General features: G+C 42.0%; 1 long non-coding RNA gene across 8 annotated transcripts; it reads right to left on the reverse strand.

The window, feature by feature from the left end:
- Window positions 1-10,728: 10,728 nt before the first annotated feature.
- LOC119251683 (uncharacterized) lies at window positions 10,729-121,212 on the reverse strand. Of its 8 annotated transcripts, none has more exons than XR_008553000.1 (6): window positions 118,148-120,663; window positions 114,320-114,874; window positions 102,405-102,532; window positions 83,039-83,137; window positions 33,287-33,378; window positions 10,729-11,848 (listed from the first exon to the last, which is right to left on the reverse strand). It is a non-coding gene; the product is annotated as an uncharacterized LOC119251683 (long non-coding RNA). The 8 variants fall into 8 exon arrangements; XR_008553001.1 differs by lacking the exons at window positions 10,729-11,848; window positions 33,287-33,378 and adding exons at window positions 80,467-81,187; window positions 121,142-121,212 and having other exon boundaries at window positions 118,148-118,372; XR_008553002.1 differs by lacking the exon at window positions 33,287-33,378 and having other exon boundaries at window positions 118,148-120,661.
- Between the last annotated feature and the right edge of the window lie 1,106 nt (window positions 121,213-122,318).

The following is a 122,318-nucleotide window of genomic DNA, read 5'->3' on the forward strand; positions in this document are numbered from 1 at the left end:
GGATTATCCATAAAGTCCAAATGTATCTCTATCTACTTGTGGAGTAATGACAGTTGTCTCAATAAATAGCATTTATTGAGAGCTTACTATTAATATTAGATACTATCAGATATTAGCATCGATGGCTACTATTCTAAACTTAGTATATTATCACTTTGAATTCTCACCACCATACAAGATACTATTCAGGCCAATTTGCAGATGAGAAACTGAGACTTAGAAGGTTAAGTAAGGTCACTTAGTAAATAAGTGACAAAGCTGGCATTCAGACATGGCAGTCTGAAGCCAGCACCCAACATTCTGGCTTTTGGTGTCTGTAGAGCAGCAGAACAGACATTTAAAATCAAAACTGTCTTAAAACAAATGCTGGCAATGATGTGGAGAGAAGGGAACTCTCGCACACTGCTGGTGGGAGCACAAACTGGTCCAATAACTATGAAAAGCTGTGTGGAAGTTCCTCAAACTACTAAAAATGGAGCTACCATATGACCCAGCAATTCCACTCTTAGGAATCTAGCCAGAAGACACATAAACATTAATTTGAAAGGAAAACCGCACACCTATGTTCATTGCAACACTATTTACAGTAGCTAAGATAGGATAACAACCCAAATGCCCAAAAGCAGATGATTGGGTCAAGAAAATATGGTATATATTCATGATGGAATACTATTCAGCAATGAAAAAGATAAACTCGTGCCATTTGCAGGAACTTGGGTGGAGCTGAAAGGGATCATGCTCAATGAAAAAGCGAGAAGAAAAAAAGAAAAATATCAGATGATTTCACTTATAGAAGGGATATAGAGAAACCAAACAGAGTCAAAAGAGACAAAACTTGTAGACAAATATAGAGCTAAGGCTTAAAGCAGGGGAGGGGGAGAAAAGGGATCAAAATGGGTGGGACGAACAGAAAGGACTAGGGGGAGGGTTCACAGGTGATGTGTTAGTAAGATACTTACTGGTCTACACCTGAGGGGGGAAATCAAATACTGTACAAAAATGAACAACAACATAAAATTTTCTTTAAAGTAATAAAAGGAAAAAAAGAAAAGATTAAAAAAATCGAGGCTGCCTTAAAAATTTGGGACCCATGTCTCAGGCAGTTTCCAATAGGTGTGCAAAAAACAGGGACAAAAGGTCCCTTGTGCAAGCATAGGAAAGGCAATGTGGGGGGCTAAGAGGACAGCTGATAGGCTAACACTGTCTATCACTGCTCCCTCCGGCCCTCAATTGCCATGCCCCCCAATACACACACACACATACACACACACACACTCTTACACTTCTGATGTCCACTGAATTCAAAGCAACCCCCTTTCTGTTCTGCCCCCTTTGGGCTGCTCTGAAACTTCAAGTTTGGCTTGCATTGCTCTTGGAAATTAGGATTCTTTTCTTTTTTGATTCCACAGTTCTCTGGTGTTGCCATCCTTACTGCAGACAGATTGTGGTTTGGAGCTTCTGCTGTCCCTGCCCTCTTTCGTCTGAAACTGCAAGCAGGGACAGAGATGGATTCATTAGATAGTAAAAAACCAACAGCCGAGATTCCTTGTTTCTGTAAAACCCCAGCCTCAGGGTACCACTGAGGACTGGTTTCCAGAAGGCAGGAAAAGCAGCATTCAGAGGCTTTTGGAAAGTGGGGCTGTGGGTGGGTGTGGAGTGAAGCTGGGGGGTGGTGTGGTGGAGAAGTGAGGACAGGGGACTGGACAGCTGCCCTAGGTCAGCTCCTCTGCAAGGAACTGAGGTAAAGTGGCCCAGGGAACCGCACTGGCTTGCACTAAATTTTTTTTCCTTCACCAAATTCAAATGACTCATTGAATTTTCAAAACCGAGACTCACAGTTGAGAAGCACTACAGCAAAATCAGGATGACTGTTCCTCTCAATAGCACTTTTGCTAACCTCTTTTTATTCCATCCAAATGATAGGATCTGTGGTCATCTCAGCTGCCCACTCATCACTTGTGGTTTTATGCTAACTTCAGATTTGTGGGATAATTTTAGATCTAGATTGTCCTGAGTTCATGAATTTAAAGACCGTCAGTAAATGCTTTACTTCTAGTCCAGGCCAGAAAGAAAGTAAAATAAGACCTGTACAAAATAAAAGTAAATGACAAGATAGAATTTAAGAAACAATATTTTAATTTCTCTAATTCACCTCCCTTCACTTTTTCTTGCTTCTTCCTCTCCTTTCTAACCCTTCCTTTTTTTTTTTTTTTTCCTTTTCTTTCATTCCTGTTGGCAATGATTATTGCCAACCTGTAGAGAAATGAGTTGTCTCAGGAGCATTAAATATTATGGCTCTGATAACAGCAGAAGATGAACAGGGAATTGGGTCATAATTTTATACAGCTGAGAAAGAATTCCATTGAGAGCTAGATAATATTAGAACAGAGGAATCCTGAGGTGATAATGGGAATTGTGCTCAGGTGACCTTGAACGCCCAAAGAGTGTCTAGCAAAGAAAAACTGAAGTTGATGACTGCCTTTTGTGTGGCAAAAAGGGGAAAGAGTATTCATTTATTTACTGCACCAAAAATTGCTCTGTCCCTGATCAGCCACTGGGCAGAGTGTTGGAGTACAGGTCACCCCAGCACTGAATTTTTGGGGATTCCACACCCTGCTTCTATACAAAATGAGTGAGAATTTGAAAAGCATTATGGAAAACAAGAACCAAATGATTCTTCTGCTCACCTGAGAAACCATTCCTCTCTTCTGAAACTTGAGCTAATTGATCTTATTCTGGCTTAGGAAGTTTTGGTAACTGTGGTATGGAACCGGAAGACATACTTTAGGTTTGTACACAGAATCAGTGTATAGAAAGGGAGTCCAGTGGAAATATATCCAAATGAGCTGGAATCTCTGACATAATACCTACATTTTGTTCAGTTCATATTTACCATGTAGCTACACCGGCTACATATTGTAGCAAATAAGAACTGGGGCTACTTTTTAAGGAATCATCAGTGTCTTCTGGTCCCAAGTAAAGGTGTAAGACTGGGCCTACCTGGTGGCACAAGGGGTTAAGCACTGCACTACGAAGCAATCCGCAGCCACTGCAGCATGAGTTCAATCTCTGGCCAGGGAGCTACCCACATGGCACAGCCAACCTCTCCTGTCTCACCCGCTGCTCCCCTCAGCAGTGTACTTCAGTCAATCTGCCTGTTCTGTTCCCCAGTCTGTCTCTGGTGAATCCTCTCACCCCCCATACCTCTGGCCTGTACCCCAGTTCTTGTGTAAAGGTGTAAGACTGTCATGTGACATGGGAGATGGACAAGGGACCTGCACCCGAAGAGTGAACGAAACGATCTTCGTATATGTCCGTGTTTGTAATTGGAACCAATTCAAGGCCGAACCTCTATTTTGTTTCTTGACTAGTGGCAGGTAACCTTAAAAAAAGAATCAGATAATTAATGGAGGTAAAATAATACAAAATTAACAATCACAGGGACCACTTTAAGGGAAACTTCCTCCCCAGGCGCCTTGATTTGTGGATTCTGCAGCTGTTTTCCCATTGCCAAAAGGTAATTAAGAGGTGATAATGATATGTATGCTCCCTTATCAAAGTCATTAACACATTATTATTGTTGGAGGAGGCTAGCAATGGCATGGTCGAGGAGATGCTGCTTTAGGCAAAAAGTCTTTATTAGTCTACCAGGGATTTCTGCTGTGATGGAGAAATTACAGTTTGGGGATGAATTAGCAGGTTACATTTTCTGTGACTCTTGAGAGTGTTTCCCCCAAACCTTGCAGGTTTCTGAGAACCCCCAGGGCCATTCTGACTCTCAGTTTGACCTACGAATTTCCTCCTTTACAAGCTATTTTCTTGGAGTCAGGGATGGTATATCTTGTAGCCACTAAATTACACATCTCTTGCACGTGAATATTTGGCTCAAATCCCATCTCTTCATGGTGCTTTCTCTGAATTTATGGTCGGATAAAGACACGACAAATTCTCCAACACCAGTTGGTTGTCTTACTTTGGTTGGCAAGTGCTGCTGTGCACAAATACTCAGATTGTGATCCAAAAGTTGTAATTCATCTCTTAAATGTCTTGGAGAGAACACGGGAGTGTCTACTTATGTAACTTTTTCACTCTTGAAAAAATTGAAGAGTCAGAGGAACTCAGCTTGATCCTGAAATCTTCCAGGCTTTGTTTGGTTAGAAAATAGTCTGATTTTTCTCAAATGTGTTTAATCTGTATTTTTTTCTTACATTTTTAAAAGGGCAGGTTTATTATCAAAAGAAAAAGAAAAGGCCAGGCACCTGCGTTGTCACAGGCGGGCAAGAGAGCTGTGTGTATGATTCTCGAAGGCAGAAATGTATCTCATTTGTTAACCATAAGCCTCCTTGGAGGTAGAGTTATGGCAGTTTAATATTTTTTAATAACTGCATATTACCAAATGACCACATGCATTTAAAAACATCAAATATTACTAAAGGGCTTTTTAACAGAGAGGAAAAAAAACTCATAGCAATACTCCTAGCCCACCCTTTTTACCACCAGTCCCTGAAAGTAGCTATTTTAAATTGATTTTGCAATTTCTTTTGTCATTTACCACCATTTTTCTAAGCCCTATATCTAACCCCCTGGATCATTATTTAGTGACTTGTTATAGTTGAGGAGAACTTAAGTCTCCTATCCCACAATATTGCTTCCTCTTGTTCCCCTTTTGGTTAAATCAATATTCAGGGTTTATATTATTATAACTATGTAAATAATGTTCTCTACTGAGCTAACACTACACTATAATTACCTTTCCTTTCTTGTACAACTTTTGTTTTTCTTGGAGTTAATAATTGCCTTGCTTTTTCATCAGCCTGGCTTGGTATATCTCTATCCTAAGTTCTGCCACGACTTCCAACAATCTCTCCAGAACTTTCCACCCAATGATATAGAGCAAATAATCAGTAAAGACCTCCTCCCTAGGACTCTTTTCTACCTTTTCCTAAGTTGGGCTGATTTTTCTTTTGGTCCACTATACCACTGTTATCCCAGGGTCATCATCTTGCTGATTCTCTTCACTTCTTATGTTGAAGTCTTTCCTTTCCCGTTCCCATGTTTTCCTCTTCTTGCTTTATTCCCTCATTTTGGTGGAGGCACACCCTTCCTGAGAAAGGGTGCATGTGAGGTGAATTCACCAAGAACTTTCCTGCCTGAAAATATCTTTATTCTACCCATGCATTTATTTGGTAATTTAGCTGAGAATTGAGTTCTAAGTTAAAAATAACCCTGACTCTGAATTTAAAGACATTGCACCATTATCTTCAAGCTTCCATACTTTCTGTTTGCAAATTCAGTGTCATTCTGATTCCCTATGATTTTTTCTCTGAAGTTCTGAAATTTCAAAATGATACTCCCTGGTTGAGGGTCTCTTCTTACTTATTGTGTGGGTATTCAGTGTTCCCTTGAATTGAAAGACCCATCTCTTTTGGGTTTATGATATTTCCCAATTCCCCAATTTCTCCCATGAACCTCTTATTGGTCAAGCATTGACTTTTCTTGTCAAAGTAATGCTTACTTTGTCAACTTTCTGGAAGATATACTTTCTGGAAGAATGCTTTCTTTGTTCTACTTTCTGGAAGATTTTATCTACTTTATCTCCTAAACCTTCTATTGATTTTTTTTATAAAAATATCACAGCACATAATTTTAATTTCCATGGAATTTTTCATCCTCCAGGATTGTTCCATTTATTTATATATACATATATATATATAAAAATGTATATTGTTCCATTCATATACACACACACACATATAGCAACAATATATATTGTTCCATTCTTTTATCTATGACATCTATTCTTGGTGCTGTTTCTTAAATGTTATGTTTTTTTAACTTACCTGTGGAAATTTATCGTACTTTATTTGAAGTATTGTCTCTCTTTCCTCTGATTTCCTTGTTTTCTGTTTGCTTGTTTTAGCTTTGTTTTCCATGTTGGAGGCTGTCCCTGAAAGTTTGTGATCCTTGGCTGTGAGTGGGTCACGTGTGTGTGTGTGTTTGTGTGTGTTTGTGTGTGTGTGTGTGTGTCAGTCATAGACTGAAGGATTCACTACAGAATGTTGGGGCAGTGAGTCAACATTTTTACTAGTACCCTGAATTCTACAGGTGTTTTTCTTAAAACCCCTTAATTTCTCAATAGAAGGGTCTTCCCAGAAGGGAATTATAAGCCTGATTGTGGCCTTCTGGGCAATAGATGGAAGAGGGAGAAGGCTTGGAGAGATCTATGATCAGACTTTTGCTAATAGCCTCTGTCTCTCGGGTTCCTGATCCTGACCCTGTCTGGTTCAGTTTTATTGAGAGGGTAAGTTACCTGCCTCTGGGAGGTGGAAAGTGCTGATGATAAATGGACACACAGATCTAACAGTGCCTTAGGCTGACTTTCAGTTCACCCTGCATCTCATGCCTATACCTTTTGAAGGCCCCAGACCTCAGGTGCTGAGCCTTTCCAGAGTTTTCAAGAATGACGAGCTTGTTCCTTATTGGTTGATCTCTCTGGGTGCATAGGACCAGCCTTTTCTGTTTTGCTTAAGCTGTTGTTATTCCTCAATAACTTTGATATGGCAAGCATTTGTTAATGTTTTTGCCCACTGTTATCTTACTCATTTTTGTAGATTTATATACTTTTGTGTTTTATTAACACTTGGGTAGGTTTCCAGAGGGAATGGATATACATTGAATATGTACATTGAATATATGCATATTTAATGTCTCACCATTATGTGGATATGAATTTAGTAATTTGATGATTACTTAGGGGTTATAACTTATTTCCTTGTTTCTTTTTAATTAAACCCAAAATTGCTTAAAATCTTTATTGCCAATGTGGTAACTATGTCACATTTGAGAATTTTATTTTTTTAATTTTATTTTATATATTCTTTACATCATTTTTCATTTTTGCACAATATATGCATTTTCATCTTGGTTATATTCCCCATACAATTCCCACCCGCCTTATTTTGACCCTAATCCCTCCTCAAAAATCAAAATCAACAAGCAACTATAAATCAGAGACACACTACAGTGGGGGGGTATCTATAGCTTATTTTTAAGTGGCATTGGACTTTAACATAGCGATAAATAAAGAGTAGGAATTTATATAGTACATTAACACTTCATTTATTTCTGTCTTGATACCACAAAGACTGGGACTTACCTTATATGTAAGAAGTTGGATGTGCTAACCAGAGTCAGCTTTGTCTTATTCAGTTTTGTGATGACCATTCTATGAATTTGCATGACTTTTGCAAATAAACTTAAGAACAACAAAAAATAATAGAGCTGCAGTGTTCTTCTTTCCTTCAATAAACACTTTAATGACTATCTATTAAGTGCAATGAATTTCCATATGAACTGGAGATACCATAATGCATGAAAACAGAGTACTTAGCCTGGAGAGCTTCACAGACTAGGAGAGAGAAAGACTTCCAAGAGGACAGAAAAATATTAGGCAATGGTTGTCATCTTAGTTTAGAAATCTGCATCCAACACAGTGGGTATACACTATGAACCGGAAAGGTGATAAAAATTCCTAGATCATTTTTTTCTTGAGGCTCTGGCTGGTGTGAAGGTTGGAAATGGGTCTAGATAGTTATATGCATCTTTCTGTCCATCCATCCACCCATCCATCCATCTGTCCATCAAGAGGTGGGGAGAGGGCCTTGACATATCCGTGTAATCTTGGAGGCCAGGTTGAAGGTCATTCATTTCAGGGAGGTCCTGTGGCACAATATAAAGAGTATGGTGGAAAAAAAAAAAAGTGTGGTGTTTGAAGGCAGAGGTGGAGGTGAATTCCATGGATAACTATGTGACTTTAGTCAAGTCACTTGATCTCACCACCATCAAATAGCCTATTATGTCAGACTAAGACACTGATACCTAACCCACAGATTTGTTGTATTAAGTTAATCAAAGCAGGTCAAGGGTCAAGGGCAGTTCTTGACGGGAAACAGGTACAGAAAAAATGGTAGTTTATTTTTCCTTCCTTCACCTCCAGGCCGTGAACCTCTCAGAAGCAGAAACCATGTGCAATTCTGTGAAACCCAACCCTCAGCACAATGCTGGGCATGAAGTTGGCACTGAAAGTTGGTGGCTGAAAGATTGAATAAATAAAAGAATGTTTGGATTCCTTGAGTTGAGGTATTTTCTTACTACATGAATCATTATTTACCACTTTCTTCCTTTAGACTACTACTTCCTTTACTGTTTGCTGACACTAATAAACCACCATTCTTTTCTGAGCTCCTGGATTACTTGTTCTGTGGTGCTGTAAATAGAGCTAAGGAACACTAACATTATATTTAAACACCCAAATAACCCTTCCAACCCACCCTGCTTTTTTACCTTGTGGCACAGAATACAAAGAACACCTGAAATAAAAAAAAAAAAGGTGTCTGAAGCTGCAGAGTTTAGTTTAAAAGACCATTTTGGCAATCATTTCCTTTGGCAATCCCACAGATAAGAGTGTATTTGGCCTTGAGGGTCTTCAGGACAGTCAAAGTCTAGAGGAGGGGTCCTCTGTTTTTTCTTCCACCCACAGAGCTGGGCTGAAACTTTTTCCAGTTGTATCTTCCATTTATGATTCCATTTGAGAAGGTGGAGCATCGTCTGGCTAGACCATCCCTCATCATTTTCTAGCTTGGACAATTACATTCGATCAGGACTTTTTGTAAAAACAATGGCAGTATAACAGAACATTCCAAGTCTCAGTGCCTATGTGTTCCTTATTGTAGCAATTTGGGTGGTGACTATGGGGCCTAAGTCCCCTTTATATCCTTTCAAAACACCCTAGCTGCTATAATCAGCTTCACACACCTTAGCAAATTTTTATGCAGTTATGATTTTGTCCAGTTATGGTGGAAGTCCTTTGTGTGCTAAGACCAACACTAACCCACTCCCCCAACCCCACCCCACACACCATGTCTAGCACACGCCTTGCCCTGAGGGGACCTACTGGCCAAATGCCTTTGTCTCTTAGTGTTTCTGTCCTCCACTGAAACACCTTTGTAAATCAAACTCCCCTAGGAAGACCTCTCTAAGTTTACATTTTTTTAATTCTCTAGTATTCCTGCTGGTCATGTGTTCCCTTCACCCCAAGAGGCATCTCATCCACCACCAGGGACCTAATTGTGACTTCTAGGCTAATGCACATATGTTTCCCCTTCGTAGGAAATTCATCAGTATGTCTTTATGGCACACATCAGCTTTCTACTCTTCTGGAACTGATTTGAGGCTGCCTGGTATTTATTTACTTACCGCAGTATAATTCCCTTGACTTTAAACTCTCTCTCTTTGTCTGATCAATCTAAATATCTTCATCAATATCTTATATTTATCCGTGTACCCCCATCCCTTGACATACATAGATGCCTAGTGAATGTTTGATGATTTACCTTGATTCCCTATCTGGGCTTTGCATTAAATAAAGTCAGGTCAGAAGCACAGAGCTTTGATATGAAGATCATGCCAATCCATAGGAAGGAAGAGATTCAGCGTGTTATGCAGATATCACAGGTTTTCAGACAAAATACATTTAAAATAAAATATTAGGATACAAATACACAACATTTTAAAGTGGATTTTTATGAGGGAAATCATCAGGCCATTGCATTATAATCAGCTCAACCAGAGCATCTAAATTAGCTCACAGTTGGGTTTTTGAGGCATTTGGTGCTAAGATTATTAAAAACAAAACAAAACAAAACAAAAAAACCCTGTGCAGGCTTATAGGCCTAGAACAGAAGTTAAATCATCTTCTTCAGACAGTCTTATATAAACTCCTCATTTCTAAGAAATTTCAGACTTGTTTTTTGAAACACAGGCTAGATAATGAGGTTGTCCAGGTTCACATTATCATCAGTCCACCATGGCAAAGCCATGGGATGCGTCACTGGGTGCTGTCAAGCCCCACCTCCATGAGACAGAGGAATGTGTTACCAGGTCAAAGGCAAGGTTGGCTGCTAAGCTCTTTCACTTCCACAGAAACTTCTAGTGAATCTCTTGCCTATAATCATTTACTATGAAGCAAAAGTGTTTTTTTTTTAAAGATTTATTTATTTATGCATACAAGATCTGGGGTGCAGGCCAGAGATGTGGGATAGGGGGGTGATGAGAGGATTCACCAGAGACAGAGTGGGGAACAGAACAGGCAGATCGACTGAAATACACTCCTGAGGGGAGCAGTGGGCGAGACAGAAGTCCCCTGTGCCATGTGGGTAGCTCCCTGGCCGGGGATCAAACTCAGGCTGCAGTGGCTGTGGATAGCTTCACAGTGCTGCATCTTAACCCTTTGTGCCATCAGAGAGGGACAGCAGTAGTGTTTTATAGCCCAAATATCCCAACTCTGAGGGGTCTCCCTGAAGCCTCCAATCTGACCTCTATTTAGAACAGATCTTAAAACCACTCAATGTGGTGCTTTTTCTCCACTCAACATTTGGAAAGAGGGTGTGAAATTGACAGTGCCATTCACACTGTGAATATTTTCAAACAGTAGCTTACAATTTTGAAGCAAGCCTACTAGTCGGCAGGAATTTCTGCTCATGGTCCTTGGGATACAGAATTAGATAAAGCGGGTTGCGTGTCTGTGTTTTGAGTTTTGAAACATTCGAGTTTCCGGGCCACATTATCACAGGCTTCACTGCATTTTCAAACAACGCCCCTATAATAAATGACTTCTCCATGAATCACTGTAAGGCTTACCTGGATCATGCTCGCCTTGTTTTGCGCTCAGTAATCTGTTGCTTACATTTACAAGCCTTCTGGAGACTGTTTCTCATCTGGCTCATTAGAGTAGAACAGTTTTTCATGAAGAATTGGGTTGCTGAAGTGATGGTAATTCTTCTTCCGAAAATCTTGGCCTGGGAGTCAATTTACAAATGTATACTTTTGGCTGCGTTACTCTGGCTTGCTCTATTTATGACGGTGGGTTTTGCTTGACTTCTCAGGTCTATACACAAACATTCACATGCCTCGGTGCTTTTTATTAAACTGGTGTTTATATCCGCTAAGCCTCCCCTTAGATCCTATAATATTTAATTTAGTGAGAGAATAGAGAAACAACAGAACTTTACATGTGGCATTGAAATAGAAGTTTATTAAGAATCTCACCTTCTAGTGGTATTTCTCAAAGCAGGCCTACCTGACAGTAACCATAGCAGATGGTTCACTAAAAAAAAAAAAACAAAACGATAGACTTATAGATTGGCTGAACCAAGTTAGCAAGACTCCAGCCCTCTGCTTCTTGGAGACACATGCTGACTGTAAGCAGACATAATTAAAAGATTAAAGAGACATTTGGAGACGTGAAGCTGGTCACTTTTTAATCAGGGAGATTGATTTTCCAATCCCAACGTGAAGGAGGAACGTTAAATAATTTATGGGGTCGAAATCAGTGGCTTGTCACAACTTGGCTAAAAGAATAAAGGCTAGGGAGGGAGAGAGACTTAATTTTTCTTTTCTTCTCTAAGTGCTTTATGGGAAGGAGCATAAAATGGAGGGAGCCATGATTGGGTTGTTATGGATGAGATGTTTCCCAGCCTCCGTATCTCTGCTGGAAGAATGAAGATTAGTTCAGTTCCCTCCTGCCCGCCTACGTCTTTTCCCTCTGGCCGGAGGTCTGGACATATTCTCTTCACTACTCAGCAACATTTCTCTTTTATCCTGCAGATACCAGTCAGGTTCCAATCGAGTTAAAACCAGAGTCTCCTGCGCAGGGATCGTGACTGCAGGACTCTGGGGCTTCATTAGCTGAGAGGGTGCATTCCAGGGGCACACAGTATTGGAAACTTCACAGTACAAGTCAGAATAGAGGAGGGCTCCGGGGTGGCGCTCTGTCGGGGCACTTCTGGTCCTGAGAAGGAAAAGAATTTTCCATTATTGCTGTAGGTTCCAGTAGCTGTGTGCAAGAAGATATAAAATGTCTGTCTAGAAGCCTTGGTGCACAGGGAAAAGAATGATGGATGGATTGACCGGTAATCAAAAATTACTGGAAAGCCTGCAGGGAGCAAATGCCCACAGAGATGATATTTTTTAAGGTGATGGTGGATTTCATTTCAGGGAGGACTCACTGCAGTTCCTTCCACACCCAGGTTGGCCAAATTGGAGGGTATCAGGTAATGGATCATCACCCTGGGTCCCTCGAAAGCATGATCTACTACAACAGTCCCCACCACACACACACACCCACTTTCCCAAATGAATTTTCAAGACTATATCAAATTAGTTTCAGAAAAAAGCAGTAGCCTTGGTGACATCTCCAGGCTGGGTCTGCCCTCACCCATGGTCTCTCTGCTGCGCTGAAAGTCTGAAGTAACTTTGCCACAGCGGAGGGTGGAATGAAGAAATCCTCATATTCCCCAAATAAACTAGCAAGTAATTGTTTCCTGTAGATGCCACTAAAGTACATCATCAAGAAACGGAAATGAAGCCGTGTGGTACTAGTCTTTCTCCTCACTAATGTTGCTTAGCACAAGCCCCTCCTTTTTCATCCATGTTGTCACAAACGGCAAGAGTTCATCTTTTTGTGTGGATCAAAACCAAAGCAATAACAAATCGTAGAAACCAATGGGTAAATCTGAGGGGGGAGCAATGTGTGAAGGGGCCCAGTGGCTGGGGCGGAAGGCAGTGGGTGTCCTCGTGGTGTGTATGGTGTGGTGACAGACATCTGAGGGGGTATGAGCCTGTACCTCTGACTCACATACAGTGTTATAAAACAATATCACCTCAATTAAAAAAAAATTAAAGGGAAGTGAGTGGTGGCAAGATGCCCCCTCTGCCTGCTCTTCGTCATCTGCCCTTGCTCTGAGAGGAGGAAGAGGAATGGAGAAGAAGGTGGGTAGATGAGGCCTAAGGCGTGCATGGTGTGCCTGAGGTGTGCGTGCTGTGCCTGAGGCGAGGGAGGGGGCACTACTGTCAAGAGAAGGGTAAGAAATATAGAACATACCCTGAGAGAAGCTGGCCTTCCTGTCAGCCATCAGTTTGACCGGTTCAATTAGGAGCTGGGAACAAAGGCATTTTTTTGCCACTCAACAAGATAACATCAATTGAGTGATTTAGTTATAGGAAATGTTCTCCCAGAGAACTTACTGATTAGAGCTATCACTGTAACAGCAATCCAGAGTCTCTCTGAAGATGAATTGGCTAAGATTCCTACCCTTCTCCTTCTGGTTACTGAGCTGGTGGTAAATGGATTAAATATAGGGATGGAAAAATGACCTTCCAAATAGTAGACCCATCAAATAATGTGACAAAAAATTGAATTTCTGACAATGACCACTCAGGAGTCACTTTTTGCATTTACGTTTGGATTCATGTATTCTTTTTTTATTTTTTTAAGATTTATTCATTCATGCATATGAGAGCTGCGTATAGGCCAGAGATGTGGGGGGGGGGTGAGAGGATTCACCAGAGACAAAGCGGGGAGCAGAACAGGCAGACTGACGAAGTACACTGCTGAGGGGAGCAGCGGGCGAGACAGGAGAGGTCTGTGCCATGTGGGTTGCTCCCTGGCTGGCCGGGGATAGAACTTGTGCTGCAGAAGCTGCGGCTAGCTTCATAGTGCAGTGCTTAATCCCTTGCGCCACCAGGGAGGCCCTCCATGTATTCTTGTTCCTGTCCAAGGCATAACTAGAAATTACTGTATTATAGTTCTGTCAGTTCTATAACTGGCTATAGTTATATCTGTATATATATTTATTTCTATAACTTGCCTATGACCTTAAAGTAGGTTTCTCAACTTCCGCATACTTGATTTGGGCTGGATAATTGTTTTTTGGGGGGGAAGCTTTCCTGTGCATCGTAGGCTATTAAGTAGCATCTCTAGCCTGTACCCACACATTGTCAGTTAGCAACCCCTTCTCCTCAGTTATGACAACCCAGAATGTCTGCAGATAGTGCCAATAATATCCTCCCACCCTGAAGAGTATGAGCAAAATTGTCCATAGTTGAACATCATTGTCCTAAAGAAACTTATACTTTGTATTGAAGTAGCAGACCAATTACAAATCAGGTTGAATCTGCCCTGTCTTTTCAAACTTCCCTGTAAATCAATAATAAGAATGTATTAGGCATGTGCTTTTGGGTTTGAGCCACACCAAATCATTCTCTCATAATTGTCACCTACTGTTTGCACCAGTGTTGCAATGCAGTCTCAGCACACAAAGTATTACATTATTGCTTCTATTTCTTCTTCTTTTCCTCTTTTTTTGTTTTTAGTGCCCCCTTCGAGACCTCTTGACCACCAGCTGACTTAAATATGACTCCTCTTTGAAGAATGTTTTTTCAGAAGGTGGTGTAAAGAAATGATTCACTGGTGGAGCAGTTAGGCAGTGGAGCTCAGGTGGTTTGGGAGAGACTTCTGCATAGTCTCCACAGCCCTTAAATCATACCAGGCAGAGGCCACCAAATCCCTGTATTTGTATGCTTGGCTCTGTCAGCGCAGATCATGTTATTAGTATCCATTAACAACTGGCACTAATAGTCAGAGTTTGGGGTAGCTTTGCTGGGAAACAGATCTGATTCTCAAGAGAAGATCTTGTCTTAAAGGGAATGGAAACATTTTGCCCCAGGAAAGGAATAAACGCAATCAGTGGTTCTTACAAAGCTCTTTGCCCAAGTAATTTTGGTCAGGTTAAGTGTGTCAGCAAATTGAACAAAGTGTTACCATCATGGATTATGAAATGCAGTCTCACTGTAATAAGGTTACCAGTAAATGTGGGAGTTTTGGGTCAATAACAGGGAATTTGGGTGAACACGAGCCAAAGACAAATTAGTAAAACCAACCAACCAACAACAACCTGTAGAGTAATCATAAAGACCGTGCCACTTGAGAGCTTCACAAGAATAAGCAGTAACAATTCTGTCTTCACTGGGATAGTGTTACCAGCTGAACGTTTGACCCTTAGGTATGTTAGAGGGGACACTGCCCAAAGACCCCTGACCCGTTGGAGGAGGGGATGCTTATTTAGGACCATGGAGAACTAGGTCTCTCTGAAGTCCAATTCCTATTTAAAAAGCAGTGCCTCCAATAGCAAAAGTTAGTCTTTCAACCTGCAGGCTGCAAGAGTGAACAAGAGATGATTGTGTTGGTTAAAAGAGCTCATACTGTATATTCTGAAAAGATTCCTTGAAATACTAGAAATACAAGTGTTTCTTCAGAATAATATAATGAAGCAAGATGAGATAAATGTGTAGGCTGTTCATTCCATGCCCCTGGTTTTCTTAAACTGGGATACAGTTCTTGTTAAGGTCCCAATTTCCCTGAAATCTGGGGAATAGAGGAGGCAGTGTAATGAGTGATCTGGATGGATGACTGTCAGGCCTCTCCATTGTAAACCCGCTCCTGTCTATCTTTGGAGACACACCATCTTTCCTGTCTGTACATATGCGTCGACTCTCTCTCCTGAACCATTTTGAGATGTCTGGTGAAATCTGAATTTGGCAGAGAAATGCAGAGTTTCCAAGCTCTGTAATGACTGCCTCCCTCCCCACAGAATGGATCAAATGATCTGCTTAACCTAAGACTGAGGACTGTCTGTTAAGCAAAAAACTGTGAAGCTATCCACAGCCTCTGTAGCATGATTTCCATGCCTGGCCAGGGAGCTACCCCCATGGCACAGCAGACCTCTCCTGTCTCACCCACTGCTCCCCTTAGCAGTGTATTTCAGTCAGTCTGCCTGTTCTGCTCCCCACTCTGTCTCTGGTGAATCCTCTTACCCCCGCACCTCTGGCCTACACCCCAGATCGTGTATGCATTAATAAATAAATCTTTAAAAAAAAAAAACAAGTACACTAATTCAAAGGGACTCTTGCACTCCCTTGTTTACTGTAGCACTGTTTACAATAGCCAAATTATGGACACTATCTAAGTGCCCAGAAACATAGGCATAGAAGTGGATCCATTAGGAAGTGGATCAGGATGATGTAGTCTATATACACCATGGAATACTCAGAAATCAAAAAAGATAAACTCATGCCATTTGTGGCAATGTAGATGGAACTAGAAGGGCTTATGCTAAGTTATATTTGTAGGAAACTGTCCATGATTCTCTACATCTGGGTTAAATGTCTCTCCCTCAGCTTTATGTGTGTCCTCACATTACATTCATGGGTGATTTTAAAAAACTCCATAAAGAGCTAGAGTAAGTTTATCATTTTTGTTGATGAAGTCTCAGTGGTTACAAAGGGGTCAGCACATTTTTCACCCTCAAATATTTGTTAAATTGACTACTCCCCCAAACACACACACAACAGGATTATAGTAAGTTAAAATCCATAAAGTAGAAGTAACCATTTTAAGCTTACCCAAAAAATCATATAGTATGAGACCATTTTCTGTGTCAATGACTTAGAATGTCAGGCCTCCCTGGTGGCACAGTGGTTGAGCGCTGGGTTGCTAAGCTGCCCGTAGCCTCTGCAGCACCAGTTCGATCCCCAGCCACCGGGCGAGGGTTCCACATGGCGTGCAGACCTCTCCTGCTGCCCGCTGCTCCCCTCAGCAGTGTACTTCATCAGTCTGCCTGTTCTGTTCCCCACTCTGGCTCTGGTGAATTCTCTTACCCTTCTGCGCTTCTTACTGTACCCAGTGCTTGTATAAATAAATAATTCTAAAAAAAAGAAAAAAGACTTAGAATGTCTTTATTATAGGAAGACTTTTTCCAGTCCTTCCAGCGTGTGAGATTTATCCTTTATCCTTTATCAGAGATTTATCCTTTATTTATCCTTTATCTTTTTTCTTATTCCTTGCAAGCAAACACCGCCAATGATATGAAAAGGCCAATGATATGAATTATGAAGAACTTTTTCCAGGTTGTCACTAGCGTTTCCCCAGAAGACCTTTCTTGCACAGTGGCCAGTGCTTCAAGCCATCAAGTCTCCCCTCAACTGGCTTTCTTGCCGCCCTCACACTTTACCATCTCCTCTCCCTCCCCCCCTTTTTTTTAAAGATTTATGCATATAAGAACTGGGGTACAGGCCAGATGTGCAGGAGGGTGAGAGGATTCACCAGAGACAGAGTGGGGAACAGAACAGGCAGACTGACGAAATACACTGCTGAGGGGAGCAGTAGGCGAGTCAGGAGAGGTCTACTGTGCCATGTGGGTAGCTCCCAGGCCGGAGATTGAACTCGGTGCTGCAGAGGCTACGGAAGCTTCATAGGTTGCGTCTTAACCCCTTGCACCACCAGGGAGGCCCTCCCAACCCTTCTTGATGCTGGCTGGGATGAAAGTTTTGGTGATAAAAGACAAAAGCTGAGGGGGACTAATGAAGTCCATAAAATCATGAAAGATAAGGAGAATCTGTGTAAGAACTTGTTCCCCCAATCTCAGAATCTTTTTGAAGCTTAAAAGAGGTAGTTTAAGGGAAAAATAAAGAAGCCTATTTTATGTAGTAGATTGGATACACACAGAACTTGTTACCCTGGTGAAAATATAAATAGCTTTAGGGTTTAGACAAGCGTACAGACAATAAATCAATAGCAGGCTGTTGAGAGGAAGCTGGGCAGAGGAGTTAACATCTGAGGCGGATTACTATTCTCTCACACACAAATGCCCCCTCATTGGGGCGGGCATGGGGGGACTGGCCCAAGCGGGCCCATGGTGACATGTTAACTGAACCCTCAATTGATCTGCTAGGCTGTCTCTTCCTCTGAAATCTTTCCAAAATGGCAGTCAGTTTCAGATTTCCAGAGGCTACTTTTATAAACTGTGAGTGAACTTGCCCTTGGGTTAGGCATTAAAATATTCCTGACTTTTGGCTACTTCAGAACTTGGGGGTTAAAGTGTAACTAAGGGAAAGAAAGACATGGAAATCAATACATGATTTCCCCTGTTATCAACAGTGGATTCTAATTTTATCTTGGAGGAGGCAAAAGTAAAGTTTGGGGATTACTCTAGCTTTTCAATAGTCTACCCAATTACCAGGGAACATCTGAGAATTAGCTGATTTGGTTCAAAACTTTATATTTGATTATATTTGCAGAAATGATACTTCCATTTTAGGCCTTGACTTTAGCTCATTTTTTTGCTTTTGAATTTGGTGGTAGTTTATAATTTGTGGGAGAGAGCAATATGAGCTTGAGTCTAACAGACATAAGACAATGTACTGTAACATCCCCACGCAACTCTGAAACTGACTGGGTCCCAAGATTTTGCATTACTCACTGTCCACGGCATAGCAAAGTTTCTCTAAAACAAATAAATGAGCAAGAACCAAATAACCAGTAGTGTTTCCATCTAGCTGGCTAGATGGATGGGCCAAAGAAAACAACAGCCAATGTCATGGAGATATTTTCTGCAAAAGCTATCGACCTCTGAAATGGACACTAAGAAAAACTCAGATGAGTTTTGACTTCTGAAATTGAGGGTGTGCTTCTCTTTTTTTAATTCAGTGAAATCTAGAGTAAAAGTGAAAATAGCATTAAGGGTTCAGGCGCAATACAGAGATTATTGATTTGGGAACCAAAGGCATTCAGGGGGCCTCCCCCGGTGGCACAGAGTTTGAGCGCTGGGCTGTGAAGCTGCCCACAGCCTTTGCAGCGCCAGTTCGATCCCCAGCCGCCGGGCGAGGGTCCCACATGGCGCGACAGACCTCTCCTGCTGCACCCGCTGCTCCCCTCAGTGGTGTATTTCATCGTTCTGCCTGTTCTGCTCCCCGCTCTGGCTCTGGTGAATTCTCTCACCTCCCGCGCTTCTGACTGTATCCAGTGCTTGTATAAATAAATAAATAATTTTTTTTTAAAAAAAAAAAAGGACATTCAGCCAGTTAATAATTTTAAACAAGGTCTATATCTTTCCGAGAATGGCTGAAACCCAGTCAGCTCTTTCCAACAGCATTGTAGTTCGTTCTTCTAAACGACACGGTTTGGCATACAGAATGAGTTTCATTTTCTTAGAGGAAAATAGAATAAAAAGAAAGTAATGTTACATAGTGTAACCTTCCCTTAACCAGTTTCAATGGTGAGGAAGGCGTATCTATTTAAGGAAGACATGTTGAGTCTGGGGTAGGACATCATTTGAGGAGAGACAACAGATCTGAACACAAGTGGTTTTGATTTGTGTGCTTTCCAGAAGGAAGTAACTAATCAACTGACTTGTATTTATTTAGGATGTACTTCAGGCCTCTCTATGTGCTCCCTATTCTTAGGTCTGCAGGAATTTACGTTATGCGCATCCCTCACTGTCATCATCGCCACCACCATCATCATCAACACAAGCCCCAAGAAATTGAAGTCTAGCTCAGACACTTTGAATTTGTTATTTTGTTAAATTGCACCTCCCCTGCAAAGGAGATACTATTTTTTAAAGATTATTTTATTTACAGGTTTATTTTATTTATTTATGCATATAAGAGCTGGTGTGCAGGCCAGAGGTGTGGGGGGATGGGATGAGAGGATTCACCAGAGACAGAGTGGGGAACAGAACAGGCAGACTGACTAAAATACACTGCTGAGGGGAGCAGCAGGTGAGACAGGAGAGGTCTGCTGTGCTCCCTGTGGGTCATCTCCCTGGCAGGGGATCGAACTTGTGCAGCAATGGCTGGCGATGGCTTGATAGCACTGAGACTTTAACCTCTGCATCAGCAGGGAGGCCCAGGAGATACTATTTTGCCCATTTTACAAGTGGGAAAACTCACATTCGAGGAGATTAAGAATCTTGCCCAAAGTCTTGTCTCAGTGGCAGAGCCAAGAGGAAAACTCAGGTATGACAACATACCTTTATTACTATCACACTTGAGTCTATGTACATAAGTGTATACACAGTGTTTGTGTGATACACAGACTATTATGCTCTGGGAAGTTCTAGGGATTTCTGGGCGATTCCATAATTGAAGACCAAGACAGATCTTCAACATGTGCCCTGTACATCAAAATTGTTTAGTTAACAGCAATTCAAATCAGATGGTTAGAGTCGCAGATAAGTGTCACAGCCCAAACAGTCAGCATGACCACTTCTTTAAAATTAAAACCAAGGCTTCTACATTTGCTTTCTTTTAGGTTTTTGGTTGTTGTTGAGATAAAATTGGCTTACAATACTGTATGTGATTCAGAGGCACAGGATCACACCTCCTCATCATGTCACCACACCACACCCACAGCAAAACACCCATAGTCCACCACGCTAGCCCATTGGGCCCTCTTCCCACTGCCTTCCCCCATCCACAGTAGCCACAATTACACAGTCAGATTTATAGGGTTTGTTATTGAAAACATCTACATTTTCGATATCTGTAAATCTTATTAAAATATTCTGAGTTAAAAAAAAACTATATTAAACCTTGTTGCTTTTAGTTCTCAATTATTTTGAGGAAGTATTAGTTCAAAGCAAAGCTGAAATTGTCTTTTTCCAAAACAACTTAGATGCTTTCTGCAACTATTTCCTTATATATTATCTGCGTGTGTGACAGCTATATTAAGTCATTTGGAAAATCACCTTTGGAGCTTTGAAGTTATTTTAAATGTTCACATATATACATGACTATGGTAAGATTTTGGTTCATCCAAAGGTATATCCTCGCAAACAAAGTACAGCTAAAATTATTTTGTTTTTATCTTGACTAGTATTTGGGAGATCTAAATTTTTTGAGAGATATAATTCACATACTATTAAATTCACCCTTTAAAAGTGTGTAAGTTAGTGGTTTTTATTATATTGACAAAGTTGTGTAGCCATAACATTTTCACTATCCCCAAAAGAAACTTTAAGCTGTTGTTAAAAGTCACTCCCCCTAACACCTCCCCTCAACCTTTGGAACCACTAATCTATAGTCTGTCTATTCCAGACATTTCAATGAAATGAATTATATAATATTTGACCTTTTCACATATTTTTTTTAAGTTTCACTCATGTATCAGTAGTGAATTCCTTTTTACAGCTGTATAATATTCCATGGTGTGGATTTCTAACTTTTTGTATATTCATTAGTTGTATTTTGTTTTAACTTTCTCATTCTTATGAGTAATATTTCACTGAGCACTCTTAAAAGGTTTTGTGCATAATGCTTTCATTTATCTTGGGTATATACCTAGGAATGAATTCATTGGGTGATACAGTAACTTGGTTTAACTTTTGAAGAATTGCCAAGCTGGTTCCTTCAGCAACTGAAACTATTTTTTATATTTCCACCAGTAAGGTGTAAGTTTCTAATTTCCCCACATCCTCCCTAATCGTGTTGTCTTTTTCAAAATACATAGGCATCCTACTGGATAAGGTAGTGCCAAATGCTGATTTTGATTTGCAAATCCTTAATAACTAATAACTGATATTGAGTATCTTTACATGTGCTAATTGGCCATTGTATATCTTCTTTGGAGAAATATCTATTCAGATCTTTTTATTTATTTATTTATTTATTTTAAATAATAAATTTTATTTTTATATTCCCCCATACAATTGCAAACCCCCCATTCTGACCCCAATCCCTCCCCTCCCAGTCCCCACCCCCCAAAAAGTGTCTCTGGTTCATAGTTTTTTGTTGATTTTGATTTTCACTTTCTTATAGTTATTCATTTTCCTGGTCCCTTATTTAAGTTTTCTAGATTCCTGCTATGAGTGAGACCATCCGGTATTTTTCTTTTTCTTTCTGGCTTATATCGCTGAGCATGATCCCTTCCAGTGCCATCCATGTTGCTGCAAATTGCATGTGTTTATCTTTTTTGAATGCAGAGTAATATTCCATGGTATATATGTACCACATCTTCTTGATCCAGTCATCTATTTTTGGGCATTTGGGCTGTTTCCAAAGCTTAGCTATTGTAAACAGTGCTGCTATAAACATAGGGGTGCAGGTGCTCTTTGGAATTGATGTTTCTGTGTCCTTTGGGTAAATACCTAGGAGTGGAATTGCTGGATCCTATGGAAGCTCTATGTTTAGTAGGTCCAGAAATCTCCACACAGCTCTCCATAGTGGTTGGACCAGTTTGCACTCCCACCAACAGTGTAGAAGAGTTCCTTTTTCTCCATAACCTCGCCAACATTTGCTGTTGCTAGTTTTTTTAATATGTGCCATTCTCACTGGTGTAAGATGGTATCTCATGTAAATTAGCTTGTTTTTTCTTTTAATTGCTGAATTTTAAGAGTTCTTTATATGTTCTGGATAGTAGACCCTTACCAGCTATATGATTTGCAAATAAGTTCTCCTATTCTGTGGATTATTTATTCACTTTTTTTTCTTGTCCATTGAAGCATAAAAGATTTTAACTTTTGATAAAATCCAATGTACTTACTTTTTCTTTTGTATTTGTGCCTTTTCTGTCATGCGTAAGAAACCACTACCTAATCTCTGCTCAAAAAAAATCTATATGTTTTGAATTTTATCGTTTGCTCTTATATTTAGGTATTTAATCCACTATTGTCTATGGTGTGAGGTCAGGTTCTAACTCATTTTGGTTTTTATTACTAAAATTCAATGTTGTGGCAGAATAACAGAGGGATTAAAAATTCAGCCTCTGGGTCTAACTGCTGGAGTCTAAAATCCCTTTTCTTCAGTTACTAGTTGTATGATCTTAAATTACCTAACTTCTCTATGCCTCACCTTTTTCATATGTAAATGGGGTTAGAGTAGGAGCTACCACATTAATGTGCATGAAAATTCAAATCATAGAACAATCACAAGACTTTGAGTCTGTGTATTTGAAGTGCTGACACATAGCACACACTGATTATTGGTTATTATCATTTCTGGCTCCAAAGAATGTTCCTTACTTTGGGAACCATTTCATCATTTCCCCTAGATGTATGTTTCCATTGGTAGGTTGGCTTACCTGCCCCAGTGTCTTAGCAAGAACAAGATTTAACAGATGTTAGTATCTCTTGAATGTTCCAGGAGAGTTGGGTGTGGGCTGAGTTTACTGTCATAGCTAACCATGTAAAGAAGCAAAGTACTCGGGGAAAAGGCATTTCAAATATTTTCTAGAACATCACTCAAATAATAAGACTAAAGCAAGACACATACATTCATTCGCTAGTGCTATTGCATCAAAGTACCATAAACTGGAGGTTTTCAACAACAAGTTTTTTTTTTTAATTTATTTTTATTTGTTTATGCAATCAAGAACTGGGGTATAGGCCAGAGGTGCTGGGGTGAGAGGGTTCACCAGAGACAGAGTGGGGAGCAGAACAGGAGGACTGACTGAAATACACTGCTGAGGGGAGCAGTGGGCAAGACAGGAGAGGTTTGCTGCGTCATGAGTCATAGCAACCTGTCCAGGGATCGAACTCATGCCGCAATGGCTGATGATGGGTTAATAGCACTGAGACTTTAACCCTGTGCCACCAGGGAGGCCCAACAACAAAATCTTTTTTCATAGTTGTGGAGCCTTGAAACTTGTCTTAAAATATCCTCTTGTGTGTTTTTTGATGATCCTGCTACCTACCCTCCCGACCCCACTGGGGACCAGCATGATTTGATGTCTTAGAAGATTACACACAAAATTCCTATTCTAGGCCTCCCCTGGTGGCGCAGGCAGTTGAGCGCAGTGCTATGAAGCTGTCCACAGCCTCTGCAGTGCAGGTTCGATCCCTGCCAGCCAACGAGGGTTCCACATGGCTTGGCAGAACTCTCCTGCCTCACCCGCTGCTCCCTTAAGCAGTGTCTTGGTCTGTTTGACTGTTCTGTTCCCCGCTCTGTCTCTGGTAAATCCTCTCACCCTCCTGCACATCTGGCCTATACCCCAGTTCTTGTATAAATAAATCTTTAAAAAAAAGTCCTATTCCTAATAATATAAGAATAGGACTTATTAATATAAATATATTAATATTTTAATAATAATATATTAAAATATTACGTGTCCATCCAGTCATGGACTTCTTACCCAGGTAGCTCCACTGAACTATGAGCTCTGTGTATTTGACTTCTAATAGAAGGAAGCTCTGCAGCTCAACCCTGTTCATTCAAAAGAAGGCAGTTCTTGATTTCACTTCCATCTCCCTGCCAAGAAAATGTTACTCTGCTGCCAGTAGCTCCCTGCAGAATGAAGCCTCATGTTCCCCAGCCTGATGTGACCTGTGACCTGTCCAGAGGGGGGGGCCGTGGACATGGGTAGGAACCGGTTACTTCCAGGAGGAACCGGTTACTTCTTCGAAGGGCGTAGAAGTGAGGGCAACAACTCATTCCAAACCTGATGCATTTATTGTGAACATCAGACATTTGCAGTGAGTCAGTGAAGGAAATGCTTTGGAGAGGGACACGTTTCTCTTAGCTCTAATTATTCCATGTTGGCAGCTAACTTGCCTTCAGCGCGCGTCAGTCCTACTGAGATGAAAGGTCCTTAATTTGGGCAGTTTGTAGGAAATATTTACCAGGAAACTTTCAGTTCCCATAACAAGAAACTCCCAGGTAATTTAGAATTACTTGCCTTTTAATGTGAACTTGGTATTCTTAAAAAGAAAGACCAGGGTTAGTGCTTCCTGAGATTCGGCTTCAACTCATTAATACACGGTCGATAACTTAGCTAGGGGAGCAGGCTGGGGGTAAGAAGTGTCGCCTAAGGGAGACTTTTGTCAAATGGATAATTCCAAAAAGTCATTCCTTCGGAGCTTGGAGCCATTAACTCCTCTGGTAACCAACTGTGAGAGTTATGTTTGAGCATGTCTTGAAAATTACTTTAAAAAAGGCATAGACAAGAGGCTGCTGACTTAGCTGCCAGTTTATTTACACATCTTAAACAAAAAGCTGCATATACTTGTTTTAAGATCCACTGGCACTCCCCAGCCATCTGACAGAGACCATCTCAGCTCCTGCTATGGTGTGTGCATGTCAGGCTCAAAAGCTGTTACAGACCCTAAAGTAACTCACTTATTTTTAATTCAGGAAGAGTAATGTTCAAATGCTGCTGTTTACTTAGTTATTTGAGGGGGTCAATGACAAGGAAGCTCTTAGGAGAAGCTTAGTATCTAGTACCTTATTCAAAACGTGGCAGCTCAGGGGGACTCCCTGGTGGCACAGGGGTTAAGTGCTGTCACCCCTATGGCTAGAGTTTGATCCCTGGCCAGGGAGATACCCACAGGGCACAGCAGGCCTCTCCTGACTCGCCCGCTGCTCCCCTCAGCAGTGTATTTCAGTAGATCCACCTGTTCTGCTCCCCACTCTGTCGCTGGTGAATCCTCTCACTCCCCACACCTCTGGCCTACACCCCAGTTCTTATATGCATAAATAAATCTTTTTTTTTAAAGGTTTGGTATTGAAAGGACCATAATTTTAGTGATTGGAGACATTCAATTATCTATCACATGGATAATGGAGGTTCCTGTATTTAAAATTGTGTGACGACCTATTTCATTCCTATCCAGAGGATGCTTCCAACAACATGTCTTCAGTATTGAGTAAACAAAGATAATTTTAGTATGACACTTTGACAAGTGATAGATCTGGGTCTCCGAATCTGGATCACCAAGCAAATCACTTAACCTCTCGGTGCTTCTCTTTTGTCCTCTGTACCACAGCTTAACAACACCTCCCTCAGAGAGCTGGAGAGTCAGGCGAGAAAGGGTAGCTAAGCTCTTAATCTGGGAAATGGTACATAGTAGGTGCTCAACAAATGATAGTGGTTCCTACTTTAATATTCTATTTTATCTCATTATTTACCGAGATCACAGATCAGGAGGCAGGACTGCAATGTCCATGGACTGAAATCGAATGAGAAGGGTCATTTGTCATGAAGTGGGATTTGATGCCTCAGAGGGAGGGTTTATATTCAGGATGATGCTGAGGAGAGGGAAATGATAAAAGGTTGTGCTGTGACCCAAACACTGACTGCCCCACACGTTTCTGTAAAGTGCAAAATCACAGTACCATTGATAGGATTAGATTTCCTGTGGAAGCTGGCATGCAAGGAAGATTGGCAGAAATCTGGTCTGGAGCACAGGGTGGAGACAAAAAGTCAGAAGGAAGCAGAGACAGAGAAATCTATGAGTAAATCTAAGATCTGAAAGTCACAGAGTATTAAATCCTTTAATCACCTACAAGTGAATGAATGAATAAGCCCGTGTTGTTTTAAGATATGATTTGTCTACTGATATAAAATGATAACACCCTCCTCAGCCAGTGTCATTGCTTTCAATGTTTCTCAATTCATTGTTGCTCAGTGGCCAATTTTCCTTCCTATCAAATATTCCCTTGGTCTTGTTTTGGTAAGTAGTTTTTCATCCATATAATTTATCTTTGTGAAACTTTCTTCCATACAGTGTGCGTAACTTCACCTATTGCTTCCTTTATATTTCTGACTCCTTCCAATCATGTGTAAGCCAACTGGGAAGAGATTGCTTAATGGAGAAGTTCACCCTCACCAGCAGACACTTCAAGACCATTCAGAGTCTTCCTCTCAGCCATTTTTTTCCCAGAATCATGTACCATCGTTCCTTCCAACAATTTGCCTCAAATCAAGGCCCATAAGAAATATGCTGTCCCCTTGAGTTCCCACATTTCCTGTTTCATCTTCCTGGGGTAATGCTACGTATCCCTGTCTCCACCTCTCCTCTCACTTCCTACCCAGTTCAAACACACAAAGCTGGGGGTCTCCCTTGAGCGCAGTGCTGTGAAGCTGTCCGCATCCTCTGCAGTACAGGTTTGTTCCCTGCCTGCCTCATGGCAGCCCACATGGCGCGGCAGACCTCTCCTGTCTTGCCCGCTGCTCCCCTCAGCGGTGAATTTCGTCAGTCTGCCTGTTCTGTTCCCCACTCTGTATCTGGTAAGTCCTCTCACCCCCCGCACATCTGGCCTGTACCCCAGTTCTTGTATAAATAAAATACATATTTAAAAAAAAAACAAAAACACAAAATTGGTGTTTCCAAATCCCACTCATAAATCACCATCTCTGCCCTCCCAAGATGCACATGAACCATGAAGACGGTGATTTAGGGACCTTGGATGTCTTTTATATTTTCTTCATGCCACTTGTTTCCCGTTGACATTTTCTTCGAATGCCATCATACACCTCATTGACAATATTTTCAGTTGTGCCCCTAACTCTCTGCATGGTAAGTCTACAGCTATCCCCTCCCCAGAGCCTTGCTCACTGCCTGACATACAGGAACAGCTCAACACAGGCTTTAATGAAGGGGTAAGTGAATAAATGAAAGTAAATAGTAATAGGGAAAATCCAAAACATCAAATAATCCAAAAATAATCTATATGTGAGTTAGGAATGTATTTTATACACACATTCAGAGAACTTCAAACACAAAACTTCAAACACAGCAACGAAGCCAGCCTGTGCAGATCCCTGTTGGGTGGGGTGGCCTGGGAAAAAGGTGGGAATCCTAACAGGAAGGGAGGAACCTCTCACCAGCCAACTACCCTTCCCCAGCCTCAGTGGCTTATCTGGAAATCAGAGAGACTCCAAATGGCTTAGTGCTCAAGGGTAAAGGGCTGGGTAATTAATAAATGATTATAATGCCTTTGGAAATGGAAATGCCATGTAAGTGCTAGATTATAATAATACAAAAAATAATCATGTCCCATTATCTTCTTTAAACATGTAAATGGCATACTCTTTAATCTAAAGTGGGTTCAAGAAACAGCAGTAAGTTTACGGGGAGGTGCACCAAATGATCGTGCAAACCCATGCCGAGTTCTAAATGCAATTATAGCGCTGACCATCAGCCCTGAAAACAAATTACAGTAGCTAATGACAGGGAACAGTAATTAGAATGTTTTTAGAAAATGACTTAGAAACAAAATTGTCAACAAAGACCACTCAAATGGAGCTGTAAACAGCTTAAATCACAGAATAATGCAGTGACCGATGCCCCAAGTGGCATGAAGAAAATGTAAAACACTTGCAGGGGCCCAAATCACTGTCTTCCGGGGTTTATGTGCATTGTTTTTAACCTCAGTCTTTCTGGGTCATTCTAAACGTGGTGGAGAGCCAAGTGTCCTTGAACACTCTGCTGTTGAGTACGTCTTATCCTGGTTCACTCATATATTCTGGGTTAAGTCTCCCTTATTCCTCTCCTTTGCATTTTTTGTTATCTTTGGCATTCGTTTTTGAAAAAACATGAGCCTCCCTTGGAACAAATCCACTAACGCAAACAACCTTAAAACTTTCCAAACAGCCCCGACTGTTGCGATCTGCAGGCAGCCCAGATACTGTGGAAGGCATCTCCCGGGGCTCACCGAGTTTTGGAGATCCTGGCTGAAGTTTCTTGTTTTGGAGATCCTGGCTGAAGAGTTTCTTGTTGCTATACTAGAAACTGACATTTGCATATCCCAATTTTAACTCTCCAGAGACTGGTGCAGCTCAAGTCTGTGATAAGCAAGTTGGGGGATGAAGGGTAGATAGAAAAATGCCTGGGAGGGGGAGGGCATGGAAAAGGAGACCAAAAAGTATTGCAAGCCTTGAGATTGGGGGAAAAAATGTTCTTAGTGCTTTATCAGTAACAGAGCAAAATGAGGGAAATTTGAGGAGAGAATGGCTTCAACAAATTGCCACATTTTTTTCAGGAACTTTCAAGAATAACTAGCCACTTACTGCCTATGATGGAAGAGTGAGCAGTTCCTTGAAAGTGTGTGTGTGTGTGTGTGTGTGTGTGTGTGTGCACGCGCACGCAAAACAAGCACCAAAAATATATTTTAAAAAGAAAGCATATTAAGTGGAAATCTTTCTAGTATATTCTCCATGCTTCTCTGACCAGACAGCATCCCATGCAGAATAAGCATGTTGCTTATTGAGAGCTCCAATGTCATTATCAGAGCCAACTGCCATAGAAAACGCTGAAATGTAGTTATGCTTGGCACCCAATATTAAATCGTTTTCTCCACCTCTGGACTTTACTGTCAGGCTGGCAGATGTCACTTTTTGCAACCCAGCCACTTTCCAATTTCCTTCTTCTCACGTGCTGTGACCATAAATTCTAACTAGTTGAGCCTAACAGGCTCTTACTAAAAGCCTGTGAGTAAAGGGTGTGGCCAAGGACATTCATTTTGCTGTGGGAATCCCTTTACTCTTTATTTTTTACCTGTTTTTTGACCACCTTCCATAACTGACCACATAAAGAAGTTGACTGTAAGAAAGCATTTATGAAATTAACAAAAGGGCAGTTTTTAGCACAGAATTTAGGCATCTCATATTTATTTATTTATTTTTAAGATTTATTTATTTATCCAAGAACTGAGGTACAGGCAAGATGCGCGGGAGGGTGAGAGGATTCACCAGAGACAGAGCAGGGAACAGAACAAGCAGACTGACGAAATACACTGCTGAGGGGAGCAGTGGGCGAGACAGGAGAGGTCTGCTGTGCCATGTGGGACCCTTGCCAGCCGGTTGGGATGAAACTGGCGCTGCAGAGGCTGCGGACAGCTTCACAGCACTGTGCTCAACCACCTCTAAATATGAGGCCCTCATATTTAGATGAGATACTGAGACAATGCCTAGCTTTATTTCAGTACTCTAGATTTTAATTTTATATTTTCAGGATGATACAATATGTTAAAATCATATGTATACTTAATTAACAGAATTTGTAAGTCTGGTGCTGATAGGTTAAACCCAATTCTATTATAGAGAATTTGTTCTACAGTGAAAAGATACAATGAAATAAGTCTGTGGTCCTGTTACCCAACACCTGCCATCCTTTGCACTTAGGTATATTTTTCCTATAATGCTTTTACCCACGGTTATACTTCTATCTTCTACATAAGTCACAGCCTATTTATATAGTACTGGATCATTAACTATTTTCCATGTTGCTTTCTATCTTTGTGACTACAGAATACTCTGTGTAGTTACATAATACTTACCTAGTTCTTTATTATTTATATAGAATTCATAATTAGATAATTCCATAAAAACATCCCCAATTCTTTCCTTGAGATAGTCATATATTATTTTATGGGGACTAATGCACCCCTTCTGAAATTAGCTTAGATGGTTTCCACTACCCTAGAGAGCTTAGATTAATTTCAAATTTTTACTTTAGAATAACCCTCAATGACCATCTTCCTGAACATATCTTTTGTTTGCTTGATTGATTGTCTTGGGATTATTTCTTTAAGAGTCCCAGAAGAGGAATTACAAGGAAAAAGTCTGACAGTTTAGAAGCAAGTCATAGGAAAGAAGTATTGCAATGGTTATTGCTAGCCATACACAGCGACTGAGAGCAACCACTAAACCAGCTGGCAGGAATCCCAGAGAAAAGTACTGGGCTAGGGAAACACATTTCACAGCAATGTTAGTGAGATGCACCGTGGTTCAACGTATGATGGTAACAGGGCTTTGCAAAGTCTTAGGCATGATAATACAAAAGGTATACATAAAATCTCTGTTTAAGTATGGCAGGTATGTGGGGGAGTCTGTACTGTGACAGCAGTATACCTGTGTTCAGGTGCACTCTTGGGAAGGAAAAAGGAAAAGAACAGATCTGATACAATGCTTTGAAAAGTAGCATTCATGAAGGATTTAAAGTAAATTAGCCTTTTTCTTTCTGGCTTATTTCACTGAGCATGATCCCTTCCAGCTCCATCCATGTTGCTACAAATTCCATGAGTTTATCTTTTTTGATAGCTGAGTAATACCGGGTGGTCTCACTCAGCAAGAATTTAGAAGACCTAAATAAGGGAAGAGGAAAAAGACTAATAATAATAAAGTAAAAATCAAAATCAACTAGCAACTATAAACCAAAGACATGCTACGGGGGGTGGGTAGAGAAGGGAGTAGGATCAAAACAAGGGAGGTGGTAATTGTATGGGGACTATAACCAAGATGAAAATGCATACATTGTGCAAAAATGAAAAATGATTTAAAAATCTATATAAAATAAAATAAAAATAAAGTAAATTAGCCTTAAAGCCAATTAGCGATTGCCTCATACTTCTATGTTAAATGTTATGAGAATATGTTGGGATGATATAGGAAAGGTTATTATTTCACATAACAAAAATCCATGATAATAATAATACTTCAAGAAATAACATTAAGAATTAGTCCCAGTATTATTCTGTGCTCTTAACATCTATTAACTCATTTACCCCTTTATATAAACTTTCTGATGTGTCCCCAACTTGACACAAGGCAGGTAAGGCATAGAGAGTTTAGCCATTTGCTAAAGGTTACAGAAACATTAGGTGAAAGATCCAGAATTGTCCCACTCCAGACCCTACTCTTTTAACTATCTGTAGGACTTTCTCAAATAATTCATTCTGTGGCTTCCTAACTTTATAAATTATGGAAGACACCAGTTTGATACGCTAATTGACTTACAGTTGGTGGACATTCTGATTGGTTGGTGCCTGTAGTGTGCTGGAGTTAAATATTTGATACATCACCCTGTTGCATCAGCAACACCACATTGTCAAAGAAATGGGAGTCTTGCTTTACAATGCAGGGCGCTACTCAAGAACCAAGCTCCTTGAGCTTGGTTTATTTATAGAATAATAATACAGTATCAATTATGCAGGATAGGAGGACAAAGAAAAAAGGCTAGGCGAAACTGAATAAATGTGCATATGTCTCCAGAATTTGGGGTAGGGTGTTGGGCAGAAGGTGAGTCTGCTACCTCTGCTTGATGACTCAGTATTGAGATGGAAACCATACCCCAGACCCCCTACTCATGGTTCCAATCTTATGGACAAGGCCTTCTGCTGACCAGTCTCTGGGATAGCAGTGTCATGCGCCAGTCAATGGCCCTCTGGGTGTTCCAGGTCATACTTCATGATGCATACCCATTGTTCCAGGATGATCAAGCATCCTGCTATTGTTAAATTTGAAAGGAGCCTTGTAACTAATTGACTGGTCTGGACTGACCTTGTATTTGAATGCAGAAATGCATGTAACCAAGATGGTGGCCGAGTAGGCCCTTTAAGTCTGCAGACCCATATCACCCCTGTATGGAGTATTTGTACTTTGCTGACAGTATCTTCTTTCATGGTTCAAGGAAGTTCATTAATTTGAAAGATCACGTGTAGCTATGATGCTGCCTATCAAAGAGGAGTTAAACATTTTATTTACGAATTTTTTTTAATTCCTTCTTTAAAAGTATAACCTACAGGGCCTCCCCTGGTGGCGCAGCGGTTGAGCGCTGGGCTGTGAAGCTGCCCACAGCCTCTGCAGCGCCGGTTCAATCCCCGGCCACCAGCGAGGGTCCCACATGGCGCGCAGGCCTCTCCTGCCGCATCCGCTGCTCCCCTCAGCAGTGTACTTAGTCTGTCTGTTCTGTTCCCCGCTCTGGCTCTGGTGAATTCTCTCACCCTCCCGCGCTTCTGACTGTACCCAGTGCTTGTATAAGTAAATAAATAAATCTTTAAAAAAAAGTATAACCTACACACACACATTTTAATGTTCAGGTTGATGAATTTCTACAACACCCAGTTAATCACCATATTGCTCAATATTGAAGCCCCCCCACTAAGATTCCTATCGTTTTTCCTGATGAATTCCTCCACTTATCTCCTACTTTCTTAAATATGTCAATCAGAGTTACTTTAATTCCTGTCTGAAAATTCCAGTATCTTCATCACCTTCATGTATACATCTGTTACCTGTTTCTTCTTTCAGTGTGAGGTCATCTAACCCATTTGTTCATTTAATTGGTAAAATTTTTATTAAATGTCAGACATTGTGTAAGAAAAAGTGTAAATCTCTGGCTGATGATATTTTCATCCAAAGAGGAGTTCACTATTTTCTGGAAGGCAGATAGGATATTTTCAGATCAACTTGACCTGTGTAAGTCTTAGGGTTTGTCTGGTTTTTATGCTTGATCCTCACTCCCAAAATAAGTCCTTTGGGTTCTGAACTGTACCAAGATCCTTCCATCTTAGACTCCAAACTTCAACTTCGACCTACTCATCCCCTCCAAACCCTAATTCTTCCGAGTCCAGTGAGATTGTTCCTTCCCAGCTGTCATTTTTTGCTCCAGCTTTACTCCCCACACCATCAGTTGGTGGAAGTAGAAGCAAATATGGTTCTTCTTTCAATATGTGTCCTATTCTTCCAGGATTTGGGTTTCAAGTCTTGTCTGCCTTCGTTGTTCTTTTATGCCTTTCAGTAGTTGACTTAAATATCTAATTCAGCTTTCATAAGGAAAGGAAAATTTACCCAGAATGCTCCCAGAAGAATTTTAGTTCCCAAGGTCAGAAATTGCCTAAAAAGTCAATGACATGGGGAATGAGACCATCATATAGAGTTAATGATGGGCACATGGGGTGATGGACACCTGAGCAAAATGGAGACTCTGCCAGAATAAAAAGATGGGGAGGCCAAAGATTACAGATTATTTATAAAATTGTTTTCCTAATAAGGACAATCCCATGTTTGCATTGTATGAGGCTCTCCAAAATCTTAATCTTCTCCAGGTAGACTCACCTCTGATCTCTTGCTGCCTCGATTCCCTCATTTTTACAAGCTTCTCTGGACATGTTTTCTCTCTCACTTGGTAATCCCATTCCAAAGTGTACCTAAAATCGAGATAAATGAGGCTTCCATATATGAAGCATTTGATTTAAAATGTAATTTTCTCATGTAAAACCAAAATAACATTGAAATTGCCAGAAGGTGTTTAAAAATTTCTATTGGAAGCTTGTAATATAGAAATCTATGTAAATTATTTACAATTAGTTACATATACACTCTTCTTAAAAAATACTTGACCCCCCAAAAAAAAATACTTGGCCATTATAGGCTATTTGGAAAATTATAAAAATTAACAAAAAGGAAAAAAATTAACCTCAGTTTTACCATCCAGAAATATGCATGGTTAATCTTTGGAGACTGTCCATCTGATATTTTTAACATGGTAGGCATTGCAGACTCTTTGCTTTAATATTAACTTTTTCCTTTCTATGCATATAGAAACTATAGTATTAGATTTTTTGAAGATTAGGGCTTTTTGCTTAATGAAAACAATATAAATGTGATAATTCCTCAACACTGTTTTGACAGTGTTCTTTTCATTGAAATCATATGACCATTTATCCTGGAGGTTTTGAAGAAAAAAATAAATTTTATGAGAGTCAGGTCACAATGAAAACAAACAAAGAATTCAAGAATAATCTGTCGAGTTTCACACTGTCATACTTACAACCCCACAGCAAACTTTGAGATTAAATTGTGACATTTCCAGACTGAGAATCCAGAGCCCTAAACTCTCCTCCTGTTTTATTTCACTCATGTTTGCAGAATGCTGGTGGTCTTGTAAGACTCCAAAAAGAGAGAGGAAATGGTCAACATCAGGAAAAATCTTGGAGTAGGAAAACAAAATTTCCTTTCATCTACCAGAAAATAGAGCTGTTCAACCAAGATTAGTCTTTTCTTGTACCAGATAATTTATTAGGGTGTAAAAAGAAAATATTAAAACTTTGTCTTTATTTAAAAATTATATTTTTGTATGTAATAATAGACACATTAATATAATAGCACATCATATATTTCCTAAATAAGTATATGTCTACTGAGGGTTAACTAAACTTTTGTGTATATTTACACAAAAAATAGAAAATATTTGCTTAACTTTTTTTAAAACACTTCATGATAGGAGTTTGCAATCAAAACATTCAGAGGTCACTGCTTATCTTCCTTCAAAATCACTTCTTCGCTGGAGTCCTACAAACAATTTTAAATGGTGAAGAATCCTATCACTGGAAGATGCACTATTTAAAATTACTTTGTATATGTATCTTTTTTTAAAGATTATTTATGCATACAAGAGCTGGGGTGCAGGCCAGAGATGGGGGGTGAGAGGATTCACCAGAGACAGAGTGGGGAGCAGAACAGGCAGACTGACAAATGCACTGCTGAGGGGAGCAGTGGATGAGACAGGAGAGGTGTGCTGCACCATGTGGGTAGCTCCCTGGCAGACCGGGGGATCGAACTCGTTGCAGAGGCCGAGGATCACTTCATAGTGCTGTGCCTCACCCCTTGCACCACCAGGGAGGCCCACTTTGTATATGTATCTTTTGCACAACTGAAGTAAGTACTGAAGGGAATCGAAGAAGAAGGACCTTTTGGCCCAAACCCTGCCCCGTGCTCACCAGAGATTCATTCACTCCTTCAGCATTTACTAATGAGGGCACTAGGCGTGGTGTACAGAGGAGGAAACAGAACCATCAAGCGACAGTCCAGATGATAATCTATCGTTCAAGGAAAAGGGAGGCACGGTGTGGGAATCAGGGAGATGGTTTCTAAGTGAAAGAGATTTCCATAGGCAGGGAGTGCACAGCTTTCCTGGACAAGGAACAGAACAGCCACACCAGCACTGGCATGTTGGAGCAAACAAATAATCCAAAGAGGCGGGACCCCAGGGTATTTTGAGTGTGCCCAGGAAGGGCTGGAGATGAAACTGGACCTGGATATTTTGCAGAAGAATCTGAGCCTCAGCCCTGTAGGAGGGTTACTCCCACCTCAGTTTTTTTTAAGAAGTGGGGTACAGGCCAGAGTCACGGCAGGGGGTGGGTGAGAAGATTCACAAGAGACAGCAGGGAGCAGAACAGGCAGATGTACTGAAACACACTGCTGAGGGGAGAAGCGGGCGAGACAGGAGAGGTCTGTCTTGCCATGTGGGTTGCTCCCCGGGGCCGGCCGGGGATCGAACTCATGCTGCAAAGGCCTGTGGACAGCCTCACAGTGCTGCACTCAACACCCTGCGCCACCAGGGAAGCCCCCCATCTTAATTTTTATCCATGAAGAAACCGAGGCTCAGAGAAGCTTAGTCCATGATGGAAGCAGAGCGCAGAGCTGGCCTCAACTTCAATATTGTTTGACTTTTAGTTTTGAAACTCTTAAAAACCAAACCCCAAAACGCAGCATAAAATGTTTTTCTGCATTATTGGTTCACTGGCATGTGGGTTTAGTGGAGGCAAGTTAAATGCCTCCTAAGAGTTAACAATTGTATTAGCGGTCCTTTTAAGACAATACGTTTGGAAACTGGCTGTAGTGGTCACAACGGCAGTCATTTAAGTGTTAACGAGAGAGACTGAATTCCGTGTGCTTCATATTCCAGCTTCTGAAAGTATGCCTGGGCCACAGCAGGTGCTCAATAAATGCAAAGGAAATAATAGTGATTTTTCTATTTTCATTTTAGAGTAACAAAGTCAATGGACTTCAGATTCAAATTCTGTCAAGGAAATTGATTAGAGAAGCATGCATGTAAGGACACTTGAAATGAATTTACGTCCTCTCGTTATGGATTTGGAATTTTATTTCTGAAAACTGGAATCTATGCATTTCCATCTGACAGCTCCTTAACTGTAGTGTGAAACAGAGCATAGTAGTGAAAAAGCACATAGGAGTTCGGAATTAGACAGAGGTAAAATCTTGGTTCTATGCTTTATTTAACCATGGATAAGACCTTATTTAATCTTGGATAATTGTTATAAGTTTCATTTTTCTCATTTGTAGCATAGGGATATTAAGTACTTTGCAGCATTTTGGAAGGTTTACAGAGGTTTCTATAGGTGAAGTCCCAGTCACATAGTAGGCATTCAAGTAAATTGCTGCTATTCTTATTTTCTATTTTAATTTTTTAAACTTTGTTATATTTCTGACAATTTCATGCACTTTCAAGCTCATGCGATCTGTGAATGCATTCTATAGCCATATAATTTTCTCGACCTTTGTACATTAAAATTAAGTAGAGAATGATCCTGTAGATATGGGTAACTTCACTCAGCTGTTTCGTATCTGCAAAAATATCACTGTTTATTTAATAACTGATGTCAGAATAGGGCTAAAGCAACCTCCAGAATAGTAATGAAATTGGGTTTAAACAAATCTCCCTGCTTATATTTAATTCTCTCCACTTTCTGATAGAATGAGCAGTTTTATTAGAAAATAATCAGAGCATGGATCTTTTTTTTCTATACCTTCTCTACCTACCTAGTCTCTCTTAATCTCAATGATTCCTGTTGAGTTGGGCCCTTAACAGATAACAATGAATTTTAAGCACAGTATTTACTGCATTCTTCTTTCTGTGGGGAAATTGATTTGATGGGAACAATAGATTCGGCATCCTAACCTGGAGCAATGTGGAAGATTTACAGAAAAAAATAGATAACTCGGCAAAGTAAACAATGTCTTTAGAGAACTTATCATTCCCCTTCCAGAAAAGGCTAGCAGAGTCATTCTTCTGCTGTGTATCTTATTTTGGTAGAGACATAAATCTCTCAGTTATCAAATCAGTTGAGAACTCTGCCGTGCAACTTTATAAAACACACTGCTCAGTGCTTTACCAAGTTTCCATGTGCTCGAACATCCTCCACATTCTCCATTCCCTCAGGAATTTTTCATGGGAAGCTTGGGACGTGTGAGTTAATAGGGTTCATGATCCGCATTCTGTTTTTCCTCCAGGCAGGTCTCCTAAGAGTATTAATTTACGCATCCCATATCAATAGAGACTTTAATGCAAAAAAAAAAATCAAATTATTGTCAACATAATTTTTGTCACTTATTAGTACAGTCTCAGTGGTCGAGTCCCTCTGCACCTGAGAAGTTTGCTTGTGATCAGCTCAAACTTCTTTCCAGCTCTCCCGCTGAAATGCTGTGCTCTGGAAATTCTGCGTGCAAATCACAACCTGTAGGGGAACATTACCTCTTAACCTCCAACTCCCTCTTCAACAAAGACAAGTTTCATCCTGCTTGGTAGTAGACATTAGTTAAATTCGAATAGTCCCACCCTTTTTTTTTTTTTTTTACTTTATATCAACACAATTTCCCTAAATTGCAATAGGAAAAAAAAAAAAAAATGGAAGTAGCTCCTTATTTTGTGGCAAGAGTCCAAAGGTGTTTTTAAAGGACCCCTTGAAGTTTCCTGGGCCTTAAACAGTCTCCATGGAGGAAGAGCAGAGTGGGAGGATCCTAGTGCCTCTTAGACCTCTTTCCTGCTGCAATGGGACTGGCAAGCCTAGGTCAAGTGTGGGCTCTGCAGAGCTCTAGTGAGGACACTGAGTTGAACCCCAGGGAGTGAAGCTTGTCAGGTGATTGAGAGTAGGTCCAGACACAAAGTGAATGGTGGGGCCTCCCTGGTGGCCCAGAGGTTAAAGTCTCAGTGCTATCAGGCTATATCACCAGCCGTGGCCACATGAGTTCGATCCCCAGGCAGTGAGCTACCCACATGGTGTAGCAGACCTCTCCTGTCTCACCCACTGCTTCTCTCCATAATGGATTTCAGTAGATCTGCCTGTTCTCCCCACTCTGTCTCTGGTGAATCCTCTTACCCCACCTCCCCCACCTGTAGCCTAGATCCCAGGTCTTGTATTCATAAACATATAAAATAAATCTGTAAGAAAAAAAGTGCCATGGTGGTTGCCAGGGAATGGAGGGAGAGACAATGGGCCTTAGTGGAAACAGGTAGGAGTCACAGTGTTACAGAATGAAAAGTTACAGAAATGGATGGTGGGGCTGTTTGTGCAACATTATGAGAAATACCACTGAGCTAGACACATACTAAGGCTAATGTGGTCATTTTTATGGCATGTATATTTTATTACAATAAACAAAATGGGGATAGTAAGTCCAGAAACATCACCCCACTTTTCAAGGAAATATGCAACTTGAGAGGCCAAACAGCACTAGTTTAAGTTTCCTGTCTGCTGTGGTCATGTCTCCTCGGACACCATGGTCAAGCACTCAACTGAAGGGTCATTTGAAGGTCAAAGGGCTACTGAGGGCCTCCAAGTCCCACTGCTGCTCCTTGAGATTCATTGAATAATGTGGTTCCTTTGGATCTTCCAGTCTCTGTTTTGTTCAATTTGCAAACTTCTCTCTCTTCAGGGAACTTTCATGGTAGGTGTTTTTTATTTATTTATTTATTTATTTATTTATTTATTTATTTATTTATTTATTTTTTAACTGAGGGAGAAAGTGCTCCAATGCTATAAAATTTCAAGGTCCCCAAATTCCAAACATGGGGTCCAACACGTCTTCTTCCTGATGATCCTCTCCTTGCAAAACATTGCAGTGGGGTAGGGGGAGGTTTAGAGTCAAAGGACAAATTCCTTCCCTCCCAAGATAAAAAACCTCATGCAATTCGATCATTCACTCCTCTCTGCACCACACCCTTCCATGGTTTCACATTGTGGTAAAAATCCCAGGTAATGAAAATGGTAAACGAACTGGAGTTTGATAAAAAATAGTCTCAGGTCTCTGCGATCTAGACTTTTTTTTTTAAGATTTCATTTTTTTTTTAATATACAACAACCCGGCACAGGCAAGATGTGCGGGAGGGTGAGAGAACTCAGCAGAGACAGAGTGGGGAACAGAACAGGCAGACTGACGAAATACACTGCTGAGGGGAGCAGTGGGTGAGTCAGGAGAGGTCTGAGCACCATGTGGGACCCTCCCCGGAGGCCGGGGATCGAACTGGCACTGCAGGGGCTGCGGACAGCTTCACAGCACTGCGCTTAACTGCCTGCGCCACCAGGGAGGCCCAGTGATCTAGACTTTTGTCCCCTCGTGGATCCCAGGCTTTCTCCCTCCGTCTTACTCCATTGCAGCCTCAATCAAAGACAAGATCCTGCCTCAAGTCTTTGCACACTCTGCCCTCTGCCTGGAGTGCTCACTGCACATATGAACACAGCTTCCAGGCCACCTCCCCTGGCCAGCCTAGCTAAAACTGCATGTGGCTTTTCCTGCCCTCTTCCTGTCTTCCTTCTCTGCTTGCTTTTTTATCCTTAGCACACTCGTACCTGTTACTGTGTTGTGTTGCTTGAAATTTATCTTATTATCTGTCTATGTTCTTTTTGTTTTTTGTTTTTTTTTAAGATTTATTTATTTATTTATACAAGCACTGGGTACAGTCAGAAGCACAGGAGGGTGAGAGAATTCACCAGAGCCAGAGCGGGGAACAGAACAGGCAGACTGACAAAGTACACCGCTGAGGGGAGCAGCGGGAGGCAGGAGAGGTCTGCGCGCCATGTGGGACCCTCACCTGGCGGCCGGGGATCGAACCAGTGCTGCAGAGGCTGCGGGCAAATTCACAGCCTAGCGCTCAACCGTTGCACCACTGTCTGTGTTCTTAAAACATGAGCCAGGTGATGGCAGGACCGTACATCCTGTTTGTTCATACCTGTATCTTTGGCCCTTGGGAATATTAGGTGCTCAATAAAAATCTTGACTAAGTGAGTGCTTGAAAGGAAAACAGACTGTGGGTAGACCAGGGCCACTTACTGTCCTTCCAGAATGCCCTCAGCTAAAGACACCCAGCTCGACCTTTCCCATCTGATCCTCCATGATGACACTGCTAGAGATGCTCAAAGGTTTTGCCCCTGAAAACTTGAAATCAGCTCTTTCCATTGGTCACTGACCTGGCTGGGATGTGATGGGCATCCTTCGTTCTGTTTTCATAAATGGAACATCTCAAGCCTCATCCTCCCATGCATACAAATCTGAATATCAAAATTATTAGAACTTTCAGCATCTACTGCCTATAACTGCAGGCCCACCACCGGTATCTATCCCTCGACACATTCCTGTTCACATTCTTCCATGCAAGTTCACATTCTTCCACGCAAGTTTTGCCAAGACACCTGCCCCCCATCCCAGCTGCCTGCAACCTTGTGAAAAAGGTGCTACCGTGCTATAGGGCATCTTCTTTTCTCTGCACTGAATCTGCTCTGTAGGCTCTCGAGGGTGAGGGGAGCAGGACAAGCATCTCTGTTTCTGCTCCAGATGTCAGTGCACACAGCTGCTTCTGGGTCTACATTTTCAGATTTCGTGATTTACAGGCAACCCTTTAAACTGGTGAGGGGATAGACAATGTGCCTCCTCTCTTCACTACCCTTCTTTCTCTTCTCCTTCCACGTGTTCCCACAGAATAATACCCCTGTACTCCTGCACCCAACATAGATGTCCCCCCCAAACGAGGGGTTGGGTGTATATAGTTCAAGAGTTGTCTCCCAGGCTCCAGAAGTTTCCAGTCTCTGACCCCTCAGGATACCTTGTAACATCTTCATTCTATTGAGAGGGTTCCTCCCTGTGCCCAGCCTCGCTCTGTTTCTGACTTAAGTTCACCCACCAGGAAGCAAATGTTGCTCTCCCCTGCAGTTCTCTCAAGGGTTTCTGGAAAATCTGTTGCAGATTTCTATGCACAAACCCACTATCTCTTTATTCATAAGCTCATTGAATGAAGCCCCAACCTATGGGATTAGGACCACTTGTTTCTTCGAAAACTGGCATTCTTGCCCATCACAATTAAGAGTTTCCTGCTAGGCAAAACCATCTCCTCCAGCCCTGCTTACAGGGTATCTGCCTTTACTTTAAGATCTGGCTTTGGGGCCCTTCGTATTCCCTCTCTGCCTTTACGCTCTCTTCCTGCACCACACAAAACCTCCCTCATTGTGTGATACGCTGCAGGCCCGGGACTTGAAAAATATGGCCTTCAACAAAGTCATGCATATCCTTCAAGAGGGAATATGCTGTTTTCAGCATCTTTTTTTTTTTTTCAAGATTTATTTATACAAGAGCCGGGGTACAGATGCATGGGAGGGTGAGAGGATTTACCAGAGACAGAGCAAGGAACAGAACAAGCAGACTGATGAAATACACCGCTGAGGGGAGCAGCGGGCGATACAGGAGAGGTCTGCTGCGCCATGTGGTCGGCCGGGATAGAACCCGCGCTGCAGAGGCTGCAGACAGCTTCACAGCGCTGCAGTCAACCACCTGTGCCACCAGGGGAGTGTTTTCAGCATCTTTTAATGATTTCACTGAAGCTCAAAGATATCAGTTAAGAGACAGCCGTGGAAGTCATGTCGGACAGTGGTCCCACACCTCTAACATGAGAAGTGAGGTGCATATCGCTGCTCCCAGACCCCACCCCTCTCTGCCTGTGCCCACCGCACGCTGTGCCTGCTGAGTCTCCTCTGCACTGTGGCCGACACGTGCCCTACTTTGCCTTAGCTCTAGGACAAACAGAAGTTTGCTCAAGGGCCCAACATGTGCTTCTCTCTTAACATGGCTCAAAGCAGAAAAAACATTGAGGATCAACTGTTCTCAGAGGAAGAAAAAAAAATATCCAGTGCTTTGTCACTGCCAGGAAAAGTGGCACTAAACTTTCACCCAGAATTATATAGTATCTTTTTCTAAAGGCTGTTTTTAAACACCCCGGCTGGGTCTCACATGGCAATAAGGCTGTCTGTCAGAGCGGACTGCAGACCACTTCTAAATTTCTTATCCAGGAACCTGCAGGCTGTCAGCCAATTCCAGCTGAAGTTTTGGTAGATAGGGGCCTGGCCTGCTGTCTTTCAGGCTCAGTTGGAAGTCCACAACTTTTAGAAATAACTGCTTCTTGTGGGAAGGGTGTTTTAAGGTTACTGCCTTGAGAATCTGTTTTTCCAGAAAATGTGAACTGTTTTTATTATCAAATGTCTTTTGGCCTTGTGACCTGAAACAAAGTATCACAAAGGTTTGAATAGCATAAACTTGAAAACAAAAAACCTGCCTACCCCAGCATTTTAATAAGTGAAAATGTCAATTTGTAGTTAAGGCTCAAATGTTCAATCGCCTAAGTGGCTGACACTGATTCTACTTGGAATAACTGCCCATTTTTTCTATCCTGGAATAAATGCAATGCCATTATGTCTTGGTGACAACAGAAATAAGCTTTGGCCAGGTCTGTGCATAGTTTGGGGATGAAGAAAATACATTTTGAAAGGCAATGGGCATTGCTGATTATAGATTTTTATTGGGAACAGATGTGGGACTATGGTTTTCGGTGGTAGACAAACTGTTATTGAAACAAGCAGCTGACTAAGAACATAATAACTTCTTTTTTTAGGAAAGAGAAATATTAACAAATTGAATGCATAATCTTCTTTGTTCCAGGAGTCCCTCAATCATCAAAACAAACTAAGATATTTTTGTATGCATGTGGTGACTAGTACACAAATGGGGGCAACCATTTTTGTTACCCTATCTGCAGGCTGAAGTTGAGGTTTTGAAACCAAGTATAAAACCTTCTTTTGTGCTGTGCTGAAGTTTCAGGCCTTTCCAGTTTAAATTTGCTTATGGCTTCTCCCTTCTAACAGTTTCGTCCTCTTTGGGTATACAGCAATGTTAATGCCAAGTCATACGCTGTGTGGTCATTTTTGTATTTCAGGGCCTTCAAGGATAACATAAGCATTTGGATAACATGCTGCCCAGTTTGGGGTAGGTCAGCTAAGGAAGAGACTTTAGACACAGTAGATCGTTTTCATCTCTTTCTGACATTCCTTTTGTCCCCAGTGATGAACGGAGGCCCCTCCATTTAAGGACACTCCCCCGACATTTCTAATGACAATTCTAATCACAAACCACTGGCCAGAACATAGCCACGTGGCCTCATCTAATTTCAAACGCCTCTGGAGAGTGAAGAGTTATTTTGAGTGGCCATGTGCCAAATTAAAGAAATAAGGGTCAACTTTATAGAAAAAGGGTAAATGGATACTTGTTATAACTACAACCGGGCACCACGGGTTTGTGCCAATTTACACTCCTATCAACAGGAGGTGAGAGATCCATTTCTTCACAGTTTCATTTAAAGTTGATATTGTCAGATACTTTGAACTCTGCCAATCTGATACTCATTAATTAAAAAAACTTTTGTATCCCTATCCTACTTCCATTCCATGCCCTTCATGACAACCATTCTAACCTTTAATATAGCTTGATTTATGTTATTCATACATTTAAAAAAATTCCTCAATTCACAAAATTGTTGCATTATATATATTTTTTCACTAGACACAGTATTTATATGTCTGTTCATGTTGCTACGTGTACACCTCTTCTGTCACTTTTAACAGCTATGTAATATTCCATGATATTTGCCCACATGTCTTATATGTCCTTCCTCCTAGTGATGGACATTCAGGTTGCCTCTAACTCTCTCACTCCAAGTGCCTGGCTGATGTGTATGATCATCCACCTTTACAGATGAGAAAACTGAGGTTCTGAGAAGGTAAGAATTTGCTCTAGGTCTCATTGCTAATGAACTCTACTGCCTGAGGTTCATAGGCTTTAGGAAGAAGGAAAAAGTGTCAGGAAGAGCCACTTGTCAGTAAAAAGGGTAAAATGTCTGTGGCATGAGGTCAGAGAGTCCATGTAAACACTCCTGCTTGAAATATCTCCTCCATTCAGCTCCACTGATGCCTCAAAGTGAAAAGCAGAGACTCTTTTCTTTGACTTAAAGATTCCTCTCTTATCAGAATCTAAATAGATTATAAACTTCATTAGTTACTTATGCATTGTGGTTAAGAGTTTTCAGCCCCTTTCTGGAGGTACAGGAGGATTAGGTGAGCAGTACAGCTACTGAGAGGTTTGAGGGTGCTGTATTCAGCCGTGAGTATATGAAGCGTGGCTTCAGTGGCAGCCAAGTTACCCAAGTGGTTCTCTGACCTGTGCCTGAGCATCACCTGGAACTTCCTTCAGGCCCTTACCCCAGGCTTAGTGAATCAGTGGAGGAGGAACCAGTTTTTTAATGAGCTCTCCAGGTAATTCAGATGCCCACCTGTGTTTGGGAGCCACAGGGCTAGTGGCTTTTAGGAAGTCCAGGGTTGAGAGTTAAGCAGGGCTAAAGCTCAGCAGAGCCACTGAGGACCCAGGCTCCTCCCCTCTTCTGCTCTGACTGCTCTGGCATAGGACTTTCTTCTTCAAAATCAGTCTAGATGCAACCTCTGCATTCCAGGTAGGAAAGAAGGGTGAATAAGAATGGTGGACCAGTGTTGAGAAAAAAATCTTCCCAATCATCCTCTACTTATGTCTCCTTGATGGTACATCTCACACAGCCATGCCAAGTGCTGCAGTCTGGCACAAGTGAGTGTGTGTTCACTTTGCACACTGCCCTCTCCTCAAGCAGCGATTTTATTATAAACAAGGTGGGGAGCCTCTGCAGCACCGGTTCAATCCCCGGCTGCCGGCAAGTGTCCCACATGGCACACAGACCTCTCCTGCCGCGCCCGCTGCTCCCCTCAGCAGTGTACTTCGTCAGTCTGCCTGTTCTGCTCCCCACTCTGGCTCTGGTGAATTTTCTCACCCTCCCGTGCTTCTGACTGTACCCAGTGCTTGTATAAATAAACGAATTTAAAAAAAAAAAAAAAGGTGCAGGCAGGACACCCCGGAGATTGGTGTTTGTACAGGCAGATCAACAGGTCCAACATTTTGCACTTAAAAGCAGAGAAGTGGGAGCCCAATATAGCAGGAAATGGTGACAAAAGGACTTGGTCTTCATGATTGTTCTGGAGGCTGGTCTTAGTCTGGAGAGGAGAGATCGCCACTCCTGACAAGCCAGGCACTTGTGAAAGAGTGCTGTCTCACCTGGCTTGGGCCATCTGTCGTTGGCATTTGTGGTCAGCAAATCCTTTTGTCCTTGGAGAAGGAAAGAACTTCCATAACTCACAGAACTAAATCTGAAACACTAGCTCAGCCCTGAGAATGCCTTCTCTGCTGCAAAAGCCACAGAAGCGATTAGCACAGGGACAGAAACAGGTTAAGACGGGCTTGTTGTGATCAGTTTGTTTACATGAGCTCCCTGCAGCCCGGGAGTAAGGATCATCATTTATTTTTGCCTCTCGGCCTTGAGCTGCTTTTTTTCCCTTGAGGATCTGCGCCTGTTGACTTACTCTCTAGCTCACGGAGTTTTTCACTTACTTTCTAGGTGTAGTTGGGAATAGGCCCTGAATTGGAAGGAAAATAAACATCTTTATCTTAGTCCTCCAAGAGCCACCTTCAGAAAAAGAGAAAGTTGGGCCTGCCCAGTCCCCAGCAGGAGGAGGTGACTAGGAGAGCAAGTTTGCCAGGCAGGCCTGGGTCGAGTCAGCTTCCTCCAGCCTCTGCCTGGAAGGGGCAGGACAAGGCCTGCAGCTCCCGGAGACCTTCCATGGATCTGGGCTGCTAGGGAAGGGCTGTGCCCATCCACACTACAGGGGGGCCCGAAGCAAGTGCCAAACAAGCAGCTGCACAGCCCAGGGACTTTGAGCTGTTTGCAGCTCTCCTCTTTGTGCCCCTGCCAACTCACACACACCTGGGATTTCACCAGCTGCCTGCCCACTGCAGCCCTTTCCACCTGTGACCTAATCCTCATTCCACCTGCTCCTCTTTCAGGCCCGCGAGCCCCATCCCCACCTTGCCTAAATAAGGCCTGGGGAGGTTTAAACAAGACCTATGTTACTCATGCCTGAAACAGCCAGCTCCCACTAATTTCATGGCAAATTATGAGGGATTAAGGTTTATGGCAAAAGAACGGCCCCGGCTGACAATTAATCAACGTGGTCATTTGGGGATGCAATTAAATTGGACCCGAGACCTCGGCTCTTAAATGGAATCAAATTCTCTCTTCAGCAGGGTGTGTGGATTGGACTGAGAATTCAAACAGACTGTCCTCATCCTCCTCCTTTGCATATAGATGGGGGTTTGTAATTTTAAAACACAGCAAGGGGTGAGGCAGGAACTTCAGTTTGGGTTTTTTTAAGTGAATACAGGCCTCCCATTCCCGCTCAGCAGGGTTATTTTGTCCTTTGGTCTAAGAAGTCTCTCAGGTGCTGGAGCAGTAAATCTGAAAATACCAGATCTGTGTCTTGAGGGAGTCAAAAATCTAGGAAAAGATATGGAAATGCTCTTAATATGAATGTCACTAGCTAGCACTAGAAATTTTAAAAGTGATAGAACTGATTCTGATTGGGGAGGGCCATAACTTTTCAGAGGAGGTGACTTGAGCTGAGGTTTGAAGGCAGAATGGCAGTTTTGTGCTTTCTCTGTACACAGACACTGGGAAGCGACCAGGGCTCAGGATCTTTGCTTTAATCGTGTCTGACACTGTTTTTGCTCCATGACTGCGCGACTATAGTCCAAGGCTGAAAACGGTAATCACCTTTGGAAACTGCCAACAAACATGAATAACTCTTCTGGGGCCAACTTTTCTCAAGGAAGTAATAAATGTACTCTTGTGGCTAATGGCAGTAAGCATGAAAGTCTTTCTGGCACCCTCTCTGCCTTGTGACTTTGGACATGAAGCATAATATATCAATTCATTGCCTGCACAAACGTGGTTTCTTTGCGATGGTGGGAATCAATCAACAAATGAGTTGTAAGCACTTGCTATGTGCTTGGTACTATTCACCGCCACTTCTCTGAGTCACAAAAGTGCAGAAAAGTTGGAAAAATGGGCAATAGAAAGCATGCTCATTGCAAATGTAAGTAAAGAAATAGCCTTGTCACAGGAAAACACAGTTATCATTTTTAGAAATCAGTGGCGTGACCACTGAACTTTGTCTGCAGTTTGCAAATTTCAGATTCTATAACTTTTCTGATAACTTTAACCACCACTCTACCCCACTCTGGTCTCCAGTGACTAGAGATCATTCAATGGTTGACTGGCAGACCTCCGTGCTGCACACCCATCTTTCTGGTTCTCTTTTGGGGTGCACAAAGCATTGTATTTCTCTAGCTCCTGCATTTAGGCACGGCCCTATGTCTTGCTTTTACCAATGGAATGTGAGTACAAGAGGCATTTTATATCTCGGTCAAAGCATTAAGTAATATGTGCTTTACCACTCAACCCTCTTTTCTAGTACAGCATCACGGAACTCTTGTTCCACAAAGAGGTGTCTTACTGAGTCATACTTAGGAGGACAGCTCCCCCAAGAATCATGCGGAACTGCAGTGAGGGGGGAAATACCTTTTGAGTTTCTTTGAAAACCACTGAATTTTAGGGCTTTCTTGTTATTGCGGAGTAACCTCACCTATCCGAACTAATGCAGTAAATAATTAATCATTATTAACTGTTAACACATAAGAGACTGGAGGAAAATAGAAGACACACACACACACACATACATGCACCCTAGTTAGGACTGACACACAAAAGCTATCACAAGGTATTTCTATGCATGCTAAGGCCCTTTGCAGTCAGGCCAGCAGCATACATACCACATAAACTGTCTCATTTCAATTCTCACAACAGCACTAGGTGACAGATATTACTACCCACATCCCACAGATGAGATGCTCAAGAATCAGAGTTCAAGTAAGTTGGGTCAAGATCACATACGGCTGGCAGGTGTGATACCCATGCCCAGGATGCTTCTTTAGGTTGTTCTATCCTGAGGATATTATTTTGTATATATTACATAGAATCAAAACTCACATGGACCATGTAATTAGCTTCCCTTTTATTTCCTTGGTCTCTATTCTGAATCAAATGTCTGATGGATGTCTGTTTCAAAGAAACTTGATAGGACAGTGTACACAGAATTTGGAAAATTCTATCTGACTTCTAGAAAAAAGCAAGGCCAAAAATTGGATAAGGCCATCATTACGTATTAAAAACAAGCATTTTTTTCATTATTTCATAGTATATAGATTCAACACAAAAACAAATTTCAAATGCTCTAAAAAGATTGTCCACTCTGTTTTTCTAGAACAAAGCAAGTATTTATCAGTCCTCTTAACTTCAATGACTTCGAATAAACTTCACGGTTTTAAGTACTAATTTATTTTGTCACTATCCCTGACTATAGATAAACTGCCCAAGTTTTGCGAATGACAGTACAGTCTGTCCTTGGGTTATACACAGACTGAAGCTCAGTGAGGACAGAACCATGGGGTCTTCATGCAAATTGGGTGGCTGGCAGGCAGGAAGCCATTAAACAAATAAGTGAAGTTATGAACTGATGCCCACTGACAATGGTTCGATAATAAAGACATAATAATGTGGTCTTCCCAAAGTGCAAAAAATAACTGGCTTTAGCCAATCATGTGAAAGAGTATGTCTAAGATCAGCTTGTGCAATCATAGCTATGTTGCATAGGTTTAAAATTATGCCTCCCTGTACCTTCAAATTGAAAACCTTAGGTTTTCCTGTTTTATGCACACCAGTTTAATATTTTACCATTCCTAACATATTCCCTTGCTAAAGGAAGAAATTTAAATTGAGGGCTTTGGGGGAATTTTGAAGGGGATAGGCCTGCATTAGGACTTTGCTGTACCAGTGGAGAAAAAAAAGCTTAAGTAAATGAGGAGTGGACATGCACTGCAAAGCGTTTTGCTGAAGTAACAAGAGGCACTATGAGGAAGCACATATTCCTCTTCGAAGTGTAATCACCTAGCTCAACAACTCCCAGCAGGCAACAGGACGGTTGGAACTGGCTACTGCCTTCAAAAATAAACAGTTTCTTGCAAGTCTGATTTCTATGCATATATTATTCCATGATGAAGGTAAAAGACCCCAGGGATTTCATCAAATACATACACCAATGTGGTAGATATTATAAAGATGTAAGCTACAGTAGACACATACATGTATGCTATGAGACTGTGTCTCTAGGAATCTACAATTTGCTTTAAACAGGGCTGCTTTCTTTTGCATATGATATATATATGCAAATGAAATATATGCACAAAAATGTGAATATATTGTATCCACACTTACTGCCTAAGTGTGTAGTTTTAGGGGGAGGTTTAAATAAGTACTTTGTCACTAGAATCATACTTGTGGGATGATAGTCAGGGATATGCATATGTAACCAGCTTGTGAGTCCCTTGCAGAGTCCACATCAGACTAGTTTAAAACAATTCTAACCGCACTTGGCCTTGCGTTAAATAGGCGTCCTGTGACTGAGTGGCAAGGAAGCTAAGTATACCCTTGTATCCTGTAATCGTGCTAAGTTTTTAACTGTGCAAACTCTGCAATGAGTAAGTCGTGGCTCCTCCTACTCCCCACCTCTCCATCAGAATGGTACATTTGTTAAAAATTGCTAAATCTACACTGACCCATCATAATCGCCCAAACGCCATAGGTTTCTTTCAGGTTCACTTCTTAGTGTTGTACATTTGATGGGCTTGGACTTTTACTTTTTGATAATGGAAACTTACTAATTTTGCTTTTAGGATTCATTGGATAGGATTCTGGATTTTTTAAAAAAAAATGCTTCATTAAATTTTTTTTAAATTTCAAAATAATCACAAAAATTGAAACTCTAGTACAAAGACATTTTCTATACTAAACCATCTGGGGGTAAAAGCTGCCCTGCTGCCCCATCACCCCCAAATAATTTAGTATAGATTTGTTCCTACTCTCAGGATGAACATGACCATCGTACAATCATCAACATTACAAAATTAGTGTGTGTGTGTGTGTGTGTGTGTGTGTGTGTGTGTGTAGAGAAACTGTGGTATAGGCCAGAGGTCCAGGGGTTGAGAGGATTCACCAGAAACAGAGAGGGGAGCAGAACAGGTGGATTTATTGAAATGAACTGCTAAGGGGAACAGCTGGAGAGAGAGGAGAGGCCTGCTTTGCTGCTATGTGTGATTAGCTCCCTGCCTGGATCAAACTCAAGCCCTCAGGCCGTAGCAGTGATGGGTGATAGCCTGAGACTTAACCTCTAGGCCACCAGGGAAGCCCAACATAATGGAATTAATGTTGCTACATTGCGGCCTTCTAAGTTGCAGTCTATTCAAAGAGTGTCCTACTGTCCCGGTGATATCTCAGCTTTCATAGCAAAGGGACCCAGTCTCCATTCACGCACATTATTTAGTTACCCTTTAGCATAATTTTTCTTCTGTTGGAAAGATTCTCAGTCTTCCCTTGATTTTGATGAACCTGACACACCTTTATTTTTTTTTTTTTTAATTTTTTTTTTTTTTTTTTTAAATAGAGGCATGCTTTATTTATTTATTTGTTTGTTTGTTTTGTTTATACAAGCACTGGGTACAGTCAGAAGCGCGGGAGGGTGAGAGAATTCACCAGAGCCAGAGCAGGGAGCAGAGCAGGCAGAAGGACTGAAGTACACTGCTGAGGGGAGCAGCGGGCGGCAGGAGAGGTCTGCACGCCATGTGGGACCCTCCTCTGGTGGCCGGGGAGCAGCCGGGGATCGAACCGGCGCCGCAGAGGCTGCGGGCAGCTTCGCAACCCAGCGCCTAACCGCTGTGCCACCGGGGAGGCCCCTGACACACCTTTAAAGTGCAGCATGGATGGAGCTGGAAGGGATCATGCTCAGCAAAATAAGCCAGAAAGAAAAAGAAAAATACCGGATGGTCTCACTCATAGCAGGAATTTAGAAAACCTAAATAAGGGACCAGGAAAAAGACTAATTATAATAAAGAAAAAATCAAAATCCACAAGCAACTATAAACCAGAGACACACTATGGGGCGGGGGTGTAGGGGGAGAGGAGGGATTAGGGTCAAAATAAGGGGGGTGGGAATTGTAGGGGGACTACAACCAAGATGAAAATGCATACATTGTGCAAAAATGAAAAATGATGAATTATATAAAATAGAATTTAGATAAGAATTATATAAAATAAAATTTAAAAAATAAAGTGTATAGGGCAGTTACTTTCTAGAATATCCATCTATTTGGATTTATAAACTACTCATGATTAGATTCAGATTATGATCTCTAGCAGGAATAACACAGAGGTGGTCTTCGTTGTCTGTGCCCTGTCACCCATTTCAGTTTATCTCTTTTGAGGTAGTCTTCAGTTGGATTGCTTAAAATAATGTTTGCCAGGCTTCTCTGCTGCAGAGTTACTGTTTTTTCCATTTCTAATGAAATTTTTTGGGGTGGTATTGTGAAACTATGTAAATGGTATCCATACGTCATCAGATTTTTATTTTGCTTATTTAGTAATATGTAAAAATTCAGTTTCCTATTTTATTTGGTCAGTTAAATCTATTTATATAATTATCTTAATACACAAAGTATTTCCCCTTTGGCTAACAGGGATCGATTCAAGCTCACTTCTGGGTGTTTTTGACAGACGCCATCAGTCTTTGAGTATTAGTTTCTGGGCTCATGTTATGTTGCCGGCCGCAACTCAGGAATTTGCCATTTCTCCAAGAAACCTTGATTCCCTTCAGTGGAGAGAGGGCTCTCTGGACCCCACAGGCTCACTCAACTGGTAGGGTTGCTCCCAGGTACCCCCTCAGTGGACAGAGCAGGGAATACACCTGCAGATACACACGTTGCATGTACATGTGTATCCATACTTGTGTCTATCTTCAGAAAGCCATTAGTTCACACCAGTTTCTCCACAGAAGAATTATTTTACCATGCTTCACTTTATTGTGCCTCACAGATACTACACTTTTTCACATATTGGAGGTCTGTGATGACTCAGCTTCAAGCCAGTCTATCGGCACCATTTTCCCAACAGCCCATGCTCACTTCCTGTCTCTGTGTCACATCTTGGAAATTCTAACATTATTTCAAAATTTCTCATTATTGTATCCATTGTGGTGACCTGTGGCCATTGGTGATCTTTGGTGTTACTGTTGTGATGGTTTAGAGGTGCCACAATCCACACCCCCAGAAGGGAGCAACCTTAACCCATAATGTTGATGTTCTGATTGCTCTATCATGTGGTCCCTCCCTCATCTCTCTCCCTCTCCTGGGGTCTCCCTATTCTCTGAGACAAAACAGTACTGAAATCAGGTCAGTTATTGACCCTGCAGTGGCCTCTAAATGTTCAAGTAAAAGGAAGAGCTGTGTACCTTTCACTTTAATTCAAAAGCTAAAAGTGATGAAGCTTGGTGAGGAAGGTGTGTTGAAAACCGATAGCTGAAAGGTAGGCTTCTTGGACCAGTCAGCCAAGTTGTGAATGCACAGGGAAAGTTCTTGAAGAAAATTAAAAGTGCTACTCCAGGGAACACACGAGTAATAAAAAATCTCAGTCTTATGGGTGATACAGAAGTTTTTATATAGATCAAGCCAGCCACAACATTGCCTTAAGCTGAGAGGCAAAGAAGTTCCAGAAGAAAAACTGGATGCCAGCAGAGGTTGGTTTGTGAGGTTTTAAGATGTCTCCATGACATCAAAATGCAAGATGAAGCAGCAAATGCTAAGATAAACATTGATGCAATTTATCTAGAAGTTCTAGCTAAAATTATTGACCAAAGTGGCTACACTGAACAACAGATTTTCAATGTAGATAAAATAGCTTCTAGTTGAAGAAGGTGCCATCCAGGACTTGCATAGCTGGAGAGGACAAGTCAATGCCTGGTTTTAAAGTTTCAAAGGACAGGCTGAGTCTCTTCTCAGGGTATAATGCACCTGGTGACTTTAAGTTGAAGTCAATGCTCATTTACCATTCCCAAACCCCTGGAGATATTAAGACATATGCTAAATCCACACTGCCTGTGTTCTAGGAATTTAACAAAGCCCAGAAGATAGCTCATCTGCTTACAACATGAATATTTTAAGCCCAGCATTAAGACTTACTGCTAAAAATAATTCTTTTCAAAGTATTACTGCTCATTGACAAGGCATCTGGTCACCCAAGAGCTCTGATGGAGATGAGCAAGTAGATGAATGTTACTTTCATGCTGCTAACACAACATCCATTCTGCAGCCCTTGAATCCAGGCATCATTTCTATTTTCTAGTCTTAATATTTAAGAAATACATTTTGTTAGGCTATAGCTGCAAGAGGTAGTGATTCCACTGAAGTCAACTGAAAACTTTCTGGAAAGGATTCAGCATTCTAGATGCTATTTAGAACATTTGTAATTCATGGAAAGAGAGCAAAACATCAGCGTTAGCAGGAATTTGGAAGAAGTCAGTTCTAACCCTCATGGATGATTTTAAGCATTCAAGAGGAAGGCACTGTGAGGGAAACAGCAAGAGAACTAGGATTAGAAATGGAGCCTGACAATGGGACTGAATGGCTCCAACCTCGTGCTAAAGAAGAGTTGCTGCTACATGGATGGCGCTGGAAGGGATCATGCTCAGCGAAATAAGCCAAAAAGAAAAAGAAAAATACCGGATGGTCTCACTCATAGCAGGAATCTAGAAAACTTAAATAAGGGATCAGGAAAATGAATAACTATAAGAAAGTGAAAATCAAAATCAACAAAAAACTATGAACCAGAGACACTTTTTGGGGGGTGGGGGCCGGGAGGGGAGGGATTGGGGTCAGAATGGGGCATGTGCAGTTGTATGGGGGAATATAAAAATAAAATTTATTATTTAATAAAAAAAATAAATAAATAAAAATAAATTAAAAAAAAAAAAAGAAGAGTTGCTGCTTATGGATGAGCCAAAAAAAAAAAAAAGGTTTCTTGGGATAAAATACACCCCTGGTGACAATGCTGTGAGCACTGTTGAAATGAATGAAAACAAAGGATTTAAAATATCATATACACTAAGTCGATAAAGTTGTGACAGGGTTGGAAAGGACTGACTCCAATTTTGAAAGAAGTTCTGCTATGGTTAAAATGCTCTCAAACAGCATTGCATGCTACAGAGAAAGCATTCATGAAATGAAGAATCAATGTTTCAGAACTGTTGTCGTCTTCTTCACTGTTGTCTTCTTCTAAAAAATTGCCACGGCTGCCCCAGCCTGCAGCAACCACACCCTGACAGAAGCATCAGCAGCCACCCACATGGAGGCAAGACCCATACCTGAAAAATTTAACTACTCACAGAAGGCTCACATAATCGTTAGCAATCTTTAGCAATAAAGCATTTTTAATTACAGTGTGTACAATTTTTTAAATATATGCTATTGTGCACTTAACAGGCTATAGAATAGTGCACACCTAAATTTTATGTGCGCAGGGAAACCAACAAATTCATATGACTCACTTTATTATGACATTCGCTTTATTGCAGCGGTCCAGAACCAAACCCAAAATATCCCCGAGGTGTGCCTGTATTTGCACTCCAACCCCACAGGTTCATTCTAGTTTTCTCCTGTTATGTATTTGTCATATTACCTCCCTTGTCTGGTAGTGAGAAACACAGTACTATGGACTGAACTGTGTCCTTTCCAAAGTCACATGTCAAGCTCTAATCCCCACTGTGCAGGGATTGAGATGGAGACTTTGGGAAATAATAGGTCTCCATGAGGTCACAAAGATGGGATCTCGTGATGGATTTAGTGCCTTTCTAGAAAGAGGAAGACACACCAGAGCGCTCTGCCACATGAGAAGCCAGGAGGAGACCCCTCATTTCCCCACCATGCTGGCACCCTGATCTCACACTTCCAACTTCTAGAACTGTGGAAGAAACCTAGTTCTGTTGTTTCGGTCACCCAGTCTATGGTGTTTTGTTAAGGCAGCCCACATGGACTAATACATGGTTTCCATTATTCTTGGCATGTATTTATTTGATCAGTCTCCCTCATTTGAGCTCTGATCTTCCAGGCTAGCTGCACCTCCACAGGCACCCGCTCTGGTGTCTGATATCCCCCCATTCTGGGACAACATTGTCTCTACACTTCTGATTTCCTCTGCTTCATCTTATGACTTTGGGACTGAATTGTTTAGTAAGAGAAGGAAATGGTTTTGTTTACTTTCCTAGGCTATCACTTGATCATTTGGAGAGCAGTGCATTTATTGTCTGAAATGCTCATTATAATCATAAATTTGTAAAAGGCATTTAAAGCCAGTTTAACTTAACCCTCTTATTTTATTGAGCACCTATTTAATTTCTAGGGAGAAGTTTTCTTATTCTGACTAAAGAGAAATTGAGTCATTTAGCAAAAAGCTTTGGCATTAATGGAACTGTGATTTTAGAGAAGTTTCTGGAATCAGACCACTTTATAGAAACATTTTTGTTTTTTGGTGTTTTTTTGCTTTTTTGCTTTTTTTGTAACAGAAGCTCTATGATTCCCTGAAATTATGCTACATAACATTTTTAAAGTAACCATAGCTATTAATATAGAATATAGTTTCTCCATCTCATTCAAAATATGTCTCCTGCCTCTCCTTTGGATTTAGTGTAGAGGGACCTGGAAGAGCATATGAGCCACTATATAACTTAATGATTTCTTTTGTGAAGAAGCTGAAACAGGAAGGCATGATTACCTTATTCTTTTTTATATTTAAAGATTTATTTATTTATTTATACAAGCACTGGGTACAGTCAGAAGCACGGGAGGGTGAGAGAATTCACCAGAGCCAGTGCAGGGAACAGAACAGGCAGACTAACGAAACGCACTGCTGAGGGGAGCAGTGGGTATGGCAGAAGAGGTCTGCGTGCCATGTGGGACCCTCACCGGTGGCCGGGGATCGAACCGGCGCTGCAGAGGCTGTGGGCAGCTTTGCAGCCCAGCACGCAACCGCTGTGCCACCAGGGGAGGCCCAGATTATTACCTTATTCTTCAGACTAATATTGAGCTAAGAAAAACAATATTACTATTATTTCCCACCCAACCCCCCAATAAAATGCACACACCAGGACATGTGGTTTAACAACTGTAAATGCATTTAGAGAGACAGTGGAACAAGACCTCTACAATGGAGCCTGCAGGAAAGTCTAGGCCTCACAGTGCCCACACATACCCCTCTTGCTGGGGGGGTTATGTAGGACTCGTCTATAGGGAAGACTATCGACAAATATGTGACTTTATTTTTTTTTTAAAGATTTATTTATACAAGAATCAGGGAACAAGCCAGATGTGCGGGAGGTTGAGAGGATTCACCAGAGACAGAGCAGGGAACAGAACAAGCAGACTGATGAAATACACTGCTGAGGGGAGCAGCGAGCGAGACAGGAGAGGTCTGCGGTGCCATGTGGGATTCTTACTGGCCTGCCAGGATCAAACCCGTGCTGCAGAGGCTGCGGACAGCTTCACAGTGCTGTGTTCAACCGCCTGTGCCACCAGGGAGGCCCCAAATATGTGACTTTAAAGACGGAGCAGATGAAGGGTTAGTGTCACAGAGGCAAACCCAGGATAAATAGAGAAAAACAACAGAGCAAACCATGCCTTCATGAGTCTAATTTGATTGGGGCAGGAACTGATAAAAGTGCATTGGGAGAACAGAGTCCGCCTGGAGAAGTTAAAGGGTCTTAGGTTTATTTAGCTACAGAAAATCTTTTAGATTATGCTTTACAGAGAAGATTGAGGTCAACTGCCCAGAATAGAAAATGCAACAGTAATGACTTAAAGGAATAGAGTGGATTTTTCTTAGTACAAGTTTGGATGTTAGTGGTTATTGGCAATGGTTCAACAGCTCAAAAATGTAGGACCAGTGTCTCTGGGTCTCTTGGGGTTTCCCTCATGTTTTCAAGATGGAGACTGTAGCTCCAGGCCTCACATCTGCATTTAAGATGGGAAGATAGGGCAAGTGGTGTCACCAGACATATTTGTCATATTTGATCAAGAAAATGTAAGCTTACATGCAGAACCCTCTCCCAGCAGAACATTAGCCTGAGTTTTCCTGTCACCACTCCTAGTTACAAAGGAAGCTGGACAAGTGAGTAGTTAACTTTCCCAGCTTCTAATGGAACGGGGGAAATGTGGTTAGAAACTGGGTCTATCATTCTTTTTGTCTGCTACAAGAGGACTGCACAATGATTTTCCATTTATCACTTAGAAAACAAAGTTTCAGTTGGACATAGGAAAAAATTTCTTACCCTCAGGTTAGGTTATTGAGGCAGACAGTGATGCCTTTATCCTTACAGATCTGCAAGTTGAGAAATACTCATTATTACGAGTCTTCAAAGATTTAAACATTGTTTGCTGAAGCCTGGACATTGGACCAGATGATTTCATAAGGTCTAGGATTATTTGACTCACTGTATCAAAGTTGTACATTCTTTATCTTTGTGAAATGCAGAAAAAAAAAAATTACAGGTTGACCAACCCCTCTGGCAGGCCCTCCTCCCCCTCGAACCACTTCACTGGAAAACAATCTGAGGCACTTTGCTTCTAGAGGATCTAAGGGTTATGTTGTTTCTCTTACTCCCAATGGGTTTCAGGTCTATCAGAGAACAAAACAAAACAGAGCTGGATAAATGAGGTATAAGTAAAAGATCAGGAAATCAAGATTTGTTTAGTTTCCCAAAATGCATTTGGATAAAGCCAAAAACTGATCCCAGACTCTATTAGGTACTTGTGGAGCAATTACTTAAATATCATGTGGGCATTTTACAGTAGAGTCACACAATGTCTCTAGACATAATATTATACCAGATTATGTGTCATGCTTATTTTTTTAAGTAAGCACATGTGTAAGTCACTTGGCAACTGTGTTGGAGTCCAGGGTTGCCTTCTGCTTCATCTTGCTCTATAGTCTCACTACACCAGGTTCCGTAATGGCAGGAACTAACCTTTTCCAGACAATCCTCCATGCCCTGGAGCAGAGTAGACAATGTCCCATTGTGAACTTACACAAGATTTGCAAATATGATGCAATTTTGGTGCACCAGTGGACTGAACTTCACAAACCTACCCCGGACTCTGGCCAGCCTATACTTGTCAGCCAGAAAGCATGAGGAAGACGGGTAAATTCCCTTTCTTAACAATGATTAAAGATGATCTAAAAAGACACTTTCTTCCCCACCAGTCTTTTAAGCAACCAGAACAAAAATTGGGATGGGTTTCACAATAACCAAACAAATCATCTCTTTCATACACATTTATTTGTATTACATTACTAGACGTGTTTAGGGAAACTTACTAACTTCTAGTTCTTCAGTCTTGATAGTCAAATGCTCTTGTTTTCACCATGCACCAGGCTCTTTGGAATGTGCCCGTAAGTTATCTCAAATTCATTTCATCCTTCACATGTTTATTTAGCAGCTACTTTTGAGTCAGTGTTCTAACTGTTGCAACAAGAAGGAGAGTAACGAGCTTCTCAAGGTCACACAGCTAGGCCATGGCAAAGTGGGTGGATGTCCTGGTCCATAGTCCATGCTTCTTAACCCCAGTGTCTTTTGCTGTCTGCCTTCTAGTAACTGGTTAAATCATAAAGGCCCATGATTGTAAATGCCAGAATATTTTCTTGAGAATTCATAATTATTTACAGTGACTCTGCCAACATGGTTAATGTCCACAGTATGAGAAGGACCCTGGCTTTGTCAAAGGTGCTAGAGAAGTTCACTGTCTTCCCTTCCCAAGCTGCTCATCTTCATAATTTCGTTTAAGTAGTGGGAAGTGCTGATTCATGCTCCATTCACTCTCCTGGCAGGTGAGCCTTGGCTTGGCAGTTGGAAGGATCTGGTAGTCATAGGCTCGAGGAAAAAACCCTCTCTCTGCTGTCTGGAGCAGTTTCTGACCTCTTTGCCCACCATCTGTGTTACCTGAAGCTGTGTAAATTCTGTATGTTCCAAGTTCAGGGTGGTAAGAAACATAAGATAACATGAGAGCAGATGTTATTGGTCAGTAATATGTAAAGAGCCACAGTCATCCTCACACACACAGCAGAAGGGGCCCAAAACTAAGGCCAGAATAAAAAAACACTGGGGCGCCACTTTACCAAACATCATTTAATTATAAGACTCCAAAAGGAATAATGAAATTAAGTGTTTTCTGTCACAGCCCTTTCTTACTGGTATCTGGGGCATGAAATTCTGAGGCGCGTCTGTTCTTAAGCACAGGCACAGCTGTGGTTCAGAGTGGATCCTTCTTGACTGGCTGCTCTTCACAAAACCAAGTGGGACAACTCAGCAGCCAAGCTCTCTAGAAGGGTAGCTTTCACCTCTTGTTTTATTCCTTTGGTTTTTTGTTTTTTTTTAAGATTTATTTGTTTTGTTTATACAAGCACTGGGTACAGTCAGAAGCGCAGGAGAGTGAGAGAATTCACCAGAGCCAGAGCAGGGAGCAGAACAGGCAGACTGATGAAATACACTGCTGAGGGGAGCAGTGGGCGCAGCAGGAGAGGTCTGCGCACCATGTGGAACCCTTGCCGGCGGCCAGGGATCGAACTGGCGCTGCAGAGGCTGCGGGCAGCTTTGCAGCCCAGCGCTCAACTGCTGCACCACCAGGAGAGGCCCAACTATCACCTCTTCTGAATGGAAGGTTTGTGGTGTAGTGGAGCAAAGCAGAGGGAAGACGGCTGGTTCCATTTGCTTGGCAAACCCTCAATCGGGCCATGTGGAGGTGGGCAAGATTCTCAAAGGTAGGTTTGGAAGTGTCTTGAGGCCTGAAGAGGCAGGAGGAAGAGAACCAGATGATTGTGTTGGCCCCAAGCCCTCTCTAAAAATGGATGCTGAGAACTCTCTGATCTCCAACCCAAGGCTCATCTACACAAAGTCCATTCTTAACACCCCTCCCCAAGTCCCTCTCTACACTAAACCAGCTCATTTGTCTCCAGGTTTCAGCCTGCCAGTTCTAACCTTCTTGCAACCCTTATGTGGAGAGAACAGTCCTTAGACAAAAGCACACGTTGTCCTCTAGAGATGGCTATAGAAAGATGGAGCCCTGTAATTCAAAGAGAAACTGCTAGGAAGGAGTTAGACGAATCGGGCCTGGGAGCCTGCATTCACAAGCATCTTAGGCAATGATCATTATCTTCCTGAGCTTCACCTTCCATGTCTGTCAAGTGGGTATTATCCCAATTTGTTCCATATAAATTATAATGTTCATGTTCTATTTATTTATTTAACAAGCACTTACAGTCATGTTTACACTGCTGAGGGGAGCTATGTGGGACCCTTCTGGTGGCCGGGGAGCAGCCGGGGATTGAACAGAGGTCGCAGGCAGCTTCCCAACCCAGCGCTCAACACAGGGGAGGCCCTCGTTCCATATAAATTAAATGTTTGTGGCTATGTTTGAAAACACTCTACAAATTTTATTTATTTTTATATTAATTTTTTTTACATCATTGTTCATTTTTGAACAATATTTGCTTCCCCCACCCCCTCAGGTGTAGTCCCCATAGAGTTTCCTTCCCCAATGCACCCGGCACCATCACCTCAGTCCCCTGTGCTCCTCCCTCCCTCTGGTCCTCTCCCTCCTCCTCCCCTGCAGGATGTTTCAGATTTATAATTGTTCGGTTTTGCTTTGTTGCTTTGTACTGTTATTTTTTTTTTACACTGATGTCTTATTTGGTTCCCCTATATTCCTGCCATAAGTGAAACCATCTGATATTTTTCTTTTTCCTTCTGGCTTATTTCACTGAGCATAATTCCTTCTAGCTCCATCCACATTGCTGCAAATGGCATGAGTTTATCTTTTTTGACTGCTGCATAATATTCCATTGTGTATCTATGCCACATCCTCTTGATCCAGTCATCTATTTTTGGGCATTTGGGTTGTTTCCAGGTTTTACCTATTGTAAATAGTGCTGCAATAAACATAGGAGTACAGGTCACTCTAAAAATTTTAAATGGTCCCATCCTTCCTCCAACGATCTGATGATAATGCAGTCATTCAACACACTGGGTATTTACAATGGGGTTACATGGGCCGGGCCCTGGAGATACAAGAAATCTGGCATATTCCCTGACTGCAGCATTTTATTTATATGGGGATGGGGAGCAGCAGCATAAATGGATAATTAAAATATATTCTGCTAAACCTTCCAGGTAAACAGAGGGGTACTGAGCTGGATTGAAGGGTTTTGTAGGGGGAGGGATAGCACAGGAGCTAAATCTGGAAGAGTGATAGGAAGAGGCAAAAAGCAGTGTGGAGGAAGGCAGTGCGTGAGTGTGGCATGGCTAGAGTACAGCTGGCATTTCAGTGTAGCTAGGGTCTTGGTCAAGGGCGGGGCACGAGGATGCTGGAGCCTCAGGAAGGACGCACTTGGGGGGCATACTCCAAGGGACCAGATCACACAGTGCTCACAAGGTACCAGGGACTTTTCTAGTACAGCACAGATGTTAACTCTTTCAGCTGTCCACAGTCCCGTGAAGTCAGTCTCATTACCCTTTACTTACAGAAAGGGAAACTAAAGCCCAGAGAAATTAAGTAACTAGCCCAAGGTCATCCAACTAAAAAGTCTGCCAAGGCGTTGGGTTTGCCCTAAGACTTCCAAGAAACCACTAGGAGATTTTAAGCAGGGTGGGAAGGACTGGTTTCCATTTATTTCTCCTGATGCCAATCTGTTTTCAGTCTTTTGATAATTTCTTGTCAATCTGCATACCTGATAAAGTATGTGTCACTTTTTCATGTGGAAATTTATGTTGTTTGCTTAAATACTTAATGATTAACTATCTCTTGGGCTTATCAATAAAGTAATCCAGTAATTGAAGTCTTCTGGGATAGGGCAGATTATAAATGGAAATTTATACTTAATGGTCGATTATACTTAATGATCAATTAGCTTAGCTAATTTTGCTTTGCCTCCTTTCTCAAGCAGCCATTAGTGAGGGATAAATAGAAGAATCAGTGGACTTGAATAATACAGAAACTTATGTAAATAAGAAACTTATGCAAATGAGACATAACATACACAAAATACCTTAAACTATTTCGTGTCTCTCTCTCTTTCTTTGAAATGAATTTTCACTAGTAATTTCATTGTAGAATTTACTCGAAGCAATAAATAGGCATATTCAGTTACACAAATAAGAACAGTGTTATTTTGCTAACAGGCATGAAGTCCCCCTGATGCTTGAATGTTGGTGCTTGCACAGTTGCAGGTTCCAGGACCCAGTTCCAGTGGGATTCCCCACACTAACAAGCACTTCTTAGGCATGAGTAGTGTATTCAGGAGTTCAACTCAGCACAAGTCTGACACTCTCTACCCAGCGATGGTGGCATATTCCATAGGCTAAGAGTTCAGTCTCCCAAGACCATCCTCTACTAAAGACCCAGTCGCAAGCCCAGGCTGTTATCTGTGCTTCCAACCAAGCAGCTACAGATTGGAAGTTTCCACAGTTGCCTCCTCAGACCTCAGGTGCCAGGTGCCAGCCCAGGCTGTTACTTGTGCATTTGACAGACATGATCACTATCTGAGGTTCCCAGGAAATCTGTCTAAGGTTCAATTAATGTACTTCGAATGGCTCACAGAACTTAGGAAACCCGTTTACTCACTGGATCACCAATTTAGTAAAAGGGATACTACTCGGGAACAGCCAAATGGAAGAGATACACAGGGAAAGGTAGAGAGAAAGGGTATGGATCTTCCATGTCCTCTACAGGCCCAATGTTCTCTCCAAATGCCCACCTTTCCATCAACCCAGAAACTCTCCAGAACCCTTCCTTTTGGATTTTATGGAGGCTTCCTTCACAATCACAGTTGGTTAAGTCATTGGCTGTTGGGATTGAACTCAATCCCTCATCCCCTACTCTTCCCTGGAGGTCTGATTAAGGGACTAGAAGTTTCTACCCAGTAATCACATGGCTGTTTCTCTAGGCAATCAGCCTCCATCCTAAGGTACTTCCAAGTCACTTACTCACATCATAAGAGATACCTTTATCACTCTCAACACTTAAGGACCTCCCAAACTTTTAGGAACTGTGAATCAGGAATTCTGGATGAAAACCAAGTAAGTATGACCAATATACTTTGGTCATCTGAATGACCAAATATATATTTCTTATAAGTCACAATATTGCAGGTACCATATAATCTTTCTAAATAAATTTAGTATGGTGTATTTATAATCAGAGAGGGCTAGCGGGAAGTGCAATCATTTTTTCTGAGTTTTAGTTTCCCTCTTCCATCCCTTAGGTTTATGGAGAATCCTTGCCTTTAAGCATCACAGGAATTTAAGAAAGGTATTTCCTAGGCATTGCACTCTCTAGTCCTGCAGGCATATTGTCAAGACCGGCACCTCTATAGACAACACAACTCTCTGGCCCAAACCCAAATGCAGGAATGAAGATAGACCCCAGGCATCCCCATGAGGCCCACCCAAGGTTCTAGCACCACCAGCCTCCTGAGGAATCTACCCCTCATTGCCAGCCTCAGACTCTCCTCCCTATTGCTTCTTCTGGTCTGTCCCTTTTCCTTTTGACTCCAGAAGGTCAAAGCCTCCAACCCTTCCCTAACTAAGGCTCCAGTTACTGGATTTTCAGTTGACTCACTTCCCTGAGCACACACTTAGGAAAACAAGGGCCTGTTGACTTGCCCTTGGGGCTAGGGAAAGTCTACACGGCCACAACTCCAAGCCCTTTGCGGTCCTTAGGAAGAGAAGGAAAGGCCTCTGCTGTTCTATAATGAACCTGCAGCCCAGACAACAGGCCCAGTTTATTCTCAATGGCTTCTGCCACGTTGCATTTTTAATGTCATCCAATTACACCTACAATAGCGAAAATCTGGAATAACTTAAAATACCCCTCTACAAGGATTGTATTTTGGAATAATACACTGTGATTAAAGGGTTATGCTTTTTTAAAACTATTTTTTGATTTGGAAATGTACTTCTGATATGCTCATTAAAGAAGTGGGTTACAAAGCAGGATATGCAATTTAAGTGTAATCTTTAGAGCTTATTTATACACACACAATTGTATCGTAGACAATTCAGTGCTTGTCTCAAGAGAAATGCGATGATGGTTGATGTTTATTTTCCTTATGCTTCTGTGCATTTTCACAATTTCTTATATTTTGTAATGATACTCACTGGTACAATACTCACTGGCACAATACAGTGACATTGTCTGTGTGAATGTAGGAGTGTAGGGGAATCTTGGCCTATTTTCTGGGGCACTTAACTTACTCCAGTGAAGTGGTGACATATTTGACACTTATTGGTTGGGAATTAAAAGTTAACTTGAAAAGGGGATGGTAATGCAAAAAGCAAAATATGAAATGTAGGACAAAAACTTTAAAATTTATCAGGATAACTGTGCTGGTTTCTTCTGTTTTCCCTTAGAGATATAATAAGAAACACAAATACATCTTATATTTTGGTCAAAATCAACTCTTGGGCAATGTGCTATTTTCAGAAATAGACCTGATGATTTATTATCTGTGTTGGAAGTTGGATTGTTTATTAATTTACCATGTGATTAAGAATGAGTCATAACGTCTGTGGATTTGAACATCTTCATCTTTCACTTTTATTCTATTTAACAAACGCTTCTGTAGTACCAAATACATGTTGGTCACTCTCCAAAGTGCTTTGCAAATATTAACTCAATCTTCATTTCTACACAATGAAGGGGGCAGTATTTTCCCTACTTTATGTGTCAGAAAGTGAAGCACAAAGGAAGATTAAAAACTCATCAAAGTTCCCACAGATAGGGCCTCCCTGGTGGCGCAGGCGGATGAGCGCAGCACTGTGAAGCTGTCTGCAGCCTCTGCAGTGTAGGTTCCATACCAGCCAGCCGGCGAGAATCCCACATGGCGAGGCAGACCTCTCCTGTCGCGCCCGCTGCTCCCCTCCACAGTGTATTTCATCAGTCTGCCTGTTCTGTTCCCCACTCTGTCTCTGGTGAATCCTCTCACCCTCCCATGCATCTGGCCTGTACTCTGGTTCTTGCATAAAAATAAATAAATCTTTAAAAATAAAAAAGTTCCCACAGATAGTAACAAAATCAGCATTCAAGTCCTTCTGACTTTATACTGGTGCTGTGTGTTGCATCACCACATAGGTCATTTCTGTGTGTAAAATACCCGCACCACCCCAGGTACAGTCCCTCTTGGTATTTCCAAAATCTCTTTCGGTCTCCTGAGCTTTCTTTTGGAAATCCAATTGAGAAAGCGATCACATTTACTCCAGGATTTATGTTAAGAAATAATGAAACGTCTCATGTGGGTATTAATTTCTTCATGTCTTTGTTTGAAATTCACCTATTCATTTGCAACTCACCTATTCAGCCATTAATATTGGACTCACTAAAGTGAAAGAGTGTGTCTTTCGGTAGCTCAACCAACTGGCACCTTTGAGTCCTTATCCTTTACTGTGGCAATCCTAATCGCCACCTGCCTGATTCTGTGGGCTGCTGGCTTTCTGGGTAGGTCAAGCACGAAAACCAGTTTACCTCTTTGATATGCCAGGGAGTAAGGAAGAGAGAAAGGGTAGGAGGGCTGTTTTCCTTTTTAATTCTATATTTTTACATCATTGTTCCTGTTTGTACAATGTTTGATTTCTCCTCTTAGGTGTTGTCCTCATAAAATTAGCACTGCCAAGACACCCGTGAACCATCGCCAGACTCTTGCGCTCTTCGGGAGGGGACTGTTTTCACTTGCTGGAATGCATGTAAGTGAGAAATGAAGCTTTCATATTTTTAGAATATATAAACTTTTAAAAATCTTCAAATGAAAGCCTCAACTAGAGAATAGACATCTAGATTTTAGAGAGTAAACAATCTTCTTCCCTACTACTTCAACAACTACTAACTAGTTAAGTTTGGAGAACTGATATCTCTGCAAGCTAATGGGGTTCAGCCCCTTCCCCCCATCATTTGCAAAGCCTGGGCAAGAATACGTAGAGGGGGTTTCCATACCATATCCCTAAATATTTCAAAGGTACCCATCTAAATGACTTACTAAATAAAAAAGTTCTACTCTCTTGCCTTGACAAATAGACCTTCCTAGGACCAGTATTGAATTTGGGGTTCTCCCTTGCTCTGCTGTTCCCTTCCAAAATGCAGGGTGTGGAGCAGGGTATTCAGCACCCATGGGGTGACCCCTTCTTTACCCAATCCCAGCTCACTTGTGTAAAGAAAGGCTTCTCCCCAGCATGTGGATCCTCCAGCCTATCTAAGACAATACCCCATCTGCCACCCCATCCACCCCTCAGACCTAGGAATGCACACACTGGAGGCATGGAATATGCTGAGCACCCTGCAGGCATAGGGATGTCTCTGGGGGATTTAGGATTCCAGGGGCATACTTGAGAGCAAGGTGAAGCATGGGTGCTGGTGGATATGCCCCTTGACACAATGGAATTCTTGTCCCATGGGTGGCAATGACTGTGCAGGGGCAGAGCTGGGGGTCCAGTGAAGCACTCAAAAGCATGGACCCAGGATAGCACACTTCTCGCCAGTCCTGAGGTTCATATTTTGCTGGTATCTTCTCATCAGCTACATTTTGTGGGATAGAAAGGGTTAGGAGATGATGCGGCAGAAAATGAATTTTCCATCAGTGCTACCCTAGCCCTCCTGGAGTGAAAGAACTTCTGCCTCCCCCATTTGCGCAATGAAGTTTTAGTTTGTCTTGAGCTGACTCAGTCATTTGATTTTGTGACACAGAATTCTGCAAGACCTCTCTCTTGGGTTATGGCTGAGGAAAACTTGGAGCACTCACTTAAAGGAGCCTAATGGTTCACTTAGTTCTGCTGGTTGTTTCTGCTCTACTCTGAGCTAAGAGCTGGGGCATTTTTAGACCTTAAGAAAAGGGAACTTTCCATCAAGATTGCAGACTTGGGCACAGGAAGAGATTTAAGACATAGGAAGAGAGGGTCCTCAGTATGGACCTATAGGTGGCCCCCAACTAGGCACCTTCTGCTGATAAGATGATACATGATAATCTGGTGATGTTGATGTAATAACACTAATACAGTAAGAACCAAGTAAGTGCCAGGCACTGTGCTAAAATACATTAGATAAGTAGTAAAATAGCATGTAATTATATATTTATATATAACTCATATATCAATAGTACATGCAAATGTAACAATACAGAAACTCTTTGAAGAAGTAAAGCTTAAAATGGCTTTGTAAGTAAAGCTTATCTTGGCTTGGACTCATGTTTCTAGTTAACTGGCATCACAAATCACAATCCACGTTTGTCTTAGGGTACAGTCTGAACTCTTAACCATTGATGGTAACCGAGTGCTTTATGAAAAATTGGAAAATGAGCAGAATTTCAGTCAAGAATAGACCCAGCCTTTAGTACCAAAGGAAGCCTTTGTCTCATTTCTAACATACGCTTTAGGCCTGTGAATGAAGAAAGCCTTAGAGAGAAGTCACCTAGACAGTGACTGCTCTGTGTCGGTGACCAAATCCTGTAGAAGCAAGCTTTGAGAATTTCTTTGCCTCAGGCACCAGGAGCAAAGGCATAATTTAAGAAATAGTTCATAGCTGCTATCGGCAGTCCAACTTATGATGGTTCAACTTACAATGTCTTGCCTTTACAACGATGTGAAAGCAATATGCATTCAGTAAAATCCACACTTGGATTTTGCTCTTTTGCTGGTGGGCACTGAAGGGAGGGCAATGTGGCAAGGTGCATTCCTGTGATTCTGGGCGGTGGCCGCAAGTCACAACTCCAGTAAGCCATGCAGTTGCAAGGGGACACAATGATACTCTATAGACTCTTTTCCATTTTCTGTGCAATACTGAATATAACACATGAGATGCTAACATTTTTTAATCAAGTAGGTTTTGTGTCAAATGATTTTGCCCAACTGTAGCTAATGTAAATGTCCTGAGCATATTTAAAGTGGAGCAGAGGGGCCTCCCCGGTGGTGCAGCGGTTTAGCACTGGGTTGCGAAGCTGCCCGCGGCCTCTGCAGCGCCGGTTCGATCCCCGGCTGCTCCCAGGCCACCGGAGGAGGGTCCCACATGGCGCGCAGACCTCTCCTGCCGCCCGCTGCTCCCCTCAGCAGTGTACTTCGGTCCTTCTGCCTGCTCTGCTCCCCGCTCTGGCTCTGGTGAATTCTCTCAACCTCCCGCGCTTCTGACTGTACCCACTGCATGTACAAACAAACAAACAAACAAAAAAATGAACAAACGAATAAATAAATAAAACATGCCTCTATTTAAAAAATAAAAAATAAAAAATAAATAAATAAAGTGGAGCAGACTGGGGACTCCCCGGTGGCGCATTGGTTGGGCACCATACTATGAAGCTGTCCACAGCCTCTGTAGCGCCGGTTCGATTCCCTGCTGGCCAGGGAGAACCCTACATGGCGCGACAGACCTCTCCTGCCTCGCCTGCTGCTCCCCTCAGCAGTGCTTTCCGTCTGTCTGCCTGTTCTGCTCCACACTCTGTCTCTGGTGGATTCTCTCACCCTCCCGTGCTTCTAACTTGTACCCCAGTTCTTGTATAAAATAAATAAATCTTTACCAAAAAAATAAAGTGGAACAGACTAAGCTATGGTATTTTTACTTACAGTGGGTTTATTGGGATGTAACCCTTTGTAATCATGGAACATCTGTATTAAATGGACGTGCTATGGACCACAGCTGGAAGTTGCTGTCTAGGGAACTTAGCACTTTTGGAAAGCATACCCAATGCCCTTATTCTCAGAGCTACACCAATACAAATGTTAGGATTCATTTCCGAGAAAAGTGACTAAATCTCATCCACAAAACTGGATCCGAGAGATGAATTCCAGAAGAGGTGTTGAGAGGACAATCCTTAATTTGTTTTTACTGAGATAAAGAGGAACTAACCCCTTGAAGAGTTCTTAGGATTCTTTTAACTCCTCAAAATCATTTCCCTGAAATTCCATGCAGTACAGTGACTTGAAAAATGAAGAGATTTGTTCTCTTGTTCTGAGAAAAAAAAATATTAGGAGAGGAGAGAGGTGGTGAAGAATCCAAGTTGAAGAATAGCTGGTGACTACTCAAGAGTCAAATGGGTTACCCTTCAGGAGCCTGAAGAAGGTACCTGGAGCTCTTCACCCCAATACTGATGCTAATTTACCAGTGGTCCTGATTTCTGGAGCAAAGGCTTAGCTAGGTGACAGGGATCAAAGCTAGGGGAAGGCCTGCTTCCTTTTACCATAAACCCAGGGTTGTACCTTCCAATTTAAAACATAGGAGAATGGGGCCTCCCAGGTGGCGCAGCAGTTGAGCGCTGGGTTGTGAAGCTGCCCGCAGCCTTTGCAGCACCGGTTCGATCCCCGGCTGCTCCCCGGCCACCAGAGGAGGGTCCCACATGGCGCACAGACCTCTCCTGCTGCCCGCTGCTCCCCTCAGCAGTGTATTTCGTCAGTCTGTCTGTTCTGCTTCCTGCTCTGGCTCTGGTGAATCCTCTCACCCTCCCGCGCTTCTGACTGTACCCAGTGCTTAAATAAATAAATTAAATAAATAAATAAATCTTTAAAAAAAAATAAAGCATAGGAGAATGAAGGTTGCATCCAGCCACTCATCAAAGTTAATGCCATATAAGAAACAACATTACTTTTTTTTTTTAATTCTTCACCAGAATATAGCTTCATCATATATAAATTTTACTTAAGGGATAACATAAATGAAAGTTAATTCTAGTTAAATACATAAGCAGACATTCCTCGGGAGTCCAGCGTGCTGCTATCTGTAAGTTACTGTGAAATGCATCGGACTGAGCAGGACTGCCCAATAAACAGGGCTGGATTCTTGGATCTACATATGATTAAGCAAATACAGTAAAATATTACTTACAGAGCATAAGTGGTTGGTATTTGGTATTGAGTTTTCAGCTTTTCTGTGTTTAAAAACTTTCATAGTAAAATGTTGGAAAGACTGTCTTATTAGAGCATAGAGGCGCTTTAAAGAATACACAGACGTGAGATTTTCAACTTTTTTTGATCATGCCATTTTACAGAAAGGCACACAGAAAAATGAGGATGCTTTCTTTTTATGTGTACCTATTTCTGTCTTGCCTGCCTTTTTCTCTTTGGCAGACCAGCATGGCACAAATACCAGTACTTGGTAAACGCGTGTGTTTACCACTCTATTAAAACGGAGGGTGAAATAGTCTCTGCCATTATCTTTATCACACGTTAACTAGAGAAATCCCATATAGCTACGAATATTCTTTTTGATTATATGTGAAATATATCTACTCAACCCAGTCTTTTGTTAACTAGTTACTAAATCTGAAGCAGAGATTTATAGATCTTGTCCTGAAAGAATTTTCTGGTTTCCTTGTTTTTATTCTAAGCTGTATCTTTATAGTGAGGAGAAGAAATCTAAAATACATGAATGTCCAGAAAAGACTACAATTATTAAGTGATACAAGGTACACATTCTATCCTACAGCATGAGACATCTTTGTGGAGTCTGTGAATGTGGTTCTGGGTGTTTAAATATTAAATCACTCCTGTAACTGCAGCTGGGGCTCTGTAGGTGACTGGAAGTTAGCTGAGTTAGGAGTAAGGAGGAGGTGATTCCTTTTACCTATCTTTCTATGCCCACAAAAAAAAAAAAAAAAAAACTTACAAAATATTATTAAGTCAAAACATTATTAAGTCAAATTAACCTCTGCTAGTATACTTTCATGGCTGATATCTTTAATTTTTCAAATTCCTTCAATTATGAAGTTATCCTTGTTTTTTTCCAGCTATGGAAAGCTCATCTCAGAGTATAAGATACCCATAAATAGTGAAAAAAGCTTATAATCGTGAATTAAAAGTTATCTAATGAAGTTATTTTAAAATGTAATACTCACATTCATTTACTTAAATAGTTTGAAAGAAAATTTAATTGCAGAGAAATATTAGAGCTTAAGATTTTAAGTCAACAGCTCTGTATGATAAATCTTATCTTTTCTATGGCAAAACAAGTGAATTTCAACATCACAACATAACATGATAGTGTCAGTGGCACCTGCACCCTAAAAACAAATAAAATAAAACTTTCATTTTCTCAGAACAAAAAGTATAAACATGGGAATCATAAAATATAACCTGCAAATTTTCTGTTTTTATCATGTGAATATAATTAGTTTCTAAGTCCCAAAAAAGTAACCGAAGTCTGATTTCCAATTATCCTTAGGTAATTTTAGGAGACCTGTGTTACTTAAACATCAGATATAGAACCAGTTTGCTCAATCAATGATGATTCTGTTCAAACTTTGATTACTGGAGAGCTTGAAAATGACAAATTCAAAACCCCTTCAGAATATTAAGACTGTGTTTTAATAAAAAAAAAAGAAAACACTGGCATATAGGAAGTATGGGCTTATGAAAAGTCTTTTGTCACTAACAACCCAGCCTCTATCTCGAAAGATAAGAATAATAGGTCAGTGTTACAAATATGAGCTATCTAAAGGAAACAATATGGTAACATAACTAATAGCTAATGGATGGCTTACTATTTTCAAATAAATGAATTAGTAAAACTCTCTGCCCCTCTCCCTGGAACGGCATTAAAACCTTGAATATATGTAGCTAATGAGAGCAAAAACTATGTTTAAATCACTTCTTCAAACCCCTCATTTTCATTCATAGTTAGAAAAGAAAAAGAGGGGAAAGTTGCTATTTATCCCGAGGGGAATGAGAATAACAATAAGGGGAAAGAAAGTAGAACATAAAAAGCCTATACCCACCAAAACCAGACAGTGAAGACCATCACCCATTATACAAATGATGAGAAATACCACTTACCTGCTTCTGACACAGGTATTTGTGGGGGTGTGGGATGTGGGAAAAAAGGGATATGATAACAGATGCAGGAAGAGATCAGAGTTCAGGGTTGCAAGGCGAAAATTCACAACATTAGACAGCTAGGTTTCAAATCTACCTTCCTCCCCAGGGATTGTGATCCCTTCCTCGGAAACCTTACCTGAGGCCATCAAACTTAAAGAAATCACTTGACTAGGCTGCAACTCATACGCTATCTTCATGCTACTGAGAGTAAAATTCCAGAATTCACATTGTGCCTATTCAGTGATTAGTCTGTTCTTCAGGGAGGCTCTGGGAGCCACGCCCTTGCTCGGGATGGCACATTACTGAAATGAACTGGGCCGCCTGTCAGACAAAGTTCTCTTTGGATCAGAGCAAAGAGTGGGCAGACACAAACCCCACCAAAGTCACACCCAAGCGTCATTTCATTACGCAGGCAAACATACATGCTTTTAATCAAAGCTGCACAGAGTTGTGTCTCCTGCGCTTCTTTCCAATCTGAGACATTTTTTAACACCTCACACCAGGACTATAACTCCCTGAAAGGCTCTCTAGCCTGAAAGCAAACAGGGGTTTCAACTAAAAGACCAAGAAAGACATATACTTCATCTTGATTGCATTTTGAAACTGCTGGCCCCCGAAAAGAATCTTTGCTCCTCCTGCTAAACACAGACTAGTATCCATTAAAATGAACAGGGTGTGCAAATCAATCAGTGCTCTCCTGTATCAAAGAATCAACCCCAAATTCACAGCAGGCTCACCATTTCCCCCAAACAGGCATTTGGGGTAGAGGCACTGGAAAAAACCCAAGCTGCAAGACAAACGCAAGCGACATTGTCACCTAGGAGAATGTTCTTTTGCTAAGCTCTCCGAGTCCCACTTTTGTTCCGGTGTGAGATACATCCACGGATGCCAGCCACGGTGACATACAATGGGCATTAAAACCACACAGTCAGTCTTAGCAAATTAGGTAAATTAGAGATCATTTGATGGTATTCTATTGTTGCTATTGTAATCACAGTCATTTTCCCTGGTAATGGTGCTTCGTGATGAAGTGCAGTTCTCGCCGGATAATTGTGAAAGATACCGAAAGATTCAGGGATGCGGCATCTGGTTTTAAAAGCTCTTCAGATTCAAATTGGCATTTTACTTTATCTTGAAAATTTATTAGAGATTCAGATCATGCCGGTTTAAATGGAAAGGTGAAGGCAGGGTAATTTCAATCTATGAATTATTCAGTCTCAGCCTGGCGAAATTGCCATCCATGAACTGACGATCTGACAGTCCTTTCACAGAGCCTCCATTACGCTTGTCATTTTTATTTCTTTATCTACGATCTCTTTCTCAGTTACCGAGCTTGTCCCTTAGGGCTCGGCTCCACAAACCAAAGTATTTCGAATTGGCAATAACCTAAATGTGCTGCAGTCTCAAATCGCTGTCTCCACGGGCTGGATTTTTTCCCCCCCAAATCATTAAAAAACCACATCCAGGATGATATCTGTTAAGTCTTTTCGATGAGATGAATTAAAACACATACGCACACATGCACACACGCGTGCACACACACACGCACACACACACACAGAGGAGGGTATCACTGCGAAGAAGTTATGTCCTGCTAACATCACAAGAGCAGAGAAAGTGATGCTTTCTGCTTCTCTCTTTGTTGTCAGTGTGACCCAGCCCAGTTGCAAGCATCACGCGGGAAGGAGCCAGTCCCGAAGCCGGCTCGCCTGGCACCCTGATTCTGATTTCCAACCAGAGCAGATGAAGACTGCACGGAGGGCAGACTAATCCAGACAACTGTGCACTTAGCGAGCATGCTTATTTAGGAAAATAAGCAGCAGCCATCGGATGACCAAAATTAGATTGCCACTGTCCCAGGCTCCACCTGCACCCAGACTGCAGTCGCAGAAATTTCTCCACTTGATGGCTGGTTGTGTCACTGCTAGTCGACAGCTGTCCCCGCATCCAGAGTGGACTGGGATTGATTTAGGTCAGTGAGTCTGGTTTCTCCTTTAACCGGGTTCTAACTGAGGAGTGGGGACGTGCGCCAGCTGCTTGCGACCAGCCCTAAGTGAGAGCTGGGGGAGCCACAGCGCATCAGTTCGGTGGAGTTGCCTGCACAGGCCCAGCCCGACAAACCATGCCAGCACCGTCTCCTTTGTCCTAGCCTGCAGGTACAGCCGCATGGCACAAGCAGCCCGCGCGCCATCCCCACCGGTGGTGGGAAAGCAGCCGGGCTCCACCAAAGGCAGCTTGGCTACAAGCCTCCGAGCAGTACCTGCTCTGCAGAAAATTCACGTTGCCAAGGTAGAAGCCATCGTGTACATTCAGACTGCTTCTCTGCTCCTGGCTAGACAGAGGTAAATGCTCCTCAGGTAAGAAACGCTAAGCAGTAGCAGGAGAAGAACCCTTAAAACTGTCGCTTTGTGCCTAGTTGGATGCCTGGGCTTTGCCGCTCTGCGACCAGCAAATTGCAGCAGCCGGAGCTCTGGCAATTGTGAGAATGCAGAAAGCAGCAGCTATGACACAGCAGTCAGCTGACTCGCAGGGTGTTATCATTCAATGTCCTCTACACAATCAGACCAGTTTCTAAGGTGGCACCAGACAGATGACCTTGAACGTAAAGCGTGCTGAAGCAGGGCAGCCTTTCTCCGTGCTCACCTGGCAGCGATCGCCCACACCTGGCAGCGACATCTTACATGGCTTTGCGCTCAGGCAGAGTTTTTAACTCACAGCCTGCAGGACTTAACTGTTTCTGTCCTGCTTGCGAAGATGGCAGCATATTCTTGTGGCGACCGTGCCAGGGCGGAAGCAGGTGAAAAGCGCCACGGTCCCTATGGTTTTGATTCAGTTCAGCAGCAGAAGTGTAATGGCGGGAGAATTCTGCCCAGATTGGGGTTTTAAAAGCACACTTCTTTTTCATTTTTTTTTAAACAGGTAGAAATGGCCTTAGGCTGCTCGTGTGCCATAATAAACTAGTAAATTGTACCTAATGGAATGGCAAGAGCGTTAGGAAAAGCTCGAAGGTAATTAACGCAGCAGTCGCCTTAGCTCGGGTCCAGTTGCTATGAAGCAGCGTGCGTGCTCGCTGCAAAAGGCAGGTCGCACATCCCCATGAATCTGACAATGGAGCAAAAGCCTTCTATGGCATTACCCCAGTGGCTTGAAGAATGCTATAATAAGAAAGCAGTCATTACCAGGCATTTGTTTAATGACCGTAATCATACAGAATTAATTTAACTTGCTGCGATGTTTAACAGAAAGTCAATTATAAATTTGTGCTAAAAGAATAACAATACCGGTATTTGCATAGCACCTTCTCTGAAGAGACATCCTCAGAAGATAACCTCATATCCTTGACATTCGCAGAGCACTCAGAATGTCCTAAATGCTCCATAGAACAATCCATGACCGGCCTCTCTGAGGTGCTTCAGGACCTGAGTCAGAACAACACAGCGTGTTGTAGGAATAGCATAGACAGGATTGCCACAGAGCCCTCTGCGAGTCATTTTGGAAGAATTAAGGTTTTTTTTTTTTTTTTCCACTTGTGTCTTACGGATTTTATTGTTTTGTTTGCTTCCTAATTGGTTCTCTAGACATGAATGGAGAAGATTCCCGATAGCAAAGAGAGGTCAAAACTTGATAAAAGAGCATTGTCTGTGTGACTGTAGAATGGCTATGATTATTAAGCGACTTGTAAATAACGTACTGGCCCACTTTGAGGCGGTGGGCTGCTGGGAGTGAGTGGTAGGTCCACGGAAAGGAGAGCTACAGGCTTTCTCGTGCCCTGTAGAGAACCCAATTCTTATAAATTCACCTTGCTACCTTCTTTCAAAACCTGCAAGATGTGGTATATACCTGCAAGAAGATGTGGTATATAAACATGAAGGAATACTACTCAGTGATCAAAAAAGATCAACTCATGCCATTTGTAGTTACTTGAATGGGGCTGGACAGGATTATGCTAAGAGAAATGAGTCAGAAGGAAAAGGTCAATATTGGATGGTTTTACTTACAGATAGAATACAGGGAAACCAAACAAAGGGTCAGGGAAAAGACGAAACTTGCAAGCTAACTACAGATCCGAGGCATCGAACAGGGGAGGGGTAAAAACGGGCAGGAAGAGCACAAGGGACTATGGTGATGGATCACAGGTGCTGTGCTGGTGGGAGAGCTGTGAGGGTGCCTTCTGAGGGGAGCAATCAAACACTACAAAAATGAACACATAAGAAAATAAATGGAGATGTAAAACAATAAATTTAATTAAAAAAAAAAAACTGCTGTAGGAAATGAGTCCCAAATGATACAAGTGACCACTAAATTTTTAGTGTTTTTCTACAGAGGTACTTAGAGTTTTGAAGAAAATAGAGCTTCTGGGAAAGATAGGAGTAATTTGGGGGTATTTCAAGCACCAGTTCTCCAAGAGGGAAATCATTTCTGTAGGGAAAGAGGCCTTCGAGGGAGGCCAGTGCTCCGACTTCACTACACGGCAGCTGTGTGTCCAGGGTGCTACTCTCAATGGTGTGTTGAAGGCTTGGCCTGAAACTCCCTAAAGTTAGTAGGTACCACAAAGTGGGGGGCCACTGTGGGTCTTTAGAGAAGCAGAGGAGGCTCTGACAGCAATACTCTTGCTCCTCAAGGGCACCCCATCTTTGCTCATTTCCCTCAGGTCCTTGCACACCCAGGATAAAAGTGGCCCAAACACTGGTATCTTAAAAAATTCCCCCACCAGGTAATTAATTCTACCATGGGCCCAAGCTGAGAACTACTGTTAAATAATGCGGTGTATTCCTATTTACACGCGTGAACATGTGGTTATCAGTTCAAATGTACTTTAGTTCACTTTAAGAATGAAGAAAACTAAGTCCTGAAATTTATCTTTACTGTTATTCTGTACAAATGAGTAATGAAAAAAAGCAAGTTTTTTTCATTATATAATTTTGTACTGAGCCACTGATTTACAACACTGTATAGGTTTAGGGGTACAGGTTCACACCTCCTCAAATGTATGTTATCCAAGCCCACCACCAAAACAGTAATAACCTTCTTCTATAGCCATTAGGATCCCTCATTCCCTTGCTTCCGCCTGTCTCATTCTGGCAGCCTCAGTTCTACACTCAGATTTCAAGGGTTTGCTTTTATCTGTTCCTTTGCTTTGTTTCTCTGTATTCCATATAGGAATGAAATCATCTGGTATTTTGTCTCCTGCCTTCTGATTTATTTCACTTAGCATAATCCCCTGCAGTTCCATCCCTGTTCAATCACAAAGGCAAGAGTTCATTTTTTTTTTCACAGCTGAGTAGTATTCCATTGTCCACAGGCATCAGAGTTTTCTAATCCAGTCATCTGTCTTTGGGCTCTTAGGTTGTATTCATAACTCGGCTACTGTAAATAATGCTGCAGTGAACTTGGGATGCACATATCTCTGTGAATTAGTATGGTTTGTATTTCTCAGGTAGATCCATAAGAGTGGAATTTCTGGGTTATAGGGTAGATTTTTATTCTTTGGAGAAAATTTCCATGTTCTTTTTATTTTTTTTTTAAAGATTTATTTATTTATTTATATAAGCACTGGGTACAGTCAGAAGCACGGGAGGGTGAGAGAATTCACCAGAGTCAGAGCGGAAAGCAGAGCAGGCAGACTGACGAAGTACACTGCTGAGGGGAGCAGCGGGCGGCAGGAGAGGTCTTCGCACCATGTGGGACCCTCGCCTCAGCCGGGGATCGAACCGGTGCTGCAGAGGCTGCAGGCAGCTTCACAACCCAGCGCTCAATCACTGCACCACCAGGGAGGCCCCCATACTCTTTTTAGTAGGCTCCTTCTCCTCCACACCCTCTGCAACACTCTTTCTAGTCTTTTTGATATAGGCCACTTTCACAGATGTGAAGTTACTGTACCTCATTATGGTTTTGATTTGCATTTCCCTGATGTTATGTGACGATGAGCATTTTTTCATGTGCCTGTTGGCCATCTGTATGTCTTTTTTGGAGACATGTCTAGTTCTTATGCCCATTTTTTGATTGGGTTGTTTTCTTGTTGCTGAGTTCTTTGTAGATCTTGGATATTCTCCCAAAAAGGAAATGGTTTTTAATAGAGAAAATCTATATTGCTGCAATATCCCCACATGTCCTTTGTAATCAGGCATGTTCTAGACACATGTGGCAGACACCCTCTCGCAGATCATTCCTCTCACAGCACTGGTCGACTGCTTTTGTGACTTTCGGTTCACAAGTGTCCTCCCCAGTGAACTTGAAAGTTCTTGGATGGCCAGGGCAGGAGACACTCATCTTGATAGGTACCTGCCTTCATTCTTCTTGACCAGGGGTCAATCTTCAGTATTTTCAGAGGAATGAGGGAACACTAAAGAATGTCTTCCTAGAGAGGAAATCTCAGAGATCGCTCAATTTCTAAATTTCTAAACTATTCTGAAATAACATGTTCCCCAAGAACTACTAATTCTCAATTATAAATATTGACTTAAAGCTTATGAAGCAGAGCATTTTTAAAAAGGGGTGTGTGTGTGTGTATGTGTGTGTAAAAATGAATGACATATTTTAAGAAAGTCAATCGAACTTTTTGTATATTTAATGGTTAATCAATTGTCATTAATTCTAGATATTTATTCAGAAAAATAAGGTACATATTTTTTAGAGTGAATCCCACAAGAGTGATGGCTCTCCATAGACTTTGCTGGAAATCAGCTCTCTCTAGCACAGATATATTTAAAAAAAAAGATTTTCTAAAGTCTTCTGGAAATATTCATTTTGGTATGTGTAAATCCTTTTCCCCTCACATACTCAATGGCAGTATTGTGAAGTTTATGGTCATTTCTCAATAATATTTCTATATGCATATGCAATACAATAAATTAGATTGCAAAAGAAATGAATTCTATTAAATATCATAGCTTAAGAACATTTGCCTTAGAAAATCAAAATACAGGTTAAATTACAAAGAAACAATCAAAGTCACTCTTCCATCTATTACCCAATAAGAAAACAAGTCCACATAGCACCTAGACAAGATAAAGGAATGGAAAGGGGAACAGATGACTATATTTATTGAATTTCATTAAACTTAACACTAAATTTTTATTATCAAAAGTGATGTTATTAGTCGGGGCTCCCTGGTGGCGCAGCGGTTGAGCACTGGGTTGCAAAGCTGCCCGCAGCCTCTGCAGCGCCGGTTCGATCCCCGGCTGCTCCCTGGCCACAGGTGGAGGGTCCCACATGGTGCGCAGACCTCTCCTGCCGCCCGCTGCTCCCCTCAGCAGTGTACTTTGGTTCTTCTGCCTGCTCTGCTCCCCGCTCTGGCTCTGGTGAATTCTCTCACCCTCCCGTGCTTCTGACTGTACCCAGTGCTTGTATAAATAAATAAATCTTTAAAAAAAAAAAAAGTGATGTTATTAGTGACAAACAGAGTCTCCATTTTTACCTTAAAAACAACATACTGTACTTTCTACACTATTAAGTCACACTAGTCAAACCCTTCCTGAGGATTTTAAAAAAAAATAAAGAAAAGCAATTGATTCTTTTAACTTTTTTGTTTTACAGGTAAGGGAGAAAAAGGAAGCTCACACAGATGTGAGTCTTTCTCCTAAACCTACATCAGACCCTACCTACTACATATTTAGTCTGTGATGTGCAGAAATTGTAAAAACTGGGCATTAAATCATTGACAGTTTGAAATCAATCAACCATACTGGGAATATTTACACCATGGAAATGGGCAAGCACTAAAAACCAGGGTGGTTGGGTTTTTTCTGGAGTGCCAGTTTACACATTGTGGTATATTTAATGATGTCTACTTTGTAATCAGGTGTTTCTTTATTTCAACCCCAGAATTTAAGATGCTTAAGAATATAAAGCACAACGGTTGAGCATAAAGCTCTCAGTTTAGACAGTCTCTCTTGTATCCTTAAGGCTGGTGATTGGTATCACCTTGGGCAAGTTCATTCCCTCATCTGGGACTCAACTGCCTCTTCCATAAAGCAGGTTAGTGATACTGTGTGCCTCAGCGGCTGTCATGTATATTCATGAAACAGTGCATATATACCACTTAGCTTGAATTCTTCACACATGCTCCCAGTGGCAGTTAACCATGATTATTTCTTTCCCCTCTTCCTCTTTTTTCTAATCATGGTAGATGATTATTAGTTGCACAGAAATTAGTGAAGATTTTTTAAGAGATTACAAGCAAAAAACAACCCCCCAGAAAACCAGATACAACCCCCTTGGAAGAATAAAGAGTTCCTCTGTGATTCCTGACTTCTATATATAACAGAGATCTGAAGTGTCAGTGTTACTTCTGCATAAATCCTATTATGTAAGAAACCACTGCTATTCACAGAGAGATTATTGATGGACATGGTTTCAGCATGATTTCAGATATACTGCAGAAGCCATGTTAAAACCATACAATGTATTAGGGATCATAATGCAAAACCTACAAAATCTTGCTCCTGCAGTCACATAGCCTTGTTCATGAGTGTGTTTTCACTTGTAGGAGACAACTGATCAATTGCACATACTGTAGATCTCAGAACTACGAATTTGATTATGAGATTAAGCTTTGGAGAGAGAGGCCTTGTATGGAAGCCCCAGAGGATTAAGTTCACAGATGCCCAGCATACATCAGCCTTCCAGTCCCTGACAACAAAGGTATTTTATTTTTTTAAATATTTATTTATTCATGCATACAAGAACCAGGGTACAGGCCAGATGTGCAGGAGGGTGAGAGGACTCACTAGAGATAGAGTGGGGAACAGAACAGGCAGACTGACAGAAATACACTGCTGAGGGGAGCAGCAGGCAATACAGGAAAGGTCTGCCGTGCCATGTGGGTTGCTCTCTGGCCAGCTGGGATTGAGCCCACGCTGCAGAGGCTGCAGACAGCTTCACAGCATTGCGCTCAACAGCCTGCGCCACCAGGGAGGCCTGACAAAGGTATTTTAACCTAAAAACAATTCAGTGTAATAACAGAACTACCAAAGGGAAAGAATAGGAAGTTATCATTTTATTGAGTTTACCAGGTACACATGATCATCTTCTGAACCATAAACACAAATGCATGCACAGGACTTGCTTTCTATGACCAGAGTCCCAAATGCTTTACAGATAACTCATTTACTCCCTACAGTAACCATGTCAAGAAGACAGCATTATCCCACAATTCTATTAAGTGGAAATGCCTCCACCCCTTTCACAAATGGTGAAAACCAAAGCCTGAAGAGGTGAGTGGTTCTCAAATCACACATCTGGTACACACAAGCTTGCGGAGTCACACTCAAGTTGTCTGATCTGAATGCAAACTCAAATAGTGGTCTTCACTATCAATATTCAAATATGGCCTCCTGCACGAGTGCTCACTTTAAAGAGTCTCTGAGTGAGTTGGAAAAGCCTAAAGAAAGAAGGGAAAACAAGAAACCAGTCGTGGGAATCACTCATGAGGAAGGTTGAAGTGGAGTAAGAGTTGGTGAGTAGGAGACCCTCTCCAATAAAAATTATTCGAAAAATGGGCTGTTCACTAAAGTGTTCCTTTAATGCTATTTGAAGTCATTAGTATGATAAGTTGTCTCTCTGGGGTGGGGAGACCCTGGCTTGTAGCATTTCTCAATGTCCAGGGTATAAACACTCCCACCATGGCTGATTTCAAGAACCCAATGGTTGAATAATCTATATGCAAAATTCCTGAATGTTTAATCAGTTTAGACAAGTCAGTAGGCGCCAGCTTCATTCAGCACACCATGCTTTGGGCTGGAGTGGGGGGTTACTTGGCCACCTCCTAGAGCCCTGTCATTTTATGATGTCTCTACAATCAAGACCTCAGATAGTCTGCTGTACTTTTCTTTCCAAACTGTGTGCTTAAAGCCTTATATTTAATGACTGATATCTTTCCTTTTATTGCTTTTGATTTCACAATGCAAGTGTGACCTTTCTCTTCCCTTGTCTAGCTATTAAATCTAACAAATGTGTATGTCTTTTTAAGCAGGACCAACCACGGACTGACTGGATAAAAGAATTCCTCACTCTGAAATTGGCCAGCCTTTGCAAGCACTAAGGAACCAGCAGGTATGTGTTTACTCATGCACCTGCTCTCAAACACACACACACACACACACACGTGTGTGCATTCAACAGTATTGCTTGTGAGCCCTGAATAGCCAGAATCATGGACAAACATTCACCACTGGGGTTTGCACCTGTCCCTAAGCACTTCCCCATACTTGTACCATGCACAGTATTTTGAGGTCCCAGCAGCCTTGCAAGTTATTCTGTAAGTACATGATTACCACAGGTCATGATATGGATTCAGACCTAGCAAATTAAATGGCAATTACCCTTTGAGAAACCATGTAGCTCTAAGGATAATCACCATGTTCTGTGTAATTTTTTTTTTAGATCTTTGGGGGTGCTAATTTGTAAAGCACATATAACCAAATGAATAATTATATAGCAAGGGGCTGAAAGGTAATTACAAAATAATTGCATGCTACTTGATCCCTCCATGAAAACACGTTAAGTAGAATATTTCCCTAAACTGTGGAACACTTAAAGGCTATTCTTTTTTGCTAGTTCTGCTTAACGCTAAGCTATTACTCTTCGGAAGAGCATTTATTTGGTGAAATATAATATATAAAACATAGGCGCTAAATGTAGGTTAAAAACTAGTAGGAAGCTTGTTTTTTCCCTGCATTACATACAGTAAAGTTTATTAGCTTTTAAAAGTTGATCATTACATGCAGTCTGTTTGGAAAAAATAGGTAGTGGTGTAAGTGTCTTCTTTGTTTATTAACATAGGGCTCTTTCTAACTTTGGATGTGCTTGCAAAATGATGTCCAAGTATCACTAAATTCTTACTCCGTTGTAAAAATAAGACTGAATGGCCAGAATCCTTTCTTTTCCTCTCCTTCCTCTTTCCTCTGCCTTCCCTCCCTTCATTTCAGGAATGGAAGCTAATAGAGATCAGAGATAAAAGCAAATAAGTGCAGGTTTGTGGCATGGGGAGAGGTTCTTTGAGCTAGACGATAGAAGGCATCAGGCAAACCGCTTACCTTCTCTACCTCAGGCCTATTGTAATTTCAAGCTGAGAATGAAAACGTTTTGTGAGTGATGCACACAAATGCATCATGCGTGTGAATGGACTATGAAAAGGGGGAAAGGCTATATAAGCATAGCTATATAAAGTATTCTTTCAATTTTTGCGTAATTCCAGTATTCCAAAATGACCTAATGGTATAGAACTGCTTACCTTCTACCCTCACGGTTCCAGACCCTGGGCTCTCATTCCATCTCATCATTGGCAATTTCTTGTTCTAATCATGCCTTGAAAGTGGACAAGAATGAAAGGCTGAAAAAAAGCCAAATAAGGATCTGGTTAAAAATATATATATATTCTTTGGATCTTAAGAGGGAATTTAGTTATTTCACTTCTACCTTTAGGATTTTAGCTTGAAGAATATTGCTTGCTACAATGCACTGGATACCGAGTGGTCTAAGAGTTAAAATTGGCAAGAATTAGAACTTTCCAGGACCACTTAGTTCCTCATATACTCTAGATATAATTATATTATAGTTGCAATGGAAACTTAGGGTTTTTCATGCCTTTGTGAAATTATTTACTTCCAAAGTGTTTTCCCAAAGTGATTCGGGCCCTTTCTATGCTAAGAGAATGTGCTGGAAATGACAATCCAGGGTCAACAGAGATAACAAATATCCTTTTCTCAGATTCCTCATGGCACGAGTACTTATTTCACTAATAATTCAAAATGGAATGGCCATTTCAACACTCAGCAGAACAGTGTTTCCACAGTAAGTTAAATAATGTTATAGCCCCCAAAATTATTTCCTACATATCAAAGGCAGCCTTCTTATGAGTAAAATAATATAAGGAGAAAACCAATAGGGAGTCAATAAGATTATGCAGAGTTTAAGTTCAGAAACTCATAGTAAACTGGAAGTCATATTGATTTAGTAGGAGAATACATCTGTCAAAATTAGACTTCTTAACAGATTTTGGAATACTTTCTGGATACACATCAGATAAATGAGCAGCCTTTAACATACAAGCAGTCAACGTCCAGTTTGTCAACATCTTTGACTTATCTAGAGGGCTGCCTCTGAGCGGGGGACTTGTATTTTACTATTGCTGGGGGTTTCCAAAACAGCTGGAAATTGAGGAAGATGTGAGTCGGAGGTAAGGAGGAATAGACAGCATATGTTGAATATTCTTTTAAGAAGTATGTTTAACAAGGACTCACTAGAAGTAGTAGTTTTAAAAGTATTTCTAATAAGATCTGGGGGTTATCTATTTAGGAGTGAAACTTTTTAAGTTAATTGGCTAAGGCAAAAGAATTTGTGGAAAAGTGAGAAGTTGGAGATAAAAGAGTCAACTGGTGAGAGATCTGAGGAGACACGGATGGGGTCAAAAACAAGGGGGAGTCAGCCTGGAGCCTCCTTAGCCTATGAAAGGTGGTATGGGTGAGGAAGGCGCTGTCTAAATGTTCTAGAATTAAGAACAATGCTGCAAGTATGTTATGGTCTGGAAAGACAAAGACTCCTACCTCCCTACACATAGATATTGTGACACTATCAATGCGGTCCCAGACAGGATTAATTTTTTAAACAAAATCATGTTTTCTAGGGAAATAGTGTGATACAGAGGTCAGTAATAAAAGCTCTGGTGTTTGATTCAAATTCTAGCCTACCCAGTTACCAGCCATAGGACTTTGGTCAAGTTCTTTGTATTTCTCGGTTTTCAAAGAAAAAATAAAGCAGGGATTCTAATAATTGGTCTAACTTAGATAATTACTATGAGGATTAAATGAGCAGAGTCAACATTTAAGAAATGTCAGATATTATGATGATGACTACTCTCGAATGAAGTTAAAATAGCTCTTTTTAGAAGGTGTTTGGTAAGAAGTATTTCCCCCTTTTCTTTGTGTAGCACTGACTTTTGAGATTCTTAGATATGACTTTAACCCTGTTGAATTCTATGTGTTCTCTCCATTTTATGGTTCTAGTCTGTTGAGATCCTTCTGCACTCTGACTCTATCATCCATTGTATTTATTATCTCCCCGGTCTGTGTGATCTTTGAATCTCATGAGAGTCTTATGACAGCCACACCTATTACCCTATTACCAGTAGCCATTGTCACCTTTTTCCCTACCAACAAATGCATGACTAGGTTCAATTGTAGCAATGGCCCCAATTAAAGTACTCTGTCTCCCACATCACCTACTGCCAGGGATGATCATATGACCCAATACTGGCCAATGAAGTAAAAGCAGCAGGTGGGTTTCCAGGTAAGTGCACCAAAGAAGCCAGACCAGTAAGAATGGCACATATCAAAAAAAAAAAAAATAACAACAAATGTTGGCGAAGATGTGGAGAAAAAGGAACTCTCCTGCATTGCTGGTGGGAGTGCAAACTGGTCCAACCACTGTGGAAAGCTGTCTGGAGATTCCTCAGTCTACTAAAAATGGAGCTGCCATATGACCCTGCAATTCCACTCCTGGGGATCTACCCAAAGGACACAAAAACACTGATTCAAAAGAACACCTGCACCCCTATGTATATTGCAGCACTATTTACAATATGGTAAAACCTGGAAACAACCCAAATGCCCAAAAATAGATGACTGGATCAGGAAGATATGGTATATACACACAATGGAATACTATTCAGCAATCAAAAAAGATAAACTCACACCATTCGCAGCAACTTGGATGGAGCTAGAAGGAATTATGCTCAGTGAAATAAGTCAGAAGAAAAAAGAAAAATATCGGAAGGTTTCATTTATAGGAGGAATATAGGGGAACCAAATAAGACATCAGTGTAAAAAAATTACAAAACACCACAAAACAAAAACAGACATAATAAACCAGAGACATCCTGCAGGGGAGGAGGCGGGAGAGGGATCAGAGGGAGGGAGGGAGAAGCCCAGGGGACTGAGGTGATGGTGCATGGGTGTGTTGGTGAAGGGAATTCTATGGGGACTACATCTGAGGTGGGGGGAAGCAAATATTGTTTAAAAATGAACAATATGTAAAAAATTTAAAAAAAAAAAAAGCCAAATCCATCAGAATAGGTGAGTGTAAAAGCCCGAGAGTGAAAGCCACATTTTGACAGGAAAAAAAGTAGCCTGAGGCATGATGTCCCACCCACAACTGCACACCACCAGGGTCCTTGTCATGTGACACAAATAACCCTTCTCTGGTGAAGCTTCTGTCATCAGCATTCTGTCACATTTAGCAAGTACAGTGGCTACCTGCTCTGGATGCTACAGGCCTCCTCTCAATGACTGGGCAGGTTGGCAGGGAGGGGAAGAACACTGAATAGAGCATAGCCAAAAACATCACTACAGTGTATCACAACAAACCATCCTCCTGCTTGACTGGACTTTTCCAAGCTGTACCGTCCACAGGTAGCTGTTACCTGGGACTGTCCTTTCTTCATTAGTTGATTACACAGATTTTGTCCTACTTCCTTTTTACGTGTCTATCCCTGTTCTGCACCGGTGGCAGCATTCAATATAAATACATAACACGAAAAGGGATCTGGCAGCGATCCACTTCTCATGATTCAGATAAGGATTCTGAGGCTCAGATGTCCTTGTTCCAGTTTAGGCTTCCAGTAATTTCTGAGCCTCCATCACTCATCCTCATGTTCTCACAGCCAATGTCAATTGCCATCTACTACTTTGTCTAATTAACTCACGAAAGCCTTGCATTTGATCCCATCCATTTCTCCTCTGTAACTCCACCCAACCACCCTTCAATCTTCCATCTCTCTCTCCAGGATTTCACTTTATTTGACCTGAAATTTCATTGTCCACTTTTAAAATGTCCTGGTTTCATTAATTCCAAAGGGCACCTGCACCCCTATGTTTATAGCAGCACTATGTACAACAGCTAAGCTATGGAAACAACACAAATGCCCAAAAATAGATGACTGGATCAAGAAGATGTGGTACAGGGCCTCCCTTCGTGGTGCAGAGGTTGAGCGCTGGGCTGTGAGGCTGTGGGCAGCCTCTGCAGCACCGGTTCGTTCCCCAGCTGCCGGCGAGGGTCCCACAAAAAAAAAAAAAAAGAAGAAGAAGATGTGGTACATATACACCATGGAATATTACTCAGCAATCAAAAAAAGATAAACACATGCAGTTTGCAGCAACATGGATAGAGCTGGAAGGGATCATGCTCAGCAAAATAAGCCAGAAAGAAAAAAGAAAAATACCGGATGGTCTCACTCATAGCAGGAATTTGGAAAACCTAAATAAGGGACCAGGAAAAAGACTAATCAATACAAAGTAAAAATCAAAATCAACAAGCAACTATAAACCAGAGACACACTACGGGGGTGGGGGGAGTAGGGAGGGGCAGGGAGAGGAAGGACTAGAGTCAAAATAAGGGGGGGTGGTTCAATTGTATGGGGAATAGAACCATAATGAAAATGCATACATTGTGCAAAGATGAAAAATGATGTAAGAATTATATAAAATAAAATATTAAAAAAAATAAAATGTCCTGGTGTCATGCAGGGTTAAAGGAAGCTTTTGTTTTTTGGGTGAAGAGACTTTGGCTCTGAGTACCTGGGTGTCTGGTCCATATACACAGAGAACTAGTAGCAGGAAGGAAAGTACACTCGAGGCTTTTGCAACTGCAGAAGTCACAGGGTCCAAAAGGAAAGAGACTGACAAAGGATCTCACATCACCCCTGGACTTGGGGCAGGTCACTGTGCCCTTATCCCCATTGCTAGGATCTCAGCAAAAAGGCCTTTTTCCCTTAGGACTGCTGCTCTTCCCGAATGGAAAACAATGTACAAACTTCTCTTACCACCCTCAAGTGGAACAATAGTGGCTCAAACATTTCCTTGATATTTAATAACTCCCTAACTCCCTCCAACTGCTGCAGCTGCTAGACACAGACACAGGGAGAGATTAGATATGGCATTTGCACCTGGCCAGCCATAAACTACTTCTTAGAGGCACATGAAGGTTAACAGGTCCAATCCCCTTCTCTCCTTAGCCCCAGACCGTGGAAACATGAAAGAGAGCTGTAATTATTTGTAAACAATAAAAACTGCTGTAAAGTGTATTAAATGAATGGATTTATTTGCCTACTCAGAGGACGCTGACATTTTCCTGGTTGCTGACAACTTTGGGATTGTGTCAGAAGTGCCTCCTTTTCCCCTTGTCTTTCATAGTCACATGTCAGACAGTAGGTTTTGTTTCTATTGGTACAAGGGGGGGGGGATTCAATCTAATTATGCATTTTGTCTGCCACTTACCCTGAGTTTGCAATTCAAAACACAGGAACCTTTTCATAGTTCTGCTGCTTGTGGGCACTCAGCACTCCTCGACTCTCACCACCCAGTTCCCCTGACCCCGCTTTCATCCTGGAGGTGGGAGAAGTGTGGCCGAATTTGGGAAATGGAGTGGAGTTGGGTGCATTTCATGGAGTCCTCTCCTTAATTAGGAGTCAGTGGCTCCTACTTGGCTGGCTGCAAGATTCAAGTTTATAGACCTCTACAGACAACTGTCACCCACTGAGCCACATGTGGTCATTTGAGAGCATTGAAAAAAAAAAAAAAAAAGCTTCAGTCTCCATATTAGCAAATCATTTGAATGTGCTCCTCCCTAACCCCAAATCCTAATGCACTACACTTTTGTTACCAGTGTGTTATATAAGCATGATTCATAGCCTTTGATCATGTGAGTTCACAGAGGCACACAAGGAACTTTAGTTGAAACGGAAACTCAACATATGGGTGACACTTTCCACTCCTGTTCTCTAGTAGTTTCCAAACTTTTCAAGAATGGCAGCCCATTTTTCACCTGATAATGGTATTTTTGGTTTTAGTCTCTGTTGGTTGAGTCTTCCAAAAGCTGTCGTGAATGCAGCAGGTTTTATAGTTATTAAATATTACCATATATGAAAAATGATCGTATATGTATCTCAGTACATTTATTCTGTCTTTTATAATACTTGGTATAAATATAGACTCTAATGCTCCTTAAAGTACCTTCAAGGCTTCCCAGGGGTTCAAGGCCTGAATTATAAATATAGTCATTCTTCAAAAGAGGGGAATGACACTTAGAGTTGGAATTTAAAGGGAGTGCTGTAAAAAGCATCTCGCAAAAACTTCTAGAACAAGATCTTTGGTACATCATGCTCCATAGAGCGAAAGAAAAGAAAGCTAGGAAGACAGCATTTGAAGTTCCAGCAGTGTTATACATCGATTTAGCTGCCCCATGGAGACTTTTTAATACCATTAGATAAAAATTACTAACTAGATAAAATTACTATCAGATCAGAATTTTAACTAGGAGTCTATGGATCTTAGCGAGCTGGCTAGCTAGCTAGCATATAACCCCTAACCAGTATTATCAGTGCGCATTAACAGTAGTGAACTATACTTGAAAATCCCTGTTTAGTCAAACTACATTAAGTAAAAATGCATGCTGAGCAATCTAGTTTAATTTTTATGATATTAACAAATACCAAGCTGTCATATGCAATCTAACTTCATGCTCTCTTTGGTTAGCCCTGTAAAATAAAATGCAGGTAATTGGATATGTATTAAAAGTTATCCTAGCTTGATTTTCCCTTTTGATGTGGGGCAGGTAATGGTTTCTAAAAGATACTCCAATTCACATCTTGAAACACAAAGCAGAATTCCAGGGTAAAATACAGCCCTTTCCTCTCTATAAAGTCGGGGGGGGGTGGGGAATACATTGCATCTCATTCTCCAGTAGCTCTCAACTATTCCTATTTTTCTTCTTGGAGTAAGCTTGTCTTGGTGGACTTATATTTGCTTTATAATCGAAAGATTGGATGTCTTCTTCTCTGGGTGAGAAGAAATAGAAGGATCAGTCTTAAACACCTAAACCAACTAATTTCCTGCATAATCCTCTCCAAATGGCAAACATTAGAACAAGCGAAGATAAACTCAGGCAGCTCCAAGGTTAGGCATCCCTAGAAGGAATACTCAGGAGACTTCCCAGGCTGCCTTGTTACAAAAATGATAGGGTCCCTGTGAGGAAAGACTTTCCCATGCAGAGTTGATAGAAGTTAGTGATTCCCACAAGCAGGCACCTGGTAACCTCTTCTAGTCTCTCTGCCCTACGAGACCTCTGAAGGTCAAAGGATAGACTCTAGACATACATTCGACTGCCCTGACAATACACAGCTGACCTGCCAACATCTTCTGGCCGCACACCTATGCAGACCTCCCAGAAGGGCAGAAATCAAAGGCTTCCCTCATAGTCCTGTCCTGCCTCCTTTGCAGAGTGGAACACCTTCCTTCACCCCAAAGATTCCAACTGCCTCTCCCCAGAGCCCACCACCAAGCCTGCTCCAGGATTTGCATCCAGGTGCAAATTCATACATGTGGTGGGAAACCTTCATCCAAATGCAAATCATTTTGCAAGATCAAAATTCTTTTGCTATGAACTGCTGGGGCCAGCCTCCACGAAAATTTGCATTTTGACTGGTAATAAAGGCACAGTCATGGGTTAGAGAAATGAAGGGACAAAGAGATCATTACAAAATCAAATTAACAAACAAATGAGATACAAATATACTCTATTAACTCTACATTTTTTGAAACAGAAAGAGACTAGAATTTAGAATGCTGAAATGAATCCAGCTGAAAAGGGGCAAAAAGAATTTTAATGAATTACAACACAACTTGAGATGCAGACTACATCATTAGAGTGTCCATTATTGTAACTCAGTGGAAAGCTGGCTTGATTCAGCCTCCTTCAGATAATTTATTAGAGAAAATGTATTTCAAAATAAGAGCTCCGTGATGCTTGTAGGTTGAGACAGCTGAGTTCTACAGCATTTTTAAGCTAATGTTAGAAAAAATTTTAACTTCCAACTGAACATTTTCAAATGACTTGCTGCTACATTTTAAGACAGTGTCTTTTTAACTATAAAAAATGAAACCAGAAATTTTCTCCAAGTTCAGTTCTAAAAAAGTCCTGTGTTAATTTAACCTTTACATCATCCTTCTTTTTTAAAAAAAAAAGATTTTATTTATTTATACAAGAACTGGGGTACAGGCCAGATGCGCGGGAGGGTGAGAGGATTCACCAGAGACAGAGCTGGGAACAGAACAGGCAGACTGATGAAGTACACTGCTGAGGGGAGCAGCGGGCGGCAGGTGAGTTCTGCCTGGTGGCCGGGGATCGAACTGGCACTGCAGAGGCTGCGGACAGCTTCAAAGCGCCGCGCTCAACCACCTGTGCCACCAGGGGAAGCCCAACATCATCCTTCTTGATCCAAATAATATTGACACTGAGAAGCCCAGCTATCTAGAGTCAGTGACGTGGATGAACACGAGAGCAATAAAAAAGGCAGGAAAGTCCTCCTGTTCCTGCTTCTCCTGCAAGGCCCTTCTCCTAATCTCATGTCCCTGCCTGACATGGGACCTGTGAACCACTGACCTTTGTAGGATCCACAGGCTCCATCAGATGAGACTATTTGGAACCATTTACGGTGATTACTGGCATATGATGCTCACACTTTGGTGTCTCTTCCTCTCTCTCTCGCCCACCTTCCCTTCCTGCCTTTCTGAAACAGGAGCAGAAGTGTGTGTGTATACACACACTTAATTCAAAGTCCTACTCACATCGAAGTGTCATTGTAAAACTCTTATCACAAAAGATTTGAAGGGCTTATCTTTATTAAAGAAAAAATCACCCACCCCTACTTCCTTAACTTTTCTCCATTGTCGTGTCACAAGGAGCCAGCAATTATAGACTGTTAGAAACTGTGCTTTATTCATGCCCACCTTAAAGAACAGGCACTTTATATTCTCCCACTCTGTCCTCTCCCAGGCTCAATCCAATTCCACTCTAAGTGCTGTTGGCACCACTGTATGATGCAGTCTGTCTAGGAAGCACCAAACTTGCTGCCAGGCATGTAGTAAGTGATCCATAAAAGTTCTTTTACCTTTTACTTTTTACCTTTCTATGCCCTGTCCTTAAAGCTAAATGAATGAATGCGTCTTTCTTTTACCTTTTCCATGCCCTGTCCTTCAAGCTAAATGAAGGCTGGATGTAGCTTATTCCCTGTGCTATCTGCTCCAGCATCTATAAATCATTTAAATGCTAAATCTCTTTATTTTCTGCATGATTCCTGGCATAGAATATTGCTTGCATTCATTCTAAGGTTCATTCAATAAATATTCACGCAGTGCCTTTTAGAGGCAGAATAGGGTAAAGAGGACCATAATGAGGTGGGAGGCGAGGCAGTATGGTGGTTACAGCACACACTCCTTCCACACTGTTCCTCAGTTTCTCATCTATAAATTGGGATAATTATAGTGTCTACCACATAGAGTTGTGGTAAAGAATAAACGGAGTAGAGAATATGGGGGCCTCCCCTGGTGGCACAGCGGTTGAGTGCTGGGCTCGCCGGTTTGTTCCCTGGACGCTGGCGAGGGTCCCACAAAAAAAAAAAAAAAGAATAAATGGGGAGGATCCTGTGATGTGCTTAGAGCAGGGTCTGGTACCTAGTAAGCATTTAAGTGATACTTGTATTTACATTAAGAGCCAGTGCAGGGGTTCCTGTCCAGATTCCTGGTCTCCTAGGGTCTACATATGGATTTAGAGTATCCCAGAAATACTTGAAACCATGTGCAAGGTCTGGAGTATTTCCCAAAGGGGTATGAAGCAGAAAGAGTTAGGAGCCACCATACTAGGGCCATAAAGATAGAAGACAGATTTTTGCCCTCAGAAACCTCAAAGTCTAACAGAGAAGACATTTAGTGACAATGAAATATGGTAGCAGGGCCTCCCTGGTGGCCAAGGGGTTAAGACTCAATGCTATCACCACTATGGCCTGAGTTCGATCCCCGGACAGGGAGCTACCCACATGGCGCAGCAGACCTCTCCTGTCTTGCCCACTGCTCCCCTCAGCAGTGTATTTCAGTACATCTACCTGTTCTGCTCCTCACTCTGTCTCTGGTGATTCCTCTCACACCCCCACCTCTGGCCTACACCCCAGTCCTTCTATGTAAAAATAAATTTTAAAAACATACATGGTAGAAGTTATATGTCCCATGCAATGAGACACACACAGGAGCTACATGAGGACAACAGAGCAACAAGCAGGGTTTCCTAGCAGGTGGCACTGAAGACAAGTACTGAACATGCATATGTGCTAGTCAGGTCAGAAGGGGTGAGTGTCTCCCCAGACTATGGACAGTCACACACACAGCAAGGAGCTCATGTGGTTTTTCTAGAAGAGAGCACCTGGAGTATGAGCAGATCAAGAAACTATACCAGAGGGCCTCCCTGGTGGCACAGGGGGTTGAGACGCAACCTATGAGGCTGGCCGCAGCCTCTGCAGCACAAGTTCAATCCCCAGCCAGGGAGCTGTCCACATGATGCAGCAGACCTCTCCTGGCTCGCCCGCTGCTCCCCTCAGCAGTGTATTTCGGGCAATCTGCCTGTTCTGTTCCCCGCTTTGTCTCTGGTGAATCCTCTCACACACACACACCCCCACACACACCTCTGGCCTGTACCCTAGCTCTTGTATGGATAAATGAATGGGTTTTTTTAAAAAAGGAAAGATTAAAAAAAAAAAGAAACTACAGCAGAGATGAGGAAGGTGGAGGAAGCTAAAAAGTCAGTGCATTAGCCATGAAGTGAAGCAATTAACTAAGGCGACGGTCTCAGTGGGAAATAGTAGGTAGGCTTCGGTCCTTCCACGTGCGTCCGGGGCTAATGAGTTTGCCACGTAATTACTGCACATGTGCACTGAGATGTGTTCCCTAGGATGTACCTGAAGTATGTTATTTGTACTGTCCACAACCATCAGTTGTGACACCCGATTTTCGTGAAAGAATTAGGAAAATACAGTGCAAGAAAAGGGCGAATTTGAAAACTAACTTATTTATGAAAAAGCATTTCCAATTTCATTTTAACTTGTTTCTGAAATCCAGCTGGAATGACCCAGGGAGTCATCGTGCATGTGACTTAAAAGGTATCTGTGATCATTCCAGTGGGTGGTGACTGGTTGTATATATTCTGTAGCTAAATTTAATCGATTCTGTAGCTTCCTAATGATCTGCCCTGAGGAGTTATTATTCCTGATGGCAATTAATCAAAATTAAAACAGACTGAATAGAATGAAGCAAATTCAAACATCCAGCCTCAGTTAGGAACACCTGCACATTAAGATTAATCATGGGCCCTGCTTGAATTTGACAGGTATATCAATATTATAGAGAAAAGAAAAGGGTAACATTTTCCAGCCGAGTTCCAAGTGTTATTTCCAAGGAGTAAAGTCTGTGTAGAACAAAATCCATACTGTCCATTACACTGAAATTAAAATTATTTTCCTCCCTAAGGCTTAGATATTTGTGGCAATTTGTATGACAAAACATAAAATACAAGGAATGGTGATCACCAAGTGGAGAAATAGAGAAGTTTTCTTCATTTTCCAAAGAATACTGATTTTCACCAACAATGAAACTAATTTATGGAAGGAGACCAGTGGAGTAATTCCAACACACTGTAGGAGAAAAATAAATTCAAGATCGACATAGTGAAGAGGGTAAGAGGAGCAGTGTCACATACCTCTGCTACTCCTCCCCCAGGGGGGCACAGTTCAGTGCTAAGAGAAACCTTCTTTGTGGTGATTTCTCTATGGAGGAAAGTGAGTGCCTAGCTTCCCCAGCTGTGTAGGACCCATCCAGACATACTGAGACATGCTGTACAACTGAGGTGTGGGGCTGGGCTGGAGAATGGCAGCCATTCTTAGAGGCATAAAGGAACGTTGATCCTATCAGCCCCTTTGCAGACTCCATCAGGAAGCCCATCCATGCGCTGGGGAAGATGCCTCATCTACAGTACCTCCAACTGACCCACAGGCACTCGGACACTGTGCATCTCACCCACCCACACCCTACCATGGCTGTCTCCCTGTCCTAGCCCTCAAGGGCAGCAAGTGCGAGGGCTACAAAGCATGCACAGAAAGCCAGTCAGCTCCGGGACTGGGAGTAAGCACAGCTTAAGCACTCAGCACTGTCCTAGGGGAGCCAAATGAGAGACTGTCAGGACCTGGCCTAACTTTTCAATATCAAGAGAAATAATACTTCGTAAGAATCATTCCCCGCCCCCCAAGGCCTCCCCTGGTGGCACAGCAGTTGAAAGCTGGGCTGCAAAGCTGCCCACAGCCTCTGCAGCGCGGGTTTAATCCCTGCCACCGACGAGGGTCCCACATGGTGTGCAGACCTCTCCTGCCACCCGCTGCTCCCCTCAGCAGTGTATTTCTTTGGTCTGCCTGTTCTACAACCCGCTCTGGCTCTGGTGAATTCTCTCACCCTCCTGCGCTTCTGACTGTACCCAGGCTTGTATTAATAAATAAATAAATCTTTAAAAAAAAAAAGAATTATTCCCCCAAATAAGATTCCCTCAAAAAAAAGAAGCATGGAATGGATGTGTCCACAGAAAATGTCTGAGAGAGCCTCAGAATACGTAGCATGACTGATAGGAAGTATTTCTCTCTCACTGGCAAGAAGCAGAGACTGGAGGAGATCAGTGCTTCTTCAAATGAAAAAGGGTAACACAAGACCTCAAGTAATATGCAAAAATCAAGGGACAGGGACATCAAATGAACACAAGCATTTTCCAGTGCCTGATCCTAAAGAAGTGGAGATGTGCAATATGCCCAATAAAGAATTCAAAATAGTGGTTTTAAAGAAGCTCAGTGAGCTACAAGAAAACATGAGAGCCAGTTGAACAAAATCAGGAAATCAGTACATGCAGCAATAAGCTTAATAGACAGAGGCAGATCATACAAAAGGAAGCAAAAAAGTCTACAGCTGAAGAATACAACAGATAAAATGAGAAATTCCACAAAGACTGTCATCTGCAGACTTGATCAAGCAGTAGAAAGAACATGTGAAGTTGAAACAGGCCACTTGAAATTACTGAGTCAGAGAAAGTCAAAACAAATGAAAAAAGTGAAGAAAGCCAATGTGAATTGTGGGATACTACCATGAAAAACAAAACTATGCATGATTGGAATCCCAGAAGAAGAGAGGAAGAAATAGGTAGGAGAAAATTCTTTTAAAAAGTGTCTGAGAATTTCCCAAATCTGGGTAGACATTCTGGACATTGAAATTCATGAAACTCATAGGTTTCCACGAAGATTCAAGCTGAAAAGACAGTCTTTAAGACAGATTATAATAAAACAGTCTAAAATCACAGAAAATTTTAAGAGCAGCAAGAGAAAAAAGAATCATTACATACATGATAAACCCCATAAGTCTGTCACAGATTCTTCAGCAGAAGAGACTATGGCATATTTTAAGTGCTGGGGGGAAAATGTGAACCAAGAATATATTACCAAGCAAAGTTGTCCAGAAATGAAGGAAAGATAAAGACTTTCTCAAAAAACAAAAGCCAAAGGAGTTTAGCACCAGTAAACCTACTTTATAAGAAATGTTGAGAGAAGATCCTTAAGTTGAAATAAAACAACTTCATGATATGAAAATATAAGACACAATGGTAAAGATAACTATATAATCAAATTCATAACATTAATATTATAATATAGCGGTGTGTAAACCATTTAACTCCTATATAAAGGTTAAAGATGAAAGTATTAAAAAGAAATATAGCTAAACAAACTTCTTAAAGGACACATGATCTAAAAAGATGTAAATTATGACATCAAAAACATAAAATAAGTGGAAGGACAGAATTTTTGTATAGGATCAATGTTAAATTATCAGTTTAAAATAGATAGTTGTAACTATAAGGGTTTTATGTAAATGTCACGGGAATCTACAAAGTAAAAACCCACAATACAGTCATGAGTCACTTAAGGATGTTTCAGTCAACAACAGATCACATGAAGAATGTTTGTCCCAACAGGCTAGACCTGATAGCCTAGGTGTACAGGTTTCTGTATTATACTCTATTATTCATTTACACAGCAAAAAAATTCCCTAAGAGCATATTTCTCATAATGGATCCCTTTTCTGAAGGGACAGATGACAGCAAATAAACAGCAATAAGAAGAGTATCAAAGCACACCACTTTGGAAAGTGACATATTCACAAAGAAAGATGGCAAGAGATTAAAAAAAAGAACTACAAAACAGACCAGAAAAAGACTAATTATAATAAAGTAAAAATCAAAATCAACAGGCAACTATAAACCAGAGACACACTACAGGGGTGTGGGGAGAGGGGAGTAGGATCAAAACAAGTGGGGTGGGAATTGTATGGGGACTATAACCAAGATGCAAATGCATACATTGTGCAAAAATGAAAAATGGTGTAAAAAATATATATGAAATAAAAATAACAAAAAAGATGGCATTAGTAAGTCCTTATCTACCCATAATTACTTTAAATAAAGATGGATTAAATGCTCCAATCATAGGCACAGAGTAATTAAATGGACTTTAAAAAAAAAAAAAAGACTCAACCACATGCTACCAGCAAGAAACTCACTTCAGCTTTAAGGGCAACATAGGATAAAAGTGAAGGGATTGACAGTCTGTTCTGTTCCCTGCTCTGTCTCTGGTGAATCCTCTCACCTCCCCGTACCTCTGGCATATACCCCAGTATATACATAAATAAATAAATCAATCTTAAAAAAAAAGTGAAGGGATTGAAAAGGGTACTTAATGAAAATGGAAGCCTAAGGAGAGCAGGTTTATCAGGCAAAATAGACTTTCAGTCAAAAACTATAACAAAAGATAAGCAAAGTCTTAATATAATGATAAAGGGGTGAATTCATTAAGAGAATTAACGATTATAAATATATATGAAGCCAACCTTGGAGCACCTAAATATGATAAGCAAATACTAACAGCTTTGAAGAAAGAAACAATAAAATAATAACAGACAAAATCCACACCCCACATTCCACAGTGGATAGATCCTCCAGACAAAAACATCAATGAGGAAAATTGGACTTGAACTATACTTTAGATCAAGTGGACCTAAGACACGTATAGAACATTCCACCCAACAGCAATTGAATGCACATTCTTCTCAAGCATATAAGGAACATTCTCCAGGATAAATTATATGCTAGGTGACAAAACAAACTGTATCAAACTTAAGAAGACTGAAATCATACCAGTGTCTTTTCTGACCACAGTTATGGCCAGAAAAACTAGTAGCCAATAACAGGAGGAAAACTGGCAAGTCCACAAATATGTGAAAATTAGTAACAGACTCCTGAAGATTCAGTGGGTCAAAGAAGAAATCAAAAAGGGGAAAAAAAAAAAACATATCTTGAAACAAATAAAAATAGAAACACAATATAAAAATTTGTGATGTGGCAAAAATAGTTCTAAAAGGAAATTTATAGCAATAAATGACTACATTAAGAAAAAGTAAAGCTATCAAATCAGCAATCTAATTTTTCACCCCAAGGAATGAGAAAAAATAACAAAGCCCAAAATAGCAAAAAGAAAGAAATACAAAGATCAGTGCAGAAATGAAACAGATAAGAAAAAAGGGCTTCCCTGGTCCCCTGCCAGGGAGCTAACCCATATGTAGCACAGCAGACCTCTCCTGTCTTGCCTGCTGCTCCCCTCAGCAGTGTATTTCAGTCAATCTGGCTGTTTTACTCCCCATTCTGTCTCTGATGAATCCTCTCACCCCCCACACCTTTGGCCTACACCCCAGTTCTTCTACACATAAGTAAATAAATCTTTAAAAAATAAAAGATCAACAAAACTAAGGGTTGTTTTTTTGAAAAGATAAATGAATCGAAAGTCTTAATTTTATGGACTTGGGTAGGAATTTTAATGGCACCTGTTTTCTTTCAAATACAAATACACCTATTTTGACAGAAACACAAAATCAACAGAGTTCAGATTATAAAGGTAATTAATGAAACAATATGTATTTCTTATGAAGGAACTTATTTTTCGAAAAAATGCATTTGAAATAAATTCTTCTGAAATCAATTCTTTGAAAGAAATGACTTTGAAAGAATAAGTATAAAGGATTTGTCCTTAAATGTAAGGAAACTGGAGGCCCCAAATTACCATCTCAACCATCATCCTTTTTACAAGTAACAGTAGTGATTACCAAAAGAGGTTTATTATTTTTCTTCTTGCATTTTATTTTTTTTCTGGAGGTGCTGGGGAGGGGTGTGTGAGCGGATTAACCAGAGACAGAGTAGGGAACAGAACAGGCAGATTGACTGAAATACACTGCTGAGGGGAGCAGCGGGCGAGTCAGGAGAGGTCTGCTGTGCCATGTGGGTTAACAAAGGCCCCTACTGAGGTTTAAAGAGAATAAGTCCAGGCTTGATTCACCATAGTCTCATTAGCTCATTCCTTAATAAGATCACCAGCCATCGCTTATAGGAAAAGGATCATAAATCAGAACATAAGAGGTTTAAAATCCAATGTGTATGGAGCTATCTGATTCTAGAGCTCTCCAGAATCGAGTATAAGAATAACCCAGTAAGCAGTCATTTATTTGACAAATATTTATCTCTATTCTGGATCCTATATTGCTATAATCCAGGTATACAAAAAGGGTGTGGGGGGAAGGGGAAGTAAAGGAAGGGGAAAGAAAGACAAAAACAGTGTTCCTTTCTTAGAGAGCTGACAATATTCCTTTTCTGAGTGAACAGGCCGTCAGTGAAAACAGACATGGCAGGGTGTTCATTGAATAGGTCTCTGAAATGGAAAGATCAAGGAAAATCCTCAATTCTAAATTGAGACCTGAAAAGTTTACAATGACGGTGATAATATCACATTGCTTATTTGAAAGATCACTGACTTAAGGGAAGATGGAACACTGAAGGGGCAATACTGAAGGGCAGGTAGGGGACTGTCGAGGGACCCAAGTGGACATGATGCAGTGGGCACCAGGGCAGTGGTGACAGGGCTGGAGGGAAGGGGTGACTTTACAAGGTGACTGAGAATTAACAGTCTTTCATACTTGCCTGGAAGAAGGAGTGGGAAGGGAGATGATATCTTAGTTTGATATCCCCCGGAAACAGACCTCAAGGCAAGCCTTCACGCGCTAGTCGTTCATTTGGGAAGAAAAGGGAATGAGGTAGGAAAGTGAAGAAGATGTGGAGAAAGAAGAGCAGCCAGGGAGAGTGCTTTGTCAAGCCAACCATGCTGTGAATATCGCTGAGAACTCCCGGGACATGGCATCAAACAAATGCCTCAGTCATCCCACCCAAAGGTTGTGGCTCTGGGACATGTACACCTATTGCGATGCATCATTGGCTGTGGGTCCAGTTCCCCAGTGTTCCCAGCCTGCTCTGCACACAGCAGGGCTGCTTTCTGTTGCTTTCTCAAAGGCCCTCAGACAAAAAGACAGACACAGACCTTTGGAAATGGGCATCCAGGGCTCATGGAGAGGTAAGGCATCTGCTACAGATGCCGCCTAGTCAGTGTGTTACAGAGCAACCCCAATAGAAAACGGGTTGCCTGACTGTGGGTCCTCACCCATGGGCTTAAAGGGGACTTAAACACCAGGCACACACAAAAGATTAATCAAAGGCTTATTTACAAGGGAAGGGGAAATGAGGAAATGAGTAACTCAGGGAGAGAAAGAGGGAGATAAATTTGTGAATGCGTCCTACCCATTCTGCTGATCTGGAATCCCAAATGACCTGCCGAGAGCTGGCTAAAAGCCCAGCACTGCGTGGCCAAAAGGCTGATCCTCACTCACATGGCTGGTTAAATATCCAAAGAGAAAACATGGCTGCTTAACTCTGCCCTCAGGTCCTCACAACCCTCCCTTTGGTGATCATAGGATTTGTAGTTCCCAGTGTCTTGATGGAGTGGGTGTGGAGTCCATAAAGCCTGTATGGAGTTTGTTCAGGACATCCCTTCCCCCTAACAAGTGGAATGGGTAAATGGGTCAGGATTGACTGAGATGGAGACAGGGAATCCGGGATGAAAGCAAAACAAAGGGGCACTGGCGGGCGGGTAGAGAGTATGAGTCTGATTTCTCATGTGTTGTATCTGTGATGCCCACGGGCCATCTAAGTGAAGCTGCCTAGTCCTTGGCTGTGTGAATAAGAGTCCTTACACAGCAATCTGATCTAAAGTTACAGACTTGGAAATTGTCAGTGTGTAGATTCCTGAGTGGCAGGCATCCCATGGGAAAATTTGTAGAGTGAGAAACAAGAATGGCGCAGGACAGAAACCAAAAACACCAATATTTTAGGGACAGGGAGAGGCAGAGAAACCAGCAAAGAAGAATGAGGAGACAAATCAGACAGTTATGAAGAAAACCAGAAGTTCTGGTTGTCCACAAGCCAAGAAGATAGCATTTCAAGAAGGAGAATTTTAAAAATGCATCACATGCTGCTGAGAGGCAAGAAAAAGAAAAGGCAAAAAAATGTTACTGGATTCTGTAACAAGCACGTCTTTATGATTTTGAAGTGGTAGGTTAAGAGATTGCATTAACTCTAAGAATGCCTGTGGGTGAGTAATTGTAGACAACAACTGGATAACTCAAGAGGTAACTGGGCATGGGGAACACTAGAGAGAAGAAAACTGACAGTATAAGTGCCTATAAAATACTATACAAATAAAGCATATTGTCATGACTTTTAAAGTGCATTAATAAATTATATTCACTGAAGGTGAATGCCAGGTTAAGGAAGGAATTTTTGGTTAGGGAAGGATCATTTGTTTATAGAAGTGGAAGAAACTTAAAATTTTAATGTGAAAGATCCAGTGAAGGGGATGGAGAGTGAAGGGCTAGAACAAAGAGTATGATGGAGAGCTCTCTAGAAGACAGATGTCTCGGGCCTTCCTGGTGGCACAAGGGGTTAAGCACCACACTATGAAGCAATCTACAGCCTCTGCAGCACAAGTTCGATCCCTGGCCGGCCCGGGAGAAACCCACATGGCGAGCAGACCTCTCCTGTCTCGCCCGCTGCTCCCCTCAGCAGTGTATTTCGTTAGTCTGCCTGTTCTGCTCCCCACTCTGTCTCTGCTGAGTCCTCTCACCCTCCCGCACATCTGGCCCAGTTCTTATATGCATAAATAAATAAATCTTAAAAAAAAGACAGAAGTCTCTAGAAGACCAGAGACCCAGGGAATACCTGTAAGACCTTAGGTGGACTTTGTTCCCTTTGTCACAGGTGGGAGAAGAGAAGAGACAGGTGCATATCAAGGCTGATTTGTAGATCCCCATAGAGCCCTGAAGTTAGGGAGTGGCCTATGTATTTTCTGTGAATTGAGAGTAGAAGACTAAGCGTGAATGAGGAGAAATTGGTGATGCCACAGGCTTACGGAGCTAACAGGTAGAAGGATTCTAGTGGTGCAAGGGGTTAAGTCTCAGCACTATGAAGCTCTCCGAAGCCTCTGTAGCATGAGTTCAATCCCTAGCCAGGGAGCTGACCCACATGGCACATCAGACCTCCCGTCTTACCCGCTGTTCCCCTCAGCAGTCCACCTGTTCTGTTCCCCACTCTGTCTCTGGTGAATCCCCTCACCCCCACATCTCTGGCCTGTACCCTGGTTCTTGTATGCATAAATGAATCTTTTTTAAAAAAGAGGGATTCTATTTTCAGGGTTTGGAGTAAGGAGAGCGCAGTCTACAAAGGAGACAGGAACATGGTATAAGCTGGTGAACGTTGATACACACCCACTAGTTTGTCAGAACAGGTAACTGAGAAACCAACAAGGTGGATGCAAACAGGACAACCTTGCAGAGACGAGATGTGGCTGGGCCAGTCCGCACACTGTCCTTCTGCTAAGAGCTGAATCATGTCCCTGAAAAAGATATGTTGAAATCTTAACTTTTATTTCCCAGGAATGTGCCCTTACTTGAAATGGCGTCTTTGCAGAGGTAATCCCGAGAAGATGTCATTTGGCTGGACCCCCATATGACTGGTGTCTTTATAAGAAAAGGAGAAGAGGCACCGACAGGGAAACACAGGGAGAACACCATGTGGCAGTGGAGGCAAAGACTGGAGGGCTGTGTCTATAAGCCAAGGGATGCCAAGGGTTGTCAGCAACACCAGAAACTCGGGAGAGGCACAAAACAGATTCTCCTCTAGAGCCTTCAGAGCGAGCTTGGTGCTGCTGACACTTTGATTGCAGACTTCCAGCATCCAAGACCACGAGAGAATGTATTTCTGCTGCTGAAGGCCATCTGTAAACTGTAATTTGTCATGACAGTCCTAGGAAATTTAACACACCTTCTGTGTCTCCATAGGACTTAGCCTGGGTCAAGGGTAAATTTCTTAATGTCACAGGGCCAAGAGATATCAGCCAGAGGTTGACAGATACTAGGGCAAACCTCCATTTCTAAGTGGAAATTGGGCATCTTCATTCACATTAAGTGTTGTTTTCAACTTGCACCCAGAGATACAGTAATTCAGTGCACTGTTATTACCAGGCTAAGATGTCCCAGGTCAAGTGCATCCAACAGGGAGAGAATTTTTGAAAAGGTGAAATGCTTTGTATGCAAATGTAGGAGATTTGGGATTGTCATAGACTACAGTCAATCTTAGCATCAGAGTATCTGATGTTTACTATATTTTCACTTTTTTTTTTCTATATTTTCACTTTTAAAAAGAAGTCAGTGTATTTTTTTTTTCTGGTGACAGGATGTGTCCATTTTGTGCACTAGGACTTTTTATTCATAGCAGTGTTGACACACAGTGATTTAATGTTCCCATCTCCACTGATTGATTTGGCACAAACAATGCATTTATGTGCCAATGAATAAGAAAGATCTACGTGACCTCTCCCTCCCCTCCCCTCTTCTCTCTCTCTCTCTCTCTCTCTCACTCACACACACACACACACACACACACACAGAGAGAGAAAATGTATCACTTTTAAAATATAAACAACTATTGAGAAAAAATTGAGTGGACTGATGAAATTAATACCCCACAGATTGTTCTCCAAGGGCTTAAGGTTGGGGATGTTCTCATTAGCCAAAATCTTGATGAAACTTAGAGATTTTCTATGGCTTTCAAATTTGGTTAGATTTTAAGTTTTGTAAAATTATTTGAAACATCACCGACGGTTTATATAAATCAGGCAAACACAGCTGCCCTGAGGAGTTGGTGGGTACGAAAAAGAACTGAAGTGGCCAGACCCTGTTCTTGCTGTGGGCCTTGTTTACACATGCAACAGACAGCTTCACCTCCATCAAGAGATGTGTTTTCTCACACTTCCCTTGAAAACCCAAGGCCCTGCTGAGATCACCTTTCATTTTCTCATCCTTGCAGAGGCATGAAAATAACATCATCTGGCCATCCTTTGAAGTCTACAAAGAGTAGCAACACGGCAAGCACCAGGCTGAGTGGCAGGGGGCTGAGGCCTCCAGCACTGACAAGGACCCAGAGGAAGGGGGGGGGGGCACAGACTCAGGTCCACCAGGTGCAACCCCAGCAGGGAGGTGCCCAGGTACTGGACAGCCTCGTGTTAAGTAGATGGCACACAAATCCCCCAGATTTCTCAACGTTAGAACTCAATCTCATTTTTTTTAATACACTAGGCAAAGCCATTTGAAGCCAAGTAAAGTGTGTCTGAGAGTTTCCTTAGCCAGTAGGCTGTTATGCTTACAACCTGTGGTAACAGGTGAATTTTTTCATTATTATTGTGGTAAAATCTGAGTAACATAAACCCAGTCACTTTAACTTTTTCTCAGTGTGTCATTCAGTGGCATGAAGTGTGTTCACGGTCCTGTGCAAACATCCCCACCAGCCTTTTCCAGGATAGTCTCATCGTCCCAAACAGAAGCTCTGTACTTACTAATGGTGTCTGTTTCTATCAATTTAAAAATGAACAAAGAGTTTGAAAAGGAAAGTGTCCCGAACGGTTACTGTTTGTTGTTTTAAAAAAAAGCCTTCAGACTTAGAGTCATCGTCTTCCAAAAACTCTCTGGCAGTAAATCCTGTGTGAGAGGAGTCAGGCCTCTCCAGAAATCCTCGCTCTCCACCCTCAGCTCCTAGCCCTTCCCAACCCCCCACACCACGTGACTCAACTCTGGACTCCATTACAGCATTGAAAACGCCTGCTCTGCGCTGAGGAGCTCTGCTGTACTCTCCACCTCCACTGCTCACTCTTGCCACCTTAGCTTCAGGAAAGCTGAAGGCTGCCTGCGAACACCACCTCCCCAGGGCCCTCCTAAGGGGCAACTGTTTGTGCTCCCCTCAGGGTCTGTGGCTGGGTCAACGTTCACCTACTTTCAGACATTCCAGCTGCTCCCTCTTAACTCTGCCCTCTCTTTGGAGATTTATACCCCTCAGTTGAACCACACTTTCCTTCTGCTTACTGTTATCATCTGGCACTTTCTCCTCCTGCATTTGGATTTCAATACTTGTGTTCTGCTTTCCAGTCCACCTCAAGTCCTGTCATCTTACATAGCTTCAGCTTCTACTGGATACCCTCCAAGATGCTGAGCTAGGGGCCTCCCTAGTGGTGCACGGGGTTAAGATGCAACCTGTGAAGCTACCCACAGTCACTGCAGCACGAGTTCAACCCCCGGCCAGCCAGGGAGCTGCCCACATGGCGCAGCAGACCTCTACTGTCTCGCCTGCTGCGCCCCTTAGCAGTGTATTCAGTCAGTCTGCCTGTTCTGCTCCCCACTCTCTCTGGTGGATACTCTCACCACCAGCACCTCTGGCCTGTACCCCAGCTCTTGTATGCATAAATAAATAAATCATTTTTTTAAAAAATGCTGAGCTATTCATTCATTGAATGCTTTTTCTCAGCAACCTATAAAAGGTATAAGACCAGACATCCCATTGTCAAATAAAACTGTTTTTACTCTCAGGTTAGGTAAGCTCCCTCCCCCACCAGCTTCTAGCTCACTAAGTCTCCAGCCCATAACACAGTATCTTTCTCTTTGCTGGTCTGACCTACTTCCCTTTATTTCTCTCTTTATTTAGACACTTGCAGACCCTCGGTGTAATTACTTCTGTGCAAACATGATATAGTACCCGTGCTTCGTTCTCCCGTCAAACACACTAAACCCAACCCTAGATGAACCCAACCATCTCTCTGTTCTTGTACCCAAACTAAAGCAAACACATAATAATTGAACTGATTGGTATCAATAAAAAGTCAACATTTCCAAGCTAAATATTGTTTGACAACCTAGTTATGTGTCTCCAAACTCAGTTGATCATATTCCTAAGTCCTTATTTTGCATTTCCCAGCTCTTATAAATTCATCTTTCACCTCCTCCCCCCAAAGAATCTACCACTAGTTTCAACCAATTTCACCTCCAAAATGAATCACCAAACCACGTACTTCCTCTCTTTCACTGCTACCCAAACCATCATCACCCCTCTAGTCTGGGTCAGCACAGTAGTCTTCGAAGGATTCTCCCTGTTACCTTATCACCTTGTCCGTGAATCCCCCACACAGTAGTCAGAGGGATACTTTAATAATGTTAATCAAATCAGGCAATTCACTTTCACTATTTGACATCAGTCCATGACTACTCAGTGCTTTTAGAATAAAATCTAAACCACTTTATATAACCCATTACCCTATGTGGTCTGGATAGTACCTACCACTCCATTTTCTTTTTTTTTTTTTTTCTTGCTCATTACATTCAGTCACACTCCTTTCAAGTTACCAAGATTTCCTTTCTCCTGTGTAGGCACATTGTCTTCTTTTTAATTTTTTTATTTATGCATACAAGAACTGGGGTACAGGCCAGAGGTATGGGCAGTGAGAGGATTCGCCAGAGAAGAGTGGGGAACAGAACAGGCAGACTGACGGAAATACACTGCTGAGGGGAGCAGCAGGCAAGTCAGGAGAGGTCTGCTGTGCCATGTGGGTAGCTCCCTGGCTAGGGATTGAACTCGTGCTGCAGTGGCTGTGGGTAGCTTCACAGGTTGCATCTTAACCCCTTGCGCCACAAGGGAGGCCCTCTTCTTTCCGCCTAGTGTGTCTCCCTGTCTCCTGCAGGCACTTCACTTTTCTTCACCTATACAACTTCTATTCATTCTTTTTTTTAAAGATTTATTTATGTTTGCATCAAGAACTGGGGTATAGGCTAGAGGTGCAGGGGTGAGAGGACTCACCAGAGACACAGTGGGGAGCAGAACAGATGGATCCACTGAAATACACTGCTGAGGAGAACAGAGGATGAGCCAGGAGAGGTCTGCTGCACCATGTGGGTCAGCTCCCTGGCTGGGGATCAAACTCACGCTGCAGTGGCTGGCGATACCTTGATAGTGCTGACTTTAACCTCTGCACCACCAGGGAGGCAGAACTTCTATTCATTCTCTAGGTCTCAGATTTAACAACTCAACTTTAAGGAGGTCTGCCCTGATCAACGCCATCTTTAAATTACGCCCCTTCTATTTTGTTCTCACATTATCAATGTATTTTTCTTTAGAGGACTTACATAGCCTCTTATTTCCATGTTCATTTCCTTAATTTTTGACTCCTGTATCACACCATCCATTCCTTGGGGGCACGAATTATATCGGACTTGATTTCCACTATGCACTAGCTCCTGACACAGTGCATTGTACATAATGATTATCCCAGAAGTATTTGTTAAATTAATGCTGACTTTCTGATCTGCCATCTGCAGTGGAACCAATGCCAAGATACAGATTTTTGTGAAAACCCTTACAGGGAAGACTATCACTCTCGAGGTTGAACCCTCAGATACAACAGACAATGTGAAAGCCAAGATCCAAGATGAGGAAGGAATTCGTCCTGATCAGCAAAGACTTATCTTTGCAGGCAAGCAACTGGAAAATGGACGACCTTTGACTACAATATTCAAAAGGAATTCACTCTTCATGTGGTGATGCTAAGAAAAGGAAGAAGTCTCAGCCCACTCCCAAGAAAAAAAGCATAAGAGAAAAAAGGTTAATCGGGCTTCCCCAGTGGCGCAGCAGTTGAGCGCTGGGTTGCGAAGCTGCCCACAGCCTCTGCAGCGCCAGTTCAACCCCCGGCCGCCAAGCTAGGGTCCCACATGGCACGCAGACCTCTCCTGCCGCGCCCGCTGCTCCCCTCAGCAGTGTATTTCGTCAGTCTGCCTGTTCTGCTCTCCTCTCTGGCTCTGCTGAATTCTCTCACCCTCCCCCGCTTCTGACTGTACCCAGTGCTTGTATAAATAAATAAATCTTTAAAAAAAAAAAAAAAAGGAAAAAAAAGGGTTAAGCTGGCTTGGCTGAAATATAAGGTGGATGAGAGTGAAAGAAACAGAGGTCTTAGTTGGGACTGCCCATCCAGTGAAGGTGGTGCTGGAGTTGCCATGGCCAGCCATTCTGATGGACATTACTGTGGCAAATGCTGTCTGGCCTGTTGTTTCAACAAACCAGAAGACACGTAATTGTGTATAGGTTAATAACACACATTAATCAAAAAAACTAGGGGTGCTGATTCCAATACCAACCTATTGTTGACCTTACTGATAACATGAACAATTAACCCATATATTGTATGATACAAGGTTTACTGTATTCTTATGATAAAGTAAAATAGAGAAAATCTTACTAAGAAAATCACCACAAAGAGAAAACCCATTTGTAGTACTGAACTATTATAATCGAAACCATAAATTAAGAGTGTCTGTTTGCAAGAAAATGTGTGTCTGATTGGACACCGCATTACAAACCCCTGTTGTTCAAGGGTCAAATGTTTTGAAATGATTTCTTCTGCCCCTTTTGCCTTCACTAAAAACAAAAAACAAAACTCTACTTGCAGTATTTTCAAAGCCAGCCTATTATACTTGGGCTAGAAGAGACCTTCCTATAATAACTTCATATTACAGAATCTTTTTTTAAAAAATGATTTATTTATGCATACAAGAACTGGGGCGCAGGCCAGAGGCATGGGGAGTGAGAGGATTCACCAGTGACAGAGTGGGGAATAGAACAGGGGGATCTACTGAAATACACTGCTGAAGGGAGCAGCGGGGGAGAGTGGATCGAACTCGTGCTGCAGAGGCTGCAGATAGCTTCAGGGGTTGTATCTTAACCCCTTGCACCACCAGGGAGGCCCAACTTTGTATTATAGAAGAAGGAATTGTGTTTTGTGAGTTATTTTACATATAGAGTCATATCTTTGCTAATATTTTAAAGTAGGATCCCATCAACTTCACTGACAGTCCAAATCTGACCCGCTGTCTATTTTTGTAAAATAGGGATCACAGCTGTTGATCCCTGGATCACAGTGATCATAGCGCTTATCGTTTATTTAGATAGTATCTATTATCTGCTTTAGAGCTACAGCAGCAAAGTGAAGTTTTGGTGCTTAGTGTTTTTGTATCCTATGTAAGAAACCTTGGCCTACTTCTGAGACCATAACCACCTACATTTTCTTTACATATTTATGCCAGTGACACATGATACACTGGTTTTTTTTGTATTTAGCTTGAGTTTGAGCTCGAGGCTCATCTCCCCAGCAACCTCCCCACCCCGTGACGTGGATAAATAATTGCCCTGGCACCAGTTATGGAAGGAGAAAATAAATCCACTATCTTTCCCCACCAAACTGCAGTGTTGTTTTATTATAAAGCAACACTCTATGCCTAAGTCTATTTAACTATCTTTTTGGTGTATTTGGTTATAATTTGTCTAATGTACACCAATACCTCACTGTGCTAATTAATATAGCTCTTAGAATCTGGTTTTTCTTCTTCAGGATATTTTTTCATCAAGACTAACAGATCCATTGCATTTCCATTTAATTTTTGATCAGCTTGACTAGCCCCACAAAGCAAACAAAAAAATAAGAGTTTTATATCGAATCTAACAGGCCAATTTTGGAAGAATCAGTATTTTTACAATAATCAATTTTCCAATCCAAAAGTAAGGTGTAACTCAACTTAGATCTTTAAATTTCTCAGAAAAGTTCTATAGTTTTCTGAGTAGAGGATTTTTACCTCTTTCACTAGAGTAAATGAGAGGAATTTTATGATTTTTGATATTCTAAATGGTATATGATTTACATTGTTTTGCTTGCTGTTAGCATATGAAAATACTATTTGTTTGCATTCTGACTATACTGAGCTCTTATTAATTTTAACAATATGTAGGCTATTTTGGTTTTTATGGATAGAAAATCTTGTCTATGAATAAAAAGTTTTTGATTTTTATATCTCTTAATACTTTTTATTGCTTTACTATATTGGTTAGAACCGACAGTACAATGACTGAAGAAAAGGGATGAGAACAGATATCCTTGTATTGTTTCCTACTTCAGGCAGAAAGTGTTCAAAATTCTTTGATAAATATAATATTAAAGTTAGCTGTTAGATTGAAAATGTTCCCTTTTATCCCTAGTTTGTGAAGTTTTTATCCTAGCTGGTTGCTGAATCTTTTATCCTACGCTTTTTGTTGTTAATTTATATCAATTAACATTATATGAATTTTCTACTTTATTAATATGGAATACTGACTTATTTTTTAATATTAAATCAACTTGCATTTCTAGATTAACTCCTATGTAGTCATCATGTAATATATATTTTTTATATATTACTGATTAATATTTTTAAAATTACTAACAATTTTAAATTATTTTAAAATAATGTTGCCTCTGTGTCTATGAGGAACATTGGAATGTAATTTTCTGTTCTTTTAATATCCTTGCTAGTTCTGGTATTAAATTTATATGGACTTATAAAATCAATTGTGAGGCATTTCATTTATAAATTATTCTTATAACAATGGTGTTATTTCTTAAACTTTTGGAAAATTCACCAGTGAAATGCATTTTCTTTTATATGTGTGTGTGTATTTATTTAATTATATCTTTTACATCATTGTGTATTCCCTGTAAAATTCCCACCACTAATTCACCCGTGAACCTTCACCATAGTCCTGTGTGCTCTTCACTCCCCCACTCTGATCCCTTTTCCTCCCCATCCCTAGCAGAATATCTCTTATTTATGGTTGCCCACTTGTTTGTTGTTTTTATAATATAATAATATAATATAATCTTATATAATAATTACATATTTATTATAAATATTTTTTCCCTGATGCCTTATTCGGTTCCCCTATATTCCTCCTATAAGTGAAACCATTCAATATTTTTCTTTTTCCTTCTGGCTAATTTCACTGAGCAGCAATTTCAACAATTTAGAAAAGATGGATAAATTCCTAAAACTATACAATCATCCAAAGCTAAATAAAGAAGGTATAGGACACCTAATCAGACCAACTACAAGCAGTGAAATTAAAACAGGAATCAAAACCCTCCCCTAAACAAAAGTCCAGGACCAGATGGTTTCACAAATGAATTCTACCAAACATTCAGAAACGAACTATCTTACACAAACTCTTTCAAAAAATTGGAAGGAAGGGGGAAAAAAAAAGAAAAAAAATTGAAAGGAAGGAATACTACCAAATATGTTTTATGAAGACAACATTATACTAATAACAAAACCAAACAAGGACAACACTAAAAAAGAAAACTACAGGCCAATCTCTCTAATGAACACTGAGCCAACAGAATCCAACAATGCATCAAAAAGATAATTCACCATGATCAAGTGGGACTTACTCCAGGGACGCAAGGATGTTTCAACATCGAAAATCAATTAATGTAATACAACACATCAACAAAAAGAAAAACAAAAACCATACGATCATATCAATAGATGCTGAGAAAGCATTTGATGAAGTTCAACATCCATTTATGATGAAGACCCTCGAAATGCACGAGAAAGAAGAAACATACCTTAACATAATAAAAGCTATGTACGACAAACTCACAGCCAATATTATCCTCAGCAGTGAAAAGCTGAAAGCCTTTCCCTTAAGATCTGGAACAATGCAAAGATGTCCTCTCTCACCATTGCTTTTCAATATAACACTGGAAGTCCTAGCCAGGGCAATAAAACAAGAGAAAGACAAGGAATCCAAATAGGGAAAAAATGAAACTATCACTATTTGAGGATATGGTAATAAACATAGAGAATCCTAAAAACTCCACAGAAAAACTAATCAAAATTATAAACCAATTTAGTAAAGTAGCAGGACACAAAATCAACATGCAAAAATCAGTAGTCTTCCTGTATGCAAACAATCAATCTGATGAAGAAGAAATTAAGAAATTTTTATAATTGAAACCAAAAAAAAAAAAAAAAAAACCCAACAAATATTTGGGAATAAACCTAACAAAAGAGGTGAAGGACCTATATAAAGAAATGTTCAACATCACTATAATCGGAAAATGCAACTCAAAACCAAAATGAGATATCACCTTACACCAGTGAGAATGACACACATTTAAAAAAAAAACAGCCAACAACAAATGTTCACAAGGATGTGGAGAAAAAGGAACTCTCCTACACTGCTGGTAGGAATGCAAACTGGTCCAATCACTATGGAGAGCTGTGTGGAGGTTCCTGAAACTTCTAAAAAACGGAGCTTCCATATGACCCAGCAATTCCACTCCTAGGAATCTACTCAAAGGACACAAAAACATGAATTCAAAAAGATAGCTGCACCACTATGTTTACTGCAGCACTATTTACTATAGCTAAGATTTGGAAACAACCCAAATTGACGACTGGATCAGGAAGATGTGATATATATACACAATGGAATACTATTTAGCAATCAAAAAGCATAAACTCAATACCATTTGCAGCAACATGGGTGAAGCTAGAAGGGATCATGAGGCACATTATCTTGAAGGGAAAGTTTCTACATAAGAGATTCAATTTCCTTAATAACTATAAAAATATTCAGATTTCTTTAAATATCAGTATTTAGTATTTAAGTTGTATCTTTCAAGGAATTCTCACATTTCTTTTAGTTGTTAATTGATTGGTATACAATTTTGATTATCTTTCTCATCTTTTTAATGTTTGTATAATCTGTATGGTGTACCCTTTATATATATGATACTGGTAGTTTTTTTTTTTTTTCTCTTGATCAATCTTGCTAGGGTATTCACCTTTTCAAGAACGAACTTATTATTTATTCTACTCAATAGTGTGCCAGCCAGATTCTATTTCTTTTATTCCTGGGTTTATGTTTACAATTGTTCTTCCTTCTTCTCTTTCATTTCTCCAGCTGGAATCAAAGAGGTCTTTTCTAATATAGGTGTTAAAAGTTATAAACTTTCTGGGCCTCCCCGGTGGCGCAGCGGTTGAGCGCTGGGTTGCGAAGCTGCCCGCAGCCTCTGCAGCGCCAGTTCGATCCCCGGCTGCTCCCCGGCCACCGGAGGAGGGTCCCACATGGCGCGCAGACCTCTCCTGCCGCCCGCTGCTCCCCTCAGCAGTGTACTTCGGTCCTTCTGCCTGCTCTGCTCCCCGCTCTGGCTCTGGTGAATTCTCTCACCCTCCCTCGCTTCTGACTGTACCCAGTGCATGTACAAACAAAACAAACAAACAAATAAATATTAAAAAAAAAAAAAAAAAAAAAAAAGTTATAAACTTTCTGATGACTACATTTTGATGTCATATTTTCATTTTCAATCTGTTCAAAATACATTCTAATTTTTAATGTGGGTCCTCCTTTTTAATGCGGTTTATTTAAAAGTATGGTGACTACTTTCAAAGCATTTGGGGCTGATTACCTTTTCATTGTTGATTTTTAGTTTAATCCTACAGCTATCAGAGAGAAATACATGTGAAATATTAGTCCTGTGAAATACCAGCCTCCGTCTCTTCTACTCTTAAGGTTCTATACTTTAAAATTTCACTAAGATTCTTGGTCCTATGGATTTACGTCTATCACTGATTGGTAAAATTCTCAGTCATCATCTCTTCAAACATGACTCGGATCCATTTTCCCTTCCCTCCTTATAAGACATAAATAACACAATGTTAAGTCATTTGTCATATCTTTCATATCCCTGGCACTGCTTTGCTTTTTTTCCCATGCTTACATTTGTATATTTTCTATTACCTGTAACTGGATTGACAAATCCTGTCTTGTCCTTTTTTTCTGACTTAATATAAGGCCATTCAATCAATTCTTAATTTAAGACAGTGTACTTTCTATATCTAAAATGTTTTGTTTTTTTTTTTTTTCAAAGATTCCAATTCTCTATTCCTTCTATTAAGAAATATTTTAGGGCCTCCCCGGTGGTGCAGCGGTTGAGCGCTGGCTTGCGAAGCTGCCCGCAGCCTCTGCAGCACCAGTTCAATCCCCGGCCGCCCAGTGAGGGTCCCACATGGCGCGCAGACCTCTCCTGCCGCCTGCTGCTCCCCTCAGCAGTGTCCTTCGGTCCTTCTGCCTGCTCTGCTCCCCGCTCTGGCTCTGGTGAATTCTCTCACCCTCCTGCGCTTCTGACTGTACTCAGTGCTTGTATAAATAAATAAATAAATCTTTAAAAAAATATTTTAATAAGTTCTATGTATGCTAAATCTGACATCTGGATGGATGATCTATGGGTCTGCTTCTGTTGTCTAATTCTATTGATCAATTGCTTTGTCCTGTTTCTCTGCATGTCTCATAATTTGAAATTGAATGCTGAACATTGTGTGTGTGTGTATATATATATAAACTGAAAAGATTAAAATTACTGTTCTTTCTATTAAGCAGACAAGACTGGCCGATCACCCCAACCCAATCAAGAATATACTTGTTTAGGATAGGCTCCTACCTTCCGCTAAATTCAGTCCATCTGTAGTTCCAACATTCTGAGAGTCAGACATTCTTGTGTTACTTGTAGACTCCACACTTTAAGTCTTCCAAGTACCAGGACACATCGAGATTTTATTCTGTATTTCTAGCCCAGCCCTTTCTTGGATATAACCTTCATACTGTTGTTTTATTTTTAAGATTTGTTTATTTATGCATACAAGAACTGGGGTACAGGCCAGAGGTGTGGGGGGTGAGAGGATTCAGCAGAGACAGAGCAGGGAGCAGAACAGACAGATTGATATACAATGCTGAGGGGAGCAGCAGGTGAGTCAGGTAAGGTCTGCTGCTCCATGTGGGTAGCTTCCTGTCCAGTTGGGGATTGAACTTGTACTGCAGAGGCTGCAGATTGCTTCATAGCTTGCGTCTTAACCCCTTGCGCCACCAGGGAGGCCCAATCTTCCTGTAGTTTTCATTGAGAGATCGGTAGGTTTTCATCTCCTCCACTCTTACAACTCTATCTTTCAGAAGTTTGGGACTTAACTTTTCAGCTTCCCTCCTCATTCAACTTCAAAATCTGAATAATATGAAAAAGAGAATATATATATGAGAAATATATCTATATATAAAAATATACATTAATGAAATGGGTTGTTGGAAAGTTGTGACATTTTTTTCCTATGCAAAAATATGTCATGACTTTTCCAACAGCCCAGTATTTTGATTTCTCTCCCCCTAGTATGACTTGACTAGCAGCTTATTTATTTTTTTAAAGATTTATTTATTTACGCATATAAGAACAGGGATATGGGCCTGAGGTTTGGGGGGGGTGAGAGGATTCACCAGAGACAGAATGGGGAACAGGACAGGCAGACTGACTGAGTATGCTGCTGAGGGGAGCAGCAGGCAAGTCAGAAGAGGCCTGCTGTGCCATGTGGGTAGTTCCCTAGCTGGGGATTGAACTCATGCTGCAGTGGCTGCAAACAGCTTCATAGGTTGCATCTTATAGTTTTTAAAGAAACAACATCCTAAAATATTAGTCTAGGTAAAAAAATTTCCTGGCAGGGTATAACTTTTGACTTTAATATTCAGCAAAAGGAAAATAGAATTTACTTAAATTCACTCAATAGCAAATTTAGATGAGGTTTATTGATTCCCAGGTCACATGGAACGGATTTCTAGTATCCATCCATGCTTACTGTCCAATTTTCTGGGACATAGAGGCGTGTCCTATTTCTAGGTCTTCAGGCAGGGCCGTGGGCCTTGTTATGTCCAACGGACTATGAACACAGGACTCGCCACTTCCCGGAGAGGCTGAATGCGCGTGCTCTATACTCTTTGTTCATGGTAACCATGGAGGGCACATGTTTGGTTATGCACCACTCGATCTGCTTTCCTATGCTACTTTTGGAAAAGGGAACCACTTTGAAAAGTTGCTGGTTCCACAGAAGTCTTTAAATCAGAGAAAGGAGGGAGGGAGGGAGGGAGGGAGGTTGGGAGGAAAGAAGGAAAAAATGAACAAATATGTCGAGTCACTGCATTTCCAGGCTACTTCTGTATCTCGGCATAGTCCAGCCTATCAAGGCAACACAGTAGGAGATACCTAAACTACCACAAAGACAGAGCATTTTTTCTGATGATTATTTTTTTAATCCTCTAAATTCTAATACTCTAGTGACTATTGTTTGGACTACTAGATATTACAGGCAATGATTAGCATAATAAAATTACTTCTAAAGGAAGGTTAGTAAAGAATATCCTTTAATTACCTGGGCTGGAGTTTCCTTAGTCCTTTTTTTTCTTTTTCTTTTACCCTTGAGGCATATACATGAAAAGGAAAGTTGTATCTATTCTGAGCTAAGCTGTATCATACCTTAAACCTGAAGTAATTTTAGTGATACTATCTTGCATATTAACATCTGGGACTTTCCAGTCTCAAGAAAGTCAAGCTATAGGCTTTAAGTGGGCAGCAAACTTTAAGCTCTAGTTTTTCCTTTTCTCCTAGTCATACCGCAACCGTTTCCTGTGAGTATTACATTCAAATCTCCTCAAGTGGTCTTTCTTTCCCGGTCCCCAACGTGTCCAGCCTATGTGAAAACCTACCTACATAACTCTCCTGGGAAGGGCATCAAAGAACTAAGCTGCAAACTATTACTGCCCAACGGCAGCTCAATACACCACCTTCCTAGATTATCTGTATTTTAATTAGAAAAATATATATTCTAATCTAAAGGAATGAATCCTAATTATGGAAACTTTGCTGTCATTTATTAGTTGGGGGGTAAGAGATCAGAAAGGAAGGATGAAGATGATCCCCATCTTTCATCAAAATACCTTTTGGGGTGGCTACTTGTGTATATTAATTTCTCTAATACAGGACTGTTGACAACTAGTTAATTTTACATGTCAGCTTCACTGGCTCATGAGGTGCCCGGATAGAACATTTTTCTGGGTATTTATGTGAGGGTGGCTTTGGAGGAATACTTAAATTGAGTAAAGGAGACTGCCCTCTCTAGTGGGGGAGAAGCTCGGCCAATCAGTGGAGAGAGTGAACAGAACAAAAAAGGATGCGTCTCTGTTCTCCAGCCATCACAGTACACTGTGCTCCGTACAGACAGCTCAAGGCCCACGAGAACAGGTTGGGCACAGGGAGACTCGTGCCTCGCTGAGGAAGAGTAATTGGGGCAAAGGAGATCCTAAGAAACTGAGAGGCAAAATGTCATCATATGCATTTTTGTGCAAATTTGCCAGGGGCAGGACAAGCCACAATACCCAGCAGTTTCACTTAACTTCCTAAAGTTTTCCATGACGTTTGTAGCAAGGTGGAAGCGAGGTCTGCTAAACAGAAAGTTTGAAGACAGGAGAAGGCAGGCAACGTCTGTTACGAAAAAGAAATGAAAACCTCTGTCCCCCTTCAAAGGGGAAACAAAACACAAGTTCAAGGACCCCAATGTATTGAAGGGGCCCCCTTCGGCCTTTTTCTTGCTTTGTTCTGTGTATCACTGAAAAATCAGAGGATCCTCATTATGCTTTGGTGACACTGCAACGACACGGGAAGGGAGGTGGAGGAACACAGCTCAGCTGAGAAGCAGCCTTATGAAAAGCAAGCTACGAACTGAAGGAAAACTATGAGCGGGAGGGCCTCCCAGGTGACACGGCAGGTTGAGCGCAGCGCTGTGAGGCTGTCCGCAGCCTCTGCAGCGCTAGTTCGATTCCCAGCCTCCCCGGGAGGGACCCACATGGTGCAGCAGACCTCTCCCGTCGCACCCGCTGCTCCCCTCAGCAGTGTACTTTGTCAGTCTGCCTGTTGTGCTCCCCGCTCTGTCTCTGGTGAATCCTCTCACCCTCCCACACCTCTGGCCTGTACCCCAGTTCTTGTATGCATAAGTAAATCTTTAAAAAATATATATTTTTTTAAAAATGTGAGCGGGATATTTCTATACAGAGCTGAAGGAAAGACTGATGTGGCCCAAATGGGGGTTGTCAAGGCTGAAAAGAAATGACAGAAGAGAAGGAAGATGATGATGAGCAAATTGGTTCTAGTGCAGTTTTTTGGGGGGAGGGGAGTCTACAGAGCATCTAACCCCTCCTGCACACAACGCACTCGTTTTAAAGGGGAAAAATGTAAGGCTAAGGTCTGTTTTCAAACAGTACAGTGTCATTTTTGGTATAGTTAATACACAACTGTCTTTTAATTTTTTTTTCAGCGCAGTACCATTTTCTTACATCCGTCTGAATTTTTTGACAGTATAGGACTCCCCTCTCCGGTGTGGTCCCTGTAGCCAAAGCGCCCGGAGCGAATGTGTCTTCACACAGCCCTGTCTTGGAGATGTTTTCAACAGCCACTAACCTTGCCTGGTCCACGACAGGGGTTGGACCCTGGCATAGAAATTTAAAGCAGGTTCTTGTTGGTGCACAGCACAAATTAGTTAGATACGTGGTTGGTAATTTTTCATCTTCACTTATCTCTGATATATCTCTGATGCCGCTTATTTGAAATAATTGTTGCTAACGGAATACCGCCATAATTGAGGGGGAAAAAGCTGCAGTTGTTTTGTTGACATTCTGAATGCTCCTAAGTAAATACAATTCTTTATTAGTTTCAAAAAACACTAACTCCCCCCAGGCTTCCCTCCCCCAGGAAGAGAGAATTCCCCTGCCGCAAGCAGCAATACCGGTTTTACTCCTGCCTTAGAACTCCAACGGAAACAGCAGCTCTCTCAAAAGGCTTTTTCATCATCCAGAAGGTTAGACAAGCTTTTTTACATGACGTTCTCAGTATTTAAAGTGTACAAACCCCAACATGCAGGCACTTATCAAACCACTGTGTGCGCCATGATTGCTAAATGCCCCACAGGCCACAGGTCATGTGACCAAGTCCTATGTCAGTCCGGGAGGGGTCACAGAAACACACAAACACCAGGAGGCTGATTTACTCTAAGACTCTTCCACAGCCACTGTGACTAAGAATTTAGAATAGGGGTCTCCCTGGTGGCACAAGGGGTTAAGACACAACCTATGAAGCTGCCCACAGCCACTCACTGCAGCATGAATTCGATCCCCCGCCAGGGAGCTACCCACATGGTGCAGCAGACCTCTCCTGACCCGCCTGCTGCTCCCCTCAGCAGTGTATTTCAGTCAGTCTGCCTGTTCCCCACGCTGTCTCTGGTAAATTCTCTCCCCCCCCACACACACACCTCTGGCCTGTATCCCAGCTCGTGTGTGCATAAATAAATAAATCTTTTTTTAAAAAAGAATTCAGAATATACGAATGGCCAGCAAGCAGATGAAAAACTGTTCACCATCACTCGCTAGAGAATGCAAATCAAGACCACAAGGAGCTATCACCTCACACCCTTGAGAATGGCCCCCATCGAAAAGACCAGAAACATCACGTGCTGGTGAGGATGTGGAGAAACGGGAAACCGCCTACACTGCAGGTGGGAATTCAAACTGGTCCAGCTCTATGGAAAGCTGTGTGGAGGAGCCTCAAAACATTAACCATGGATCTGCCATCGGACCCAGTAATTCCACTCCTAGGCATCTATCCAAAAATTCAAACTCTAATAACAAAACAAACGTGCACTCCCATGTTTATTGTAGAGTTGTTTACTATAAACTATGGAAACAGCCTGTGTGCCCCAGAATAGATAATGGGTCAGGACGATGTGATACACACACACACAGAGGAATACTACAAAGCGGTCAAAAAAGATAAACCGAGCCATTTGCGGCAAAGTGGATGGCGATTGAAAGGATAATGCTAAGTGAAGTATGTCAGGAGAAAGATAAATACCAGATGGTGGGACTAATACATGGACTATAAAGTAACTATTTAATAGTCAGATAAAGACAAGCTGAAAAACTAACCCTTGATAGCAAACTACAAAACTGAAGCACCAAGGGAGTGAGGTGCAGGGGAAGGAAAAAACAAAGAGGGAAGGAAGCAAAATGGACTATGGCGGTGGAATACGGGTGACCGGTGGTGGGTGCGCTAGAGTGGTAATACCTGATGGGGGCACCCCGATAGTACCCGTTAAAGATAAATTATTAGAAGAATTTAGACTATAAAGCGCAACCCCCTCCATTACTTCATATTTTCCTGGGGTCCACGGTGCTTAAAGCACATCTAGGCAGTCGTACCCCCTATGGAGCATTTTGGAAATGTGGGGCTTCTGAGTGTTCTGGAGAAACGGCCCAGCACGCACATTTGAAATGCGGTTTGGTTATCCGTAGGTGTGTTGGTTACTGAGTACCTTGTACTTCTCCACTGTACTGAACCTTGAGCATGATGTTGATTTAAAGGAAATACAAGGGTGGGGGGAGTGGAAGGTTGTATAATCCATGAATCTCCTTTCAGGGCAGTGGAGGGCCATTCGAGGAGACTTGCTGTAAGGAGGCAGTGCTTTGGATCTGATCTCTATGAAATGACTGAGTCAATGTTGAGGGTTTAGGGACTGCACTGCATCTATCTGTGAACCCAGCTAGCCAAAGTGTCACTCGCTTTTTTTTAACTGTTGATCGTGAGCTCTGCGTGGTGAGACCATGGGGGTGGGGAGCATGTGGGGGGGCGGAGTCTCCCGTTCCGGGAAGTAGAGAAACATCACAAAACTTTCATGCCCGGCTCGACCAGACCAGACTCCCTCAGTCTGCCTCAACCATCCCTTGCCACAGTGAACTCACTTATAGGTTATTGTTCCCATTGTGAATTTACAATACGCTCCAGCTTGCGGGTGAAGCAGAGCAGATGGCACCGCTCCCGAGCCAGCAGCTGCAGGGGCCGCGGCTGCGCGGGGCACACAGTAGGAGCTCCATAAACTCTGACTGCGCTCGCGGCGGGGCGACACGCAGCCGTCCGCTCCCCGGGGGTGTCCTTATCTCCCCGGAGGCCACACCCCGGCCCGAGAGGCGCTGAGCTCCCGGCAGATGGCGAGCCCCGGGTGCCAGGTGCGCAGCACGCCCGGCGCGGTCTGGGGCACCGAGTTCCCTGGTCCCCGCCCCGCCGCACCCCACCCCTCCCGGCTCCACGCTCCCGCCGCGCGGCTGCCGCTGCCACACGTGACTCCAGGTCTCCGCGGGCCGGGCCCGGGCGAGCCCCCGCCACCCGCCCCCCCCAGCGAGCCTGCCAGCGGGCCCCCCCCCCCCCCCCCCCCCGCGGCCCTGCGGTGCGCACGGTCCCGCCGCCCCGCGTTCCCGCGCAGCCTCCCTCCCCTCCTCCCCGCGGCCTCACGTCTCCTAACGAGACATCCTGCCCGCGGCCCTCGGCCCGGCGCGGTCCCCTTCTCCGGAGAACCCCCGCCCAGCCCGCCCCTGCGCGGCCTCCAGTGGCCGCGGCCCGGCTCACACCGCGGGCTTCGGGCTGCCGCCGGCTCAGCGTTGCGCGCCCGCGAGGCCACCGCTCGCCCCACCGGCTCCAGCTCCCGCCGCTTCTGCTGCTGGGGGGGGGTGCGGACGCGGTGGGTGGGGGCGCGCTCCCGCCCCAGCCTCGGGCCGGGTCACTGGGGGTGGTTTCCGGGCGCCCCCGGGTGGCGAAGGCAGCTCACCCAGACGTCTGCGCCCGGTTTGGCCGCAGTAACAGGCAAAAGGGTCGAGAGTACCCGCCCCCCACCCCGCCATGTAGAGGGGACACGGCCGGCGAGCCCCTCCGCAAAGCTGGCTTCTCAGTAGTCCCGCGCCCGCCCGGGAGGCAGCCTCGGCGCTCTCCGCCCGACTCTGCCCTGAAACCGCAGGGCACAGGTTGTGGGTGGAGTTTGGAAGAGCAAATCACCGGGGTGTCCCGTGAGGCCCGTGGCAAGGCGCCCGGCATCCTGGCGCGCCTCCGCGGCCCTCGCGGACTCCACACGCGCCCCACCCCAGCCTGTTCCCCAGAAGCGAGGAAAGAGGGAGGGGAGAGTCGCGCCTGCCCCTCCAAGTCCCGGGGACGGGACGCCGGCGGAGGGACACTCGCGGATTCGGGGGCATCCAATCGTCAACCTCCCTTAGTCTGGTTTTTGTTTTTTTCCTGTCCCCGCCCCCGCTCCGGCTTCGCCCCCCCTCAGAGACCGGGCAGCTGCACGCTCAACGGGGCCTCAGCCTGCGGGGGGAGGGCCGGGAGGGGTGCCCAGCCCGTGTGCGGGTGTCGCAGACCAGCCGGCGCGTGGGCTCCGGGCGCGCAGCAGGCGCTCGGGCGGGCGGGATGCAGGCTGCGGGCACGCGGGACAAGGGCCGAGGGGCTGTCAGTTCCGGCCGTGAGGGAACTGGGTACCCGCGCCGAGGGCCAAGCCGGCTCCGGAGGTGGGGGCGGAGGAAGGAGAGGCCGCGCTCCGGGGAAGCGCCCTCCCGGCCTGCTAGGGACAGTCGCAACTTCTGCAGGAGGCGGCGCGCTCCCGAGGGCGCCGGGCTGCGCGCGCTCGCACGGGGGTCAGTCTGCGGCTCCTTCCAAGGTGTGCGCGTGTCTGCCCCGCCTTCCAGGGTGTGGGTGGGTGTGTGTTTGTGCACGTGTGTGTGCGCGCGCACACACGGCCCCTTCCCTTGCCCTGTCT

Source organism: Talpa occidentalis, unplaced genomic scaffold (assembly GCF_014898055.3).
Source record: "Talpa occidentalis isolate TD23 unplaced genomic scaffold, MPIMG_talOcc4v2.1 talOcc4.2, whole genome shotgun sequence".
NCBI lineage: Eukaryota > Metazoa > Chordata > Mammalia > Eulipotyphla > Talpidae > Talpa > Talpa occidentalis.